This window comes from Lytechinus pictus, chromosome 11, assembly GCF_037042905.1.
Source record: "Lytechinus pictus isolate F3 Inbred chromosome 11, Lp3.0, whole genome shotgun sequence".
Taxonomy (NCBI): Eukaryota; Metazoa; Echinodermata; class Echinoidea; order Temnopleuroida; family Toxopneustidae; genus Lytechinus; species Lytechinus pictus.
In genome coordinates, this window is record NC_087255.1 from 27,993,314 (window position 1) to 28,137,492 (window position 144,179).

At 36.4% G+C, this 144,179-nt stretch overlaps 5 protein-coding genes across 10 annotated transcripts; 2 read left to right on the top strand and 3 right to left on the bottom strand.

Annotated features, from left to right (window-relative positions):
* Positions 1-2,167: 2,167 nt before the first annotated feature.
* Positions 2,168-28,241, top strand: LOC129271112 (tyrosine-protein kinase receptor Tie-1-like). Its single transcript, XM_054908472.2, has 22 exons — positions 2,168-2,292; positions 6,275-6,406; positions 6,623-6,738; positions 7,243-7,417; positions 7,949-8,236; positions 9,321-9,623; positions 9,850-9,923; positions 10,274-10,493; positions 14,987-15,189; positions 16,135-16,243; positions 16,590-16,895; positions 17,831-17,929; positions 18,668-18,855; positions 19,566-19,812; positions 20,088-20,198; positions 20,893-21,101; positions 21,332-21,445; positions 22,242-22,312; positions 22,517-22,557; positions 23,132-23,228; positions 23,671-23,770; positions 24,474-28,241. The coding sequence occupies exons 1-22, from the start codon at positions 2,250-2,252 to the stop codon at positions 24,564-24,566; spliced, it is 3,339 nt and encodes a 1,112-aa protein (XP_054764447.2). The 5' UTR covers positions 2,168-2,249; the 3' UTR covers positions 24,567-28,241.
* Positions 28,242-38,276: 10,035 nt separating this feature from the next.
* Positions 38,277-55,629, bottom strand: LOC129271620 (solute carrier family 23 member 1-like). Its single transcript, XM_064106256.1, has 13 exons — positions 55,323-55,629; positions 53,787-54,006; positions 51,573-51,730; positions 47,420-47,508; positions 47,109-47,161; positions 45,936-46,117; positions 45,194-45,314; positions 44,532-44,688; positions 43,806-44,059; positions 42,633-42,762; positions 41,934-42,077; positions 41,503-41,598; positions 38,277-40,597 (listed from the first exon to the last, which is right to left on the bottom strand). Exons 2-13 carry the CDS (start codon positions 53,976-53,978, stop codon positions 40,287-40,289), a joined length of 1,887 nt encoding a protein of 628 aa, XP_063962326.1. The 5' UTR covers positions 53,979-54,006; positions 55,323-55,629; the 3' UTR covers positions 38,277-40,286.
* A 5,258-nt stretch (positions 55,630-60,887) lies between these two features.
* Positions 60,888-95,274, bottom strand: LOC129272071 (solute carrier family 23 member 1-like). Of its 4 annotated transcripts, none has more exons than XM_064106259.1 (13): positions 95,017-95,274; positions 85,515-85,764; positions 78,100-78,257; positions 72,191-72,279; positions 70,181-70,233; positions 68,542-68,723; positions 67,954-68,074; positions 66,896-67,052; positions 66,304-66,557; positions 65,630-65,759; positions 64,562-64,705; positions 63,726-63,821; positions 60,888-62,772 (listed from the first exon to the last, which is right to left on the bottom strand). In XM_064106259.1, the coding sequence occupies exons 2-13, from the start codon at positions 85,713-85,715 to the stop codon at positions 62,486-62,488; spliced, it is 1,872 nt and encodes a 623-aa protein (XP_063962329.1). In that variant the 5' UTR covers positions 85,716-85,764; positions 95,017-95,274; the 3' UTR covers positions 60,888-62,485. The 4 variants fall into 4 exon arrangements, with proteins under 4 accessions (XP_063962329.1, XP_063962330.1, XP_063962328.1 ...); XM_064106260.1 differs by lacking the exon at positions 95,017-95,274 and adding an exon at positions 92,763-92,830 and having other exon boundaries at positions 85,515-85,813; XM_064106258.1 differs by lacking the exon at positions 95,017-95,274 and adding an exon at positions 89,392-89,619.
* A 4,710-nt stretch (positions 95,275-99,984) lies between these two features.
* LOC129271621 (uncharacterized) lies at positions 99,985-111,299 on the top strand. The gene is made up of 8 exons (XM_054908923.2): positions 99,985-100,121; positions 100,702-100,861; positions 102,705-102,841; positions 103,338-103,483; positions 106,766-106,823; positions 107,813-107,972; positions 109,286-109,422; positions 111,062-111,299. The coding sequence occupies exons 1-8, from the start codon at positions 100,076-100,078 to the stop codon at positions 111,214-111,216; spliced, it is 999 nt and encodes a 332-aa protein (XP_054764898.2). The 5' UTR covers positions 99,985-100,075; the 3' UTR covers positions 111,217-111,299.
* LOC129271623 (uncharacterized) lies at positions 108,593-119,091 on the bottom strand. 3 transcript variants are annotated; one of them, XM_064106262.1, is made up of 2 exons: positions 118,666-119,091; positions 108,593-113,224 (listed from the first exon to the last, which is right to left on the bottom strand). In XM_064106262.1, the coding sequence occupies exon 2, from the start codon at positions 113,221-113,223 to the stop codon at positions 112,192-112,194; it is 1,032 nt and encodes a 343-aa protein (XP_063962332.1). In that variant the 5' UTR covers position 113,224; positions 118,666-119,091; the 3' UTR covers positions 108,593-112,191. The 3 variants fall into 3 exon arrangements, with proteins under 3 accessions (XP_063962332.1, XP_063962334.1, XP_063962331.1); XM_064106264.1 differs by lacking the exon at positions 118,666-119,091 and adding an exon at positions 116,078-116,148 and having other exon boundaries at positions 110,031-113,224; XM_064106261.1 differs by lacking the exon at positions 118,666-119,091 and adding an exon at positions 115,732-115,793 and having other exon boundaries at positions 110,031-113,224.
* Positions 119,092-144,179: the final 25,088 nt, after the last annotated feature.

A 144,179-nucleotide genomic window follows, 5' to 3' on the forward strand; every position in this document is an offset into this window, starting at 1 on the left:
TCAGATCGCTTGTAGAGTGAGCAAGCTGAGCCGATGTAAACATTCGCCCATCGCGTGCATATGCACATGTTGTACTCTACTCTGACTACACTGCACTGATAGCTGAAAGCTTCAAAACGATCCGGCCGCGATCAGCGATTTGCGAAACTGCTTACAAGCGAGAGTTGAGCGCGACGGACGCACGAACCAAGAGATCGTTCTACGTCGTTGATAGCGTCGTACGACGCTGGGCGAAAACACACTAATATCATCACCACGACCTGTCCTAACAAGCTTCGTTGTATCGGCATCCATATTTTGTTTGCAAAGTTCAGTTTATCTAAGAGGTAAAAGTTTATTGATGCCGCTCGAAAAAAGGACTGAAATAAGTCTATGTTTTTAGTCACCTGTTAGTAGATGGTTTTCCTTCCTGACAAACAGGAAGCGAATCGGGGTCACAGGTCATTTTAGTCGATACGATATTATATCATGATAAAAACAACTATGTTAATGAAACTTGTTACATGTACATTTTGAATGTTTTATTGATATTTTCCATGAAAAGATCGCAAAACATACCACTGTCAGATAGAATATTATTGCTTCCTGTTACACAATAAATAGATTTGAAAAGATCAACTTTGATTTTAAAAAGTGTTCATGATGTCAAGGTGATAAAAATAATAAAGTAATTTGATAACGTTTCCAAAGTTGATCAAGCATTAATTTTAGAAACACCCGGGTCGAAGATTTTTAATAGAACAGACGTAATGTTCGAGGCCAGGTTGGGGGGGGGCATCTCTAGAAAAGACATATTCCAACCTTTATTTAGCCGGCGTATATACCGAGTATGCCTTTAAAAGTTAAATCAATTTGGTATGGGGTTGATTCTGTCGTTGTACACATTAAATACACATATAGATGAGTAATTGGATTTATACAGATGATTGAATAAATAAATAAATAAATTAATTAATTTATTGATAAATAAATAAATAATAACGATGACAAATAAATAAAATAAAGGCAATTTGATGGCGCTACACAGTTAATAAATCGCCAGGATATACTGATCTGTTCGAAATTACAGATTGATGATCAAGGATGCCCATTCTTGAAGAGAAAAAGAGGCCTACATTATAGCATGGAGCTATGAAACATAGATTATGGAGTATTACATCTGTGTTTTATAGTTCCATGATTATAGAGTAAACAAATTTTGCTTACGGGGTCCAACACATGTTCCCGGAAACAAAACTTGTATATCAGAAAATTAACCTAACTAAATGAAAACGCAGCAGTTTCTAGTTGGGGGTATCATTTTGTCACCTTCTCAACAACACTATCTTGTGTAAATAGTGGTTCAATTAGTGGTTCATTGTTATGATCTAAAATCCTTGTGTGTCTTTTACGAATCCTCCATCAAAGGGATGTGGTCACGTTTTTTCATTTTTACTTGAAAAAATAACAAACATGTTTTCACATCACAGTTCATAACAACAAGATTTTAAAATCAACTATTAGAAAATTGTTTCATTCTTATTTGAAGATAGACAGAATGTAGTCTATTAATTTGATGTTTAATGTTTTCAAAACATCAGCAAAAGTACGTACCCCAGGCTGAATATATATGGTTTTAATAAATGGAGTAAAATTAAACTAGCACAATACGAAAAATTTAGTCTGGATTTAGTCGGATTAAAAGTTAAAAAGAAATGCAATTTCAAAGTTTTGGTTTATTTTAGTGAAACATTTGTTTTCATGTCATAGAGTAAGCCGATAATATCACGTTTTCAATTTCCTGGTCTTCTTCCCCCGAAATTTAATCAAACGATTTTTTTTCATGCATTTTATATTATGCCCTTCGTAACGAAATATGATACAGCAATGATTATCTTTCACAATAATTCCGTGTTTAATGGTGCTTTTTCATTCTTATGGTATCTATCTTAATAATTTTATTTTCATATATTTTAATAGGAAGGTGATATCAGCTCGCTCGGTTTATATACAAGATAACAAGCAAAGAACTTCTTTTACCCAAAGACTCTAAAATAGTATAACTTTGTTATTTTTCACTATTTTGAATATATATTAGTTCTTTTCTTGGCCAGTCTCAATCTATTACTTCCAATTTTACTATAATTTATATTCTCTCGCTCTCTGCCTCTCACTCTCTTACAGAATGCCCGGATGGTCATTATGGTGCAGGGTGTCTCCAGACATGTCACTGTGAAAATGAAGGGATCTGCGATTCTTTCTTTGGGTGCATGTGTATTGGAAACTGGACTGGTCCAACTTGTGAGATAAAAAGTAACTATGGGCTTTCCATTTATTCTTTCACTGGATACTTTTTTAATGGTTTCATATTCTAGGTTTACAGTATTTTATGTTATGACAATTGACTAAGAACACAATTATAATAATAGTGATGCTGTCTACTCAAAATCAATTAAAGTGTGAAATTAATACTGCAAAATTACAGTAATGCTAGAGTCAATATTCTTCAATCAAGACCTGAATGCCAACCTTCTGGGGAGAAAAAGACAGTGTCTTATTGGGTGTCCCAAAATGTGTTCACAGTGTGTTTAACATGTGTTCACAATGTGTTCATAGTGTGTTCACAGAGTTTTCACAGTGTGTTCACAGTATCTTCATAGTGTGTTCACAGTATGTTCATAGTGTGTTCACAGTATTTTCATGGTGTATAATACAATGTGTTAATAGTGTATTCACAGAGTTTTCACAGCGTGTTCACAGTATCTTCATAGTGTGTTCACAGTGTGTAAATGGTGTGTTCACAGTGTGTTTATGGTGTGGAATGCAATGAGTTCATAGTGTGTTCACATAGTTTTCACAGTGTGTTCACAGTATCTTCATAGTGTGTTCATGGTGTGTTCTCAGTGTGTTCATGGTGTAAAATAGTGTTCAAAGTGTGTTCACATAGTTTTCACAGTGTGTTCACACAGTATCTTCATAGTGTGTTCACAGTATCTTCATAGTGTGTTCACAGTGTGTTCTCAGTGTGTTCATGGTGTATAATACAATGTGTTCAAAGTGTGTTCGCGGGGTTTTTACAGTGTGAGGAACACAATGTGTTCACAGTGTGTTGACAGGTTGTTCACCGGGTGTTCACAGTGTGTTCAGTGTGTGGAACACAATGTGTTCATAGGGTGGTCACCGGGTGTTCCTAATATGTTCTTGGTGTGGAACACAAGGTGTTTTAATACGTTGTGTTCACATGATGGTCACCGCGTGTTTACGGTGTGGAACACTATGTGAAATCACATTCACACTGTAAAATTTGAGCATTTTAATGGTGTGACACATTTCTTGACCTAGTCAGCTTTGTGAGCACATTGTGTGACGCTGTGTGACATGACCCCGTTTCCCACCTAAAATAACATACATTTGTAATGCATATTACTGACACGTCCCCTGGTGTTTTTTAAATTAACATCATAATATTATGAATATCTTCATTAGGAAAAATGAAATCCATCTGAAAAACGTGCCTGAAATCCCATCATATCCAAGGTAGAGTGGGTCTGTGATACTCATTCATACCCGGGATGTGTATTTAAAAACTTGGATATTTCATTAATGCATTTCCAGTGTGTATACCAATGCAGTGATACTAAAAGCTTTCTCAATGAGTGCTTAGAGGCTATGTCTTCATCTTCATTATTGATTATAATCATATATCTGTAATCATTTTAGATTTTGTTTTCACGTCATTGTATGTGATTATGTAGGCCTAATATGAATTACAATGGTAATGAATAAATAAATGAAAAGGTTAGCAGCTATAATTTTGTCCCGTACTTTAATAGTATACCTAATTTCACACTTCGAAAAACGAGTGAACTCCTAAACACCCTTTTCTAGTTCTTTGAAGTACCTTATAAGTTTAATATGGGCAGAAAAAGTTTTATTTAGCATATATTTATTTTGAGTACACAATGATATTCCAAATCAAATGAAGATAGCCAAGGTAATTCCTTTATTAAAAAAAGGTGATAAGTTGGATGTCGGTAATTACCGACCTATTTCTCTTTTGTCCACATTTTCTAAGATCCTTGAAAGAATAGTATACGTTAAAACCGAAATTTTTTTGTCAATGCATAATATTTTATCTGATGTTCAGTTTGGGTTTCGCGAAAAGCATAACACCACTCATGTCCTGATGAATTTTGTCAACAAAGTAGTCAATGCTCTCGACAAATGTAGTCACCTTGAGGGTATTTTCCTGGACTACTCAAAGGCCTTCGATACCATCAATCATGAAATCCTACTTAAAAAAATATCTCACTATGGTGTGCGAGGGAAGGCCTTGGAGTGGTTCAGGAGCTACTTATTCAACAGACAACAATACGTGTTTGTTAAAGATCACAACTCCAATATGAAATATGTTAACTGTGGTGTCCCTCAGGGCAGCTTATTGGGCCCGCTTCTTTTCACAATTTATATAAATGATTTATGTAGATCTTCCAAAATCTTGTCCCTTATCTTGTTTGCAGATGATTCGACCTTATTTTTTTCTCATCGGAATCCACAAACTTTAGTTGATGTTATCAATTCTGAACTTATTAATGTTACTGAATGAATAAGAGCCAATCGATTATCTTTGAACCTTAACAAAACAAATTACATGTTATTTAGTAATTCCATAGACAAGTTACCGATGAACAATATGTTTGATAATACCCCATTAGAAATGGTAACGTACACCAAATTTCTTGGAATAACAGTTGACAGTAAAATTTCTTGGAAAAATCATATTGAAAATATATCCAAAATAGCTTCACGAAATATAGGTATTATTAATAGGCTAAAATTTTGCATTCCCTCCACATCATTAATCATGCTTTACTCATCCTTAATTTTGCCTTATTTAAACTACGGGATTCTTATTTGGGGTAATACCCATCAATATTTATTAGATAAATTGTTACTTTTGCAAAAGGAAGCACTTCGTATTATTTATAGTACAGCTTTCCGTTCTCATACGGACCCACTTTTTCTAGAAAGTAAGCAGTTAAAAGTCAAAGACCTGTTTTACTACAGTTAGGGCACTTCATGTATAGTTATAATAATAATGCACTTCCCCATATTTTTGATGCCATGTTCCCTAAAAATCAATTTTATCATAACTACCCCACGAGACACTCTGACGAACTTCATACACCACTTCACAGAGCTTTACTGGCTAAAAATACATTCCTATTCAACGGTCCTAAATTTTGGAACTCCCTATCTAATAATGTTAAAGACACTGTCTCTTTAAATTCATTCAAACGTAAACTCAAACTTATCCTGCTTCATTCCTATAATTCTTCGCAACGGAACTAAGACATAATTATCTTAATTATCATCCTTACATTTTTCATTTTTATTGTTTTATCTTTTTTTCATCTTATATTGTCCAGTTATATCATCTTTTGTTACTTCACCAGACCAAGCTGGTTTGTGGTCAGCCCTTCCCCATTCTGACTTATCCTCCTTTTATTTTTATTTTTTTTACTTATTATGTTATCATGTTTTGTACTGTCCTGTCTCTTGTTTTGTCTCGTCTTCTATGTCTTGTCATTCCCTCTCTCTTTCTGCTTTTTCTTCTGTCTATTGCGCAACATATCCTTCACAGCGAAGACCTCTTTGTGTGAATAACTTTGCACTTGTTTTGTAATTTTGCTTACATCAATATGATTTCGACCTTTTTGTTCCTTCTCTTTTTTCTTTCCAGTATATAAACGCATATATGAATAAGTCGATTATATTTTCTTCATTTCCAAGGGGGATCCACACTTTACAAGCTTTGCTTTTTAGTGGACCCGCCTCATTTCCATTTATGCTCAATATTATACTGTTTTCTTGTTTTACGAAGTAAGAATGCTCGTCTGTAAAATTGTATTTGATTTGTATTACTTTATATTACTTTGTATTATGTTTTGAATGGACATGGAATAAAGAATTGAATTGAAAAAAAAAATCGATGGCAGTCAGGGTCGTCGATCCATGTTACAGACTAGAGGGGGCAAATGAGAAAAAAAATCGAAAACTTGACAATTTGTTTTAATGTTTATTAGTATTTTTATGCCAAGTAATAGTGCCTTCCAATGTTTTTCAAAAGATATACATGTATTTGCATTGCAGATAATACATTTTTCAAGCTGTCCAAATTATTAAGGGCACAATTCGATACGTTTGCCCCCCCCCCCCACAGGATCGATGCCTCTCATGGCGATTTTTAGATTACCATGATAACCATGATAATTCTGTGTGTTCTTATTTAAAGCATGTGCTGATGGAACTGTTTACGGATCACTCTGCGCAGACTCTGGAGAGTGCCAAAATGGTGGGTCATGTGACCCTTGCCTTGGTTGTCTGTGTACCGACAACTGGGCTGGACCTACGTGCCAAGAGAAGGGTAAATTTACTATATTTTACGAAAATGATATTATATTTTACCCGTTTTCCCTTTTTTTTGTGGGGGGGGGGGGTCATGACCCCAAAGTCCCCCTCCCCCCTCTATGCACCAGTGCATAGAGTAGTAACCCTGCACTGTATTGGATCTAGCTGATTGTGATAGATGATTACATTTCCATGTCTCTGAACCTTTTCTTCTTGCCTTCTCATTTTGTAGCATTCTATTTCACCACGTCCCACGATATTGCCTGGATCGACGCGACTGAGGTACGATTGACATGCGGTTGCACTTCTGCAGTTTCCCTCCACGAATGTCCCGCTTTTGAAATTGAGGTAATGTTAACACGCAAATAGTGGCTCTGTTGATCAACTCCCATTTCGCACCGCCAAGGGTAACTAGCAGGGCAATAGACACAGTGTGCTCACAGGTGTTCAGAGTGTGTTCACATTGCCACCGTTGTGAAAAAAAATGCTCATATGTAACTGTGTGATGTTTAACAATGCGGACACCTACAGTTTGAGTGATTAGAGTGTGTTCAGATAGCGGAGTTTGTGAAGGTGTGATTTACCCTTATAAATGGTACCGCACAACTATTTCAATTATGTGATACTATTTAGTCTGGGATCCATTCGACACCAAGATCAAGTATATTTTCCATTTCCTTTATCTATATTATAGAGCTGAGTATATACTACACATATTATAAGCTCATCATTTAATTGAAAAAACCAAATCATTCCTGCTTCTGAAAGTTACGTACATGTACACCCTTCAATGCTTAGGACGGGTTCTTGAATCTTATATCGAAATCCCTTTTTTCTTCCTTTCTGGAATAGCGGTTTGAACCCTCCGAAATGTTTGGGATGGGGATGGATTTATCCTTTCCTAACGACACAAGCTTAGGAATGACCTTCGTTCCTGGCGGTTCAATCGGTAATTGGAACTTCCGGTGCCGTGCCATTAACTTCCGAGGTCAAGATAGATCCCTAACCTTGAAGGTCAACGTCACAGGTAAGATTGGCCGTTGTCCGTCTTGGTATTTCTAGCTTAAATTTCGAAGAAAAATAGTCCAAGGGCATGAATGAGAGCTGTGACGACTACGGATCCTATACCACGATATTTGCTTTATGACAGTATGATTCGGTGACAACTGTGGCGACGGGTTATCCTGAACCATTATATTTGCTCTACGATTATGACAACCTATGGTGGAAACAAGATATGACTCGTTTGAGTGATGTCGGATCAAACTCCAAGGTCACATATTCTGTCGTTAGAAGCTCTTTATTGCTATGACATGTTACAGTTTTTGAAAAAAAAATTATGTTTTATGTTTCGAGAATCAAGAAGGTCGAACCGTTGAAGTCTAGTGGTTTCGATGCTCACCTCTATCTATCAGAAGGTCGTTTTTGTGAGACACATTGAAAACATAAATAGATATCACTGAATTATAATAATTCTCATGAAAGATACGTAAATCATATAAAATCGTAAAATGACCTTAGAAATCCGAATCAGCGACCTATTCTTTCTATCCCACAGGTGAGCCGCCAAGCATTATTCAATTCTGGTTAGCGGATACAGTCAACCTCCATCAAGTGGCTAAATTCCAGTGTAAAGTGCATGGACTATCCTATCAAGACGTGAATGTCACACTGTTAACCCCCTCAAACCATGTAATAAGGAACCCCATCTCAGTTGGACCTAGGAACTCTCCGACCTTTCTTTTTAACATTGACGGGGTAACCAAGGAAGATGAAGGCACGTATCGTTGTATAGCCAATGGAATCACAGGAACCGATCAGAACGACATACAGCTCCAAGTTTTTGGTAAGGAAGCCAATACTGTTTATGAGGTGTAAATTAGCCTGGACACCTACATTATAGAAAGATATGGACAATAGGGAAATGATCTGGTACCAGTAGTAATATGGCTGCGAACTCTATAAACGCTAAACTTTTTATTTGTCTAACATGTCTAACATTCATAAAGCATTGTGTGGCCTCAATGTTACAGTTTCCGCGATGCACAACAAATTTAAGAACAGAGTAAATGTATTGAAAGTGCAAGTCGAATGAGAATGAACTTCTCCGAGAACTTTGTCGAAAATTGGTGAACTGGAACAATTTAGTTCCGAGTTTCGAGGCTGACGAAAAATTGCAAATATTTTGTTTGTCCAGGACCAAACTGCTGTTTCAGTCACCAATTTTCGTTTTTGGTTGTTCAATGTCATGAATGAGGTTTGACAATACTTTTTTATGTTCTTGTATTCGTTGTGCGAGAACGGAAAACTCCGCATTGGCGGCTAACATGCGAGCAGATTATTGTGTCAACAGCGCGCACCTGCAGGCCTATGTCATGTATGTGGTCTGGTGTCATAAGCCGTCAATAGTCTTTGTAAATGTTAGGCCTATTTACGGATCGGGACATCAGTTTTGACCATCCGTGGCAACGTATTTGCTGATGAAGATTGCTCCCCGTCATTTCAAATCTTTTAACTTGCTCTTCATATTCCAGGCAGCGTGTCATGGACATTTACGTCCGCTAAGTTGTCTGATCTGACAACCTTTTTATTTTGCTTGGCTAAGGAGTACTATTATTATGGTAACTGTCGGATAAAACAGATTTTGTCAGAAAACGTCCGACAAGAGCTTTTTGAAACGCTCCCCATGATTTAACAAAAAAATTGGTTTTGATTGTTAAGGGAATATGTTTTCATGTCAGATATTATAAAGAACTTCAAAAAGCCTCCACCGACGAGGAATGTTCCTTACCTTCAAGCTGCGCTCCCTTCCTTATCCGTGTGCAGAAATGCTAATTATCGTGGATAAGATATGTAACTCTCCCTATTGTTAATTTCTCGCCCCTCAAGCATTCCTTGATCATAACTGTTGAAATATGTTTCGAACCCAGTGCAACCAGTACCTGTGAATGGCCCAATCATATTGGACACCGACTCTCGGGCTGTGGAGATCGACCTCAACTACGAACCCTACAATGGTGACGGTCCCATCCAGCGCGTCGAGCTTCAGTACACACGGGCCGGTCGTAACGCATGGACACCCATGTCGGTTCCCCTCAATCAGGCTTCATCCGTCTTTGTTCGCGATCTTGTTAGCAACCAGGACTACAATGTCCGAGTGGTACTGATACGGCAAGGGCCCGGTGGTCGAGGTATCAGCGGTCCACCCACGTTACTGACGACCACTTGTTCGAGTAAGTAGAGATTGACTGGTTTTTATAATGACTTACCTTTAGCTACCTAGGGACAGGGTTTCTGGCTGCACGCATAAATTTTCTCGGGGGTGGGGCAATAGTACGTAAAATGTTTAAAAATATGTGCAAGTGATGGGATGAAGCAACCGAGCTTACCATGAATTTTTGTTTAATTTAATTTTTATCAAATCAAATACATATCTCTCTCTCTCTCTCTCTATCGTAGGGCCGACGGCTGAGTTTTCATTGCAACTGACTACGTCTGACGAAGACTGGTCATCCATTGAAGCGTCCTGGCGGGTATGTAATTATACTGAGTTTACTTATAAACATTTTTGGTGCATTAATATTGCCATCTTATTGGTGGATCTGAAAAATGCGATAAGTTTTACATTTGTCCAAGCACGGGCACAATATCTATGTTGTTTTCTACTGACCGGGATTTTTATATTTTGCCTTGTAATAAATTGGTAAAGTGAGTTTGAATTTATAAACTTGCCAATGTTTCTTTGTATTCCCTTGGGAATTCTTAAGGGCAACAATAGGCCTAAAGAAGCGGTCAGAAGTTGTTCTCTGTATATTAGCCTGCTTAAAAGTGAATTGTTTGAAGTGACCTAAGACAATATTTGTGTTTGATTATTATCGTATAGCCGATTAGAGAAATAGTGGATGAGTTGAGCGGATTTCGGATCGAATATAGGGCGTCTGGAGGTAGTGTCAATACAGAAGAAATCCATGAACCGGGTACTCGGACTTTCCGACTAACTGGTTTATCCGCCTATACTTATTACACGGTCATATTGACTCCTTTCAACTGTGGTGGCGACTCGATTCGATCAGCACAAGACGGTCTCACTACGAGAGAAGGACGTGAGTTTTAACAGAATAATATTATTTAGATTTTCGTATTTTGTATTTTTACACTAATTATAAAATGTGTGATTGGTTATGACGGATATTCAAAAGGTGATAGCGATTATGATAAAACAAGATGATGATACGGAAACAAATATGAATAATGATAACAATAATGATAAGAAGACAAACGAAGAAGAAGGAGGAGGAAGAGAAGAAGGGGGAAAGATGAAGAAAAACACAGGAGGAGGATGAGAAGAAGGAGAAATTGAACAAGAAAAAGGGACTAGAACTGCAATCGTATCAGAACGATGTACATGCATTGACGCCTGTGATTTGAAAGAAACAGAAGGAATTATAAAGAAAATTCTAGATGATATACATTTTCAAAAAAGTAGAGGGCGCTATTTATTAAAGGAATGGTCACTGATGCGTAAAAAAATACGTTTAAATTATGTGGGATGATACCATAAACAAACCCTGTAAATATCAGACCAAAAGAATGTTGAATTGTGAGGGATGACATCATAAGTAAACCATGAAAATATGAGATGGAAATGAATAAAAACAAGGAAGTTATGGCCATTTTACAATTTTAATACTTTACATTTTTAATAAATATGAAGTTTTTTAACGTAGACTATATTCGATTTGAATTTGGGGCAAGAAGACGGCATTTTGAAGGGCAAGTCGTAGTTTTTATATGAAAGAGCAACTCTTAAACAATCTACAGCAATTTGTTAGAAGTCTGCAGCTTGCAGAATAGCCACCTTTCGCAATCCTCATGGACGCAAATATTAGGGTCCCCTAACACAAAAGTTAACGCTTAATCATACACTTGATTTTTAAGATTGATTGTACATTATAGTCAATATAATCAAACGTGGAAAACTGCTCTACAATCAATGCTAAGCTTTGTGTTACAGGGGGGTTGCAGGCCATACAGATCTGCTTTTCGTGTGTAAAATAATTATTCTTTCCCGCGACACCCGCACCATACATGCATGTTCATTACGACTGATGGCTGGAGATATTCGAAATGCAGGACCTACAATAGATTATGACATGGATAATAAAGTAGTTTTTCAAACAAATCGAGTACATATTGAGTGAGGAAAAAGTTACTGAATTAAGGCTTAGATATATTATAGATCAGTACAGTCCATCGAATCGATATTGCATTTAATGTGGATTATTGGTGGATCTCTGGCAATTGATTCCATGGGTCAAATCACCTCTCCAGCCGAAACCATTTCGCATGCGTTGATATGCGGGGGTTTTTCTTTTGTTTACTCCTACACAAACGATATGCCTCTAGCACACAATGTAATGGACATTACGTTTTACTTTCCCCAGAAATGGGGATGAGATTCGAATTCCCGAGGGGACCACTTCCATTGATGAGTGGATACCAGGCACGACCATGCGGTTTCGAAAAGGAACAAAGGAAGCAAGGCTTTTCCAGATTATGAAAATGCATCTCTCAACCCAAGTATTTAGCTTGTGAAACCCTACAAGTATTGAAAACATATCCTCCTTTTCAGTATTTTAAACATCGTTTTTGACACCCTTATAACGTTACATAGGCCTATACGTAACGTACTTGCCCACTCTTTCCCTTTTTACGCGTGGTCGCGCCTGGTATCCACTCTTCAATGGAAGTGGGCCCCCCGGGCGGCCTCTCGAGCTCTGGGAGGAACCAAATGTGGCTCTGGAAAGTCGACCTAAATCGGATATATCGCTGTTACCATAGTAGCAACCAGAATTTTGCACGCGAAACGCAGTTTCCGTTCCAGATGCGAAACGAAAAAAAATCTAATGTCACACAATTTGCATTGCAGGACAGAGTTTTACGACCATGACGACGGGCCCAAAAGTCTTTCCAAAATCAACTACCGTCGCAAATAAGCGTTCGCGTTCTCCAACGAAAGGTCAGGAATAAGGGTGTTAGGACGGGATGAGTAATGGTATGCAAATAATGGACTTGAAATCTACAAAATGGCGCCTGGATGGTCATGCATGAGTGATTTTGGAAAATTAAATAAAAGGTGCACAACTAGGGATTCTGGATAACATGCCTACCAAGTTTGGAGGGATTTGGATGAGGGACGTGGCCTGGGCAAGGTGAACAAACCCTATGTGTTAAATGAATGGGATTTTTGGCGGAAGAAGAAAAAGACAAGTAGGGCGACATTTAAACAGCCTCAGCAATCATATTTGTAGTATGTGTATGCACATATTATTTACAATTACATCAAAGAAACAACTGATAAATTTAAATTTAGTCCTGGAGTTATCCCATCTCCTAATTAAACCCCCTCAAATCGGATCCTAAACACGTAATGCTGGTGCATTTTTGTTTCTTAATACCCTCCCAAATTGGACCATAAACACGTATCGATCTTTCCTAGTGAAATGGCCTATTACATTTTATTATTTTAGACACCTGTACGTTACGTAACTATGTGACGTGCCTTATCTTAAAAAAGGATACAATTTGTACGTGTTTTTTTTTTTTTTTTTTTTTGGGGGGGGGCGCATGGTATCCACTCGTCATTGGAATTGGCCCCCGGAAGCACGTATCAGAACCGCATACATTCGTAATTCCGACGCTTCGTAATTCCGAAGGTTCGGTTATTCCGAAAGTCCGTATTTCCGAAGGTTCGTAATTCCGAAGGTTCCTAATTCCGAAGGATCGTTAATACGAAAACGAAATAAGGTTCGTAATTCCGAAGGATCGTTAATCCGAAAACAAAATAAGGTTCGTTACGAAATTACGAACGTTCGGAACATCGAACCTTATTTTGTTTTCGGATTAAAGCACCTTCGGAACAACGAACCTTATTTCTTTTTCGGATTAACGAACCTTCGGAACAACGAATCTTATTTTGTTTTCGGATTATCGAACCTTCGGAATAACGAACCGTCGGAATAACGCCACTAATGTTCGGATTAACGAACCCTTTTTCGTTTTCGGATTAACGAACATCGAGGTATAGGCAATTTACGTGGTTCGGAATTACGAACCTTCGGAATTAAGAACCTTCGGAATTACGAACCTTCGGAAATACGAAGTGTAACCATCAGAACAATGTACGTGTATAATACATTATGTTAGTTTTTGCGTGAAACCGATTCTGCCATAGACATTGTGTACGAATTTGTTGATGATAATGTGTGCATTGAGTAGTATACCACGTGGTGTCACTGGAAAGAACATTTCAATGCGGTGACATTGCTACCCCTTTTTTGTACACAAGCAATAGACCGGAAGTAAATGAGGTTTTTCTCAATAATTTGAAGCTGATGTCAGCTCTTTGTCACTTTCTGTTACAAAAGATTAACGAACGGTTGTAATATATATCAATACTGATATCTGCCAAGTTGGAAACAATTAGCTTCAATAATAAAGAAATAACAGCAAGTTGATGTTGTGCTGGCATTAGAGTGCATTTTTGCGTATTTTGGTAATTTTCGGGAGCATTTTTCAGATATTTCGTCAGTGGTAAGGTATATATTTTCTAAATGGCATGAAAGGGCATATCTTGAAGACCTTAAATCCAAAAAGGGGTACGGGTTTGGCCACGTATGGAGCAATGAGGAGCATTCAAAGGTAACCATTTTTTGAAAATTTAGAGGCGCTATTTCAATAACGGAAGATCAGTGATGCGTATAAACTGACTGACATGTATGATATGTGCCCTTATCAAGTCCTGAAAATATGAGATCGAAATGAATAAAACAAAAAGTTATGGCCATTTTACGATTTCTTGACTTTGCATTTCAATAAAAATGAAGTTTTTGAAGGAAGACTATTTCGAATTCGAATTTAGGGCATGAACATGGCATTTTGAGAGGCAGGTTATGTGTCGCAGATGATAGAGCGACTCTTTGACTTTCTATATCAATTTGTTAGAAGTCTGTAGCCCGCAGGACAACAAAGATATGAAAGAATGAATAATGGTATGCAAATGCACTTGAAATGGACAAAATGGCACCTGCACTGTCATGCATGAGTGATTTTTGAAAATGAAATAAAAGGTGCACAACTAGGGGTACTGGGGACCATGCCTGCAAAATTTGGAAGAATTTGGATGAGGGACGTGGCCTGGGCAGGGTTAACAAACTCTATGTGTTAAATGAATGGGATTTTTGGCGGAAAAGAAAAAGAAGATTGCGGAATAGGAATTTGGAACAAGAACAAGGCTTTGTCGCCATTTGGCGTCAGTGCAATGAATGAATAGAAAGAAAAAAAGATAGAACGAAAGAATGAGAATAGCCAGGAGTAAAGGAAGAGGGAATGAAAGACAGAAAGAATGACAAATTTATTGATAATGAAAATGATTGTAAGTTTGGAAATGTTGGAGTGAATTTACTATGAGTTACATATGAGTATAGCAATAACTTCTGTTCTTTTTCGTAAATGCACAAAATAAAACTTATTTGAAACACGAAATACATGCTTTTCACCTTCCTCACGACCAAACTTTTCCTTGACACCCATGCAGCCCCTGGGCCGGTAAGGAACTTTCAGCTTGGGAGGGAATCATCGGATCAGATAAGAGCGAGTTGGAGCGCTCCTGAGGAAACCAGAGGCAACATACAGTTCTACCATGTCAGGGTATTTGAGAAGGTGGATGGAGTTGTGAGTGACACTCCCCTGTTTGGCGACCAAGAACTAGGTGAAAGGACAACCCACAATGTCTTTCAGGTGCACAACCCAAACCAATTCTTTCTTGAGCATGTTGAGAGCAACTTTAAAAACTTTACATTCGCAGTTCTGTTTAAAGTTGTACCATATCATATCGAGTCAATGAAACATGACTGCAAAGAGCATGAATAAATAAATAATTGTTTAACAATGGTACAGTGCAAAATGACAAAACGAGAGGGAAACATAATATAAAAGACTTAATAAATTACAAAAAAATCCGATGACACAACGAAGAAATAAGTAAACTTATTATTTTCTGAATAAAATATCAAAGTATATCACAAAATTTGATTTTTAAAATAAAAATATCGATTTTTTTTCGCTCACTCGCTCGCTCACAATTTTCATTTATTGAAACCGATACGCCATATCTAGCCCCTTCAATTTTTTAAACTCACTATGGTACTTTTGTTACGTAATATTTAAAAGCATATTCTATATAGGGCCTAACATTACATTATGCGGTGCCATTACCTGCCTATTCATGTGATTTAACTAGCTATCGACCTTTTCTTTAGAACACTTTTAAAATTGTAAGACCGTTGGTGTATACACATATTAGTAATTGTTTAAATTTTATTCCAATAGAAGGCCTCCCAAACCTTAGGTACGAGAGTAAAAAATAGGTTAAATCGCTGATGTTTGAAATTTCGACGCCATTGTCGTAAAATACCGTAAGTTGGTGCACGGTCTTACCAATTCCTCTTTGGTCGTAAATTCATCTCATCTCCATAATCAGTTCGAATCTCCGATCCTTCTCATAGTTTGTTGCCGTGATTGGATCCACTTCCAAGTAGCAAAAATTGATGACCCAAATTAGGACCATCATCCGTACTGTCATTATGGTATTCTATATGATTTTATCTACTTAAGCAGGTGCTACAATGTTATAGTATGATTATTGTTTGTTAACTTTTTTTTTTTTTCTTTCTTTGTCCCTAGATCTTTGACCTTAAACCATTTACATCGTATGTAGTCGAGGTATCTGCAAACACCATATGCCCGTTGGAAGGAGAAATAAGCAGAAAAGAGGTTACAACAAGAGAAGCAGGTATGACAGGGTGTGTAAGTGTATGGTGGATTACTGAGTGGACATGTGAGAGGGAGAGTGTGAGCTTAGTTAAGGGTGTGTATGTGAGTATGTTTATGGATATTCTGTAATGTTGGAAATGAAAATTAGCCGAAATGAGCTGAACAAAAATAAAATGTTCCAAGAAGTACCCATTTCGAAGTCCCCAAAAGCGGTTGAGAAAAATGTACTAATTCAAAAACTGATTGAATCTTTATGTCGTAATAATTATCCAGGCCTTCCCTTGTCACATCATCAAAACACATATTAGTTTTAACTTACCACTCGTTCATGCACCCCCCTCTCTTTCTATCTCTCTCTCTCTTAGCACCCAGTGGAGCACCTTCCACCCCATGGGTGAGTGGTCGGACCTTGGACACGAGGATGTCTTTCGCCTGGCAGCCGCCTCCGGTCGATCAGCGAAACGGTTTGCTCATCGTCTACGAGTGCAGCGTCACGTATGTGACGGAAAGCGGTGTCTACCAGAGCGACGTTGAAAATGTTACGGATACGGAAGTGACGTTGCGTCACCTGATTCCGAATATGAAGTACTCTTTCAAGGTTCGGGCCTATACCTCGGTAGGAGCGGGTCCATTCACAGCAGAGATCAGCCACAATACTCTCACAGAAGAAGGTACGATACCGACAGGAAAGGCACCCTAAGATATAACCGTATTTAAGTTTCTCAACGGTTTCACGGGGACCCGAATGAATGAATGAATAATGAATGCATGCATACATGAACAACAAACAAATTCAAACAAATGAATTAAATCAAATTCAATGTGTTGAATATCATCGAATCTACAGAATTTTATTCAGAAATATTATCAAGTCTTAACTATCAAGTAAAAGTACCAAATTAACACCACAATATCTTTATGTCAAATGCATATCTTCTTTCGGCAAGTAATATTGTATTGACTAAAGCTTGCATTTTGTCATTCACGTAACTGATGTTGATGATGTCGGCATTAAGGGTGTTTTAAGAGTGTGTGGGACGGAAGGCGTATGTCAGTATATGTTATAAGCCCAATTGTCTTTCAGTTCATGTCTTAGTTTGTCGGTGCATCTTCTTGTGATGACATATTCGCCTGAGGTTGTGCTTATGTCTGTGATTGTGAGAGATCGGTAGATGTATAACACGTGTTGTTTTTTTTTTCTTATAATGTGAGTGAGTGGGCGTGTAAGTATAGCTGGCGAGTGTGGATGAGGAGTGTACGTGAGTCTATATAGCCCCTCGTTATACTTGGTGTTCACAGGTGCGTAAGTTGAAAGGTGTGTGTGTGAGGATGTGTCTGTGGGGACATTGTGTGCGTGACGGATGTCTGAGTGTTACCTGCTGGTGACACGACATTTGTTTTCTTTTTCCATTTCCGTTTTCGCGTTCAATGTGTGAGGGTGAGGGTGTCAGTCTGTGTGGGTGTGCATGCACGCGCATGTGTGTGATTCTGGCGGGGCGCATGAGGAGGGGTATGGTGTATGTTAAATGACTGACTGTGTGGATTTTTAGGATATGGACTGGCGTGTGCATCCATTCGTTTATCATCCATATTCTTCTTGTTACAGAAGCTGCGAAATTCCTCACCACACCACCTAATGTAATCACTGCGAAGGGGGAAGCGGAACCTCCAAATGACACAGGTGGAAGAACACGACCCTCAATTGGTAAGTAAATTATTATTATTGTCAAGTTTACCTTTGTGAGTCACGTTCCAGATATGTCCTGCAATACAGTTCAATAAAAGCCCTATTTTATATAATTGATAATTAAGTATATTGTGTTGAGCGTGTGCTAAACTATGATCATTATAAATTGCATAATAAAATTATTTTTTGGCATCATCTACAGTAAATCACGTATGGGCAATTGTTTACATGGTGCGTCATAAAACTGACTTATTCTTTAACAGACTTTTGCTAAAAACCTTCATGATCCTTGATTTTCTCTTATTTTCTGCCTAAAAAAATGCCTTTGCGATTTTCATGTTAAAGTTCTGGTACATAATAAACCGATTATATTGGAGACTGGATACACATGCTCGTACATAACAGATTCAGAACCGCTACATTATTTTCTTTCGAATACATTTGGAATGTAGACATTACACGGCATCTTTGTTAAAGTTAGGGGTCTTTCTCTCGCTTTCTATGAGCAATTATCATTGTTAGAGTTAGGGAAATCGTGTTTGCGATCGGTCAATTATCACAGTTCGCAAATTTTGTGATATTGATACTTGTAACAAAATGAATCAGGCCAAAATTTACAGAACATGTAATATGGAATTATCGCATAATTATGGTATTGTAACTAAGTAGGCCAACATATCAAAATTTTGGATAAATCGACAGGTCAAAAATAATCAAATACAAAATCAAATTTTTGTTAACGTGGTTATTTTACAGGTGAGAGCAAAGGTGGAATATCAAGCACCACAGTGCTCGCCCTCGGTCTCGTATGCGTCTCAATCATCATCGTCGTCGCTATCGTCTTCGCTGGATGGATGTATAAGAAGAGGAAGTCGGCGGGGAGTGTGGAGTTCGTTGCCAGTGTTGCCGGGTCGGATTTAGGCGCTTACCGCTTCAATGAAATGGTGAGATTCGAAGGAAGAAAATGTTTACTAGAAAAAGGGTCACTTGTAGCAGAGACTGTGGGTAGGGTGATGGGTTAAACAACTTGATCAAATGATTTTATTAATATACAAAGACACCAAGAAAGAAGATCTCTGAATTTATCAAACGTTGAACAACCTCAAAAGGATCCCTAGCATAGCCATCATGATAGTGTATCTGTACCGTTGTTTTGTATCTTACATTGACAGATTCAGGATTTCGGATGCCCATAAGGAAAATCGGTCCATTTTTTCTGGCCGAGGTTCATTGTCCTCGTTGACAAGAAATGACAATATTAACGCCGAAAGAAATTTGACATTAAGAAAAATAAATAGTTTATCACCCCCAGGTGCAGAAGGGATGGGGGATCCAGGGAGGCAGAGTGCCCCAAAAACATCCAGGGATCATCCTGGAGTGAGACTCCGTGGATCCTCCACTGGGTAAAAATTGCAAATCAACATAATCCAAAGGTTTTAAAACCCAGGTGCTCCATAACAAAAAAAGCAAGGAATCCTCAAGAATTCATTACGAGCATTATTTTATCGAAACAATTTGCCATTCGAACTAAAATTGATTTAGAGTTGCCTTAAAATATTCTATCAGAAACTAAGGTATTAAACAGTCTGCAATCAAAAGAACGAGATCCAACCATAAGTCAACATTTCTCCTACTGTTGATCTCATTATTTCAGTTGGCTCGACAACAAAGTGTGACGCAGAGTATCACAAATGACTACGATGAGAACGGTCGTGGTATGATGTTCGGCGCCATGGCCTCGCCTCCTGGCTCACCTCTGCCTATGGATTACTGGAGGATACCCCTCGATTGTCTCACCTTGGAAAACTTCGTCATTGCTGAAGGTAACTTCGGGCAAGTGATGAAAGCGACGGTGAAGAGGGACGGAGGCGTCATCGAAGCTGCCGTCAAGACGTTGAAAGGTAGGCATCCCGACCTGGTTATAGTTTATAAATTTAAAGATCCGCAAAGGCGGTTTCATTCAAAACCGTGGAATGAGGCCATAGTTCCACGAAGGTTGTTTCAAATGAAACCACGATTTTAAAGACCATAAATGATGAACCAGTCTTAAAGAGACAACGGATTCGCTGAAAGCACCGGTAAAAAAACGGATCTATTACATTCCCCGCTATGCAATTATGACCCCTTTATCGGGCAGACTCATATTAGAAGTTTCGTCTTTCATTTTTTTTATCAGATGGTGCTTCCGATGCTGACCGAAAGGATTTCATGGGAGAGCTTGAGATCATGTGCAAAGTAGGAACTCATTCGAATATTGTCAACCTGATAGGAGCATGTGAACACCAAGGTAAGAGAGAACTATTAGATCGACATATAAACCAGTTGGGTGGGTGTGTGGTGGGTGTACGTTTTAAGAGCGCTCTTCACATCTTCCCGTTAGTGTAAATGATGTTGAATTTTGTTCTGTTCATTTTATTATGAGTACAAAAGAGTGTTAATCAAGTTATGCAGGCCTATATTAATTTGATGGGTCCAATTTTTTTATAAGCTATCCTTTCTCCATGGTCATCGAACCATCAACAGGTTCAATCAATTTTTTTTATTTCATGCCATATTTATACTTGCCTCAAGACTGAAAAAAAAACCTCAGTATTTTGTTAGGAAGGCAGCTTTTTATGCGTTCTGGCCTTCTGGGTCACTGTTGTCATCTTGCTCAGATAGAAATAATGAACATACTTTGCGTGATTCGCCAGTCTCATGTAGTCCAGTTTGGCTCTTTCAAATGTAACCAGCCAACTGGCCAATACTAGGTACTTTTGTATTGGCGCTTGAGAAAAGCGGGGATCATAATATGTCTTTGTGAGTCTCAATCTTAGGGCCAAAAAGTGTGCTATTCTCATCGACCAGTATGATTTGCAATTATTAAGTCTTAAATTGATTATGAAATAGACATTCCCTCGCGTGCCCTAGCACATATTTCAATTTCTCTCTGCATGTATATGAAAGTATGTTTAACTAGGTATCGCTATTGCTTGCCTCAGGTATCCTCTACGTTGCAACGGAGTACGCTCGTTATGGAAACCTACTTAATTTCCTACGATCAAGCCGAACGATTGAAGCCGATTCGCCGTTCCCTTCCAGTCCGACTAGTCGCTTCAAGGTCAATGTGTCTACAAGTTTGACGTCGGAGCAGCTTCTTGGATTCGCTGCTGACGTAGCCCTTGGCATGCAGCACCTGGCTCAAAAAGGGGTAAGATAATGTTTGGGTAGCAGCAAAGTGTTTTATCAGGCTTATAGAAATACAATTCAGGATTATTTCCTTCGTTGATAATTACTTTAAGGTGAATGGAAAATGCATGTATTAATAATTTATAATGTACAATTTCAGATATTGAACCCTGTTAGTTTGATAATATATCTTAGGAAACGATACAACAATAAAACGAATGTTACTTTTGCTTCTTAACATGTTACCCCTAGTGTGTACATCGTGATTTAGCTGCCCGAAACATCCTAGTCTGTGACAACTATGTATGCAAAGTAACCGACTTTGGTCTTTCAAGAAGTGACGAAGTTTATGTGAAGACTACTGCTGTAAGTACACACATAAACTAAATATTATTTCTCCATGAAAGGTATTCCACACCTGACGTGGAACTCGTTAAGTTTAGATACAAAGAAAAGAAGGAAAAAATTGATATTACATATTTTGTAGATATAGTACATATCTTCTGATGTACTTATAAAGATATTAGATTAAAAACCACACTCCTTTAAATTTGATCTACTATGTTCATGCTTGAAGTAAGTGATGTTTGTAACCTGTTTTTATTCGAACTGACATTTTTTTCTGGCATCTCTATTATCTTAATTATTCTTTGGCATTGTAAAAACTTATAATGATCACGAAAGTTGTTATGGCGGGGGTTTTTCAGTTGTCAATTTAGAGATATCAACTTTTAACTCATACACATATCCGCCAAAGACGGGGAGTCCTTAGAACGAAATCTTTCTGCCCACTTTATTGGTATATCTACAGTAGTAGTGCATAGGCGTAATGTTTTTTTATGATTGAGATGATTCCTGGGGGTGCCTCCCATTAATGAAAATAGTGGTTGATTTCTTTGAATTATCATATTTTACCTTGAATACCCTTCGACTTCTTGCGATAAGACCCTTTCAACAGCAAATTTATTATTAAAAAAATGTAGCCCTCTTACAAATTTGGCACAACAGTGCAGTATCCAAAATTCAACCTCTCACATTTTCTGTGTATTTAAATCGACGGATGACCCGATTCATTTTAGTAACACCCTACAAAGTGACAGAATTCTTGAATCATTCTGTTGTTTAATTTCCTGATTATAATCACTTTTGTCTTTAATCTCAGGGTCGCTTACCAGTGCGCTGGATGGCAATTGAATCCCTGAACTACAGTGTCTACACAACCAAGAGTGACGTGTGAGTATATAGATAATTTATACACATCTCTGAAGACATTACTGGGGATCCAGTGCCATACAAACATGAGCACGCCCTAATTGCATTCATTTGACGAATTTCTACTGTATTTATGACAACTTTGAGATAATTCATGCACATCAAACACTGGGTTTGATTCTAGATCATAATTATTCACCTCTATTTCTAATATTTCTTATATAGATGGTCTTTTGGAGTTCTTCTTTGGGAGATTTGTACTTTAGGTGAGTTACATTAACTTTCTTATTTTTGAACTTTCAAATCAGGGAGTTGGGAGTCATCCCTGGTCAAATTAATGTTAAATCGTTATGCAGAAACTGTAAACAGGCCTAAATAGTTGCCTCGTACAGTCGTAGAAATCACTAAGAAGTTGAAATGGGCTCATGTGAATAGAAAAGAAACAAGATTAATATTTTGATGGGGTTGTTAGTAGTCATACTATTTTAGATCAGGTAGACTGGTAGAGCCGCTTTCAAGATTAATAACAAAGGGGGTTGATATTAATGAACATCTTTTAGGAAACGCTATCACTCAAAAAGAAATAATGACACGCACTTCAGCTTGAGCTGAGTTAATCCTGCCTGGTATCAATTTACGGGTTCTTCTCTGCACTATTATGGATGAATTTGTTGAATGAAATAATCTCAACCCAGGCCTAATTAATTCTCAAAAGCGAGAGTCAGAATCCCTATGCCAAAAACGCTACTATCCCAATCCCAATGATGGTAATCATATTTTCAATGAAACATTTATTACGTCTGAAGATATTTTTTTTTCGTTTTTTTTAATTATTCGCAGGTGGGACACCATACCCTGGTATGACATGTGCAGAGCTATATGAGAGGTTACCGCTTGGTTATCGCATGGAAAAGCCCCTTAACTGCGAGGATGAGGTGTAAGTAAAATAATTTACCAAGTAAAGTTTACCGAGAAATTAAGTTTTGATATAAGGGGACACGAGAGGATCTCAAAGGGGACACACTTTTTATAAGCAAACATTTGTGTGTGTATTTGTATGAAAACAACGAGTTGCAATGAGACACAAGTTGCCACTTTGCGACATAGAAGTTTCGTCCCATATCGACAGTAAATACATGATAGAAACTCAATGATTATGGAATTGTCAAAGAAATACAAGTTGAATAGCAACAAGTAATGATAATATGAACAAGGACGGTAAATGATACCAAGAACAACAAGAATTATCACCAATATTTAATATATAAATGATAATCATGGAAATATTCATAAATATCATCACTGTTATCAAATCATGACAATAATTCCACACTATATATACTGATATGAATGATGTATTTCATCTCTCTGTTTTATAGGTATAATATCATGCGGCATTGTTGGCGTGATCGTCCCCATGACCGACCAACATTCGATCAGCTATACACAGTACTATCTGGATTAGTTAAGGCAAAGCAGGTAAAAATTCATTTTGCACTTTATACCTACAAAAACGGTGTTTAAAAATCAAAGCACGTTGTTTAAGCCACTCTAACAACAAGTTGTTAAAACTATTAAACAATTGTTAAAACCTTTTTAATGCTAATTTTTGTGTAAACAACTTGTTTAATTTTTTTAGCAGCTTGATTAAAAGTGACAATAGTTGTTAGAGTAACGGACTTAAACAAGGTGCTGAGAGTTTTAGACAGCGATACGCCATGGGATTATAGTTTCCCTTTTCGTCACTGCTCACTTTGTGTTCTCCATTTTCATGTTTCATTACTGCCATTGGTAAGAAAGCTCACATCATTCTTATTGATCTAATGATAATTGGTGCAATAGTGATGATAATATGGAATAATGACGATGATGACGACAATAACAATATGATAATGATAGTGGTGATCTTAAGACATTTCCTAATAAGGATGATATTGATAAATAATAATCATTCTAATAATAATGAATTCTGAGAGTAGAAATAGTTACAATGATGATACAGAAGAATGGCGATAATTATAGTCACAATTATGATCATAAACGTCAAAATATAACCTTTCGAAATTTGGAGTTTGTACCCACGGGTTGTAGATTCTTTTAAAAATCGTCTTCATTTCTGAAGTTCCACGATAAATATGCTGCACGATGAAGTATATCTCTGCCATTTCACTTTTCTTTTCAGCCCTATGTGAATGTGGAAAAACTTGAGAGCGACCTTCAATTCTCAGAGCTAAACTCCGACGAAGATTTCAAACACGATAGCTGGGCTATGTGAAAGACTTCTTCGGCCAAATTAATCAATAAATATACAGCCTCCTTTGTCCCATCACGGCGAACGTACAGGTTAATTTTGCGGGTACATTAAAATTACCATGGCGCGTGGGGAGAAATTTGCGTTCAATTGTAAATCACATAATCATGCGTAATTGATTTTCTATCATTATTGAGCGCAAATCAACTAGCAATTAAGCTAAATTTAAGGAATTGCATTTGAATTTGGGACTTATAACAACTGATTTGGAATTGAAGTCAAGTTTCTTTCAACGCCCCATATGCATAATATGTCTTCATTGATTCATCCTTGACCAGGAGAGACAATTATCGGGTTTGATTGATCATTATCAAGATTATGTAACCATGGTAACCAATTTAGATAGACACCCTTTCCCTGTTTTGACCGAGTGTCCGCTTCTCCGTCCATCCACCGTATGTGTGGTTATATATTAGCTTCATAAATAATTAGCTCTATTTTGTATCTTTGGGAACTATTTTGATATATAAATCTTAATAATTTCCTAGAAGTATAAGAATGGCTATATATCAGCCAAGTGGCATATTGGAGACAAGCAAATGTCGTATTCATTTCCGCTTTGCTTGTTTTATCCGAGGTGTCAATTTGATTAAATTATCGTTAGAATTTCTTAGGTCCTATGAAATCAAACCCAAGATTGTTTGTATTTTGTCCAGAATACTGTTTAGGCGATAATGGTATGCAAATTTCTGATTTTTTTTATATGATTCCGTAATGCCCCTGAAACGTTTCTATATGTATCGAAAATCAAAAGGAGAACCACGTAGTTGGACCGTTGCAAATATGTTAGTGATTTCATTACGTTATGGAGAAATGTATAATGTCTATGGAAAACTTAGGCAAGTCATGTTAAAAAGAATGTAATATTTGCCTTCAATAATGTGATCTCATAACGACTTTAACTGCCTATTTCTGCTTAGTTCCGCATCGACGAAAAGTAATTTACAATCAGAATTGTTTGAATGTATAGATTGTTTTTACAAAAATGCCAATAGTTATTAAGAACATAATTTTGAAAATGATTGTAATAATAATAGCAGTAGTAGTAGTAATAATATTTTCAAACATAAGATATCAATGAAAAATCGTAATTATGATACTACTAATAAGTAACAATAATAAATAAAATAAATTCATGAATTGAAAATCATCGTTTAACTGCATTAGATTTAATACCAAATCACTTTTCAATTCAGGGCAGAATTCATTTTGTGAATAAAGACCATCCGAAATTGAACTGAAGTTAATATTACTATACACACTCTGGAGGGATAGTAATAAATGTTGATACTGATTACGTATTAGGGAATATTACTACATACCCTGGAGGGATAGTAATAAATATTGATAATGATTACATATAGGTATTTTAAAGTTAAATAATTCGATCGATATCAGTACTTTTACAAATATTTGCTGCTTATTATTTCACTTTTTACACGAACTATCATTATATGGAAAGTCTGTGTGATCTTATGAAATGAAAAAAAAGATAATAAGTACTATGGATAAGAGTGTAAGTACTATAGATAAGAGTGTACTATTGTTACATTCTAGAATGTAACAGCTAGACTCCAGAAGGCAATCTGGGCTCTGTAACACAAAGATTAGCGATCAATCGCTAAATGGACTGGCCAATAAAGATCAGTGTTACACGCGCATTTACTTTAAAATACTTACTAGGAACCAATCAGTGTAGTTCTTTCATATTTGCAATTCATATCAAACCTTTGTGTTACGAAGCCCAGTATCAAACAACCTATGAGGTTGGTGTGGAGTTTTGTTCCGTGTTATGTGACTTGCATGCGATATCAGGTACTAATGCCTTTTCAAATTGCAGATCGTTATGCTTAATGGACTGCGATGTTCATTTTCTTGTTTCAAAAGTGTAAGTTGGCATTTATTGGAATGAATTGGACTCCGCTATTTATTCCCGTATGGAGCGATGCACCATCGACATTACAAATTGTCACTTTTTACATTTTTTTAAGTCGGTCCTCTTAAATTCCTTTTTATTCAAAGTTAAGATAAATATATAATTGGTTGATTTTTTTTTTCAATCAGAAATAGAACCTACAAACTTATCTGATGCCAAATCTTAATTTAAGTGATATCAGATTTTCTTTTACATTTTTTGCTGTACTTATTTCGACAGTGTGGTCAGCTCGTTAAGTAATTTACCCGAAAATACATAGTTTGTTAATTGCATTTTAGCACTCTTTTCCCAATTGTTGTTTCTGAATAAAATGATTTACATGCATAACCCTGATTTAGAGCCCCAAATATTTCAAAACTGAAATTATCAGTCAAAAATGTTTTTAATAATAGCAGCATTGCGGAGGCACCGATAAGTATTGTTTCCTTTATTGAATATGTGGAGAGTAATGTTAATTTTGGTTACAACTTTGTAAACTTTGTAATTATTACAGTCTACTAAACATGCTAAAAGTGAAGGTTTTAGGGAATGTACTTTCGAGTGCATTTATCGAAATTTTGGGAAACAAAAATGCGTATACTTAGACATGTTTATTTTGTTTAATAATCATCTCATTTCACTATGATTTCAATGGAATTGTAAATATATTGTCATTGTATTATAGAAGATGTTTATAACTAAGTGCGCTAAGACATTACCATATTCTTGTCGGTATTTTCTCCTGTCAGCAGCTACAAAGTTTCACTTTATACACTGTAAATATCAAACATTCTGTTATTGTGTGCATAAGAGCGGCTGAAATTGCAATATTTTGTACGCATTTGTTCATCGTGTTCATCAAGTTAATAGTGAGCTATTGATGTTCGTCCAACATTTTACTAATGCATGATGAATTTATGTCCATTTTGTTATAAGAAATGTTAATTAATGACTTCGCAATTGTAAGCAGAACTGCCAAATAATGGTGTGATTACGTCACAGCTGTTTAACGTTTTCTTGCCTATCCAATCAGTATTAAGATCTGTGGCCTACCGTTGAGAAACATTTTAGGGAGTTTTCGTTTAATACGAGGCTGTTGCATCTGCATGATTTAACCAGTATGTAAGGACGACAGACCGGGACGACAGATCGTTCATCATTTCATCCTATTTCTTGATACATCAATAATTACAATTAATTTACATAAAATGATTTTGTTATAATCGACAAAATCAATTCTTGTTATAAATTTTTCGATTCCCTATATCAAGAATTAGGATGAAAGTAATAAGACGGCTTGCCATCACATGTAAGATCGTTTACTCTGGCTAAACCCTTCTAGAGTGATAGCCCGTTTACAGGATGGTAATATGGGGGATCGGTCATCATGGAGAATACATGCGAGCCATTCTTCTGCGTATATGTGTGCATATTACCGCACTCCATCTTGTTCTTTTCATGACATGATGTAACTGTTTAAACCAAAATAACGCGCATTCTGAGATCAAGATGGAACGGTTCCCCAGAGAAGATCGAAGCCGGGATATTGGCAAGTGTTTTAGTTGACATAATTCGGGCAAGTACACATTATTTTCCCGCCAGGTCTAAACAGTCACCTAAGCTTCCATCCTGAAACGAATTCTCCCTAATCTTTGTATGTACAGTCTGCACTATATGTTGTATTTCTGTCAGCATTAAATCTCTTTTGTAAATAAAATAATTTGAAAACAAAAAGAATGTCTTCAACTTTCCTTTCTTGTTAGATAATTTGGAATTTCCATATGGTTTTATCACAGGTCAAATCAAATACGATATTTTAAAACAAATGTTATGGCTACTCCTATAAAGTATAGGTCTACCGGTACTAGGAAAGAAGGCATTTCAGTTTTGTATATCGCCATAGGACTTCAATTTACAACTGTTTAAGTAAATTGCAAGGGTGTACTTAACCTGCTGGAGAGTTATACAAAGTTGCGAATTTAGACTCATACTATCAAAGCTACGATATCACAAATTGATCAAGCATATTTTTTTTTCGCTGATCCAAATTCTACACTACATTATAATCCTTAAACACATATTAAAAATGATTTCAAGAAGTTCACCTTTTGTATTACAAATGCCAAGTGAAATTCACTCGCATTAGATTTTTAAAAAATCTAATAAGATTGTACGAGAAATACCTTGTTCAAATGGCACAGTTTCATGTCTCGCTAGTTATTGTTACTGTGTGAAAAATCTGCGTAGGCGAGGTGCGCCATATAGAACTAAACATCCAAATATTCCCAATAGATCGCAGGAAGAGCTATTCACATGACTATATTGATAACATTCGTGCGTATATATCTTTCGGATCTACCAGGCTTGCCGTATCATGAATAATCCATCGATTCTCGCCTCTGACGTCGAGCAAATTATTTGAAAAAGAAATAAATACAAAGGATACCTGAAAGAATCATATACGAAATGTAACTGAGCTCGATCGTCCGTTAATTTTCACCTAGTATATTTACATAATGATCAATGATTTTTTTTTTTTTTAATATGGGTCTTATTATATCTTTATTTAATGGAAAGTTTCCACCAACTACCTAATATGTTGACATAAGAATGCAGGAGATAATGCCTTATCTCATCATATTCAAGGAACAATACAATATGTCAACAATTGGTTCTTCGGTTCCATCAAAGCTGGCTGAAATATTACCTTTCCCATGTTTAATTAGTTTAATCGCGTGCGGTTTCAAGCCAACTTCTTTAAAGGACAAGTCCACCCCAACAAATAGCTGATTTGAATAGAAAGAGAAAAATCGAACAAGCATAACGCTGAAAATTTCATCAAATCGGATCTAAAATAAGACAGTTATGACATTTTAAAGTTTCGCTTAATTTCACAAAACAGTTATATTCACATCCTGGTCAGTATGCAAATGAGGAGACTGATGACATCACTCACTCACGATTTCTTTTGCATTTTATAGTATGAAATATGAAATATTTCAATTTTCTCCCATTGCCATGTAGAACAAATTTTCATTCCTCCCTGAACATGTGGAATTCCATTGTTTTAACATTTTGTGGTTCAAACAAGAGGGTCCTATTTCTCAAATCCGTAAAAATTGAAATATTCAAACAATACAAAACAAAAGAAATAGTGAGGGAGTGACATCATCGACTCTCTCATTGCATATCACTGAATTGTGCATATAACTGTTTTGTGAAAAATAAGCTAAACTTCGAAATGTCATGACTTTCTTATTTGACAACCGATTTTGATGAAGTTTTCAGCATTATTCTTATTTGATTTTCCTCTATTTGTTCAAATCAACTGTTTTCTTGGGGTGGACGTGGCCTTCACCTTTAAGGAAGATAATGATCCAACGAAAAGAAGCATGGACAATCAGTTACTTGATTAAAGGAGAATTAAAACCCTTGAAACCAGCTGAATCCATATCAAAGAGAAAAATCAAAGAAACATATTGTTGAAAGTTTGAGGAAGATTGAATGAATAATAAGAAAGTTATGAGCATTCGAATATTGAGATCACTAGTGCCATGTAGATCCTCCCAACGGCAATGCGACCAAGATCTGTGATATCACACACGTACAACTCCCTCATTACTTTAGTACTTATTTCACTTATATTCTCACTTTTATACAGTCTATCACAAGGTGAGGTGTTCTCTTTATGAGATGACAAGTACAGAGGTTTTACAACATTATATCATTGATGAATCGTTTGTCATATGATTAGAATGAGCAAAAAGAGATGTTTTGGGGTATATTTTCAGTGTCCAAATGGGAGAGTTGTACGTGTGTGACATCACAGATCTTGGTCGCATTGCCAATGCATTAGTGATCTCGACATTCAAATGCTCATAACTCTTTTATTGCTAGTCCTATTTTAATCAAAGTTTTGTTGATTTTATTCTTTGATTTTTCTGCTTTCACAAAAGCTAACTTGCTCCAAGAGTTTCATTCTCCTTTAAATAAATCCACGTGTAAAGTGCAATAAGGATGTTTATGACAAATATTAGGGAAGACAGCGGATACAAGCCCTCACGACAGGTAATAGAGAACATTCACGATTTCCAGGGTTGATATTAGATTTGATTCCAAAGTGTCATTGCAAGATAAAATCATGGTCTTATTAGGCAAATGGCACTTTAAAACTTCCGTGTGATACGATGAATATGAGTGTTGGAGGACAGCCTATATGAGCACTCAAGGTATGTTATTAGATATTCACGTTTCTCATGATTTATATTTGATTTGATATTAAAGGAGAATGAAACCCTTGAAACCAGCTGAATCCATATCAAAGAGAAAAATCAAAGAAACATATTGTTGAAAGTTTGAGGAAGATTGAATGAATAATAAGAAAGTTATGAGCATTTGAATATTGAGATCACTAGTGCCATGTAGATCCTCCCATCGGCAATGCGACCAAGATCTGTGATATCACACACGTACAACTCCCTCATTACTTTAGTACTTATTTTACGTATATTCTCACTTTTATAGAGTCTATCACAAGGTGAGGTGTTCTCTTTATGAGATGACAAGTACATAGGTTTCACAACATTATATCATTGATGAATCGTTTGTCATATGATTAGAATGAGCAAAAAGATATGTTTTGGGGTATATTTTCAGTGTCCAAATGGGAGAGTTGTACGTGTGTGACATCACAGATCTTGCAAGTTAGCTTTTGTGAAAGCAGAAAAATCAAAGAATAAGATCAACAAAAGTTTGAGTAAAATAGGACTAGCAATAGAAGAGTTATGAGCATTTGAATGTCGAGATCACTAATGCTATGGAGATCCTCCCATTGGCAATGCGACCAAGATCTATGATGTCACAGATGAACAACTCTCCCCTTTTGGACACTGAAAATATACCCCAAAACATCTCTTTTTGCTCATTCTAATCATATGACAAACGATTCATCAATGATATAATGTTGTGAAACCTCTGTACTTGTCCTCTCATAAAAGAGAACACCTCACCTTAATTGTGATAGACTATATAAAAGTGAGAATATTAGTGAAATAAGTACTAAAGTAATGAGGGAGTTGTACGTGTGTGACATCACAGATCTTGGTCGCATTGCCAATGGGGGGATCTACATGGCATTAGTGATCTCAATATTCAAATGCTCATAACTTTCTTATTATTCATTCAATCTTCCTCAAACTTTCAACAATATGTTTCTTTGATTTTTCTCTTTGATATAGATTCAGCTGGTTTCAAGGGTTTCATTTTCCTTTAAGAAATCGATTCAGTGATCTTGACGATATCAGAGCAATATCCTACCACATTATGCAAACATTATAACATCAATACAGGAATTATACTTTCATTGTCATGGTTGTCACAACCAAAACGGAAAATGGAAATAAATATAAAACTGTTTTTAGATACGGAAAAAGAAAATATTACATTGCATTTTATAGAATGAGTTTGATCCTTCGTAAGATTTAATCATACTAATACCACTTTCACACCAAAGACATATAACGGAATAAAAACATTTTTTAAACCCGTTTTGGTATGACCACTCGGCAAAGCGTCATATTTTAAAACGGAATCAAATATTCCGCAATCTACGTGTGAGGTCTATCACTACGTTTTGAAAACGGAATATTCAAAATACGACGCTTTATGTTTTGGTGTATACAGAGAAAAGGAAATAAAGCGGAATGAAATGTCAAAGGTCAACCACATTCCCACCAAAAACCTGGAAACTGCGGAAAATGATCGAGTGAAAGCGCGGGTATCTTTCATCTTTAGCATTCGTACACAAGTTTAAAACGATTTTTATTTATTTTTATTATTTATTTCAAATCCTTATCCAGAGTAGCCCGTTCAGCTTTATACAAACAAATATGTAAAAATTACACAATATATACAATTAAAACAATTCACGATCGAGTGAAAGCGCGGGTATCTTTCATATTTAGCATTCGTACATGAATTTAAAAATTAAACTATACATACAAAAAAAAATTACTCAGTAAATTCAACAAATCGCAATAAGTTAAGTAATAGTCATTTATTTTATCCTGAATAACTGATTAGTTTTGTTACGTATAAGTTTGTGCTACCATACCGCGCGCTTATACAGCTAGGGATTGCAAAATGCATGGTGGGTAATAACGTATTTCCGCACTCTCTTACACCGTATTATTACGCTTTCGCTCATTCGCTCAATTCATTGGGTTTAGTGTGAACAGAAACCAGAAGCGTTGATTTTGGAAGCGTTTTGAAAGTGAAGCGTCGTGAAATATAATATAACGGCATAGATATTAAGTTTCGGCAGTGTGCAAAACAGTATGAAGAATCTAAACTGCGCTAGTAAAAAAATATTGGTGACACTTTTATATCACTCTTTTTCAGCAAATGCTACATGCTTGCACAAGAAACCGCAATTTGCTCTTTCATCTTGACAATGGGACTTTCATCATTTGAACATTCAAAAGACGGTGGAATGTGGAGACGGTGAATGTGACACTTACAGCACAATTATGAAATGATATCAAAGTGCAATGCTCTCGATTCTCCGTTTGTATAACAATAGCCAATTTGGATTTCGACAGTAGTCTGCAAACCAATAAACCAACGAAGCCACGCGATCCCTCAGAGCATTTTCTTTGCTTCTATTAAAGGTATTCCGGTCGAATACCTTTTAAAAAAATCCAGAGCCTTGATTTTGCCAAGTTGCTAACTTACAAGTCCGAGAGAGATGTCACAAGTTAACTTTAACAACTCGGTAAAGCAAGAACTTACAGATATTTCCACCATGTCCACAGGAGCGATTTTTCAGAGCCTATCGCTTGCCTTTGTCGGCCTCCTCGTGTTTCTCACAAACATAAGTTCTCTCATAATCATCTGGAAGCAAAATGATGTATTTGGAGAGGCAACACGTCTCTTCTATATAGCTGTTGGAGTAGTTGACCTGATAGGTGGTCTAACGGGCTGTGTGTTCTTCTCTGTGTACTTCATCGGTTCAAAGTGGCCTTTTAATGTCCAATCTTGTCAAGTTGTGCACTGGTTTTATATCTGCTGCCTTGGAGGTTCCGCCACAATTTTGTCATGTATCAGCTCCGACCGATATCTCGCAATCACCAGACCATTCAAATACCACCGATGGATCACTCCAAGGCGGGCTAAAGTATGGTTGACCGTTACTATGCTGATCCCGCTTACAATATTCTCTTCTGGGTTAGTTCCTAGCTCACCGATTTCGAAACTTTCAAGTTACATGTGCTACACTCCTAAGGAAAGAACAGTATACCACCTCTCGCCACATGATCGTAACACAATCGTCATTGCATTCTCCTTTGCCGTACTACCGGTCGGGATAGGAATTGCGGTGAACGTTGCCTCTATGATGATTTCCGTACGTCAAGAGCGAGCCCTGGCTGCGCAACTGGTCTTACGATCGTCGCAAGAAAATCCTACGGAGAACCGTCGCATGCAATATAAAGGTGTCAAGACAATTTTCCTGATAAGTTTGGTCAATGTCATCACATGGTTGCCGGCAATGGTTCGACTAAGCTATCCTCTTTTTCGTGAAGAGGGTAGCACTGATGATATCCCGACGTGGTTAGATCATACCCTGCTCCTCCTCACCTTGACCAACTTCTGGAGTAACGCGCCAATATTTGCTCGAACTAACGTGGCTTATCGTAATTCTGCTAAAACTCTGTTTCGATCACTGTTCTGTCAACATATTCCACGTAATCCTAGAATTGTTCCTAACCAACGCGTCATCGTCCCAGACACAGCGAGAACACAAGAGTCGCATCATCATCATGATCATCAGTAAACTGAATTACGTCTGCAAAGTGCAGCATTCATTCAGTACGTTTGGTTTCCATTTCCACATACTTCTGCTTTAAGTTCATTTTTCAAAGGTGACCCGTTACAAAAGAAATCAGATCTAAAATGTTTTCCATGGAACCTTGTTCACATGGCATATTGGTAGATGATCACATTCGATGTCACAAATCCAACTTTGTTATTCTTTTGATGAATTTGGTCCAACCGTCGGTACTGAGTTTCTGCAATATGTCTTTTATCAACCAACCTAATTTCAGCGAGAACCCATGACCCAATTCCATGAAATGATACTTTACTTCATTAAACCTGACACTTTCAACTTTATCACTTTTTTCATTTATGGATAAATTTCTCATCATTCTATCATCGGTGCCATGGCAGTAGTTGGACCTGAGGACAACCATGGACCTACTAGTATGGGACAACATGTCGAACCATAAGACTACAGTCATATCAGAGACCACAGACCGACAAATCTATAAATTACGTTAATAGCAATGACATATGTGACTCGTCCTGTCAAAAGCAGACAGAAATCGATTTTTTCAATTATAATTTTTTTTGAAATTATGATTCTCCATTTCTCAAGCTTTAATTTGGTATATAGCACATGCTAAGGGACATAGTATTTGCTGAGAAAATAGTCTTTAAATGTCCCAGGTACGAGAGTTCATAAAAAGTATTTTTACGAGAAAATCGCTTCTGAAGTTTCGCCCGCTTTCAGACTTCTCGGAGCCTTTTTCACATGTTTCACGCGGAAACTCATCCCTTCATTGACTGAAAGTGCTTAGCAACCGTCAATGATTTACAATAAAATTGGGTTTTCCTGAATCCTTGAGATCTCTCCTCAAAGAAAATAAGTTTTTGTAATCGTTTCAACCATTAATTATACGTTTTTTTAAGAGAGAAATACAAGCTATTTTATTGGACAGTGATGCATTTTGCGTGGCTTTTGCCGTGTCTGGTATTGTTCTCTGTCTATTGTCACATTGTGCTTTCAGTTGCGATTGTGCGTGGCGTCCATGTTGAATGCGGACTGAACCTTTTTTAGTCTATACCAGCGCCTGTATCGGCCCTATACTACCATGAGTCTAATCCGGGAGTTTAATCTGCTATCTCCTCATTTTTTCTTCTCCTTCTTCTCTTCCTTCTTTTTTGAAGTTATTATCAATTTCGTGGCATCTTAAGAACTTGCATCACCTTTATGAGAAGAGTTTAAAACGTAAAATGCCGGGGTAAAATGAGTAAAGCGAACTGTGTTTATACCACCGTAAAAACCAACACACAGAGGCACACGCCGTCTTTGTTTTTATTCCGCTTTATTTTTCTTCCATGAAGGATATTTTCACAGATGTGTTTCTTAATATCATGCAAGAAGTCTAACATCCCCTCACTCATAGACCCCACTTTTTGTTAAGAACGTGTTACGTTTAACTCTTAGTGTTCGTTCTCTTTAAAATTGATTAACAAAACTCACTTCCACTGCCGATCAATCTTTTAAGGATTTGAAAATCTTTCTTTTGAAAATGTTAAAAACGCTAATGAAAATATCGTAATCATGATTAAAAGAAACTTTCTTAATTCTGCATATCCTTGATAATTTCAATGAAATTAATTAATCCTCACATACGACCGGTTTTTTTTAATACGTCTTGTCCTTGGTTATTTCGCGTTCATTGTTCATTATCAAATCTGTCTTTTTTTCTACGTAAAGGCCTATGCTTGCACCATCAAAAGTAGTAATAGGAATCTGGACAGATTGGTTTCTTATTTATTTTTGTTATGATTGTGTTGTTTGTATTTCGTCATGAAGGCCTACTTAAGCCAGTCACAGATGCTAACTCGAACATAATTGTTTGTTTTTTAATTATGATTTTCTATCATAACTTTTTAATTAAACCACAAGCAAGATTCAGTATTGATGCCATGTTTTTTTATCAACCATCAAAGAACGCTATTATGCCTATGACAAATTAATATAAAGCTTATTAGTCATTATTCTTGAATTGGTTAGAAGATATTTCATTTTAATAGCCAGTAATATTGAGATACGGATAAAATATCAAGCTCCTAATATATTTTTTATATTGTATATTGTATAAATCAGTCAGTTTGGAGTTGATGTGATTGTATCATGTACCTTCTCTACCACCTTCATGTTATCCGTACAATCATACAAACCTTGAAGTAATATTTCTGCAGCTGAGGATTGATATTCTCGGGAGACATAATAATCATATAGTAAATTTTGTTTCCATGAAGTGTCGAAATGTCTGATCCCGCTTCGTTTCCTGTATCGCAGAAATTTTCTTTGAACCCAATCTAAATACTTTTTCCTTTACATAAACTATTATTGAATTTTCAATACGAAATGTCACAGATGAATGTATGGTAGTAGTATTGAAGACCGCATCAAACGACGGTAAATTGTATCTAAAAGGTAAACCGAAATATATTTTTTTTTAATGATATTTTATTTCTTCCTCAGATATTACGTATGAAAATAATATATTAGATTCAATAATATACATTGCATAATTCGATTTGTAAATACTGTAACTTGATTATGAAACAATACTGTAAAATCCGAAATAGGGTAAATTCTAATTAAGTCTATATTTTCTTTAACGATTTCGAATAAAATGGGAATACCATTATCAAAGGAAAGCTCTACACTTATGAATCGTAATAAATTGTATTAAAAGACACACACGCACACCCATGCACCCTCACGCACACACACACACGCACACACACATATATATATATATATATATATATATTGTAAAGAGATGGATGAAGAGAACAATGGTAGGCGTAGCTTAAATATATATATATATAGCACCGGCGTTCAAAGCTGGGGGCCCAGGTTCGATTCCCGGCAGAGACATTTTCCAAAGGGTAAATAGCTCTGGGGAACCTTGATTTAAGCTACGCCTACTATTGTTCTCTTCATCCATTTCTTTCACACTATATATATATATATATGTATATATATATGTATATATAAATTCAGAATCACACATACAAAAATAATTTCAATGGTAGCAAAGAACATTTCATCACTGTTAGAAGGCTGGTATACGAATTGTGTTGTTCAGATAAATAATGAATGATAAGTTTTACTCTATATTGTCCCGTTTATAGGCAACTTATATATCACGGTCGCTTAATTATTTCATTTTGTAAAAATGTTAAATTCGTTGTATTATCCCGTGTGATTTCGAAATCAGGCCTGTGTATCGTGTGTATGAAGTGCACAAAACATTATTTTGTAAATTTGATAAGGGGAAGGATAACTTATTAGGCCTATCTGCCTTAAATTTGGGATTTTTTTAAAGGGGTGCATTTTGTCCCAAAATATTTTACATGCACAAAAAGGTCATCACTATAAAATTGAAGAGAGAGAAAAAAAAGAGAAAGAAACAAATTGAAAGATGTTTGGTCTTAATAAAAGTGACGAAAATTTCGGGTCCCCCTCCCCTCCTGGATCCTTGCCTGCCCAAGGCGCAGTCTGTGTCCGCCAATGCGTCCAGAAAAAAGTAAATATTCCTACGGATTTGCGAGGTTCACTTCCCATCACTAATGTTTCCCTTATATATCTACGGAAAAGATGCGGACGATACGTATAGATGCGGATTCTGGCGTCCACTTGCGGATAATCTTACAAATTGATGCGTTATTTGTTCTTTCGACTTGCGTAATCTTCCGGATACTTTTGAACACTTGCGGATATTTACGGACAGGTGCGGAAGGTTACGGATTGTTACGAATAATTATAAACAAGGCTCGGAACTTCCCCTGGCCAAATAGTGTATATGAGAAAGTAGCTTTATACCTCCAAAGTAACGACCCGTCAAACGAAAGATTTTAATAAGATTCTGAAATAACTAAAGACAAGGCAGACATTATTTCCAATACAAATTTTTTTAAATGGCAAAAATACAATCACAAAAAGATAGATATGTAAAACATTATAGTTAAAAAGGAGGAAACTAAAGTGTAAAAATAAGCATTTTTACATAATCGAAAGAAAGTTTTACCCAAAATATATGTACATTTTTTTACTGAAAAATGGTGTATGAGAAAAGCCAATGTATGGCTTGTCAAAAAGGTATTTTAATACCAAAACGTGCATAAGAATATTAACTAAAGTACATTTCTTATTTCTTGTCAACAAATTATTGAAAAAATTTTAAAACAAAAACAGATTATATCAATTTAGAAAACAATAATAATGATAATAGAATATAGGTTTCCTATCAATAACAAACTAATAAACAAGGAAACTTCTTTAAAATTCCTTGGTGAAAAGATGACATAAACCTTTCGTGGAAAGTCAGTATAAATGACATTTATAAAATATCACGTACTGTTGGTTTTACATGTTTCATGAGTATTAGTAGACTTGACATTCATCTCGCCATTTATTCGCACTAATCTATATAAGACAATGATCTTGCCTTGTCTAACATATTGTAATATAATATGAGGTAGCACATCATCCCATTTGTAACAAAACTAATTTTTATTGCCAAAACGTACAAAAAGAATAATCACTAAATAATTCAACATAATATATTTCCCATACAGACCCATCGTTTCGGAAGCTTACAATTTTCGAGTATTTATGATTTTACATCACTATATTCTTACTTTTTTGTGTGTTAATCCAAAGGGACCCTATATACTGTATAGATACTTTCAACATTTAACCTCTTAATGGTAATATAAATACTCAACACGAAACATTAATGACTTTTATCTCCGAGTTCGATTTGGACAACAGAAATTGAAATGTGTCCATCTCTATCGTGACGATAGAGTAGGCCTACCAGTTTGTTATCATTATATTATTCCAATCTTGAACTGTTAATGCGCAGAACTTGACATCGATAGGTCTCTGGCCTATGCCAGTCACCTACATTCACTGCATATTTGGTTTTACCCTTTTCTGAAGTAATTGTACTGATTTTTCTTGTAATGATTGTTTTTCTTTATTGTTCATGTTTTCAATGGATATGAATAAAATGAATTTGATCTTGAATTTAAAAATTTCCCCAAGAAGCGAGGTGGTAGGGCAAGGGGAAGGCAGAACGGGTGGTTAGGGGCTCCCTTCTGTAAATGGACGTGATTGTCCGCGGCATCTGTACCTGTCCGTAAACAATTCAATTTCAATTCAATTTCAAACGGACGAAAGTGTTTGGATACGAGTAAATTTTTATGGATTATCTGCGTCCAAGCTCTGGATATTTACGAATGTTTACGTTCATTTACTCTGACTTGCGGAAGTCAGCATCCGTGGCGACTCTCTGCGAAATTTTAAACATTTCACAATTTCGAAGGGTGGCGCCGTAAATCTGCGTCTCACTTCTGATCAATTACGAAGAGTTACGTTTATTTACGACCCTGCGGATGACTGCGTCCATGTCATTCATATGTATCTGGGTGTTTTTTTTACTTTGTAACTTTTTAATTGTGTTTTTTGCCAAATAAATTGAAATTGAATTGAAATGAAATTAGCAATACATGAAGCCATACCAACACTTGAGAAACGACACGCACATGAAGAGGACAAAGTAAGGAACTTTGTGCCCGCTTGACCTTTAGGAGTACTTTTAGGCGTTTCGGTTGGCCTCAAAAGAACGCGTTGTTGGTATGTCCATTTTTTTTTTTACATCGACGAATAATCATTTGCTCGTGACGAGATGGTGATCCACTCCACCGACCTGGTATGCCATCAAAACATAGCAAACTATTATCAAAGAGCTTTTGCTCGTGCACGTCAAAATCGAAATGTTCCAAGTGATGATTATATAAACAAATCTTTGCGCTAGGAATGTTTCTTATTATAACAATCTGATGAACCTGGGCAATTTGAAATTATTTTAAACCAGTTATTATTGAAATGGATGACTGTGATGTCACACTGTCGTCTCCAGTCTTTCCAGGGCTTCGACTTCCAGGGATTTGATTTCGTCATATTTCTTCGATTTCCTCTTCCAAAAACGAAACTTTGGTATGCAGCTGCATTCTGTTGGTGTATACGTCGGACAAAAGGGAATCTTCGATGTATATTTACAGGCTCTGATGAGGGACATTCCATAAGGGAAATCATAACCTTCTCTGACGAGCCGAGACACTTCTTTCTTGAGCTCGTCGTCATCAATATCATCATCGTCGTCATCGCCGCCCGCTTGTATCATCGCCCCCATACCGCGTTCAGCAGGGGTACCTGTGAAGAAGAAGAGTAGTTATAGTTTTATGGGATTCATCAAGAGACAAAGTATTATTTGATTTATATGGGAATGCATGTACTCTAAATGTATTTTATAGGTTATTTTGCTTCTCAGATTTACTAGTAGACAAATTTCAACCCATTATATCTCCATACTCGACCGTTTATTTTGACGAAGAGAAAAATGTTGACAAATTGAACCTCTCAAAATTTTAAGGATCTATAAACATGATAGAGATATAATGTCTTTTGCCAATTCACGTCCAGAAAAAAGGTTGATGGCGTTGAAAGTCGTAGCTTAAACGTCTTTTGATACATGCACATGACCAAGTTTCATCAAAGTTTAATCAACGATTTGACAGCTTGTGAATGCAAGATACATGAATTTAGTTTATATAATCCGACTACTAGTATCAGATTTCAAATAAGGTCTTAAACTCTTTTAACAAATCAGTCAAATTGACTAGACCAGTAGTCAGCTGGATGCAACTGACAAGTGTAACTAGACATATTATGTCTAGTTACACTTCTGAATTACATTCTAGTCCGGAATAAGTCTGTTCTAGTAAATACGACTAGAAACTTGACAGTCAAATATGACTAGATAACAGATGCACCCTGCTGACCCCATTTACTAGTCATTTTTGACTGATTTGTTTTTAGAGTGTACAGAACAATTATATTATAAGAAAGTAAATAATTTTCAACGAGTGTTACGTTTCCAAGGTCTAAGATCAGGCCCTCTGTGTTATGAACACAACTTCAATAGACCATACGCCTAAATCGATGACGGCTACTGTAAAGGATTATTGTGACGATATACGATTTGTAGCAGTAAAGAAAGGGGGTGAAACGAAAGTTTAGCTGATACATTTCTGTTATTGTTCTCTAATATAACCAACCTCGAATTGTGTTATCAAAGAAGAAACAAGTCACACTCGTAACGAACACGCTAGTCCCGAGAAGAACGGAAATAATTTGATCAGCTGTCGCCGAACCTAGGAAGAAAATAGATTATTGAAGACCGGGGTAAACAGTCTACTCCATCGTATGTATTTTTGCACAATTTGACAATGGGATGTGTCAATGTGTCAAAACCACTTTTTAGACACTATTTATTTCTCTTTCTCTTGTTGTAGGCACTATATATGATTTCTTTAGGCGGGATATGTTTTCGTTGTCACTTCATGTAGAGACCATTAAAATTTGAATTTTGACATGAAGGTGTCCATCCCTCACGTCCAAATCCCCCTCCCTCCCACACACACCGAGTTTACGTCTGGGGAAACCTATTTGCATGTACGAGATAAAGTATATAAGTAAATTCAGAGACCTGTTTGAATAGCATCCGGATATTTCGCCAAATAGTCACTGAGGCATATTCCAAGTGTAATGGAAAATCCAACAATAAAGAGATTTCGTGGAGAGTTCATGTCAACGAATTGGAGATTAGACATGCCCGCTGATAGAACCAGTCCTGAAAATATGATGGAAGATATGAACATAATTGCTTTTAGAATTTTCTTCCAACTGCTAATACACTTTATTTAAAAAAAAAACAATTTCCGAATTATACTTTATATGTCTTCCGCGTTAATGGACTCTTACGTCAGTACATCATTATAGTTTACTCTTGTGTTCACGGCATACAAAGTAGATGGAGTTAATCAACGTGAGCACTGAGCATGCCCAAACTCGAATAACGTTGCCCGACATATCACCTACTAGTGACGACATAATTCTTCACCAAGTAACATCTTTCTCCAGACTCCAGCGTATCGATAAGACGTAATTACGGAGGAGTCCAAAAGTTAACGTATGGCGATGCATTGCAGAAGATACCTTAATTATTTTGCAAAACTTTTCTAATTTATTACATTTAAGGGAAAACATAGTCGATTGTGACCGAGCGAAGTAAAAATTAAATGAAGAAAATGGGCTTTGTAAGTTATCCGTCAATACTACAAAATTTTTGATTCGCCATTCAAATGAAACTAGGAATCCCATTCCCAGGTATTAAATAAAGAATCACCTAAAAGTATTGCAACGATTCCACCTATGACAGGCTCGGGAATGGTTGAAATTGCTGCTCCTATCTTGAGAAAGATTCCAAATCCTACCAGGAAAATGCACATCACCTGAATAACCAAAAGGCTGCTCACCTGTCAACAACAAACACAGTTTCAAAATAGAACTGATTAGTATACAGACAAGTTAGTATTCAACAGTATTACCTCACAAAATAAGTACTTTCAGGACCCCGTTGCATAAAAGTTACTATTATAGTGACGTTGCCATCCAATGGTAACTACCATGGTAACAATGCTAAGCAGCCAATCAGAATCAAGGATTTCAGGGAAGTTACCATTGGATGGCAAAGTTACCATAATAGTATTTTTTATGCAACGGGGCCCGGAGTGATTTACATAACGTGTAGCAAATACGTAAGGGCTCCGAATCCAGAGAAAATATTTGCCACGATTGATTTCGAAGTCATCACCCTCAAACTATCACTTAACAAAGTGGCCTTTGAATAGGCCTAAGGTTTTTATTTCAGGCCATTGGAGATCAAGGCCCATGACATTCCATACACGCATTATAACTGTATTCAAAAGATTCCTGGAAGCTCCGGATTGCTATATGGGCTATCGCAAGTAGAAGCGATCGAGGGCTGGTGTCACACCCGCGTTGAATGTATTTGCCAAACCATTGACCCTACTAATGGCCAAACCTTTTTTTTTAAAGAAGTGTTATCGAGCACAACGGACGGTGTTTCCAAATGCACTTGTGTCGCTGAAACCCCTGTACGTCGATCAGTAAAACACGCTATTGAGGTGGTACTTGACCACGTCCGGGTCCCTTAAACTCTGCCTACGTTTCTAAGTTGTAAGTAAGAGACAACAGGTTAGACCGCCGCTTTAAACGAAGTGGATAAGTAGAACGAGTTCCGTAATGGACTGTGTCAATAGCTCCTACCGAAAATCCATACAATTAGCCAAACATCTACCCAAATGTCTAATCCTACTCTACCGTTAGTCCTAATCCTCGCTCAATTCTGAACAAAACGCCAACAATCAAAATCTCAACACTAACCCACACCTTACTTATCAAGGGAAAATGCAGGAGCAGCAATTGTCGCAGGAGCTAATGTCAGGTTACCGATGGAACAAAACCAGTCACAAAATATGGGGAAAAGAAGATTTACCTTTGTTAATCCAATCACGCTTATGTTACTTGGATAGGACGTTGTAGGAACACCAGCGCCCCAGATACCGGCGAGGAAACCACCGAGGCCTTCAATACCAATTCCTCTATTCAAAGCATGATCCGGTGGGCTAGGAGCACCTGATAGTCTGGCACATATGTAGTAGTCCCCTATGGACTGGACAACAGAGGTAATACCGGCAGCGCACATCCCGAACACACCCCCTGCGGAAACAGTGGGCATTCCCCATTGTCCTATAGGATGTAGGAGAAAGCCACTTGAAACACGAACATCATCAACATCATAAACATATTAAGCCTAAGTGGTGATAATAAAAAAAATGATGATTGCAATAACAATGTAAAGAAAAAAATACGCGTTGATACTTTTCTTGATTTGTAGTCCCGTTAAGGTGTTAACCCAAAACCCAATCATATAAATTCAGGCGGGACTCGTACTAATCAATCGCTTGGTGTCACACTCCGTCGTGGGTGAAGAAATGCTCAGGAAAAGGGTCCAATGTGTCACATGAAGGACAAAATCTGACCCAGAGATGGTCGCATCGGATCACATTATTACCCCCTTGAACGAATTAACTAAGATAATCTTTCGTTCCCTAGTGTCCATTTTGTTTTATCTGACAGTGCCTTGCGAGTGTTATAGTCTTGAGGCATAACAAAATAGAAAAGTTTTGATTTTCTAAGCGAAAATAGTTATTAGTAGTACCTGGATAAGGGAAATAAAACCATTGGGTCCTCGCCACTCCGTCACCATACGCATCGGTACGAGCCAGGAAGCTTGGTGAGTTGGGATCATTAGGAATAGCATCGGTGACGGTTAGGATATAACAGAGTATCCAACCAAGAGTAGTAGCAAAAAAGACCTATTATCACGAAGAGGAATCAGTACAGATACAGGCAAGAGGTACGTAGAACATGTAAAAAAGGGTATAATATCTCTTTTAAATGATATATATATTTCTTTGGAATATATCTTTGAATTTTACCTTTACCATGATTTTATTTTTTATTTCATGCTCAGTGCTATACTTGATTTCCTTTTTGTGTTTTCCTTGTTCAGATCTATTTTGATGTTGGGGAAGAATTTGCATAAAAAGCTTTTTGTAGATCATACGAGGTGGAAGTTCCAGAAGGAATATTGTCTAACACATGTACTGTTACTGTGGGTGTCATCCAGGGTTCCATTCTTGGTCCGATACTTTTCATTATATAAAAAAAACAATGATCGTAAAATAATTACAGAGCATCCACCACTTAACCCGAAAAATAACTCTCACATTTCTGTCTTGCAGAAGACAGAATGTCATCAATATTGATTCACAATGAAAATAGATAATATTTACTCTGATTGCCTATTGTTGTACTCACTGGGAACAGGCGGAATGCTGGATATCTAAAGAGGTGACATCCTTTGGCTTTGCTATATCCAGGACAGGGAACATTGTAGCGGTCGATGTACTGGGAACAGAGCACGATTACCACTATCGTGCTGTTTAACCAATATGGCCGAATACGAGTGGGGGGGGGGTGAGAGAAACAATAAGGTGAAAGACTTTCATATTGAAGACAACCTATCTGTTAGGGTAATATTCTATTGTCAATGAAGGAAGGAAATGTAACCACTAAAGCACACAATTTCGCTTTCATTGATAAATTGAGGATACATTATGGAGTAGCCCATCAAATGAAACGATATACTGGAAAATTATCTTTATTAACTTTGTATATTTTTTGAGAAATCAGAAATCAATTACAAATTTTGTATCCGCCAACCTCGTTTAAATACCTGAATATATTAGCTTCATTATTCGGCAGTAGACTGGAATATAACTTTCGAATGGAATTGTGGCTACCAAAAAAAAATCAACTTAACCTAGTAACCTAGTATAGATGCATTTAAATTCTATGGAATTATACATAAACAATTTTATTTTCCTGTTTTCTATACTCGGCATACTGGTATATACTAAAATTTTGTGCAATACATATATTTAACATTTTGGGGGGTAAAGTAATCTAATTATTGTGTTCTTAATACATTCAAAGGCAACAGGAACTCATATACTCAAAATGAATTTATTTGCATTCAGCACATTGTAGGCCTACTTACAAAGCCGCGACACCCCAGTGGACTCCGCACTTATCTGTTATGATGTAAGCGAGACTGAGGATGAGTGTCGTAATCGTAGTCGCGATGGTTAACGGTCCGATGAATTTCATTAGGAAACTGATGACTCCAAAAACACCGAGTGCCATCTCACAGAGAGAAGACACCATCATTGCCCCTTGAACCTGCAGGGTTATGTAACACGTTACATGAAATGCGTGATATGGAGTAAAATATCCCGCAATCAAAGCAGTGTAAATGATCCGAAGATTGAGATTGACGTATTTTAGCATCCACTTCTCAGACACTTTCTGGAACGTTGAGAATCTATTGAAAATGCCCGTCGAATCACAATGGACAGATTAGAGGTCATTGTCGAAAGTTGGTGGACCGGGACAGTAAATCGTATTTAGATTCAGACCGGACAATAAAAAATACAAATATGTCGTTTGTCCAGACTCCATCACGATACTGCTGTTTTGATTCACCGATTTTCGACAAAGTCTGCTCTGTTTTGAAGGGCTGTTGACAAATTCATTAAATAACCACTCACGATGGCGGTCTCCTGCGTTCATTACATTTTGTTAATGTTCCTTCTTTTATTATTAAAATGTGAAGTATATGCCCACACCATTTTTTTCCTTCAAATTATGTATTATGTTTATATTGTATGCATTATGAATTATTTTGTATATTACAAACAATGTAAATATTTTTGATAATGTATTGTGAACGCAGAAATAAAAATAAAACAAGCAAACAAACAAAACAAAAGATTATCAGCGTATAGAAAGCGCCTACGAAGTAATTGCTAAAATGCCCTGATTTCTTAAGTGAATCATTGTGTTGCCGAGGCTGATGACCAAGGAGAGATATAAGCCACCAGAAAAATATTATCCATTAAAAAAGGCACATTTATCTTGTTTATTATTATCAATATCATCATAATTGGAATGTTAAGGCTTGTTGAGGAAGTTTGATATTGAAGATTCAAATTTATGGCTTGCGCCCATGCAGTAAATAGGATAAAATTTAGATCAAGTATGCGATCTTATTTATTGGGCGCAAGTCAGAAATTCGAATCATCATCATCATTATTTGCATCTATAACCAAATTTTTCTTACCATTTGAATTCTCGGAAACATTAATACGCCAAAACGTTTGATATAACTTACCTCTTGCATACGGCTATAGAATTCGGGGTTGTCCTCGGTATTTGTTGAGTTGGCTAATTAAATCAAGAAAGAAAAGTCTTAATTTTATCTGCCATCATTTCCATTTTCTTAACGGAGATCCGGAGGTTAGGTCTAGATCGAATACTGGTATCGCGTATGGTATTTGAAGAAATGCTGCAATGATTAATCTATTGTTATAATTTAAAATGATCAATATCATTAATATTGTCATTATTGTCCCTTTTAAGACCGTTCTTTTGAGAATTACCAGTGATATTATTAATAAAATCTAAAAAATAGTATTGACTTACCGCTTTGAGCTGGACAAGGTCCTCGCACTCTCATCATAGAAATAATGGGGAGGATGAATACATAATGAGGCCCTTGCACTATGGGGAGTCTACTTGGTCATGGTGGTGGAGAGAATGTAGAAACGAGAAATTGACATTATTTAACACATGAAAACATTTGTTGTTGGCTCTCTGGCTTTTTTTTCTTCGGGGGGCAGTTTATGTTCATTCAGTTTAACGGGTTTTTTGGTCATTTAATGTTATTTGAATTAAACCTTCATTTTTTCATATTTTACTTGCTCGCTTCACTGCTTCGCAAACTATTATATAAATACATCACTGTATCCACAACTCAAAACCACACTTTGTCGCCCGATAATGCCACTGCATTTAACTGACACCATGCATGTTTTACCACCCTTAACGTACTATCATGGTTATAGAATGTTTTGCGTCACATCGATTGCAAAACCTAGTAATGCGTTTTAGATTATCTTCATATTTACTACGTAGCTTGATCTTTTTTTATTAGTTTTCTGAACTTATAAACATGTTCACATCAATAATGGATTTATAAACTAATAAAGTAGGCAACAAAGGTCATGTACTACAGCAAAGAGCAGAATTAATTCATTTATTTTCTATACGCCCTAAAACATGACTTGCCAAAAAAGACGAATATATAAAAGGCTATATAGAATACAAAAGTTCCACCTCTTACCCCTACGCATAACCCTTGTGGCCTACTGATATGATATGTTTTTTTTACTACCGCTTTTTATAAGTCCCTTGATAAATTTATATGAACAAACATGTGCTAGTATCGCACGTGATAGACCTAACACAAAAATGTTAGTGCACCCTGGAAAGTCTGATTAGACGAGGGGAAAATGTAAACTCCAATACCTTCAAATGGAATGTAATAAAATCGGACAGAGACTCCTAATAATTATAAGAAAACCCTGCCAAAATCCTGAGTATACTTTTAGAATTAATTCGGTTTGCATTCTAATTCGTTGAATGAAATGCTATTGGGGACATTCGGGTTAATATTCTCTATTCTTTGATCAAGTTGAGTATATAAGAATTTATATATAACTTTCCTCAAAATCTATGAACAATATGCTTCTCGTTACATCTTATTTATAACTGATGTAATAACATTTTGTGACATCGCGATTATTTATTTGTGGCTTTATGATACATTGACAGATTTAATATAAAGCATCCTACTTCCTTAGCAAAGCTTAAATTGGTCAATATGTTCTTATGGATTAGCTGACTCGGATTCAAGAAGGGGGGATAGTCCTACACGATAACATAACACACACCCTCTCTTATGAGGATCAAAGGTGTACGCAATTAGTACTCTGCATTGCAAGGTTGTGGGTTGAAATCTCAGTATGGACATGAACTTATCATGCACATTTTATTTGCAGGATTATAATTCAGGCGAGAGTGTAAAGAAGAAAAGTCCAAAAGTGATTCATAGTCTTCAAAACGATTTTCTGGACTCGGTGTGATGCGAAAAGGGGTAGCTTTTCCTGGTTGTCAACGGTTACGATAACCAGGTAACAGGTTTTGTCTATCTCTAAATACAATAAGCGCCAGGCCCGGGAAAAGTCTTAGTGCAGCAGACTGTCAAAGTACATAGAGAGTCACATCTGTCATGGCAAATGTTTTGTGCCTTCTACGGAGAAAACATCAGAAAAACATTAAGTTTTGACGTTATACAGTGCGTCCCAAAAAAACTATACACTTTTTGAAATGGCTGCCAAATAAAGAATGTAGCACTTTGGGGAAAAAGACTTACATATATGGAAAGCCAATAAAGTCAACTTTCAAATGACACTAAAAAGCTGGAAAACTATTCAGGCTTGAGCGAGCACTGCCCACTGAAACAAAGGGTATGAAAATTAGGGTGGGCTTGAATTAGCCTTCCAATTTATGTAAGTTTTTGAGAGGCAGAAAATCCTTTCGAACTTGCAAAGTTAAGGGCGTTGTGATAAATGAATGATCAACCGTGACCAGTTTAAGTTGCATAAGCATATTTTATAAATTATCAAATTGAATTTTTGATGCATGAGTGAACACAAATTACACTTTTTGGGCAGCATTTCAACTTTATTATTTGGATCTCTTTTTGGGCAGCATTTCAACTTTATCATGTGGATTTCAGGAATGTGTTCATTGGAGTCGGGAGAATAGGGGGTGAGATAGGACTTAACTGGGAGAAGTAGGTTGATGGAATAAGGCTCAACCGAACATTCATCCCCTGCCCCCTCCCTCTTTCCCGCCCTCTCCTCCTGTTGAGAGACTAATGGCTATTGTCATGTACGCGTGAAGTCCAGAGCAGAATGTTGATTTAATGATTAATTCTGAATTGGGGCATCAACTTTTTCCTATCAATCATTTAATCAACAATTTATCAGTAAATCAACTCATTCAATGTGCTATGTGATCAATCAAACATTCATTTTTTTCAATAAATTATTTCATTATTCATCATAATCATTAAATATCTTGGTAATCATTCAATATCAAAACTGACCATCAGCCACCGGTCACTTGGCAGTTATAAGTTTTGAATACGCTACAATCCAGGAAGTGAGACAGAGAGAGAGGGGGTGGGCTGGGAAATGGTGTTGGAGAAGGGAGGGTACATATGACTTTTAATTTGTAATTTTTAAAGGACAAAAAGAAGAGGAATGCCCTTTTAACCAAGTCTTAGCATATCTCACCCTCTTGCTTGTAACAGGTACTATCACATTACTCTAACTCTCACGAACACACTTCTGAGGTCAACAAGATGAATATGCTACACTAAAATTACAATTGCTTTTCACTCATGATTAAATTTCAATTGAGTAACTCATGCAATTTAATTAGTAACTCATGAAATTTGCCTAAGAAACCAAAACTTATCTCACTCATTAATTTAGCTTAGCAAGTTCCAAAGGACTAACCACAAAAAACAAAAACTGTAAGGCTAATTCCTGCCCAGCCTAGCCGAGCTTAGTCTCTCAGGAGAGAAGCGGGGGGGGGGGGGTTGAGATGGAGAGAGGGGTTGCTAAATGTTCTGTTGACCTTTATCCCATCAACGTACTTCACCTACCTAAGTCATATTACCCCCTCTTCTCCTGACTGTCATGAACACATTGTTGAGATCCACATGATAAAGACAAAATGCTGCACTAACAATTGCAATTCATGATCACTCATGCATTAAATTTCAATTTAATAACGCATTAAATTTTCACAAACAATAAACTGATCACAACTGATCTTTAATTCACCAAATAACCCTCAACTTTGCATGTACCAAACAAAAAACCTGAAAGAAATTGGAAGGCTAATTCCGGCCCACCCTAATTTTCATACCCTTTGTTTCAGTGGGCAGTGCTCGCTCAAGCATGAATAGTTTTCCAATTTTTTTGTGTCATTTGAAAGTTGACTTTATTGGCTTTCCATATCTATAAGTCTATTCCCCCAAAGTGCTATATTTTTTATGTGGCAGCCATTTCAAAAGTGTATAGTTTTTTTTGGGACGCACTGTAGTCTCGCCAGCTGCTAATATCACGTGGACTTTTTACAGAGGGATTTTTAATTCTCAAGTCATTTGAGTTCGTTTGAACATTGTCACTGATTTACAGAACCAACGTTCTACGACTAAGCTTTTCTCATTTCGGATTCGACACTGACTGATAAATCACAACATATGGTTGAACTGCTATTTCATACTTGAACTTTGGAAGTGCAGCATCAAGTACTTTGACTATTTCAATTCCCACATAATTCTCTTAGGACTTGGACGAGCGATACCAGCAAAACATTTCACAAACATGTCTACCTACAATGTACTAAATAAGAACGTCACGTGATCAACGGTTAAGATGATTTATTCATATGATTTATTCATATACTTGTCACTTTTATTGGTTAAGATTGTTCAACAAGTTCATATTGAAACTGAAATTGGCATAAATATAGTTATGTATGGAATTTTCGGTAAGAATATTTTAATGGGCTGTTAAATCTTCTCTCTTAGCCTGTATACATGCAAATACTTTGCTCCTCATGCCATAATAAAACAAGTATAAACAATTCTGCACCCCCTTCCCCAATAATTGAATCCTGGATCCGGCCAACCAAAATGTACATGGGTTTAACTTACCGTACACCAATGGTCGTCATGATGAATGTCTGAAGTCCAGACAAGAAGCAAATGGTGGCGAAGAATTTGGAGAGAAGGGTGATGTTCCCTTCGATGCAGAGAATGGGCCCCAGAATGAATGGCAAAGCGACACATCCACCAAACATTAAAATAAAATGCTATATCAAAAGGAAACATCGAAACCAGTAAAATAGTAAGGCACCAAATATTGAGGCACAGCTTGTTTAATTCTGGTTATGTCATTCTTTATCGCCTCCATCAACTCGTGATTGCTTCAATTTTCAAAGGGAGCCTTCTTGTAATATATGCGCGATTTTGAAGGGGGAAAGTTTTCACGTGCTCGAGAGTGGAAAGGGAGTACCCGCAATTGTAAACATGGTTTTCATTCATTCATTTTGTTATGGATTTTTTTTTTTCAAAATAGTATTGAACCCCGAAAAAAGATATTGATAGATAGACCCTAAAACAAGAAGAACTTTGAAGGAAATGCATTGGGTATTATAGGGGGAGGGGAGAGAGAACAGATTTGACATGCTCTAATTGCCAAAATAGATCTGCGTATGCTTGACCATATCATGGACCCTACTACATGTACTAGGTCCAAGGTTTGACCATGGACCTACTAGTAGGTCCATGGTTTGACAGAAGCGTCACTCAAGTCATCGCATCTCATGTACAATGATGATTTTAACTGAATAAATACATTTATCTTGTTAATAGTATCATGTCTTGATTTATTTTCCTACTCAAAGCAACTCATCAGCTAAAGGGTGTCCAAATTCCAAATTTTAAAGCAAACATTTGCTTAACATTGAGAATAAGCCTTTAAATTACGTTCAACCAAGGGTTCATAAATACCCCCATTTCCAGACTGATGTTTCAAAACCCAGGCCGTTGAACTGCTGCTGAACCATTGGCTTAATAGCTAAGATTTACCAACTCATGGCGATGTAAAGATATTTGTTTAATACCTGTAACATAATGCTAAAGTTTGTGTTTACCTTAAATGTTTACTTTTATTCTATAACTAATTATATTTGTCATCTGTTTTCAACCATGTAGATTCACTAATTGCACTACTTACTTCGCAATGAAAAAAAAACACTTCGAATGATATGTACTTACGTAGACACAGTTATATATTCATATATTGATTCAAATTAATAAAAATTGCTTGGGCTCGAAAGCAGAATTGCATGGACTTTGTCTTTATACATTAAATGTACACTGTAAAAAAAATCGTTAAAAGTTCTTAAAAAGTATTTTCATGACAAAGTGGAAATCGATTCCTGCCCTGTCTCTTCTTATTTTGTCACGTTTACCATCTCCCATTTAAGTTTCTCCTTCCTCCTTCTTTTCTTCTTCTTCCTTTTGTCCATCTATATGTCCATCTCCATATGCTCTATTTTATATATCGAACTGTTAAGTAACTTGTTTAAATTACTTTGAATATGCTTGAATGGAAATGGAATAAAATAATCTAATTTAATTTATTTCTTCTCCGTTTATTTCCATCATATCAACGATTCTAAATGCTAATGCCAAATAATAATGATGATAACGATAATAATTATGATATATAATGATAAAAATAATGATAACAATAATTATAATAATAATAATGATGATGATGATGATGCTGATGATAATAATAATGATAAATATAGTAATAATAATAATGATGATGATGATGCTGATGATAATAATAATAATAATAATAATCGTCATCATCATCTTCATTATCTGGTTAATTTGTTTTTACATAGAATACAGTTTGTATTAGAGTCGTGAAACTACTTAAAAACTGATTACCCCCAAAGATCAGTGAGACCTAAGATCAACCATCAATTCACCTGCAAATAGTAAAAGGTGTGTGGAAGTTATTCCTTCGGGGTCCATCGACTAGGGATTCTTCATCCTGTATTCTGATTGACTTCAATGTAAACTGATAATTCACCAAAAATTAATTCGAAGAAACCTTAAGAAAGCACTAAGGATGATCCAAATGAACTAAAATCTATACCTGACATCATTAGTTATATAATAAATTCTGAACCCCGCGTAAAAAGTACTGATATCTGAGTATTACAAAGTGTCTTGACAACATTACGATACTTCTGCGTCACACACACACACACATCCTCTCCCAAACAATACACACATACACATGCATGTATATGTGACATTGAAAGTATGTAATTATGATATTCTTACTTGGAATGCGAGTACTAATGTTGAAGACCAAGGTGGTCTGTCACTGAGTTTGTACATCATCCGACTCGTCAGCTTACTTAAGATGCGGTCAGCTCTTCTTCTAGCTTCTCCCTGAATCCCCAGGTCTCCATTCTGCCCCTCCATCACGATGACACCATCCCCATCCTTTGCCTTAAGAATGGCAGTTTCCATGGCAACGAAATATACAGATCGGTTAACTCTGTTCAAGGGATGGGGAAAAGGTGGAAACAAACAAAGCTACTGCGTACTCTTTCAGGAACCTGGATAAAACATTGGCGATGTAATGTCAATGTTCTGATCAATCGTTCATTGACTCATAACTGCTGTTATGTGTGCCAAAAGATGGACATGGGCATGAGGGGTATCTCTATAGCGTGCCTTGGGCACTTCTTGTAAGCAATTAGAATGCATGAAATAAGAGCAAAATGTGGAACAATACTAGAAACAGGCTTCTAAATTGTGGAATATTTCGAGCCACCGGAATACATCTGACAGACTGAAGATTGGCGGAATGAAACTGTGGGTGTTAACCAAACCCTAAGGAGAGAATTAATCTTATAGGAAAATTTGAAATTAGAGGAGCAATTTGAAACAGGTTCCATCGGTCAAAAAATAAGAGAGTAATGGAAGTTTGAAAAGTCTTGTTTTATTTCTATGGGGATCCTCAAATTTGCAAACATGCTTCAAGACGGCTGAATTTGTGGAAACTTGCCTCTCCTTAGCACAACAATAATCATAGAAATTATATTTCCCATAATGTCAAGGCCAGAGAGGGATTTTCACAGTTATGTAAGATTAATGGAAAAATCTGAAAATTTGTGTACAAAACAAATGGAGAGTTGTCCACAGAATCAGACATTCTGAAGCATAGCCTATTTGAAGATCTCTATAGAAAGTGATGCAAGATTTTTCAAACTTTTCTTATTCTTTGACCGAGTTTGATGAATCTTGTTTTAACTTGTGCCTTTTAGTTTGTCTTGTTTTCTTTAATGATTCGCGCCTCCAAACAATTATCCTAGTACAACGTTTCGGCGTCATCCAACGGGTCTGCAAAATTATAAATGGCACATGATCATATGACGATTTTTTTTTACAATATCATTAGTATTTTTTTAAACGGACTAGAACTGAATATCCTAAAACCTTAATGAATTTTAGCAATTTATAAATAGAATTTAAACCTAAAAAGATGTTCTTACCTCATGAGAATATAGAATTGAGCACAAGATCATGTACTGGGCGTTTGCCAATTATGTTATTTTACGAACTTCTTATGCAACACTAACATGACATTTCCTATTGCAAAACAGTACATACATGTACTTTCTTTATTCTTCTTCAAATATTGTTACTGGTTAAGCGAGGCTTCAAAGATGTATAGTTGGTAGAAACCATCTTAGAGGAGCAAAATTCTTACCTCAAATGAACAGTAGGCTAATCTCTTATCCATAGTCATTCAGTTACATTCATATAAACAAAGAAAAAAAGTGGTCAAAACTTTTATCATCAACTTACCAATCAGTAACTTTTTCAACTAAAAAAACAACAGCCTGTTTTTCTCCGACAACAGCGTTGAACCCTTCCGCTGCTATAGTTCGTGCGTAAATTGGTGTCTTTCAGCTAAAAACGTTCCCTGTTTGGTAATGTGTATCTGTATGTTCATGACAATGCTCACTCACAAACGGGCTCTCTGATTGGCCAGTCAAAAAGTTGAAAAAGACTTTGCACTCCATTCACCTCTACTGTTGTCAGCTTGCAAACTTTGTACACACGGACTGCTGAATGGTCTGCAAACTGGTGGCCCTGATCGTTGGAGAAAAGCAATTAGTTATATGATGTTGCAGATCACGTGACCCCTTAACCGTGCTCACATTATGCATGACTTCAATTGTCAATATGAGTATTACCCTCTTTGGGCCCTTGAAGTTAAGCTCGGGGTCACCCTGTAAATGTAAATAACCCACTGATATAGAGACCAAAACAAACATGGATAAACGATCAAGGTTGATTCTGAGCATAACCTTGATAATAAGGTTGAAAACGAACAAAAAAAGAGAAAACATTATGTTCTCTATATAAATTATAAAATAATAAAATTTGGACAAGCCAGAAAATAATCCATTGATCCTCGGGTCATCTGGTTAAGGGTCGAACCGTCGGCGAAGGTAAAATGTTCATGAATGAATATACTTCTTGAAAAAATCATGCCCGACAAGCCCTTGGTACCTCTAAGCTAACATGATTTTGTTACTTTCTTTCTGAGAGGTACAAAGATTTTTAGGGCATTATTCTTTCTTTCTCTCTCTCATCTGCCTATCTCTCTTATTACCCGTTCTCTCGCTTTTCTTCTCATTATACCATCCAATATCTCTACCATACCCGCATAACAAACATTGTAGCTCCCCCCTCTCTCTCTCCTTAATGAAAACCAATGGTTATTTTGACTCATTTTCCTGAAGACGACGAGAACGCACTTGTCGAAACGTCGAGTTTGGGTGGTCCTTTTCAGGACCTATAATTGCCCACGAAAGATACGGTGCCATTGCCAGGTAAAAATGGTAGAGGTAAAGATGGCAGAGGCAAAAATGACAGAGGTAAAGATGACATGCTACATCATATCATAGGCGGCGGAAGCGGGGGGGGGCGGTGGTCCTGCCCCCCCCCCCCTAAATTTGAGTTGGTCCCCCTAAACTTTTTTGTTGATAACCATTTTTTTGCTTGTCAAAAAATTTTGGTGGTCCTCCCCTAAAACTTTGGTTTATAACTTTTTTGGTTGCTTGTCAAATTTTTTACCTGCATGTGTCCATCCAAAAATTTCAGGTGGACCCCCCCCCCACTCAATTTTTTGGCTTCCGCTTCCAATGCATCACATATCAGTCATAATAAGTTACCTTGAACGGACTCTTGTCGACGAAATGGGCTATATGAACTGATTAGATATCATGTTTTTCATCATTTAGATCTATACTTTATCGTTGATACGATTAAACTCAAACATTTTCTTGCCTAAATGATTTCAATTAGTGAATGATGAAAGGATTTATCTTGGAAAGTTCGTAAGTAAAACAGCGCTTCACATGCATACCAACGATTTTACCTCTTCCATTTGATTATTACCTCTGTCACTTTTATCTGTGCCGTTTTTACCTCTGCTATTACACCGAACCGTGTACAGTGAAACCCACTTCACTCATGGAAACGATTGCGTATGCAAGGGTGCATGGGTAATATGAAGGGTGTGTGGGCGAGAATTGGTGGTAATGAGGGTATGTGCGTGAGTGTTCAAGGTCGTAATGTTGGGCGTGTAAGGGTTGATGATAGTGAGGGGGAGTGTGTGCGTGTGGGTTCGGTTTGATTAGGGTGTGTTTATGTGAGGAGTGGTGATGGTGATCTGCAAGGGTGTGGGAAAGTGTTCGGAACGGATGAGGTGTGAGTTGGTGATGGTGAGATAGAATGTGTGCGTAAAGGATTCTGGACAGTGTGTGTAGCTTGTATAACCATGATAAAGGGTTGGTGATGGTTAGTGTGTGTGTGGAAGGGCGCATGCGTTCGAGGGTCGGTGATGACGAGGAAGGTGTGTGCGTGTTGTTTGGTGGTATAAAGGTATGGGGGTTAGTGATGGTGGGGGAGCTAGATGTCACGTGCTTGAATATAAAAAGCGGTGTTTGCGTCAGGGAATTGGTGACTACAAATATCTGTGTTCTCCTACGCGTGTCACTAGCGTACCTACGGGGGGGGCAGGGGGGGCACTCTGCCCCCCCTGACGAGTCACAACCAATGCAAAAGACGTATCTTTGCCCCACCTGACGGGCTTGAAAAACCTTTTTTGCCCCCCTCCCTGACGAGCTTGAAGACCTGTATTGCCCCTGACGAGCTTGAAGACCTTTTTTTTTTTTTTTTTTTTTTTTTTTTTGCTTGTCAATTTTTTTTCTGGTACGGAATCCTTTATTTGTGATCGAAGACCTTTTTTTTTTTTTTTTTTTTTTTTTTTTTGCTTGTCAAATTTGTTGGCGGACGGTTTCCCCCCCCCCCTGTGGAAAATCCTAGGTACGCCACTGACGCGTGTGCATCTGAGTATTGATTAACACACATATTCAGACACATACAAACACACCCACACACCATCATTCCCACACCCTCACTCTCACGACAACCGAAATTGAATATTTGAAAAATATATATATATACTTTAGTTACGAGTCCAATAACACTTAAAAACTTTTATCAGAAATCGTGCATGGAGAATGATGGACATCGATTAACATTACCGGACAACACTGCGAACGTCCGATGTTGCGATAAAGGGTTCGATAGTCGACAAAGTAGCAATGAAAACGTCGCGAAGAAAAAAAGTACAATGTATTTCTACGCGTCTCTAATGTTTTCCTCCAAGGTAAAAATTGCCTTTAGTCCGTTCGACCTCATCGAAAAAGATTCGACATTTTAGCTGGGCAAGATAATCGGAGTAAATCTACCTTACCTGGGGTGTTCGGCAATGTTCTGGCTTCCTATTGGATATCTAAACTTTTCTCGATAACTTTGGGGAACCAGAGCAATTTTGATCGAGGTAGACTAATGGCGAAAATTGAAGACTTTCCCCGGGATCTGCGGATGGCTTGCATAGCTTCAGCGACAAAGGAGAACAAATTCAGTATTGATCAAGATGACCAGTAAGCCAGGAAAAATACACCCTAATTCAAAGAGTTTTAGGCTCATGTGGCTTTCCATATCTAGATTAATTTTTAGCCATCTGCATTAATCGATCTCCATCATTATCCAATTATAGAAGCGGTGCATTCGTTCGGATCGTACCACGAATTACAAACAGAATGAAACTTATGAAGGTTAGTCAAGAAAAGCCTTTATTAATATAAATGAATACATTGTATTCAACGTGAAATGGGACATTGTAATATTAAATTATCGATTTCCACTTGATTATAGTAAGGATGATAATGGATTGTATCAAGGACATTTAAATATTATAAAAAAGTTATAGAAAGTTTTTTTTAAGTTATATACAAGAATAGTCATATTAAAAGTACAAAAATATAAAATGATTATAACAAGTTCTGGGGTACAATAGAACAGCTCTTCAATGTTTTGAGGTAAGTGTATTAAATATATATATATATATATGTATATATATATTGCTTGCTCGATATACTCTAGAAGGAATGATGTTTGAATGAGATATATGTAGCCATTTTTCATAAGTTAGGTTTGGTGGTCATTGATACAACTGTTGAAAGAATAGCATGAGGGTAATTCCAAACCCTTTGCACAGGCCCGGTTTTAAACAAAAAGTTTTTTGGGGGCTTCTGGGGGCTTGAGAAATTTTCGACGTTGGTTTATGCAATACAATTAGAATGGCCAAAAGTTTTTTTTTGGGGGGGGCTTCTGGGGGCTTGAGAAATTTTCGACGTTGGTTTATGCAATACAATTAAAATGGCCTATTGTGGATAGCCTTATATTGATCAAGCAGATAGTCCCCGCCACCCTCCCTCCTATATGAAAAAAAAACTATTTCTTATATCAGGCTAGGGAGTAAAGCGACCGAGCAGAAAAAATATAACATTGTCAAAATGCTTGAGTATTTTTCGTATATAGTGCATCAGGGCCTGATGGGTGAAATAGACGTAGATTAGGGCGTTAACGATAAGGGGGGGGGGGGGGTAGGACTAGTTATCGGGACATGGGTTGTTTGTGCTGTAACTCTCTCCGGACGTTTTTTTTTTAGATTTTGAACGTAAAAGGTGTAATAGAACATGACCGGAGATGGTGTTTTTATGTCGATGAACCCCTTAAAAATATTACGAGGGAATGTGGTGATAAAGGAGATTTTTTTAAAGGGAAATCTAGTATTTGGAGCACTTTATGAAATTCCAAATGAATGTACATCTACAACATCGTTAAATTACTGAATGGTATACTCAACATGCACAAAGGCTGCAAAAAATACGACCTATTGATCACTGTCCTGTATAACACGGAGTATTGTGGAGAATAGAGTCAAATCATTCTACATGTCGCTTCTATCCTGGGGCGGGGGCAGGGGGCTATCGATGAAAATATTGGAGAAACGGCAAACATATTAATCTGCCCTGCCCAATAAATTTTAAAAAATGAAACATCCATTGCTAAAATGTGTTTTAAAAAAAAACATCTGAAAGCGCTATAAAACTATCAAACTTGACATAAACATACAAACAAAATTGTATTTTTTTTCGGTGTACTTCACGTGCAAATTTCTGCATTGTAATTTGGCGAGCGAGCCGAAAATTTGGGACATTGTCTTTACCTCCTCTCGCCATCCGAAATGTGGATCGGGATTCCTAACTCTAACCTGTATGTTTAAAATAAGTTTAGTCTCAATCAGGCGAAGTATATAGTGACAGAGCAATTTTCTAAAAAAGAATATCCTAAAGAATGACAAAATATGACAAAACACGGAGATGTTTAGACTTAAAACTTCAATTTTATGATATTAGTATTGTTATATTTGTGATGGGTGAAGTATAATGGGAGGTTAATTTTTAAGAAAAGAGCTGCAAGGCAGTCTACTATATTGCATGAGATCATTGACTTCCTAAACTCGCATTAATGTATTCTGCATTTAGATGATATTTTGCGAGGGAGTGTTTAGCGACCGAGCCAGAAAATTTTCGAATTGGAATGGTAAAAACTTTAATTTTAGAGCACTTGACGACATGAACGAAATACTGCATTACATATAAACGCATATAGGGCCTGTTACAACCGATAATGTCGCAGCAATTGCGACATTATGCGTTGACTGTGACATTATGCGTTGGATGATTTTGGCATAATGTCACAGTCAACGCATAATGTCGTAGCTTAAATTACTAACGCATAACGTCGCAAGTCTTAACGTATAATGTCGCAGCGGTATTTTATTCAGGAATCGAGTTGCAGATAAGATATAAGATATGTTTTCACTCAGCAATTCATTCAAGCTCTGTCATGTGAAAGTTTTTGAAAGTGTGTTTGGTGGTACAGGCGCGAATGCAGGGGGGGGGCAGTATTGAATTCATTATGATGACGAGTGGTCACTTTAAAAAAAAATCATATTTTATCGTTGTTCATGACATTTTAAGAAAGAAATTATATTTCGTATTGTAACTCGGAATGTACCGTATGAACAATAATTTTAAAGCGATAGGTCCTATACGAATCTCCCGTGGGGGAGAGGGGAGCACGTGATAAATTAATAACAACTTGGTACGTAGCGGGAGGGGCAGAATTAGAGCCCCCGGAAAAAAAGTGAAGTCCTTCCTTTCTTACTGAAGAGTTTCACAAATTTCTCTAATATGTGCAAGAAATCTTTAGATTCGTTTAGACTTTAGATTCGTTTTTCACATTATCACATCCCCTCCTCATATAAAAATATCTGTGTATATTTCTTTTAAAACAATAAAATAAAATAACCGGGCATTACAATGTTTTACAAGCATTGACAACCTGTTTTCGTTTCTCTTCTAAATAACGAGAGCCCCCGAGCAGTGGCGGCACCAGGATTTCAAAACTGGTGGGTGGCAAAGGAAAAGGGATAGAGGGGACTAAAATTTATGTTAGTGTGAAGCGCGACTAGGGCGCTGGATCCAACTTTTTGGGTCCCTGCTGGAGTCCAGGGTCAGAGCACGCATGTTTCTAATACATTATATAAAGCGGGATTTCGCCAAAAGGGGGTGGGGCGCAGAATGTTTTCATTCCTGTTTCCCCGATGGGCCGCTAAAAGCCAATTTTTGCTGTTGGTTTATAGAGGGAGCAGGCCAACTAAAGACTGAAGTAACAAGTGCATTTAATTAGCTTTATTCTTACAAACAAGATAGGCTATCTCACATTGCCTACATAGATAATGAGAGCGAGCTCAACTTTTTGGATATTTGATGCATTTAGACCAAAGCAATTAACATTCTGAGCAGTTTTCGGCAGTTATAAGATATCTGAGCGCGAATCGCGCGCTAGATTTTTATATATTGATGGCACATTCCGAGTAACAATACGAAATATGATTTCTTTATTAAAATGTCATGAACATCAATGAAATGTAACTAAATTTGTATTCAATTTTCAGCTAGATGACTTTACTCTCCTGCAAAATAAGTTGAATTGCATGTATAGCGATATGCACAGATGAATCGTGATATGCGTATACTTGCGTTTCACTAGTCCACACATTACAATTTTTCAAAGCTCATCCCCTTCTCCTGACAATGAATTCGATACTGACTAACTGACCCCCTCCCCTGCCCCACCAAACACGCTCTTAAAAACTTTCAGATGACAGAGCTTGCACATCAGTGGAAACATATTTTATGTCTTATATTTAACTCGAGTCCTGAAGCGAACGCTGCTGCGACATTATGCGTTAAGACTTGTGACGTTATGCGTTAGTAGAAAAGCTACGACATTATGCGTTGACTGCGACACTATGCGTTGGACGCTCTTGGCATAATGTCGCAATCTGCGACATTATGCGTTGGTGCGACATTATCGGTTGTAAGAGGGCCTACATATATATCTACAATTTTTCTTTGTGGTCGAATAGTTTAAGGGGGGTGGGCTTGAGCGATATTTTTTTTTTTTGGGGGGGGGGGAACTGCGCCTGCGTTAAAGCATAGAATAAAATCCTTTAGCAATGTCACAAGCTCTTATTACTGTAGAATATCGGATCCCTTGGATCTTCCCTTCCAGAGTCTATACTTGGATGTGCACGTGCAGCCAAAACCAGAAAATGTCGGGCAAAAGGGAATCTTCGACGTCCATTCCAAGCGTCTGATGTACGACATTCCAAATGGTAAATCATAACTCTGATTGACAAGACGAGATACTTCAGCATTGAGCTCGTCATCGTCTTCAATGACTTCATCGTCGTCCTTATCGTCGCTGGAAGAACTATAAGTAGTTAGCATCCGTCCTATGCCACGCTCTTCAGGGGAACCTGTTGAGAGAGTAAATTATTGAATTGAATTATGGCATAGTAAAAATGGGTCTCAATAGATAAATCGGCTGTCACACTCACATCTGTAAATTTTAGCCAGTGTACTCACTAAGAATGTTTGGCGTCGTAAATGAAACACTGGTAGCGCCTTTTGGGATGTACCTTGCACCCTAAGTGCGAAAAGTGCAAAATTTCACCTTTTTATTAGCATTTGAACCAATAAATGCTTGTTGCACCTTAAAAGGAACAACCTTTAACCTTTTGAGCTTCATACTATGTGAAGTTAAGAATGTTTCAAATTTTGCACCTTAAATGCACGGTATATCTTAAAGCATCCTAATTGTAAATATCGCTAACTGCACACAGGTGTGCAAATGAGCATCAGCATTTGGGGATCAAATTTGAATCCCTGTCTATTAGTGTGTACCCCGACTTAATTTGGCAAGCTTTTTCTACTTTAACATTTACTTGTATTTATTGCAACCAGTATCAAGTATTCGATATCTAGACATCAAGAATTGATTTCCTGATGTCAAGAAAATAGCTTTGTGTTGTTTACGAATTACATTTTCTCGTATCAAGAATTGATTTTTTTAATTAATATTATAAAACATAATATAATAAAATGGTTTTCCAAACGTACAGAGCCCTACTTTACAAAGAGCAGTGATTGATTTAGTTAATCCTAACTATGGAAAGCCACGAATGCCAGCATCTGCAAAGTAAAATGCATGCTTGTTAAAAATGTTTCCTCAGTTAGGTGGATAGTTATACATTCATCGTTTTCTTGACAATTCAGTGCGTTCCTTTTTATTTAGAGGAGAACATCGTGCAATATGACAATGATGGATTTCATATGATTGAGGTTGATCAAATTCATTGCCACTCTTTGTACGATGGGGGCTTGATGTGACATCCCCTGTAAGTGGCCTACCCTTTCTATTTTGTATTACCTGGTATCGTGTTGTCAAGGATGAAACCAGTTAAGCCACCAATGAACATGCTAGTACCAAGAAGGACTAACAGTATCTGATCAACTGTACTTGAGCCTATGATACAATACACCATTGAAAAAAAGAAAAAATCAAAAAGTAGGTTAGCTACAGCGCACCGAAAAATCTTATAATACATTTGCTTTAACCATCGACACTAATACCCCAGGCACACCAACGAAACCGACTGCAAACCGACCGATGCTTTGTCACTATAACAGATAGTTCCTGTCGGTCTGGAGTCGTTTTTTAAATATTTTTTTCATTTGATTTCATTTATTTGACCATTTAAAATAAATATAGTGCATGAACATCATAAAATAAGTATCATACAAATCATCAATTGACAAACAAAATAACAATTTGAAAATGGCCAGGACCCAAAAGAAGCAAAACTGCTTATAAACTGGGCCCTACATAAATATACATGTAAAATTTTCATTAAGTTTTTAATTAAGTTATCCGAAAGAAACCTTAATGTTTGGCGCTCTGCTTCGCTCTCTCCCGTGCTTTGCCATGTTCGCTCGGAAAGCAGCCGACAGGGCCTCGACAAGAGGCTAGTGATTAAGAGGCACAGTGATTAATAGTTACAGCTTGAGAAAAGTCTGGTAGACTTCTGTCATTAACTACTGAACTTCTATTGAATTTACATTTAAGTTTAAAAGATGAATATCGATGATTATGTTGATAGGAACTGTCTGATATGGACATGAGAGAAGCCATGTCGGATTGGTATTGACTTGCCACTACATTTAACGTTAAACTTCTGAATTTCTAAGAGAAAGTTTTTAATTCACCTGTCTGGATAGCACCTGGATTTTTCGACATGTAGTCAGGAAGACTTGTTCCCAGCAGAAGAGAAAAGCCAACGATGAAAAGATTTCTTGGTGAGTTAATGTCCACATACTGAAGATTTGAAATACCCACTGATGTTACCATTCCTGTCAAAGGTAAAGGCAAAATATATAGGTTGATCTTTCCTCTTTAACCATGTTAACTGTTTTTTTTTTTATATCAAATGAATTTATATGGAATTATATGGAACGTCGTGAGATCTAATCCATATATGACAATGTATAACAGTATAAGTTGGCATTATTTAGATTAAATGCATTAAATGTGGATATGTATTCCTTTGATCATGTTTTGAAGATCTTTCAGAATAGTGCAATTAGGTTTCATCATGAAAAATATGATAGATCTTGCAATAGTTGCTTTAAATAGATGTACTTGTCGCCTATAATGATGTTTACCGTTTCAATAATACACCCTTCCCGTGAAATGCGTGAGGGAAGATCAGCGTTTGGACGCCACTCTCCATACACATGATCGACAAATCGCAGTGTCCAAAAATGAAAGGCAAGCATTTAGTACCTCCAGTTTTATACCTTGATAGTAAATATAGTCTAGTAAATAATGTTAAGTTAATACAAGGAATGTTGGAAAAGATGTGTTACGTTCAGTTTTGTTCTCTCTCTCTTTTTTATGGGCGTATGGGTTTTAAACAAGTTTAGGAAATTTTTACCAAAGAGACCCAGTAATTACATTTTCAATAAATCGAAGTATTTAAAGATTGTTGCACTATATCAGTATGAACAATCAGTTGCACAAATCAACCATACTATTTTTAAATATTTTTAAATTTTGTTTCACGGAGTTCAGGGCTCCGTAACACGAAGGTTTGCGATGGATTGCAAATATGAAAGAACCGAACTGATTGGTCCCTGGTCAGTATTTTAAACCAAATGCGCGTGTAACATTGATATTGATTGGTCAGTTCACTTAGCAATTGATCGCTAATTTTTGTGTTACTGAGCCCTGATTCGGCCTTGATCGATGTCAGTGAGATAGAAAGGAGTACTTACCGACTGTAACTGCAAGTATTCCACCGATGATTGGTGCAGGTATCGTAGCAAAGACAGCACCAAACTTAAGAAGCATCCCCATCAAAACAAGGTACACGGACATCACTTGGATGACCAAGAGACTGCTTACCTTAAAACGATTGAACAATGAAATTAATATCAGTATAGAAATAAGGGTTCGTCGTCATATTCATGGAACCAATTCATGTCAACGGAGTCTTGTTTGTGCCATCTCAGATCAGCATGATCTGATCAGGGAAAGGGGTTTAGTTTGAAGAGGTGCACAACATAGCAACAGGACATGGTTAGACCATAGACCTAGAAGGACCTAGAGTAACCCTTAGGAAAAATACACCGTTACACAAAGTTTATTCAGTCTGTGAAAATGTAATACACATTTATAAAAAGAGGTTTTGATTTAAGTGCGACAATACGATTCCACATCGTGTTCCACACTGTGAATGCGCTTTTGGACACTGACACCATTTCCAGCAGGGAATCTTGAAGACTCCACAATTCTGAATGGATGTATTATTATTTGTATTTGGATCATCTTTGATCGTCATCGCTTTCATCACATTCTGGTGTTATATCAAAAGTGCTGATGGATATTTCAATGGAGTTTCCGTTACAAAACAAAACAGCAATTAATCATCAAGAAAAAAAGAACTTACTTTTGTTAATCCGATCATGCCAACATTGCTTGAATAGGACGTGCTGCTTACACCCGACCCCCAGAGTCCCGCAAGAATACCTCCAAAACCCTCAATACCGATCCCTCTATTCAGTGCATGATCCGGTGGATTTGAAGCCCCTGAAAGCTTTGCGCATGCGTAATAATCCCCGATAGACTCGACGATGGACGCAATGGCGGCAGCGCACATCCCAAGAACACTTCCCGCTGTAACGGAGGGTGCTCCCCACTGGCCTGTTCGAGAGTAAAAAAAGTGTGAGATAAAATTATGATGGCAATGGTGATTGGTAGTGTATACATAACACATTGTTTTGTAGATGAACTTAATGCCATTATGGATTCCAAATTCAATAATCGACGAAAACATGAAGAAATGCAATTGACGTGTTTGTCGAGACTGATATCTGATACTTCTATCCGGTGCTTCAAGCTCTAGCAAATGAAGAAAACCAATTAACTAAGGAGGACGGTAATGTCAATAACATGAACACAATATGACTTAAATCTCCCGCCATTCCAAATCAAATGACCCAAAGGAAAGGTGGGGCTTTCAATTAAATCCATCTTCTCACCTGGGTAGGGGAAATAGAACCAAGGTGTATTTGCCACCCCTTCACTGTTTGCATCGGTACGAACTTGATAGTTTGGTGAACTAGGATCGTCTGGGAAAACATTAGTAATCGTCAGTATAAAACACAGAATCCATGAAAGAACTGCAGCGATGAAGATCTAAACACAAAATTTAACAATGTACGAAATTATTAAGTATCCGTTGTAATTCATTATCCGAAGCAACGATTGGCAAGGAAATGAATAGCTACTATGAAAACATATTGATCGACAACCCCATCTTCAGGAATGTCGGTATTATACGTAAATCAGAGACAGACATAAGTCACTAAGGATTGCCTAACGTATTTCAAATGAACAGTCAACGTCGGTTGTCAGACTTATTATTTATAATGTTATTGAACAACAATTACAATACTTTGTACAGCGATTCGGGAGCAAGTGAGTCATTGGCTGAGGAGAGAAAATTTTATTGAAGTTAGAAAAATCATGTAGTCGATGACTTCGCTCTTGAAACTGGACCATAAAAAGGATGCCATATCATAATGGTAACCGAAGACTACTTAGCTTACGTCAAATCAAATAAGGAGCTTTCGCTCAGCAACGCACAATGGATTCAAGACTACAGTAAATGTATTTAAAATGCCCGTCAAATTTCGTCGAAAATTGGTGAACCGGATCACCAGTTTTGTTTTAAGTTTCGAATGTGACGAAAAATTGAAAACATGTCATTTGTCCCAGACTGCTGCTTTGATTCATCAATTTTCGACAGACTTCTTGGTCTTGCTTTGTCATGAACGATATTCGACCATACATTCTCGACGTTGAAATCAGTAGTGCGCCGTGGTGCGAAAAGTACTTGATGATACAGTTACCACGAAAAACCCGACTCCACAAAACCTGATATGCTATGTCATTGGTGATGACGCAAAGCTTTTGTCGGTCTGGAGTCGGTTTTGCCACCAGGGAGGAGTTACTTATTCGTGACCCGTCCCATTGTTTGACCCTTTGATAACGTTGAAATATTTTTTCATTAAAATAAAAAGATTTTTGTACTCACTGGAAATAGCCGAAAGAGTGGATACCTAAAGACATGGCATCTCTTGCTCTTGCTGAATCCAACACAGGGTACATTAAATCGGTCAATGTATTGTGAACAGATAATGATGATCAACATCGTGCTGTGCAACAGAGAGGAAAGAATAATCTTTATGGGAATGATATCAATTAAAATTCAATAAAGGACGACAGGCTTAAGTAATGGATACAAAATGGGAAGCACTGTCTTTGCCACATTACCATTCATTAACATTCGAGTTGCCTAAGACGCTTAATTAGAGATCTGAGGATCGGGGGTTCGGTTCCCGGTACGGCACTCAGACATGCTCTTGAGCAGGCATTTTATCCACATTGCTGTTTGATCGAACATTAATCACGTAGGTCCATCCATGATCAAATAAATGAAAATGCCATATGGGTTATGAATACCAACGTGTGGACTTTTTATCTTTATAAAAAAATAATAACGTCCAAGCTATAACAGAACAGGACATCCTAACAGTCGTGTGTTAAGGTCTTAAAGTGTTAACTACTGCTATAGCGTAACTCGCTTTTAAGACCTTAACAGTCGTGTCTTAAGATTACTTACAATGAGGCGATTCCCCAGTGGACACTGCAGTTCTTCGTTGCTACTGGCGTAAGGGAGAGGCCAATGAGAGTAACAGTTGGTGTTATTGTTAGAGGTCCAATGAACTTCATCAGGAAACTGATGACGCCACTGAAACCCAATAATAGCTCAAAAAGTGAGGACACCAAGAGAGCCCCTTGAACCTATAAAAGGTTGAGGAAGAAATATCAAAAACAAGTTCCATTAGTGTTACCATGTTTTCGGCGTCACGAGCCAGTAGTTTTTTGTAGACATGGTGGTGATGGTGGAGCTATTCTTAAAGGTCAAGTCCACCTCAGATAGATGTAGATGTGAATAAATATAATAAAATCAAACTAGCATAACGCTGAAAATTTCATCAAAATCCGATGTAAAATAAGAAAGTTAAGACATTTGAAAGTTTCGCTTATTTTTTACATAACAGTGATATGCACAAATGCAGTGACATGCAAATGAGACGATCGATGATGTCCCTCACTCACTAAAAAAAACCTCACTTTTTCTTTTGTTTTCTATTGTTTGAATTATACAATATTTCATTTTTTTCAGATTTGACAGTAAGGACCAACTTGACTGAATCATATAGTATTAAACACTGCTCATTCCACATGTTCATGGAGGAATTAATTGTTCTTTCACTTGACAATGAGGAAAAAAATAGAATATTTCATATAATAAAATACAAAAGAAATAGTGAGTGGATGACGTCTTCCGTCTCCTTATTTGCATACCGACCATGATGTGCATATAACTGTTTTGTGAAATTAAGCGAAACTTTAAAGTGTCATAACTTTCTTATTTTACATCCGATTTTGATGAAATTTTTTTTTCAAATTTTATTCAAATCAACTTTTTCGTTGGGGTGGACTTGTCCTTAAGTTCGCTTAATATCATAAAACAATTAGTATGCACACGCTGGTTAGTGTGCTGGGGAAAACCGATGAAATAATCCACTCACTGTTTCTTCTTTTGCTTTTTTATTCATGGAAATTATGGAACACTGATGTTCTTGTTCCCCCTCATCATAATGTGAAACACGGTCTGATTTGATATTTCTCTTGTTACAAGCTTTCGCTTGAGTGATTCAATAAAGAGCTTCCCTTTTTCATATTTTTCAGATCTGCAAATATTAAAATATTACTCAAATACTAGATAAATAGTGTGTGGGATTATTGACTCTCTCATTTGCATATCACCAATGTTTTGCATATAGATATTTCATATAACTTTCTTATATTGATTTTGATATGATTTTCACCATTATGCTTGCTTGGTATATTTATGTTTTTAGTTCAATTCAACCTTTTTCGTGGGATAGGATTTGGATTTAGGATATCTGCTGGAATGAAAATGATGTAGGAATAGATTATTCTCGATTTAAAGAGGAATATTTCCATATTCTTAAAAATAAATTAAGAAGGCTGTACATGGCCTTGTTGACGATCAGTCATGTACTAAGTCTTTTGTCAGTTCTGTGTTATGCTATGACATACAACCTTTGGAAACGTGTTAGTTTAATTAAGTTGTAAAAATTGAAGCATTATCCTAAACCAAGTGAGTTTTTTTTATATTTCCTACTCATTTCCTTCATTCATTTGAGAAACAATTATATTTCCGTTACCTCTTGCATGCGACCGTAAAACTCCTCTTCTCGCTCAGTACTTGTTGAATTACCTGCATGAAGGAATCATAAGGGTACTTTTATTAGATCCTGACACGCCCGGCATGCCAGGTATAATTCATAATGCCGTACTTTCTGCTAGAACAAGGTCTCGTCCTTAAACTCAATTTACCCTTGTTACTTAAAAACAATTGAGCCGAATTCTCTTAACCAAAGATAACCTGTAACCAAATGCATGTTAACGAGAAAAAATATTAATCTACAAAGATTTTAATGTAAACTTCATTTGATGGGAATTAAAGGGATGGTCCAGGCTGAAAGTATTTAGAGCTTGATAAATAGAGTAGCATTCACTGAGCAAAAATGCCGAAAATTTCATCAAAATCGGATAACAAATAACAAAGTTATTGAATTTTAAAGTTAAGCAATATTTTGTGAAAAAAAATCGTCATGATTATTAATTAGCTGGGCTGATGATGTCACATTCCCACTTGTTCTTTTGTATTTTATTATATGAAATTAGGTTTATTCAATTTTTTTTCTCCAAGAACTAGAAAAATTGGATTGGCAACTGATTAAGTGCATTATATATTTTTGCTGCAACTTATTTCATCATAAGGGAGACATATTATTCACACAAATATGAAATAATGAAAAAATTGTGATTTTATGTAATAACATAAGAAAACTGAAAGTGGAGATGTGACATCATCAGCCCACCTAATGAATATTCATGACGACTGTTTTCACAAAATATTGCTAAACTTTAAACTTCAATAACTTTACTACTTGTTATCCGATTTTAATGAAATTTTCGGCATTTTGCCCAATGAATTCTACTCTATGTATTAAGATATAAATATTTTCAGCCTGGACCATCCTTTTAATATGATTGATAATCTTGTTAGCACTCCAAACGTGCAAATGGTAGCACAAATGCTTTTTGAAACAACCCCTTGTTTAAAATGTTTATTGACGACATATGCTTTCGTAAAAGTGCAATGGCGCAGTTTGGTTTAGCAAACATTTTGAATTAATATACGAAAATGATAAAAAAAAGCTATATGAATTTAGATAACATAGGCCTACCTACATATATGGAGGGAAAATGTATTTTTAAAATGTATATAAACCAACTTTTTTTATTACCATTAACCATTATTTCCATAGTTTTATGATTCAAATGATTACAGGAGTTTGTGTTTGTAGCTGGATTTTAAACTACACAAAAGTTATCGTGACATGGTTGTGTATTTATACATAACGACTACTATATGAATCAAGGTACTGTGTATTTTCACAAGAACATTATGTGCCCTGTAATTTGGGAAACGATTATTTAATTTTTCGATTGTTTGAAACAACATGATCAGAGAACTAAGCGAGTCAAGGGCATTTTAGGATGTTCTCATGCATTACCCTGTTCCGGAACTGAATGTATGGAGCATCATGCATCGCATTACAAGGTCAACGCCCCACCCGCCTCTGCCCACTCTTAACTCAATCTCTCTATTTTCTTTTACGATTCTCAATATGATTAGCAAAATGAATCTTTATTGATTGTATTTCCACTACCATCGGCATTATCATAATATGAAATCATAGTATGAAATGTTTTGTAAGTAATTTTCACTGATTAATTTGTTCACAACCAGTGACGTATAGAGGGTGGGGGCCATGGGGATGTCCACCCCCCCCCCCCAAGAAAAACATTACGACCAAGATTTCAACATTTAAAAAAGAAGAGAAAACTTTATGTCAAAATTCATTACAACATTGGATTTTTGTAATAAAAATGTCTAAATTTTGCTCCTTTGCTTCGCTCGCTCGCAACTTTTCAGAAATTTGGCCCGACATGCCTAATCCACCCCCTCAAACTTTTAGGTTCATTACGCGACTGATCACAACCATGAATCAGATGCAAGGATTTACAACATCTGTCATGAAAAAAAAACATCACTGACAAAACTTTTTCATCAAACGATTCCCAAAGACTCGGCCTTTTCTTACCGTCTTGAGCTGGACAAGCCTCTCGCACATTCATCATTGAGATTATAGGTATGACAAAAGCAAACGATGGTCCCTGTACTATTGGGAGCCTGCGTGTTGGAGAAAATATCAAGAAATATTTTTTAAAAAGACGTGGAGAGAAAAAGATGATTTCATCACAAACATATCTTTATCAATAGCATGGGACCAACGATATCATGGTGCACTTTGGGAGTTGAAAAGAGCATGATATTATAATAACACACAGAGATCGCGGCCCTATATAAATACAGCCTTTTCCCTCTTGAATTTGGAATACAATCGATATCTATATTTAGACGATGCTTAAATTGGATTCCATGACATTTGCTCCGGCAACAGCTGCTCCGCTACAAATTCCAAACACAAAAGCAATGACCAACTTCAACCCTGGATTTAACATTATACCCTATCCTAAACCTAACGCTTAACCTAGCATAAAACCCTATTGCAACCCTGACCCTATATCTTACACAAAATAAAGCCCGGAACAATGTCATCTTAAATTGTTTTCTTAATGCATGGGATACCAAAAATAATCCATTCGTAAGGGCAAAATGACCCTCATCTACGATTCGTGCACTATTTCATAAACCTGTGGAATATTTTTTTGTATCCCATTCTGAGCCATACAATTATTATCAATCATATAATTAATCAATCGTAACAAACAATAAGACATTAAACATGCTAAAGTCACCGTGTAAATTATGTGCAGGTATCGTACTTGATACAACAAATTCACTCGTCGATAAGAAAAATTTTTGTTTCGGGAAAAAAAACGCATACGGAAAAGAACAAATATTTTACAAAACCAGTTTTCTCTTCCCGATTGCATATTAGCAACATAGGGAATATTTGAAAGTATGTACACCTGTCACGAGTATCAGAAAGATTCACATTGGATTTAACAGACAAATATGAACGTGAGTCAAGAATCAAACAGCTAATTTAAATGGGGGATTTCAAAGAAATGCAAGCATGAACATCATAAGTCGCCTGACATGTCAAACCACGGTAAGCGATTTTTAGTTGCATGTTTACTGAATGTTAAGACTACCTGACGGTGTCAGGTCAAGTCCATCCCTAAATTTGTTTATTTATTAAATAGAGAAAAATCAAACAAGCATAACGCTGTAAATTTCATCAAAATGGGATAAGAAAGTTATAACATCTTAAAGTCTCGCTTATTTTTCACATAACAGTTAAATGCTCAATTCAGTGATATGCAAATGAGAGATTCGTTGATGTCCCTAACTCACTATTTCTTTTTTTTTCTTATTGTGTGAATTACACAATAGTTCAATTTTTTTTACAGATATGACAATAATGACCAATTTAATTGAGCCACAAAATGATAAAACAACGCCAATTCTATATGTTCAGGGAGGAATAAGACTTTGTTTCAGATGACAATGAAGAGAAAATTTAAATACTTCATGTTTCATTTAATCAAATACAAAAGAAATAGTGAGCGGTTAATGTCATCAGTCTCCTCATTTGCATACTGACCAGGATTTCCATTAACTGTTTGTTTCCATTAATTCCATTTCCATTAATTGTGAAATGAAGCAAAAGTTTCAAATGTCATATAAACTTTCATTTCATTTCTTAAATTTTTCATTAATTTTTTTGAATAAAGTTTCAGTGTTATGCTTGTTGGATTCTTTTCCTTTTATTCATATAAACTTTTTGTTGGGGTGGACTAAATCTGCAGTACTGTAGGCATTTTCGGGGTTTTGCTTTGGAAAGAAACCTTTTAAGGCTAAAAGATATTGTCTATTAATAAATATCGTCGAACTTATTGTTTTTTTGTCCAGAAAGTGCCGTGATATTACTTGTTCGAAGTAATACTAAACAGCTAAAGTAATCTTTCTTTCGAAACACGTGGCGTTCTTCGACAATCATTTAGGTTGAAAATACATGTATGTACACAAACTTTTAGTTCATTTATCACCGTTTCAAATGATACAAGAATAAAGTTATATAGTTTTCCTCTTAACTTTGACATTTCCATCACTATTTATAGGCTTTCTCGTGGAGATGTTACAGGTAAACACAAAATGCAGTTTTAATATTAATTGATATTGTCAACTTAAGAGTTAAACATCATACGTGCTTAATTGTTTTGGGTAAAAAGGTTTACGTTGACATTGTAGTTGATTGGACAGTCCCATAGGCTCAATACACCAACAAAGAAATGTTCTTTCCGATTAAGTCTATTTTCTTGATTCGTGTTCCTATGGGGTCCTAGAACAAATTCAGCTTGGTTGCCCGAACGGCAACTTTGGGCAATTTTGCTAATTTGCATAAATCCAAAATGGCCGTCAGATGCCATCTTGAAAACCTAACTTATGGACCCCTTGCCCCAGAATGATGAGGAATAACTCTTCTTAGGGGTGTGGGGGTGTGTAGAATCCATTTCTGCTATCTATTTTGCAATATAAGATCATCTTCAGGTCAAATAAAAATGTCCGCCAGATGATGCCATCTTGAAATATCAACTTTTGGACCCTTTACCCCAGAATCATGAATAATACATCTGTTCGTGAGTTATTTGATATGTTGATTCCATTTGTGATATTAATTTTGCAATATAGGATCATCTTCAGATCAAATCAAAGATGGCCGCTACACTCCATATTGAAAAAAAACTACTTCCCGAGACTTATGACACTGTAGGAGCTCATGGAAGGAGATTTAAAGAATAATTCATTTTTTTTAATCTTTCCATTTTTAGTTCGAGATCAAGTCAGGTCTAAAATAGTCAGATGGTTGATAGATGTCGCCATTAACCGCTCACCTTAGAATGATACCTTTCAAGCTTTGGGCTATGATCCATTTCGGGTGTTGTAATCAATATTATTTTGTATGTCCATCCATATTTTTGTAGTGAAAAGGCTTCAAAGTATTATTTGAATTGAAAAGTGATTTTCCGTATTTTTCAGAAAACTAATTAATTAATTACTTTATATCATTGGACTTTGACTTGGTCAACAGGAGTGGACTATTTAGCCTCCTGCCGAAGATAAGCTCTCCCCCAAGACTTTACATGGTCATATCATTCCATGAGGATATCCACAGCACAGTTTTCTACAAAGCTGGAACATATGGTGCCTTCCCTCAGTTCCTGTGAGCAATGGCGTGAAGCAAGGCTGCGCCTGTCCCTGACACTATTCATGCTCTTTGGGATCTTCTTCTCCATGCTTCTCCAGTATGCATTTGCCAATGCACATAATTCATTTATATCCGTACTAGATACTTGATACTTGATGCTTGATACGATAATTCCTCTTGCAGCTCCAAAAAGCTAAACTGGAATGAACTTTGCAATGTGTCGTGAAAGATTGGTGTCATGGTGAAGATCTCTATTTTACGATAAAAGGAGAGTGCGATGTGCAAGTAAAAACCTGGATACATCTTAAAGAACAAGAGATCCAGTTGGAGGCTGCAGATTTCTAATGATGGGAAGCGCAGCCTCTTTGAATGCTGGTAGGTATGTTTTTTATACAACTTCGCCAGGCAGGTGGTTCCATATTCGGATTGTCCTTGGGAAGAAGGAGTATTTGTAGAATCAATTGACGATTTTGGCACAGCAAATTTCAGTGTATGGTCCTTCCTTGAAAGATATGTTGCCGGAGTGACTATAGCTGGCATTGGCATGTTGACCAGTCTGTAGTGAATCTTGAAAAGAAGAGAGCATTGGTCCAGGAGTCGCCGATGATGTAGTGTGTCCCATGCGTGAGCAGACAACAGGTGTGACGATGACGTAGACCACCTGTAGTCATGGGCAACAAACCGAGCTGCTGTTCTTTGCACTTGCTCAAGGTTTCTGATGGCAGTCAAGGTGTAGGGATTCCATGCCTCTGAGGCGTATTCAAGCTGGGTCGAACCAGAGCTGATGGGAAACTCTTTAACGTCGTACGACTACGTGCCAAAAACAATGGCCAGGATGGTTCTCATTCGTGAGATGTTGCACGGCAACGACGTCGTCCTTGCCTCTCATGAAGTATCGGGGGTACAAGACCTAGTCAGCCGCCTGTCCTGTGCATGTAATAAGTTTGATCCCAAATCAGCCTGTAGAAGACAGAAATCCTGACTCTGTCTGTCCTCCAGACATGCCAGACATCTCTATCAACAAACTTACCCGTCTGAATGTCGTGGACTCATCACAGTAAAAACGCTGTTTAAGATTTTATACAACGCTGTTTACTATATGAACCTTACAGTATTTGTTTTAACCGTTTAAACAATCATGTTTTATTTATTGAAGATTAGATATTGAAAATCAAACTTTGTTGCTTAAGTTTTAAACACTTGTTTAAACTGTTTAAACAATTACTGTAAGGTTCATATAGTAAACAGCGTTGTATAATTTTTTTACTGTTTACCTTAGATCGACTATCAATCTCTATCTCCCTTTCACTGGACAAGGAGATAAGCATCAGGATAGTAAAAATATGCCATAGTCATGGCCAAGCTCCTGTACGGAAGTAAGTCCTGGACAACGTACGCATGTAAAGAAAAGTGGCTAAACACTGAGCTTCCATATGCATGTCGGCTGCTTTGGACGTATCCTGCACTGAACCTGTCCCAGCGCCACCCTCCTTCATCTGTACAAATTGCTCTAGAGACTAGCTGCCTGCCACTATAGAAAATGTAAGACCTAACGCTACACCATTGTCTTTCGAGACCAACGGATGCCTATACCTATTATTGGACACTTTGATTTAGGAAAAATATGGAGGAAACACTTTTTAATTCAAATAATACTCCAAAGCCTCTTCAGTGCAAAAGTATGGATGGACATTTAAAAGAAAATGATAAAAAACATGCAATTGGATCATAGCCTAAACCCTAAAATGATCCATTCTAAGATGAGCGGTTAATGACGAAATCTGGCAACCTCCTTACCATCGATCTGACTTCACCTCAACCTTAAAAATTGAGAATTAATGAAATAAATGAGTATGCTTACTGAAATCCCCTTACATTAGCTCCTACACATAAGCCTCGGAAAGTAATTTTTTCAAGATGGCGTTTGGCGGCCATTTTGGATTTGATCTGAAGATGATCCTATATTGCAAAATTACAACAGAAATTTAATCAACATACCAAATAACTCACGAAGAGAGGTATTATTCATCATTTTGGTTTCAAAAGTTAATATTTTAAGATGGCGTCATCTGGCAGCTATCTTGGATTTGACCTGAAGATCACCTTATATTACAAATTTGATATAGCAGAAATGGATTTTACACACCCCAAACCCCTTAAAAGAGTTATTCCTCATCATTCTGCGACAAGGGGTACAAAAATTAGGTTTTCAAGATGACATCTGGCGACCATTTTGGATTTATGCAAATTAGTAAAATTGTGCAAAAGTTGCCGTTCGGCAACTAAGCTATTTGTTCTAGGACCCCATTGAAACATGAATTAAGAAAAAAAAATCATCGGAAAGGATATTTCTAGGTCCGGATGTCAAATCGACAATTACGCGAACGCGTCAAAGAATCAAACTTATCACGTTTTGGACGAATTCGTCATTCATGTCATTTGGAATTCCCTGAATATGCTGAAGGCAGTAATATTGTAAACGTTTTCTACAGAAAGGAAATAGGGAAGAAGACCTGGTTTTTTCTGCATGCCAAAATTAATGATATTGATATACCTCAAACTGGTATCCTTGCTAAAGTGATATTTTGGGAGTATGAACGCATTGCTTAACAATGGCGTAAGGGGGCGTATGGGCACTGGACACCCAAAAACTATTTTCAGAATATTATCTCAAAGTATGTCACAAAGTTAGATTTTAATGTAAAAAATGTCAAAAATTCCCAATACGCCATGTTTGCCCCCTCAAAATGTTTGGCCCATTACTTGTTGCTTACCGTATACCAAAGGTAGTCATGATGAATGTTTGTATCCCAGATAGAAAGCATACTGTTGCTAGGAGCTTGGAGAGGAGCATGATGTTCCCGTCCATGCACAGAGCCGGTCCAACTACAAATGGTACGGTGAGACATCCACCGAACATTGATATAAAATGCTAAGGATATCACAAAAAAAATAATGGGTTGTTTTGTTAAGTTCATAAATTTGCATTTTTTACCAACAAAAAATAAAGGAACAAAGGCTTATACGAGTGATACATTCATAAGATAAATGGAAAAAGATAGAAAAGAGACATACCAGGAGCTCTCCAATATTTTTTCTTTATGTGATCCAAGAATTTTGAATAAAATTTATCCATATTTCTATAAGGAATATATTCTCAGTCATCAATCAGAATAATCGGAGAACTATGTGGAACTTTTATAGACAGCATTAAAATGAAAAACTTAAGTAGTGGTCACACCGCAAGAACGTTGCTGGAGCGGTCCTGGAGCGGTGAAAACAAAAATCATCACCGCTCGTTACCGTTCACCACCGTTTAACAGAAGTTGGCCACCGTTAAGGCAACGCCGTATACGTTCGGCCACCGCTGATGGTCCCTCCTACCGCTCCGAAATATTTGAGCTGCGCAAAAAATTGCGAGCGGTGAGGAGCGGGCAATTTTCCGCTCCGGCAAAGTTCACCACCGCTCCAACAACGCTCAGTCAAAGTTTGGCACCGCCAGACGCAAGTTCCCGGACGCTTGGGTCCGCTAGGCCAACGCAGAATTCTTGAATGCTGTACCACCGCTGCGGTGATAAAACCTTGCACAAACTTTGTTGGAGCAGTTGTAAGAGTTTCATGAGCGGACACGGGATTGTTGGAACGGTGTTGGGCGTTGAAGCATCGATCCATTGCAATAATGAACTTTGGTTTGGCGTTGGTATGGAGGTGTCACCGCTAAACCAACGCTCGCTACCGTTAAACCAACGCCGGCTTCAACGGTGCACTGCTAAGGCAACGCATGTGTTTTCGATTTTTTTTTCAAATTTTGCGTGCGGTGACGAGCGTTGTCGAAATTCGACCCCTCTCCTTACCGTTCAAGGAACGCTCCAACAAAGTTCGGGCGGTGTGACCATGGCTTTAACCCTTATTGTATCAGTAAGACAATTACCCTTGGCCAGGTATATTACATGGGTACTTAATATGCATGAGTGAACATACCACTATTCGTGCAATTGGAACGGCACATAGATCACTATGACGAGCTTTGGCAGCTTAGGGGTTATCTATATTTGGAGTGGAGTGTCGGTTTCGGGATATTCATTAGAAAACAAAAAGAACCATCATATTTTAGCAAGCATAAGCCAAATATAACTCATTGACATTATCCCCATATGTTTTAGTGCTTTTTTGGGGACTGGGGTTTCCTTTTCTAGTAAATTGTGCACTTTGAGTTCGAACTTTAAGACAGTTAATAGTGTACAACGCCTTCTTAGCTTGTTGTACGCTAGCAAATAATAATAATATTAAATATATGTGATTTTAATGCGCCAAATCCACTCGGCAGAGTGCCCAAGGCTCAGTGAAAGAAAGAAAAAGTACAAATATGATAGTAATTGATTCAGGAACAATTAAGAGTAGGAAGCATTGAATAGACGAGTCTTATTAACGTTTAGATGTGTCAATCGAAGTGCATTCACGAATTGCCAGGGGAAGATCATTCCATAGAACAGGGCCAGCGTGAGCAAAAGCCCGAACCCCCATGTCTTAATGAATTTGGGAATAACTAGGGAAAACATGGAAAATGAGAGGCTGAATGTCAAACATTCGTGCCGTTGCACACGTACCGTCCATAGTGTACCGTTGAACGGGTCAGGAAAGGGTGACGTTTTTACTTGATTTGATTTATTTATTTACCAACAATGTTCACATGTTTAAAGGTTATGAAACAAATTACATAACAGTTACACATGTATTAATAAATTTAAAAAAAAACATGGTTAATGGGACAAGAAAATAGCACAAGTGCTAGTCGAGCCTGGCCCCACAAATATTACAAAATACACATTTAAGAGGAAAACAAAACATGAAACTGCAATATAATCATTGTAAAGGGTTATCATTAACATTATTAAAAAAGTATGTTAGTTGTAATAATTATATACTGTAGAATTACACGTTGGCGGTGTGAATTTACGATAGCAAATAACTTTTTAGAGGATTCCTAAAACCTTTTCTTGATTTCTTCAATTTTATTTTAAGTGTTACTTTATTCCAGGGGCCCGTTGCATAAAACTTTTGCCATAAAAAAAACTCTGGCAAACAAAATTATGCCATTGAAACTTATACATTAAAACAGTTTTTTTTATGGCAAAAGTTTTATGCAACTGGTCCCTGAAATCGCTACCTACATGTAGAAAGGAAAGCGACAATTTTTAGTCGTGAAATATTTACTTGTTGGCCTTTCTTCTGTCTAGTAGGATAATTGTGCTCAATTATTTTGGTTGCAATAATGTGCTAATGAGTGAGATAGGTTATTATTACGCAGGTCATCTAAATGTACTGTACTAATAGATTATGCAAATCAAAATCATGAAGAATCTATAAATCATTAAATAAAGGGCGAGCATGAGCTTGCCAGTGACTAAGGGTAGTGAAGAAGTGATTGGATTGCGTCAGTGGCGTAACTTCGGGGGGCACGTGCCCCCCCCCCCCCCCCCCCCCCGCCCATCGACTGGCCCCAAAAAACGGGAGAAAAGAGAGAGAGAGAAAAAGAAGCGTAGTGGAGAAGAAGAAATGATTGTATATTATGTATTATATTCTATATATTATATTACATAAGATTTTTTTTTTCATAACTTTATGAAATATAATTTCCTAAGGGCCTATGTGTTTATCATTCCTGGTGCTTGCATTATCTGTTAAATGAGATATAATTCCGTGCTTAAACATCCCGTTTTTAAGTCAATATACACAAAATATATTTCCTCGCACTTCGATATATAATTGTTTTATGTAGTGACATTTGCTTCTTTTTCATGACTACTTAAGTGATTTGCCCCTTTTAAGGTCTGAATATAAAACATTCCCGTCCGTGCTTTCGTACGCACTAGTGAATAGGTGAGATATGTCTGCTCTTTAGGAATTCCTTATAACAGTCCTTAAAATGTAATTTTTTCTGGTCTAAATGTAAAAAAAAATAGCTCGGTCTTCGCGCTCGCAATATTTGATAAGTAAATACGTATCATGTTCATATGACTACAAAAAGGGCTGCATGTGTGTAAGTGTAATTAACAAAATCAGCAAGCGCTCGGCGCTCGCATTACATGACTATGGTGAGATATGTATGCTCTTATGAATTCCTATAAAAATAATCCTTAAAATGTCCTTAGTTGGGGTCAATACATTTTTAGCTCGCGCTTCGTTTGTTTAGTGAGACAGGTGCGTATCATGATTTAAGAAAATTGCTTATAATGTCCCTTTTTTAGGTCTGAATATCATTTTTTTCAGCTTGCGCTTCGCGCTAGCATTAGTTAATCAGTGATATATACTTATCCATTTAATGGCACAATCTTTAAAATATCTTTATTGGGTCAGTATATACCTGGCAATTGTGCGCGCTTCGCGCGCCCACTAAGTGACTCAAATTTCTTGCTGCTCCCCCCATGTCTTGACCCACAGTACGCCTCTGGACTGCGTAGTTTATTCAACGCAATAACGAAACTTGGATTGAGAAGTTTTCTGAAAGAAGGCTCAATGAATCGTATCGCATGACATTCAAACCAGTTGTATGAAAAAATGTTAATTTACGATTATGATAATCATATACAATAGGATTTAGTAATGTTCACATTATACTTGACATTTTTTGTGGGACACACTGTACTGTACAATGCTTGATGTGGTCGTCCTCTTTAAACACCGGCGCAGTAGTTTTAACAGTACTGTTGTCGAAAAGAGCTCAGAAACAAATGATTATTGTTGTGGCCATATGCTCATTATTGACAACACTCCAAATCTGAAGAACAGAAAATGGTTGTAAACAAAAGTCCTAGACCTTTGTGAAAACCAATTCAGTTAAATCTACTCTTTATAAATATTAGCAGTACAATGTACCACAAATTCAAAAGTTCATAGCGAAATATATTATATCATCATCATTGGTGTCTGAGTTTACAATCAAAGCAAAGAGTCGTTTTAATTGTTCAGTTTTCTCTAGACTGAGATTTGCGATTAAGTAATTGCAGTAAACCTGGTATAAGCAACATGAGCAAGGCATATATGATATTCCAACAAGTAAAGTTCAAGAAGCAATTAAGCTAATCTCTTGTCACAGGCACACTGGTCTCATTTTAGAGCAATATCGAGTAATGTGTACTGACAAAATTTTAGGCCTATCCATGGTATTTTTTGTTTTAAAATAATCCCATAAAATTTAGAAATGACCGGGCCGTCAGAAAAGCAAATTTTGAATGGTCATCTGAAATGAAAACGTGTACATTCATTCACTAGACACTTTAGGTAATATATTTTTGGTTAATGGTTAAAAGTTGTTTTACAATGATACACCAGAAACCTATTTCCGACTCAACTATTTCGGAACCGTCTGTAAAAAAAGATGTGAAGATGATTATATTTCACTTTGTCTGTTTATACTTATATGAACCTCTCTCTTGCAGTGGTTGAATATTTTACTTACACGATAATATATTTGGTGTAGCAGCTATAGGTTCCGTCGGCTATTGGAACAATATCCCTTTTCAGGTCTAATTGATAAAACCCATAGATCTGTGTGCACGCATTTTATGTATACTTCAATATTCATTCTATAAAAAACTACTTAAAATACCCTTTTCATATTAGTATATAAAAAATCGACTCGCGCTTCGCGCGCGCCTTGATAGTTAAGAATATTCATTAAGACGCACATCCTGTTCACGGTTACAAAAGGTGTTTAAAATGCTCCGTTTTCAGGCATGAATATTTATTAAAAGATCGCACTCTCGTTAGGCCAATTAACTAATGAGATACATATCTTTTCATGAATTCCTACGAATAATCGTAGATCGGAAAATTAAATAATTTCAGATAGCATGCACTTCGAGCTCGCATCATCGAAAAGATGCGATCTATTTCTTGTGAAATTTCCCCCTTTTCAGATCGGAATATCAAAATTTCTCAGCTCGTGCTCGCATAATCTATCTAGGAAAACACGGAGGGAAATGTAGATAAAGTTATTTTTCACCCCTCCCTATTGGCGATTGTATGAAAACATCAAATAATTTTAATTTCATTAACAGAAAAGGGAAGGTGGGAGCACGACCTCATGAGCCCATCTATATATTATGACGGCGTACGTATAACTCTTTTCACAATGTTAAATAAAAAAATCAATAAGTTTGTTATTATCAGATTATGCCATTTCTTATGACTCTGCGTTCTGCGCCGTGAATTTTTTTTTACTTCATTAGTTTATATACATTTAACTATTTTCAGCCCGGAGTACCCCTTTAATAAATATATATGATCGGTGCCAAGTGGTTACAGCATTGGTAATGGTTTAACAGCATTTAAAAAACGTATAACCTCCGAGGGCGACGTGGCCCTGGGAAGCGGGGGTGTTACATGTATTATTTTCCTCAGACAGCACGGGCAGCACTTCTGGAATTCTGGTAGGTGTGGAAAATTGATAAATGTAACAAAAATGGGGGCTTGTCAAATTCGTCAAGAGCAAAATGACCTTCATTTTTCAATGCACATTTTTTATACTTTTTTTTTTTTGCTTGTCAAATTTACAGCAGCACCCCCGTAACAAATTGTTCCTAGGGGCCCTGGCCCAGTAGTACATGTTTTCAAAACATTGAAGACACATCTTTGTAGGGAAGCCTTTAAGTAGATCAACATTTTTATTAAGTAGTATAAGCAATGGAATAACCAAAGCGCAGTAGAGTATATAAGTGGCTGCGCTATATACAAATTTATCATATATTACTATTTTTTTTGAAAGAGACACTCTATTCATCTCGGCTAACGCCTCGTTGAATAACTTATGTCTATTCGTTAATCGTATAAAAATGACTATAAAAAATATTATTTGATTCCAAGATTCAGTGTAAATAACCTTTAGTGTTTAAAGATGAATAATAAAAAATACCTAGTTTTAAAAATAGGTTTTATGAGACAAACCGATCAGAGGCAATGTCAAGAGTCATTTCCCCTATTGGGCATAAATCACCGGGCACGTACTGCGTTCGTTAGGCTAGAATATTGTCAGGCTCCCTTAATCAACTTTCATCTGTTCAGATGACATAAGGCAGCCATAAACATGATGAAATCAACATGTCAATAAACACGTGTAAAACGACTTGTGTCATAATCTGTCAACGTAAAGAACAGCGTCTCGTCTAACGGCGAATTGCGATGAGTACAAATTAAACTCATTGTGCAGTTGATCCTAAATTCCTATCTCTTATTTCAGTTTATTGCAGTTTGAATCCATTGTAACTCTTCGTAAAGGCCTTTACACATCTTAAGACTGGTCCACGATTCTATTTGGGTAGATCAAACGCATTTTGCTTACTTTCTGAAGATGAAAATGAAAATTATTGTTTTCATTTGTGATGAAATAAGGAGGAGAGAGCAAAAGAAAAAAAACCCAGCAAATTCGTACGGTTTTCAGACGGATAGGCCTATTGCATATGCTGTGTACATATCAACGCAAGCGAAATGGTTTCGTCTGGAGAGGTGATCTGACCCATGGAATCAATTGCCAGTGATCCACATTCCACAAATAATTGATGCAATATCGATTCGATGGGCTGTAATGATCTATATCTAAGCCTTAATTCATTACGTAAGTTTTTCCTCACTAAAAATGTACTAGATTTGTTTGAAAAAACACTTTCTTATCCATCTCCCATGTAGGCCGCTAGCGTTTCGCATATCTCCAGCCAGCTGCCATAGTAGCGGCCCGCCGCTGTCTCAGGCGGGCATACGCTGATGATCAGTCGTAAATGCATGAAAGCGGAAATGCATGCACGGTGTCGCATGAAAGAATTTTGCACACGAAAAGCATATCTATAGGGCCTGTAAAACAAAGCTTAGCAATAATTGTAGAACAGTTTTCTATGTTTGATTCTATTGACTATAATGTGCAATCAATCTTAGAAATCGAGTGTATGATTAATCATTAACTTTTGTGTTACCGGACCCTAATGACGTGTTCCTGAGGTTTGCGAAAACTCGCTATTATCGGTTGTAACACACCCCATATATAGATGTATTACATTGGATATCTCAATGGAACGCCCTTCTTGCTGGACCAACAGGGGTGGGAATTTTACACGAATAATCGTAACGTCCTTCTGCCAGCCTACGTCGTAGTCTTTCGACATGACTTGTTTGATAATAAAAAAATTAAAATTCTCACCTGGAATGCGAGGACTATTGTTGAATACCAGGGTGGTCGATCGCCAAGCTTGTACGCCATCTTACTCCCCATCTTGCTTAGAATTAGATCGGCTCTTCTCCTTGCATCTTTCTGAGTTTCCATGACGTGGTCACCTCCATTCTGCTCCTCCATAACGATGATGCCATCCTCTTCCTTCCCAATGTAGGTGACAGCTTCCATGGCAACGAACCGTTGTCTGGTCGTATTGAGTTAACCTATAAGATGTGTACTTTAAAAAAAAAACAAGAAAAGATCGGTCTTTATGTTCCGAAAAAGTACTCATCAGGTTGACCTTAGTCAGCGTGCTACATCGTTATTTGCGATGTTCTTGGATAGTTTGAGCTTTAAAAAATTCATTATTTTGACTAGTAGTTTTATAACACAGTCGCACTGGACAACCCAACTCCAGCCCGACCAGATTGTAAAGCATCAGGGGTGTTCATTCCACGCCGTACGGAGAAATGTAAATGTCAAATGCCCTTTATGACAAAGGACAACCAAGAAGTCTTTGTCGAAAATTGGAGAATCAACATGGACTCTCGTCATGGACTCTTGGCACTAAAGCGACACATTTGCAATTTATCGTCAGCTCCAAAACTTAGGATTAAACTGATTCCGGTTCACCAATTTTCGACAGAGACTTTTCAGTTGTTACTTTGTCAGTAGTTTAACGGACATTTTCGATACATTTTGCTGTGCTCTTGGATCTGTCCCCATTGCAGTTGCGAAAAACTCCCTATCAATATTATTTTAACAAGATCAATCTTGGCCCTGGCACAAATTTAGAGAGGCGCTTAACAAACAATTTAGATTGAATCTGGACCGTTTTTGATAGGTTCATTTATCGGACACCACGTACAAACAGCAACTTTCAAACAAAGTGGGCAATCTCCTTATATCGTTGTTCACGATACAGGGTCATGTTGATATTACCTTTTTAGTTGCTATTTAACAAACTCATTTCCACGACCAAATTATATATTTCCCACGCTCCGTAACATGGGAAGACTAAATCGGAACATATCCTGTATACTAGTTCAATTCATTGAAAAAAATCATGATAAAACATGATGATTATAACAATGATGATAGAGATAATAATAGTAATAATAATGATGGTGTAAATATTACTAATAATGCATATGATAAAAGTAATAATAATGATGATAATAATAATTATTACTAATGATAAAAATAAAAATAACAATAATAATTAAGGAAATGATGATGATAATAATGATAATTGTAATGAAAATAATTATGGTAATGATTAAATGATGATAACGATACTACTAATTATAAAGATAATGATAATGATAATAATGATGATGATAAGAAACAATAATGATAATAATAACGGACACTGTGATTCAGTGGTAGCTTTCCCGCCTTGTGAATTCGATCGTGAGTTCGATCACGAAAGCGTAATTAAAACATCGATTTCTTAATAAACACAAAAATATATAAACCTACCTGACAGTAACTCCTGATCGAACGGTAGGTCCGTAAACTGCATTAAGTAATGGTATGTAAATTTATGGATCTTTTGTGATAATTACCACGCAGTTCGATCCCACGGTTCGTTCTCAGAAAATGATTATCATTATCTCTATACATGCTGTATGTTATCATCACGCTTTATACATTAACTTTATCTTTCCAGCTTGTGTATAAAAGGTCCATATGCAATAAAACGTCGATTCTACACTATAGTTTTCTAACCTTCAAAATGTTTAGGCCCAAAGTTCGACTATATACAAGTACAAGCAGGGGCGGCGATCCTGGGGGTCGGAGGGCACAGTACCCCCACACTTTTTGAAGCACTAAAAAAGTGCCATTTTTTACGCAAGAAAAATGCCTCCTCACAAACGTGCACGTGCCCCTTTCACCTGAGGAGGACCCGTTTTAGGTGTTACCAAGTACCGTTTCTTGTATAAGTACCAATTTTTACCAAAAGATGCCCCCACCCGAACGTGCCCCTTTCACCTGAGGACCCGTTGTATGTGTTAGCAAGTGCACTTTCTCGTATCAGACCGGTGCCAAAAAATGCCCACTCACGAAAGTGTTCTGTGCCCCTTTCAACTGAGAAGGACCCGTTTCATGTGTGAGCAAGTGCCCCTTTGCCTCCTTATAGGTGCCCTGTCTTGTACCAGTGCCCCCTTTACCCAAGAAAAGTTTCCTTCACGATCGTGTTCTGTGCCCCTTAAATTTCACCTGAGAAGGACCAGTTTTATGTGTTAACGAGTGCCCCATAATTGAAACAAGAAAACAATATCCTCGTTTTGATATGTTACTATTAGGAAGGGAAAAAATAATCCTTCGTGCCTTTAGTTTCATGAGCCATATGAGTGGGGTATATAAGCAGTGGCGTACAGATTGGGGGGCTTCGGGGGCTCTTGTCCACCCAACCTCCACCCCCCCCCCTCCCCTCCCAAAAAAAAAATCTCGACCAAGAAAAAAAAAAAGGAAGGAAAGAGAAAAGGGTGAAATATGATATTATTTTCTGAACATTATGTCAAAGTCTATCACAAAATGGCACAATTTTTGCTCGTTCGCTTTGCTCATCTCGAAACTTACAAATTTTACGTGATACGACTCAATTTTTTTTCTCATTACACCACTGTAGATAAGTTGTTTTTTTTCTTCGTTTTAAGATATTGCCCTTTTCGAAAGAAAATGTGCCCCCTTTTTCTTTGTGCCCCCCCCCCCCCCCCTCTCACTTTGAACTTCGCTCCACCGCCCTTGAGTACCAGGAATATCTTCCAAGGATGGCTCGGGTCAATGACCAATAAATTCGTCTCTATACAAGGCCCCATGAAGATTTCACGAATGATAACAACAACATGCTGTTGGTCAATGGTCATATAAGAACTCAATACAGGTTGTAAACAAATCAGGATCGAAATGTAGTCTTGAATGTCAATACAGACGAGGAAACAATACTAGAAACCAGTTGGTACTACAAACGAAGCAGATCTCGAGAATATGATTATTTGTTTCAGAGACACGAGACGATCGGAATGTAAATTCGTCGAAACTTTTTATGACAAAAATAGACGTGGAATTATGGGCAGTTATTTAATGGGAAGGAGTTCAGTCATGGGGTGGCGTCGTTATCTGACTGTATTGTCATATATGCAACTGGGAGTCATTAAATTCCACAGGGATTCCTTTTTTTCGGTCAATTGGAAAGGACTGCGAAAATGAGGAGGGGGTCTTCGCTGGCAACCAGGTCTACGCCCAAACAAACACACACAAATAAATTAATAAACAAACATATTTCAATAAGGGTTTATTAAAACATTCTCGCAGCCAAAGGCTTAATAAAAACATGTGTACAATTTACAATAACAGAATAATACTTAAGTGCAAACATGAAATGATATAAATTGAATACAATTACTAGTACTTCTTACTATAATACAAGGAAATGAATTGTTGAAAGTAAACAAAATCATACATTGTATTGAACATTATAAATATTAAGTACACAAATTATAACCACTACAATGAGGCACATTGTACATGCATGAATGAAAAGTATTAGGAAAGAGAAGATGGGGAAGGATAAAGACAGCATAGGGAGACAGATAGAGAAAAGGTGAGTAAAGGGTAATTAAAAGGAGATATAGATAGAAAGTACAGAGAGAGGATTAGAATATTAGGATATAGAAACTAAAAACAAATATGTTTTAACAAAATATAAATACAGTTTCGGTAGTTTGATATACCTTGATTTAAAGAGACATATATTGCTCAGGAACTGTAGAAAGTGAATTTAGAAATAACACGAAGAAAGAAATCACCATATATTTATATATTCCCATATAATATGGAGATATGACAATACTTTTACCTTCTTAAATCGACCTAGTAACAGTCCAAAATTATTCTTCCTCTATCCCTACATCCCAGGTTCACTCCCGGTGTTTGTCAGGCAAGGCATGCGTTGCTGTCTTGTCTCTTCATCATGATAGATATCGAACTGGTCTGTATTGTACCCGTTTGCTTGTAGTACATACATGTAAGCCTTTTACCAAAAATGAGTTCACCTATCCGTCCCCGTTTGTGCATTATGGAGCACACAATGTATTCCCTAAGAAACTTTTTATATTGTGTATTCTAACCCATTCTATGACTGTTCCACATGGGTGATATGATTTAAAAGAAGCTTAAACAGAATCACTATGGAGTGAAAGGAAATCCCATCAACCGAGGTATATAGAATACAAGCACATCCCAAAAATCCTCAGTATTTGTTATCGTGCGTGAATATTTTCAACAAGCGTCAATCCCTAGTCCCTCCGCAGTAGCACATAGTAGTAATATAGTAGTAAAAGTAGTTATAGTAGTAGTAGTAGTAGTAGTAATAGTAGTAGTAGTAGTAGTAGTAGTAGTAGTAGTAGTAGTAGTAGTAGTAGTAGTAGTAGTAGTAGTAGTAGTAAAAGAAGAAGTAGTAAAGGTAGAAGTAGTACCATTATATTATTGTTATCATTATCATTTCAGTTTTCATGTTTCGCCATATGCACATGGGCGGAAATCCCAGGGGGGACAGGGGGGACGTGTCCCCCCTACTCTAAATAGTAGGGGGGACACAATATCAAATGTCCCCCCTACTATTTTTTGTCTTTTATGATGATAAGAAATGCATCATTCTAAATCGAAATAAAACATGTATTTTGGGACGAGTTGGGACGAGATGACCGTACTTTTGGGATGATAACCTTTTTTTTGCTTGTCAAATTTTCCCGCCCTTGTCCCCATAGGCGGATCTAGGGGGGCCGAGCCCCCCCCCCCCTATTTGCGGAGCAAAAAAGAAAAAAGGGAAAGAAATAAGGAAGGAAAAAGGAGGGAAAAGAGAGGAGGAAAAGAAGAGAAGGACGACGAGTGCATAAAATAAGATGAGGGGAAGACTTGGAAAATAAAAAGAATCTTTCGTGCCACTATATAACATTTTCGCTCGCACTTCGCGCTCGCATTGCCTGTTAGGTGATTTACATATCTTGTTCAATATGGAGCTCAAATATCAAGTTTGTAAGTCAATATACAAAACATATTTCACCTCGGAAATCGAACTTTCATTATTTTGTGTGATTTACAAATTGATTTTTAAAAAGTGTTCTGTAAAAATGTCAGTTTAATGGTTTAAATAATTTTATCAACATTTGCTGCTTGCGCTGCGCACTCGCAAATTTTGATTTATCAGGTACCTATTATTTTCGTGTATTCCATAAAGTTTTCAAAATATCCCTTTTCATGTCTGATTGTCAAGACGTATCAGCTAGCGCTGCACGCTGGCATTTTGATTGGCGAGTTATGTATGTTTCAATATTGATTATGCAACAAACTACTTAAAATCCCCTTTACATGACAGTTTATCAAAAATTTTAGCTCGCGATTTGCGCTCGCATTAATGGTTAAAAATATATTAACTGATGCATCCTATTCATAATTACGAAAGTGAAATGTCCAGTTCTTATGCCATAATATCATCAGATTTCGCGCCCTCATGAGGCATTAATAAATATGATATTGATTTAATAGTTAAATTGTCCCTTTTGTTTCATCTCGCGCTTAGCAAGAGGAATAGGAAGATAGTCATCATTTTCATTACATGTCATAGGGATGTCCCTGTCCTATGTCAAAACTCAAAGTAATAATAATGAAAATTTTAGCTCTTTTTTTTTAAGTGCGATCCATATCCATCTTATAATTTTCCTACAAAATGCTTGAAATATAAAGCTGTAATTGACTCTTTTTTCAGATCGGAATATCAGAGTTTCATGATTTTCATGATTAAAGATGTATTTAGAATGCCTAGATTCTAGGTCTAAATATAAAACACGCGCGCGCATGTTTATTCAAATACTCAACTTGTTCTCTATTTAAATCATTATCCAGTTTCAGATTACAATATCAAAAATTTTCTGCTAGCGCTTTGTGGTCGCATTATTAATGTAGGAAGACCCCCTATAACTCATCCTTTTCATGATTTACAAAACATTGATTTTGATTGATTTATTTTTTTTAAACACGGTAAAAAGCCCTCGATCAGCCTATGGCTGTTTACAAAACATGAACAGAGTGGCCCATTTTTAGGTCTAAATCTCGATTTTTTTTTCTGCTCGCGCTTCGCGCTCGCATCAATTGTTAAATTATATAGCTACCCTGTTCACGATTACAAAAATTGATTAAAATTTTCCATTCTTTCTATAGAAATTTTCAGCTCGCGCTTCGCGCTCGCATTTTTTGATTGTTGAAATATGTAACGCCTTCATGGCTAAGTGCAAGCAGTCCTTAACAGGTACCTTTTCAACAGGTACCATTTCAAATCGTATATAAAAATTTTCTGCTCGCGCTTTGCGCTCGCATTATTAATACTCATCCTTTTCATGATTTACAAAACATGAATAGAGTGTCTCGTTCAGTATATATTATAGGACTAAATCTCGAAATTTTCCGCTCGCGCTTTGCGCTCGCATCAATTGTCTACTTATATACCTATTCTGCTTGAGTTACAAAAACCGCTTAGAATTTATATTCTTTAGGTGAAAATGTATTAAAAAAATCAGCTCGCGCTTTGCGCTCGCATTATTTTATTGTTAGATGCCAAATGCACGCAGTCTTTAACAGGTATCTTTTCCATCAGTTCATTTCTGCTCGCGCTTTGCGTTCGTAGTAATTTTTTCAGGATAACAAACATTGCCCACAATGTTCAAATTGTAGGAAAAAATACATAAAATTTCCAAAAAATTAGCTCGCGCTCGCATCATATAAATAAGGATTATGATATTATATATGAATTTATAAGAATAAAGCTAAGAAGTGACTGATAAGGACTACCCCTTTTAAGAAACAAACAAATCATCTTCGAGCTGCCGATCGGGGAAAATATGGCTGAAACAAATTTCCGCCCCCCCCCCTCCTATTGGCGAAGGCTGGATCCACCCCTGTGTCCCCCTACCTTTTGGAAGAGATTTCCGCCTCTGCATATGCATGTAATGTCGGAGCATTGATGTGATTTATAAATATAGAAGAATCAAAGAATGTGTTCTAAAAAAATCAAGTGTCACTTTAAAAAATATTCAAGAAAAAGTCTTCGTGATGAGCTTCATTGTTTTCGTTCCCTTGCATAAACATGTTCTCGCCCCTCAATGTCCCCTCCTCGAAAAAAAAAATCCTTCGTTCGGCCATAATCACGAAATCTTAAATAACATTTGCTCCAACTTTAAGAGATGGTCCAGGCTGGAGATATTTATATTTCAATAAATATAGTAAAATTCACAGAGCAAAATGCAGAAAATTTTATCAAAATCGGATATCAAATAACAAAGTTATTGAATTCCAAAGATTTGCATTATTCTGGTGAAGCAGTTCTAGGCATGTCGTCATGAATATTCATTGTGTGGGCTGATGATGTCATATTCCCACTTGTTCTTTTGTATTTTATTATATTAAATTAGGTTTATTAAAAAAAATGTCTACCAAAAACTAAAACAATGGGAGTGATAACTGATTAAGTGCATTAGTTATTTATTGCCGCAACTTATTTCTTCATAATGGAGACACATCGCTTACACTTGTATGAGAAAATGAAGCATTTATATGATTTCATGTAATAACATAAGAAAAAGGAAAATGGGGATGTGATATCATCAGCCCACCTAATGAATATTCATGAAGATGTGCATATATTCTGTTTTTACAAAATATTGATAAAATTTAAAATTCAATAACTTTGTTATTTGTTATCCGATTTTGATGATACTTTCACCATTTTGCTCTGTGAATTTTACTCTATTTATTTAGATATTTAGATATAAATTTTTTCAGCCAGGACCATCCCTTTAAATAAAGAACGTACTGAATCCTAATTAGAAACTTATTACTCATTTTCCCAACAAGATTTTTTACACCCTTTATGATATTGAGGTAAACTCTTGCTCATTTTCCAGGAGGTTTACTATTTATAATAATCGGTTAAATACGAGGAGACAGGTGACATTCAGCCACTTCTCTGGCCACTTCTAGATCATCAATGATTAATATCCGCGATCGATCCCGTTAAAATGAAAGTTTATTTGTCACGTCTCATTCGTATTGAAGACTTCCTGTGAATAATGTACCCGAACCCCTCTAGTGCATTTCGCAATATAAGCGGTGATTATTAAAGAGAAAGTTCACCCTAACAAGAAGTACATAGTAAAAATAACAGAAAAAATAATAAAAAATATCGCCGAAGGTTTGAGAAAAATCCGTCAAAGAATTCAAAAAGTTATTAGAAGTTTTATTATTTGGTTTGTGACGTCATATGCGAGCAGCTTTCCATCATATCGAATGGTAAAAAAATCAAGTACATGTCATTTTTTAAGAAAATCAAAAATGGATTTTACTTTACATTCAGTATATTAATAGACAAATCATTTCTCACCTGTTCCTAAAAAGAAAAAAAATAAGTCATCACGAACCATTATAAAATTTAAATTTATGCATTTTAAATTTACATAACATATGGGGCAGTTGCTCGTTTATGACGTCACATACCCCAAACTTAGAATTCTAATAACTTCCTTAATATTTAAAGGATTTCCCTCAAACCTTCGCCATTGTTTTTATTATTTTTAACAAACTTTTCTTCAGGGTGAACTTCCCCTTTAACGTTTGTTTCACTTCCTCACACTTATGTTCAATCGATCATTGCTCTTTCCAGTACCAAGCCCCGTGCGAATTATTTTTTAATACAGGGTGCTGCTGGTTTGAATTTGACAAGCAAAATAAAAAATAGGGATTCGCTACAAAAAAATTACATTTCGGCTATTTATCATACCTACCTGGTTTCTAGTGGGGTGCTGCATATTGTTAATAACACTCACAACTACACCATATTCTATGAGTGCCTCCGATTCAAGGGAGTCTGTTCAAATAAATTAAATTAAATTAAAAATATTCTCCGCTTCGTCGATGTGAGTTCGTAATTGATGTTGCACTCTGTCAAATGAAAATGTGATTCATAAACACTTTAAACAGAGATATCAGATGAAAAACTGACTGGAAATTAGGCAAAATGATTAATGGGATCAATGATAATAGACCATTGTAGACCAAATGATTGATAAACGAAGTGGTACAGCCAAGCTATAGTGACTACAGGAGGGTCCTTATTTGAGTATGTACAGTATGTTGTTTGTGTTATGATTATTCGGTTCCAACATAATACATATATCATTATTAGGAGATCAAGTCGTGATTAAGTTCACCATCCAAATAAGATATCTCGATGTCACCTACTGTTTTAATCATTCTATTTACCCATTATATTATTATTAGTAACCTAATAAAAAAACAGGATGTCCGTCGAGACGCAGTACCCTGTTGTAAATACGTAGTGACGTAATGTAACACAAATGTTCTTTGTGCGAAAAATACTTGTACGATTTTATGAATAAATTTCTTGACAAGGATGACTGCTTAATGCACTTACCTTCAATAGCTGTCTGGAACTCAAGGAAAATATCATTACTTGAACAGCTAAGGAAATCTCCGAAACATAGGTCCCGAAATGCCAGACAACCCTTGCTACCTTGGACCTTGAGGTACAGCGGACACACTGGGATATAGCTCCCACATCAAAATTAACGGAATATAATACACTGATTCCAGGAGGTTCATAGCTACTCTGTCATTACTTTGCTAGTAACACATCATTTCGATAGTCTTGATATATACACCCCCACACAACAACGACAACAACTACGATTTCATCATAGTGCCATTCAAAATTGCCCTTATTGGCATATATACAGTATAATGATAAGTGTTCGAAACGAAAGACATTATCTTAGAGAAACGAAGATTACCGATAGGACGCCTCTGAGAGACAGAAAAGTTCTAATTCTCACAAAAAGAATAGATCACTGAAAAGTGATAAAACATTCATTATTAAATGACAAAGTTGATCCATTATCTTTTGCCCCCCCCCCCCCCCCCTCCCCAATGTGGTGTTCCCAACCCATCCCCTCCCCGTTGATCACTGGTTTTATCTTCATGTGCAAGTCCACCCTGAATTCAAGTTGAGTTTGGTCAAAATGGAAGAATAACGAGAGGTACACATTGATGAAGGCTTTACGAATATCTGTAAAGGAATAAGTCATGGACTTTTTGAAATGTTCTTGTGGCGCCATAAACGATGTGAAACTGAAAGCAATATAAATTCAATAAATTACCCATTTTAACTGTTCTGAGATGACTGAAGATATTTATTTCATACACTGTAAAAAAAATTAGTTGAAATTACTCAATAAAATTGTGTCAACAAATTGCCTTAATTTTTTCAAATATTTATGAGTTTGGCAGTTTTAAGTAAAATCTACTTATTTTCTTTGCATCCATTTTACTCAAGAAAATTAAGTTAGAATAACTTCATTCAATTTAGTAAAACAATCACTCAAATATTTGAAAAAATCAAATAGGGGAGTGGACTTTCGTGATTTGAAAGTACGCTACCCCATCGTCCCACTTTTAGTGGCATCATTTTCATCTTAAACATCTTTTTTTCAAATATTAAAGTATGTGCATTTTCACTTACCTGTACATGTATATGTACTGACATTGATATATATACGCGATCGTTTCATTCTTACAAATAAAACAGTGAGAATAATATAAGCATTTTCCAAAATCCTAAAAAGAAATCTGAAATTTTCTGCTAAATTACTATTTAATATTGCTCTTTCTTTGATTCAACAAAAGAATAAAATAGTTGGCACACCTTTATCCCCCCAAAAAAATTCAAACACAAATAGATATGACAGTTATTAAAAAAAAACATTTACTTGCTCTAATGAATATTCATGTATTATTTAAATAAGGAGTTAATTGAAAAATAAAAGTACATATTCCAAGATTTTATAAGTAATAATCATCTTTGCCTAACTGAGTTAGATTTACTCAATCAAAGTAATACGTGAATTTTTTAAAATGTATATTGAATCCAAATAAATCAAGTAAATCAAGTAAATTAAAAGACAAGTTAAAACTACTTTAAAAAAACGAATTATAAATTCTACTTATATACATTAAGTATTAACTACTGATTCAGATTTGTTTTTTGCAGTGTATCGTAAAAAATAAAATTGCTAGTTTTATCACATACCACTCTAAAAAAATATTGGGTAAAAGTGTTCCATGGGGGTAATTATGTGTCCGACCAACATTGGGCATTTCTTTTGATGAAAATTTTGCCCATTCTAAAGTAATTGCTGCTTATTTTTCAATCTTACTGGACAATATAATTCCGCATTGGGTAAAATACTGCCCAAATTGGTTGGACACATAATTACCCTCGTGGTGGTAAAATTCTTACCCAATATATAAGTGCAAGTGAAATCATATAGAATTTTTGTGATAAAATTGCATTTTAAGGATAAAGGAAGTTGTAGTAGATCCACGATAAGGGTATAAACCTAATAGAAGTACGGTCCATTGTCATATGATGGCGCTCTTGTCGGTTTTGTTCCCAGAGCCATCAATCTTTATTAATGACTGTTTTCATCACAGAGCTTCTATCATACCATGACCTAGGTCCATGATCATACACATAATGCTCTCACACAGTTATATGTAGATTAAAGTGTGGTCATGGAGGCTACGTTGAACTTATCGGAATTTAGAAATATTTTTTGTATAATTTGAAGAAAAAAATAGCATAATTCAACAAGTTTCTAGTATGATCGTACAAGAACACAAAACTCATTTTAATTTATAACAATAAAAATGCTAAACACTCCAAATGTATTTCAATCTTATTAAAAAAAACACGACACTGATTAAGTGGATTGCCATATAACATTAGAAAGAACTAATACAATTCAGGAATAAATGGCTTTACAAGAGGTCAGCTGCACTTGTTTCGTAACCGAAAAGAAAATAATAACAGTCGAATTCTGGAAATCTGATTAATACGTAAGCGAATAACACCACTACAAATTGAATTTATAGTACTTTTGAGAAGTTCATACTTCATTCTCATGAGGAGAGGACAAAGGCGTCGTTTCAGGGACAGGTGATCACAATGATATATCATGTGATGTAAAATTGAAGAGGAAGATAACGAAGAAATGAGAAACGAAGAATACAATAAATAGAAATCTAAGTCGCGTAACTCGAATAATCATTCCCTTTTACCTGTCCACTCAATTAAGAAAAGGTCTCCCCTATCAAAATATTTTTAAGCCGCCCCTGGAAGAGAGTGAGAGAAAATAAAAAGTGGGAGTCAGAGATGATAAGTAATAATGAATGATGATGATTATTATTATTGACATTATGCGGACGGTTCTATTCAAGACGTAATAAGATTACCGTTTTTAAAGGGTCGAGATTCTATTATGATTGTGAATGCGATTACGAAGTGCAATATTGCCGTTCATGCATTATCGCTTGTACTGGCAAAGATTTCGTTAAAAGAAATACAATTTAGATCACATCAAGATACAAATGTATAAACAGGACCCTGGAAATGATTTTTTTTTACTGGGGTGCTGATGTACATTTGAAAAGCTAAAAAAAGGGTTTTCACTACAAAATGGAGATCAAGTTAGTCCCGAGAAATTTGAAAAGCCAAAAAAAAAGGGGGGTTCACTACAAAATTATGGTAATTTTGGCGTATATTTTCCCATCTTTACACATCTTCCAGAATACATGGGGGTGCTGCTTATGGAGAATATCAGTCACGCAGCACCCCCAAGGAATTTGGGGGGGGGGGGCGTTGTGTATATATTAACAAACTAAATGTGCCAATGTGTAATCTTGCCTTTGACACATCATTTGATGTAACACAGAATACTTCTCAGGTACAATTATTGCAAGAAAAGCATTTCTGACGTAGTACATTTTGGGGTCTAATAGAATAAATTTAGGAAAGTGAATCATATACTTTTTTGTTTACTTCTTTCCCATGACCTTTTTTCTATTGTCTATACGGTAACCTTAAACCTTTCATTTTGTATATTCTGTGATAAAATAATGTTTGATAAATTCAAATTATTTTGTCAAACACTCCATTCTCTGCCCCCCCCCCCTCTCTCTCTCTCTCTCTCTCTCTTTCTATCTCTCTTTCCTTATATCAACATTGTTTCAAGTATATACTTATTTATGTTTGTAATTACCTGGTTTATAATGACGTAGCTGGCGTGATAATCTAATGATCAAACAATGCAAGAGAGTCCACATCAGACATTACATCTGACACTCTGAATCTTTCATAAAATGATTCATCTCTATTCTTAAGAAAAAGTGTAATTATGATTTCAAATTAATGTGGATTTAGTCGATTTTAAGCATAAAAAAGGGAAAATGGATTGGACGTATACCAATATGTTAATAATTTCAACGTACCAAGTGCTCTAAAATGCAGAGTTTTATAAGACTATGTTCATGTACTTTAGAAGTATATTGTAGTGGTGAGTGCGAAAATTCAAGTATGATATCATGATATGCGTAATTTTGATAAATATCCAGTCATCTAACTATGGAACAAACTTCCCGATAATGTCTAATAATATTCTTATTTTTATCTATTTAAACTCGTGTTAAGTCTTAACTTTTCCAAAGAGCATCTGTAATAATATTGAAGATATTTTTGTTGGTTTTGTTTTTATTCGAAATATTGGAAAAATACCTTCGAGATTTTTGTTTTATTCAAGAATGGCGTGTGCGCATGTTGTTATTAGTGTGTCGAGGAGTGTTAGTGGGTGTGTGTATGGGTATATGTATCCTATATCCTAAAAAAATAAAACAGAAAAGTAAAGAGAAGAATCAATGAAGAAGGGTTGATATAAAAGAATAAGGTAATTTCTTGAAACAAAAGAACTTAAACAACGGTAGTTTGGGGGTTACCACAAGAAGGATGTAAAACAGATGTCATCGGTCTCACTATTTGTCCTCGTATGTTAGGATAATCGTCTTAATTCAATTATCCCGATAGTGAATTTGTCACCTTTTTATTTTAAGCTAGGTCCAGTAGGTTTCCAGGGAGGGGGGCACTAGGGCGCGTGACTCACTTTGGGGCCCTTATCCTCTTATTTTACCTCTTTGGTCTTTCTTGGAATGAAGACATGTTTTATTAATATATTGTTTTTTTTTTCAGAATTTATTGAGGGACATTTTATACATAAAAGACCGTTTATTATTAATATAAATAATAGTTATCACCATATATTATCATCATTGCTGTTTTTTTTAATATTAATACTTGCTTATATGCCTGATGGAAAAGGAGAGCCGTTTAATGTGTAATAATACTTCTGTGTTATTGGTATTTATCATATTCTGGGGGATCTTTCACAACAAAATATGTTTATTTTTCTGTACCCCCCCCCCCCCATTTTGAAATCCCCGATCTTCCCTTGACTAGGCCTATATATCAATAGGATTTGAATTCTGGACAGGTGTTTATTATTCACATATTCGGTCACTCTGTATTTGCCTCAGTGAAGTCCTGGATACTGAAGAACAAAGTGAAATAAGGACATAACACCGGGAAAATGAAGCTCGTTGCCTATTGCTCTTACTTTGCAATACTCTTTGCAGGTAGTTTTATATTTAGTTTGACTTATTTGTCGTCATTCAATAATTGTTGTTTTTAGAGAAAACATAAACTTTCATACACAAGGCTATTGACCTGATAAAAATCACATTGAAATTTAAGGGATTCCGATGTTTTATGTTGGCTTTCATTCATTTCATTTGTATTTGTATTTATTTTCATAAATGTTCGGTGAAACTTACATACAAAGTATTTTTTAAAGATAATAGATGCGACCGTGACAGCAAGTATTGCATTTAAGAGCTTGATATCAGACGTACTTGTGAAACTAAACATAGCAGTTCTTTTTTTGCAGGTGTACTTAATTGTATATCATGTGTACATCATCAGAGATTACAATGGCATTGAAATCTGTCAGATTGTCTTTTCGTTTTCATTTTTCAACACCTTACCAATTTCATTTCTTATACTACATGTGTCTGCACTTTTATCCCTGCTTATTTGTTATCCATATGAACAACGTCAATTCGTCAAATATAACACACAACGAAGTTCAGGATTTGTTCAGATAAGACCTTTGTAAAGTTAACCTGTATTTCTTTACAACATCTCGATTATTTTCAGGTGTTGCTGCGATGCCCCAGTCGAGAAACGTTGGTCAGTTTGGAGTAATGATGGGATGTCTTCTTGATATGGGGACAGTAGAAGCTGGTCTTGATTACAATGGATATGGATGCTACTGTGGGCTTGGTGGCCAAGGTATCCCTCTTGATGATACTGATAGGTAAGAACAGCCAACCAGAGAAAACATAATTTCGTAGAAATTATTGAAATATCTTTTATCGACCCTTTTTTTCCTTTACACTTTGTAGTCTTGCAGGTAACATCAAATAGCCTATCATTCGGGGGTTTTGCACTCTTTTTGTAACGTTAAACATTCTATTGGTGAATATAAAATGGTCAGATATCAACTAAACTGTTGGTAATTTTTTAACCAACATCTTGGTTATTTGGGCCAATCCCTTAAGAGAGTGGGTGTCGTTCCTTTAAGCGATTGGGATGTCGAAAAAGACCAAATCCTTAAAATCAAAATTTTTACTTTCTCCAAAAAACGAGGGTCAGAAAATGTTCCTATTTCCGGTCGGCAGAACCAAAATAACGTTTCTTACATCCCCAAAACGCTTGACCATTCTTCGGAACTTGGCCATGTTCATGATGGTAGCAGAAAGAAAATCAAACTTCCGACGCATAGAATACGTCTCATGATTTATTTTGACACTTTTGATAATATTCCTTCGTAAAATGTTCCCCATTCCACGCTTACACACCTTAAACCAGCTTCATCAGATCTTCAGAGGAATTGTACTTGAATTAAAACTAATCAGAGATTTTATTGAATGTGATGTCTCACAAGGTTCCACACGTTGGTGTTCATTGTGGCTATATAAGTGTAGAAAGATAGTCTTCTTGTCTGGTAAACTGCATAATAAATTTAATTGGACAATTTATCTCATCCTCCTTTCATTTTCCTCATCCTCCTTTCATTTTCCTCATCCTCCTTTCATTTTCCTCATCCTCCTTTCATTTTCCTCACGTTCCCTAGTTTTAGGGTTAGTTAAGATCTCCAAATTCTTGAAGTAACTTGTTTAACATACAGGCCCACCATCGTGACCTTGGTCAGGTAAAGATTCCCTGTCCACTATTTCATTTTTAGCATATATTTATTAACAAATAACTTAGTCTTCATTCATTGTATTGTAATATAAATTTAAAGAAGGTGTTGTAATTCATTTGTAAGCATTTCATCAACATTTTTGTCCGACAAATTGTCAGATCTGATAATTTCCTTGATTTTGATCGGCTGAAAAGCACTGTATCTATGGCAACTGTTGGATAAAATGGGACTTGTCGAATAAAATGTCCGACAAGTCCTTTCATAAACGCTCCCCTGGACACAGAGTGGAATACATATAAAGTGTGAAATATTCTTTGATAATATGAAGGAGTATAACGGTATGAATCACATTTATAGTGCACTAGGTAAACGTGTCTACAGTGTGTAAACAATTTTTGATTAATATAAGGGTTAAGTGTAACTTACATCTATACATATATAGACCACTAGGTGAACACACTTTGAGCACAATGTCTGACCATGGTGACATTCCGCCCTTTCACACGGTTTAAAAATCGTAATTTTAATGATGATTCCAGCGAAAAATAAGGCTAATAACGAATTCTTAGCACGTGTGAAACCAAACTAAAACATGATTAGAATCACGAACGCTAATCGCGAATATATACAAATTCTACTCCGGAGGTGAATTCCAGCTCCATTCCATTCAAATCACAGTCTTCGAGTGAGCGTGTGAAAGGTCCGATGATTCTAAAGACGAATCGCAATCATCATTACAATGATTCAAGATTCACGTGTGAAAAAGTCCATTGAGTTAGTTTCCAGTACGCATAATCCGAAATGAATTTTCACTTCAGAAGATCCATAATAAGAACGTGACATTATTAAATATCCCCCTCAAAAACTTTTTAAATGCAATGGGCGCCCAAAATGAGATTATTGCTATACTGAACAAAGATCATTGATATGATAATTCTTGGTGCTATGTCAGGTGTTGTCAGACCCATGATGATTGCTACACAGCTGTACAAACAAGTGACATGTGCCGTGGATACAACCAAGCTTACGTCATTCCCTACAACTACCAATCCTTACAGTGTGGAACCTACAGAGCACAGATCGTGTGTTGTAAGTATTGTATTTTATTTTAAGTTGTATAAGAATAATTAAGATGAAAACTAGTTTTCATTTTTTATGAATTGGTAGCCAAAAGCAACATTAATTCTTTATTCAGATTAATTCAATATTTAATCCTTATCTAATCTTTTCAATTATTGGAAACATTTCATTGATAATTTTTTTTTGTTAACTATGAGTATTAAATAACTCAGACATGAGTGTATCATGGATCAATATGCCTAATAGTTTCAATTTTCCCCTTTAAGGGGAATTCACAAGTCAGAAATGGGATATAATAAGAAAGGCCTGACTTGGTTTGTTGCAAAATTAGAGAATTTTGACATTAAAAGTGAATAGCACGACCATTCGTAGGGTATCGTACCATGAATTCTTTTTTTTTTTAGTTTGCATTTGGTATGATACGCTGGGAGTATAAGGTATAAGGTCTTATACCAGTACTATATTGTAAATGCAATTATTCGAACTTTGTCTGTCTCTATTTCAGATGACGAAAGCAGTTATGACGTAGACTACAAGTACACTGGTTGTGCCATAGCAATGTGTGCTTGTGACAAGGCTGGTGCGGAATGCTTCCGTCGTAATAGACCGACTTATAACAAGGATTATAAGCGATATGACAAGGATAGCTGCTGATGATTTAGAATTTAAGATATTTGTAAAGGGTTTGTTTAATAGGACCGTCGTGTTCTTTAAACATGACATACATTCAAATTTCCAATGGAAATCAAACATTAGAGAAGAGTTAAAGATAGTTATTCCGAAGAATCGTTATTTAGGAGATCGTTAAACCGAAACTGAAAAAAAAAGTTCAAAATCCTGGAACTTCGTTTAATTCATAATTCATTTCAGAATTATCGAATCTTATTTCATTATTAAATTAAGTAACATTCGGAATAATGCCATTCATTTTCGGATTAAAGAAGTTTTTTCGGACTAACGAACGTTCCGCTATGTGCAATATGCCTGTTGACGCTATAACAAGTCTTCGGATTAACAAGCATTTACCCAAAAGATAAACATGTATAATAAACATTCAATAAAATACATGATTAATGGTAATAAACTTTAGTTATATCAGAAGATAAACATTAAACCTTTGGTGTTTGGTCTCCGTACGTTGCATTACTATTATAAGCTTCAAGTTCATCAAAAGGGGACTCCTATAATGTTATGCATGACAGTGGATGTGCAGTTTGTAGGTGACAGATGTATTTGCGTGTGACGATGGGGGTATGAGCGTGTGTGACATGTGATGTGTGCGAAATGTGCGCGTGGGTTGTGGACAGGTTGTGTGTATCTTTTTAAAACCGAGAGTGCGAACGGTGGGTTAGGCCGTGGGCGTGTGAGGGCGGTGAGGGCGTGTGGGTGCGTGTGCGTTTTTTGAAAGTGGGTGTGGCTTGTCAGGGCCATTATGTAATGTCAAATAGTTGTCCTGTTTGATATAAAAAACGAGAGTAGAAAACAACCGGTTAGAGTGATGGGGAAAATAATGGTTTCCTCTTCATGTTTTTTTTTCCTCCCCGAAATTTTCCTTCCCACTTGAATGAAACCAATATTCCCATTTGCTCTCTATCTTACCATTATGAGATGGATGGGATCTGGTTCTATCGTGTTATGGTAATTTGCTAACGTTGCAGTCACACTTGCCAAATAAAACCGACTCCAGACCGATCAACATTAATACGGTCTTTTCAATGACATACTATCGATCGGTTTGGGGACTGCTTCGTTGTTGAGACCGAGACGGAAGAGACCTATTGAAAATAAATCGAAGAGGTTCTCGCAAATCGATCATAATGTAATAAGGAAACGTCAAGCAAACCATAACCAGGCCATGAATTACCAAGATACAGCCATTCCTGTCGAAAAACATCATAATTAATGTAAGTATTTTTCTTTGCACTGTTTGCTAGGTAACATGATTATTTAAAGGGGAATTCAACCGAAACAAAAAGCTATTTGTATCGGAAGAAGAAAAATCAGACAACTACATGGGTGAAGGTTTTTACAAAATCGTACAAACTATGAGAAAGTTATAAAAAGATGTAAAAAATTGGTAATCGCTCAACCAATGGAGACTTTAGATTGACTGTATTTGTGATGACAAAGTGTTGTAAGGCAATTACTGTCCCATTTACTATAAAAGAAAATGTTAAATGTTTTTCTTTTTTTAACGATATTTTTTTCATGAAGATATAAAGCATTATGCTTTATACATTGGTTATATGGATTGCTGCCCCAGGGGAATAGGTACTTAAAGGGGAATCCAACCCAAATAAAAACTTGATTTTATAAGGAAAAGAAAAATCAGACAAGTTGATCGGTGAAAGTGTGAACAATATTGGACAAACAACAAGAAAGTTATGAATTTTCAAAAGTTGTAAATATTGGTAATCACTTTACCCATGGAGACTTCAAATTGGCCGCATATGGGATGTCATAGTGATGTAAGGCAAGGACTACTCTTCCATGTACTCCAATACATATTATGGCTAAAATGTCATTTTTCCCAAAAGTTTTATTTCAAATTATATATTTTTTCATGAGGACATAAAACAATATACTACCTAAGTTATATTTAGATTACTGCCCCAGGGGAATGGGTACTTAGGAGAAAACCACAAATCCCTGATAATAAAGTACATGGCCTATGGGAAAGTTGTCCTTGCCCCTTGTCATAATTTACTTACCCAGTTGCCAATTTGAAACTTACATAGAATTAGTGATCTCAATTTTAAAGCAGCTATAACTTTCTTATTGCTTGTCCGATTTCTTTCAAACTTTCACCATTCTGTTTAATTTATTTTTCTCCTTCCCAACACAACATTTAAAGGTCAAGTCCACCTCAGAAAAATGTTGATTTAAATGAATAGAGAAAAATCAGACAAGCATAATGCTGAAAATTTCATCAAAATCGGATGTAAAATAAGAAAGTTATGACATTTCAAAGTTTCGCTTATTTTTAACAAAATAGTTATATGAACGAGCCAGTTACATCCAGATGAGAGAGTCGATGATGTCACTCACTCACTATTTCTTTTGTTTTTTATTGTTTGAATTATACAATATTTCAATTTTTACGAATTTGATGATTAGGACCTCCTTGCCTGAAGAACAAAATTTTAAAATAATGGAATTCCACGTGTTCAGGGAGGAATGAAACTTCATTTCACATGGCAATGACGAGAAAATCAAAATATTTCATATTTCATATAATAAAATACAAAAGAAATAGTGAGTGAGTGACATCATCGACTCTCTCATCTGGATGTAACTGGCTCGTTCATATAACTATTTTGTTAAAAATAAGCGAAACTTTAAAATGTCATAACTTTCTTATTTTACATCCGATTTTGATGAAATTTTCAGTGTTATGCTTGTTGATTTTCTATCTTTTTATTCAAATCAAGTTTTTGTTGGGTTGGACTTGTCCTTTAATGGCCAAGGCTGGATTCCCCTTTAAGTAAATGGCCAATGGGAAAGTTGTCCTTCCCACTTGTCCTAATTTATTTACCCAGTTGCCAATTTGAAATATGCATTGTTTTAGGGATTTCAATTTTAAAGCAGCCATAACTTTCTATTGCTTGTACGATTTTTTCAAACTTTCACCGTACTGTTTAACTTCTTTTTCCCCTTTCCCACACAACATTTTATGACCAAGGTTGAATTCCCCCTCTAAAACCCTCTTTATTTGTAGCCTAAACAATTCAGTGACTCATAATTTTGTTTAACAAGCATCAGGTGTTTCAACACCCACCGATTAGTTATCTCTTCGTCTGTGCCATATCTAAAATACAAAATAATTCATTTGAGATAACATTTTCCCGCTGATGAATTTAATAATGCATGTCCCGGAACAGCATTTAATATTCATTTCGATGTCACTGAATTAAAGCGTGGAAATCATAATAGTGTGATTCCATCACCATGAAGATCCTTGCATACTTCGTTTGCTTTTCTCTTTTTGCAGGTGAGCTCAGTAATCATGGTAATCTCTCATTACTTTTTTATATGGGAATTGTGAGTTATCATAGAACTAATGCACATCGATCATACATAAGCGAGAATATTACCGTACATGCAAGATTATAAAACAACGTCTCAGGGTATATATAGCAGAGGTGTTTTTGATTGATTTGAAACACGATGTGTGGAAAGTGAAAGTGTTGCCCGAACGAAATGATGTGCATTATTTGTTTCATATTCAAATACAAATTATATGGATTCTTATTATTTGATAATTATCCCCATGACAACCATGACAGGGAAAACAATGTTTCTATCATTTATAGTTATAACTTAAAATGTTGGCCACATGTAGTGAAATTACGTGTTAGGTCAACTAAATTGTGTGTCCTCCATTAGCAAATGGCATGTATCTACTTTCTCAATCTTATAAAATAGATAGATGAATTATACTTATGAATGGAAATTAGATTTTAGTAGGGGTGGCTCAGTGGTAGAGCGCCCGCCTCATAAACGGGAGGTCGTTGATTCGATCACAGGCCGAGTCGTACCGAAGACTTAAAAAATGGGACCTAATGCCTTGTCAGGCGCTCGGACTTATTAGAGTGGAAAATTGTATTAAAAATAACGTATTCTATTATGCATGACCAGCTGGGAGAACATTTGGCTAGAGCTGAAGTGGCTACCCTGGGTTCTATAAATAATTGTTATTATTGTTATATAATATTGATATGAGTAAAAAAAAAATGTAGCAAGAATTTACTCTAAATTTCAGAAAAAAATAGTAGGTCGTGTAGCTCTATAATTATCATGATAGCCCCATGTTATTCAAAAGAGAGAGAAAAAAAAGGTCATATTTCGGCCGTCTTGTCCCACGACCTCTCCCTAAAATACCCTGACGCCGCCCCTGCCTCTACACCTTAAGCTGAAGCGAAGATTCCGATGCATCCCTATCCTTCATCCATTGTGTTCATACATCGTGCTCTTTTACAGGTTGTATGGGTATTCCTCATACTACACATTTGGGCCAGTTTGGAATGATGATAAAGTGTCTCCTCGGAAAGAGTGTAATAGAAGTCGGTCTTGACTACATCGGCTACGGATGTTACTGCGGCTTTGGTGGTGATGGTGAACCGCTAGATGACACAGATAGGTAGATAACATTCTTAGCTATTTTCATCTGATACATCCAGGATGTCCCCGAGAACACTTTCAATCTACTGCCAGAGTTACACCGGCGTAGCGACAGACCGACCAAAACAATACATTATATTTTCAATGGCATAGCATCGGTCAGTTTACAGTTCGATTCGGCTGTGTGACTGTATACAAAACTTTATCCTGGATGTAAGATCAATCCAGGGGAGCATTTCATGAGACCCAAAGGCAGCGATTTCACTGGCTGTTGTTATAAGTTACCGAAATCCTGGTATCTGATTGGCTCAAAACCATTTTGTCAGTCAAAATCACTGATTATAAAGTAGTAGGTCCATGGTTTCATGAAACACTCCTCTGAAGTGACCAGTCGAACTATGAATTTACTTAAAATCTTAAAGGTATATTAATTTAATTCATTTTAGAAAGTAAGACTTTACGGTTTACTTAGGATTAATATAGACATGTGAATGCTCTCTATTCACTTACAGTTTGTAACTCAGAGTACACTCTCACATCAATGAACCTATAATGATAATGTGTTGTTGTTTTATCTTTCTCTTTTTCACGCGATGATGATCAATTAATAGACCAAAGCAACAATCCTAGACATCTTAATACAAAGACAGGTGTCAGCAAACATTTTTTATTGAATTGATTCACCAACAATTTGATATTAATCTTCACAGGTTATTGTTTGCAAACTTACCGAAAAAAGTGTTAAAATATTAAAACCATGTTTTTTGTCAAGCTTAATTTGGTTTACTAGGTGTTTGACTTTATAAGATCGGCGATGGGACGGTCAGATTAATAATAATAATAGGCATTTATATAGCGCCATCTATCTAGAAATATTCTATTCCGAGGCGCGTTGTTATTATCATTATTACCCCGGCTTTAGCTCGAGCTGCCTTTCAGCGCTCATACATTCGAGGAATTAATCATGCCGGGTACCCATTCACATCACCTGGGTCAAGTGCAGCACAATGTGGATAAATTTCTTGCTGAAGGAAATCACGTCATGGCCGGGGTTCGAACACACGACCCTCTGTTTCAAAGTCAGAAGACTTATCCTCTGGGCCACAATGCTCTACAATTAACAATTGGATTTAACAGTTGTTCCGTTATAGCCTTCAGGGATTATTCCCCTATGATATACATGTATATTCCATGTTTTATTGTGAGATCACCCCACCCCCAGCATGCCCAGCACTCACCGATTTTATAAAGTCAAGCACGAAGTAAACAAATGAGTCCAAAATCAAGCTAGACAAAAGAGTGTATAAACTTATATATTATGTTTTTAATCAGATGTTGCCAGGTCCATGATGACTGCTATACTGCCGTACAGTTCAGTGGAATGTGTCGAGGCTACAATCACGCCTACATCATCCCATATAACTACCAAGCCTTGCAGTGTGGGACCTATAGATCCGAGATCATGTGCTGTAAGCATATATTATCTTATGTAATCCAATATCATATTTTTCTCTCTTTTCCTGTCCAATAATAGGGACCGTTGGCATGGTTAGATTTGCGAGACATTATGCAACATGTATGACTACATTTCCTTTTAATAAATTGTAAGTCAGAAAATGTATCTCTCCGTAAGTCTGAAGATTACATGCACTTTAAAAGATGAACAAATTGATCAAAAGGTGTTGAAATGCTTTCTACATGTATTAAAAAAAGTTTTCCAGTGGTTTATTGAAGCTAATTGATGTTAGAATTACGGTCTTAATACCCATAACCTTTACTGACCTTCATTGAATATTGCAGAAAGTATTATGACAAAGATTATGTTGAAGTGTAAGCAGTGGCGTACCTATGATTTTCCAAAGGGGGGGGGGCAAATTCGTCCGCCCCCCCTCCAAAAAAAAGGTCTTCACATAGCTCGTCAGGGATCAGGGGGGCAGAGATATGTCCCTTGCATGTGTTGTGACTCGTCAGGGGGCAGTCTGCCCCCTGCCCCCCCCCCCCCCCCCCCCCCTAGGTACGCTAATGAGTATAAGTTACAAATTGCATTTCGTATTAGTAATGTCATCTTTAAATTCGATATATCACATGTATTCACGAAACATCCGGCTAAGCATGATAGTCAACACAATAACCTCTCAGAAAGCAATTGTATGGCACGATTATTAGATAAACACTTAACTAAAAACCGTTTCGTTATCTTGATGATGATGTGTATTATCTCTAGCAAAATTACGGGTGATACACCTTTAATCATACGTATGTACTATTATCTGTGAGAAAACTTATACCACCTTTCCAACAAAGTAGAATGCCCCAGTCAGGCCAAACTGTCTTCAGACCGACAATAGCTATTGCATTATTTCCAATGACATACAATCGGTCGGTTTGAAGTCGATTTCGTTGGTGTGACTGTAACCATTCGAACCCAACTCGTCCTGTGCGCAGATCCAAATTATCATTCATTCGGTGTTTGCGCTATACTTGCTTGATGTACATGATGTAGTAAATATTTAACAAGATCAGAAGATACCTTTTCAACGAGATCAAAAGAGCGTCGTCCAAATTATTGATACACCCGCAAATTCCAGGTGCCGTTTAACGTTTGGCAAACTGATTTAAATCACAAATGCAGCTGGCAGATTGATTAAGGTTTAATTCTCAGTTGTGAATTTCATTATTTCATACATGTATAAACGCAAAACCAAACGTGACCCGTTTCACTAATCTTTCTATTAAGCCTATATCAGTAATGAGACATGGTAACTGTTACAAGCTAATGAAATCGTCGTATTCTATTGGTTAAGAGAAAAATTGCCAGAGAAATTTATTTAAAGTTCCTGAGAGCAAATTGGACCTTGGTGACCCTATCCCCTGTCACCGGGGCGCCACTCCCCATGATTTTTCAGGTACATGGAAAAGGGTGAAAACGGATTAGAGCATGAAGAATAGTATGAAATTGAGGTAGGTCGTTCAGTATTAGCCCGGTAATTCAATTGATAGGTCGCCCCCCCCCCCTCCTTACCCAAATACCCTGGTGCCACCTCCCCCGACATGTCATCAAACATGTCAAAGGGTTAATAAGTATCATTCTTTTATTTTGATCTACAGTGGGAGAAAGCAGCTACGATCCGGATTACCCCTACACCGACTGTGCCATGGCAATGTGTGCCTGTGACAAGGCCGGTGCGGAATGCTTCCATCAAACAAGACCAACCTTTAATCCAGAATACATCAGATATTTCCAGAAAAGATGTTTGAACTAATCGGGACCTAGTTACACAATGATGAGTTATTGATTGGTAGCATGATAAAATTGATTTGTAAGACTGCTTGCACATGATGAACCAAGGGTGGTGAAAGTCGGCAATACTTAAAATCAATCGAGAAGCTTTGTCGTGTTTGTGTAATGGGTAGCAGATCCTTCTCCAGAAGTTCCCTATATATATTCGAAATTTCTAGAATTAAAATATAAATCAAATGTTCGGCTGGTTACCCATGAACAGCCGATATGGATTTATTACAAACCCTTGAAATTAGTAATTTCATCGCATTCAAGATTTATTCGTGAAAAATACCATGCAGATCCATACAAGATGTAAAAAAAAGCTGCTGGAATACAAGCAATTGATTTTAAAAGAATCTTTAAAAAAAGTACCACAGTTATACAGTTGAGTGAAGTTAAATAAGAATTAAACAGCTATGAGATAGCAAATAATTTAAACTGGCAAGTTACGCAAAACTGATTGAAGTGGAATGAATAGTTGAGAGTTATTAGACTATTAATTTAAGACGGTATTTGTCACCCCCTTTACCTACTACCAGAAATCTGAGCTATTATTCTTATAATATTTTAATGTCATATTCACTGATATCTGGATATCAGAATGATCTATCTCATTCTATACTCCAAAATTCAACAAAATGTAAAATAAACACTGATAATCTCTAAGAAAGAGCTCGTTGTGAAGATTTTGTGAAATGTAAATAAATAAACACAATTATGTACAAATGTATCTTTTCAATTTACTTAAATTGACAGATAATTCATATGTAAGAAGCTAGCTTTAGAATGAGAATAGAGTGGTATCGAGTAAATATGTACATTTATAAATCTGAAGCGAAATTAACAACACACTATACAAGAAATGAAAGCAAGACGATTCCTAAATGATTGCCGAGCAAAGTTCATTCAAAGTATGACTATAAGATAAAAATAATAAATAAATCTTAAATGAAACCTATGCTGTCGCAGTAGGGATGGTGTTGCCAGACTTTCCAGTATCGTCAACCTTACTGTTCTCTCTGCTCTTTGACACTGTCAAGAGGATCATGATGGAGATACCGATTTCCAAGAATCTTTGACATGTACTGAACGCTAACCAGGACCATGGTTTAAGTGCTTCAGGTCGATAAGACTTATCAAGGGTTGAGGACACCCAGTAGAGGTTGGTAACCGTGAGACAGATACCAATCGCTGCACTCACGAAGATGATGGTGTTCAACTTGCGCATTTTAGAATTGTCACTGCTGTCTCGGTTGGACGATGTTTGAGTCTGACCTCGAGAACTAGCCATGAGGTTGCTGTGGATCTTCCACCAGACGAAGATGAACCCGAAGAAGAGCAATATACCCCAAAGGATGAAGAGCAGTTGACACACTGTCACCGCGTACTTGGTGGAGTTGTCGTAAGCCACTAGGAAGTCGGAAAAGAGGACATAACCCAGGCTGACAGCTATGATGCTCGCAAGGACAGAGGGGCGTTGGATTCGAGGAGGAGCCAGAGACAGTCGGGTCGTTTCCAGGAGGAGCAGAAGCAGGATACTGAAGGACGCCACCAGGGAGGGCCATCCCAAAGACCAAAGAACCACGCCACTTGGGCATTTAAGAATCCTCCTCGTTCCGTATGGGTCGATCCCCAGGGACATTGTTCTGGCGGAGCAGGCAACGAACACCAGAGAATGAAGGGCTATTCGGAGGTTAATCAACCGTTTTGTAAGAACCCCATCGTGGGCTCCACGTTCGGCGCTACAACGCTTCCAAACAAGGTAGCATAGGACGGAACCACTGTATATGGCAAGAATGGCATAGGCGATGACAAAGATGATGATATGAGCTAACCAGGAGTTTCCCCATACTGCGAAGGCTACGGTCCAATCTGGATGTGGAGCAGGCCACCTACACCGCGGAAGGTTTGGTACGTCGACGGGGACATATGTGCTTTCTTCGTAGACGGACGTTCCGTTGACATCGTCCAATACTGTTGTTGCCATCCTGTATAGCGGAAAATAATTAAAATAAAAAGTTTATACAATAACATTTCCGTTTTTCATATAGTGTTGAACACATCGATCGCAATTTGACCAATAATGTGTCAATATAGACATGATAGAAGGCAAGCTGATTATTATTTGTCACGTAATTCAATACATGGTTGCTGAAGAAAAGGGGATTTATGCTTCCCCTCCCTCCGCCCTCCCCCACCCCCTCCTCCGTTCCGCGGTTCCTGGTGGTAAACTAAAATTGGCCGATCAGATATTACACCAAAAATAATGATCGACAGAACATACTCATAACAAGTGGAATGCCTCTGGCGGTCTCACCTGCATCAAGCGATTCAATATAGCAGCAGCGCTGACTTTGGAAAACAAACTTTTAATAATTATTCACAAAAAACAACATTCATATGATACAATACTACGTTCATTGACATTTGACCTTGACAATGTGACCTAAAACTTGTCAGTGATACTTGATTACCCCTATATCCACATTTTATACACTATACCTATAAACTTTGAAAGTTATGACGGCAATCTAATAATTACCTCTAAAATGGCCAAAGTTCAATGACCTTAAATGACCTTTGACTTTGGTCATGTGACCTGAAACTCGCATGAGATGTTCAGTGATACTTGACGACTCTTATGTCCAAGTTTTATGAACTAGACCAATATACTTACAGAGTTATGATGGTAATTCAACAAATACCCCCAAAATTGCCAATATCCATTGACCTTTGACCTTGGTCATGTGACCTGAAACTCGCACAAGATGTTCAGTGATACTTGGTTACTCTTATGTCCACGTTTTATGATCTTAACCAATACACTTACAGAGATATGATGGTAATTCAACAACAAAAAACCAACAAGGCCAAATTTCATTGACCTTACATGACCTTTGACCTTGATCATGTGACCTGAAACTCACACAGGATGTTCAGTGATACTTGATTACTCTTATGTCCAATTTTCATGTGTCAGATCCATAAACTTTCAAAGTTATGATGGTAATTCAACAGATTCCCCCATTGTGGCCAAAGTTCATTGACCTTTGACCTTGGTCATGTGACCTGAAATGCGCATAGGATGTTCAGTGATACTTAATTACACTTATGTCCAAGTTTTATGAACTAGACCAATATACTTTCAAAGTTATGATGGTAATTCAACAAATACCCCCAATTTGGACAAAGTTCATTGACCCTAAATGACCTTTGAACTAAATCATGTGACCTGAAACTTGCACAGGATGTTAAATGATACTTGAAATTGAATTACTATTATGTCCAAGTTTTATGAATCAGATCCATAAACTTTCAAAGTTATGATGGTAATTCAACAGATACCCCCAATTTGGCCAAAGTTCATTGACCCTAAATTACCTTTGAGCATGGTAATGTGACGTAAAACTCATGCAGGATGTTCAGTAATACTTGATTAACCTTATGTCCAGGTTTCATGAACTAGGTTCATATATTTTCTAAGTTATGATGACATTTCAAAAACTTAACCTTAGGTAAAGATTTTGATGTTGATTCCCCCAACATGGTCTAAGTCCATTGACCCTAAATGACCTTTGACCTTGGTCATGTGACATGAACCTCATGTAGGATGTTCAGTAATACTTGATTAACCTTATGGCCAAGTTTCATGAACTAGGTCTATATACTTTCTTAGTTATGCTGTAATTTCAAAAACTTAACCTTCGGTTAAGATTTGGTGTTGACGCCGCCGCCGTCGGAAAAGCGGCGTCTATAGTCTCACTCTGCTATGCAGGTGAGACAAAAATGAATAATAATCTCATATAGACCCATCTGATGTGCAACTTACGTGCCATTTCTCCAGACAAGGTGATAATCAATCATCAGGCTTTTATTTTTAGTGATAAGCTTGTTTGATTTTTATCTTATCTCCAAAAATCACATGTGTGTTGGGTGGACTTGACCCACAAAATATGATAATTAATCTAAACATAAGAAACTCAGCGCTCGTCGCAAGGGCTGTCGAATAATAAATTAATTGCCCTAATTGTGAAAAAAGATCTCGACTTGTAACAGATACTTAATGTTTATGATATTACTCGAGTTTTATTGCTCGATGATTACGAGTGTCAAAAGGACCTCAGTAATTAAAATGATTCATTGTTTATTTAATCACTCAGAGCTTTTTCTTTGTCGCACGTCTCATCTGTATTTGGCAGTGAGCTAATCACTAGAGAGGGCCGTCCCGGGGGGGGGGGGGCGTTTGAGGGGTCCAAAACATTACAAGTAATATGCACTGAAGCTGGGTTTTTTTTTCTTAAATGTGTTCCCCCTTCATTATATTCAACTTACCTATTAAAATGCGAGTGTGCGGAAAGGGGTGTTATGAGCATCATTGGTTGATTTAAAATTCACAATATGCCTAGTTTACGCTTATTTCGTTCGATTTCATTTTTCAGTGATCTGACAATGTTCGTTGGTTTTGAAAATATTCACGAATTACATGGATACTCACATACATGTAGCCTTTTGCACGATGTTGTTGGAAAACACCTAGTATTAATACCTTCAAGAAAGACACACCTTTTCCTCACCCAGCCTCTCTCACAAGTAAACCTCCCATTGCGAATTATTGGTGAAGACGTGCCCCATTTTTCATTGAGGAAAAAAAATAATGACCATGGGGTAACATATATATTCCTGAAGCATTATTTGTAAACATGCAAACAAACATACAAACAAATACTCATAAGTATACCACGGGAGTTGATAAATTCTGCTTGCAACTGTAAATCTGACCAGACATGATAAAACCCCAAAAGAAATGGCAACAAAAAGAATTTTCAAATAAAGATACCTACTGAAAGAGGAGATTCCAAGCTTCGATGTTACCTTTGGATGGTCCTAACTCTCATTACAAAGAGAAGTAAATTCTCTACCATAGAATATCAATTTTTGAGAAAACAGGGACTAAAGTTAAAAGTCTATTGAAGGGCACTTAATCATCCTCATACTATTGTGCAAAGGAGACAAAACGGGGATTAAATACCATTCATTTTTCCTTTCGGGTTTTATCAAAATGGCCCCGAGGTAGTCCATCAATTAGGCACATCCTGTTCATGATTATAGAGAAGAATTAATGCAAGGGTTCATCCAGCTTTTATTAGGCGAATACTTTGGTTCACAAGAAGAAGATCACATTGCAACACTATCCCTCCAAAAGACAAAAGGGGCTGATTGAAACTGTCAGAAAAAAAACCTACAGTAGGTTGATGTGTTACAGCCATTTTTCCAAGTGCATAGAAAAAGTATGCTCTTTCAAATGTTCAAGAAATACTAAGAACTGAAATTTGACCATAGGCTGACCAAAACCACTCTCAAAGCCACAACTGAAAATTTCACTGTCAAGTACATTTACATGAAACAGTACATCACATATGACCAAGTGTAGCCAAAAAATAGCAAATGCTAATCGACGCTAGCCCCAAATAGTATCATTTATATGTGGAACAGTAATTCGTATTCAGTGTTGATTATACTTATTACTGATTCAGATAATCTTTAACAAACGTATTTGCACTACTTACAAAAATGATATCTCCATCATTCACAAAACATTTGGAAAGAGATTATCAGTTTTAGGAAACATATACAAATATCTAATCATTTATATTCTTCTAGCTGCATTCTTTTAAACCATTTGCTGAATATTTCTCTATTGTGATTTTTTTCTGAAATCACATTGCAAATTATTCCATAAAGTTGTGTTATATACAAGATTCACATGTCGCTTTTATCTGTTCAATAAACAGTAATCATATAACACTCCTCTACCTTGTCTAAAAAAAATGACATGACATGCATATGTGTTATGATAATAACATGTAGGTAGAATATGTGTTAAATTACTTTTTATTACATGCCAAATTTTATTATTCACTATTCAAATCATTACCAGTTCATACTTGTTACGATCCATTATTCCCAATAAGTCGGTATGTTAGCCCAATGACCGTTGATAAAACATTGCAAGAGAGTTTTATGATAGTTTCAATTACCACTTACATCCATGGCTTGGTATTCCATTTTGTGAAGCTCTAATAGATCACATTTTAAAATCGTAAACGAAAAACAAATTAGTGCATACATCTGACTGATTATATGCACATTAATCTATACATGTGCTAAAAGCACGTACTGCACACTCTTTATACTGTCTTTGCAAATGGCTATTTTGATTTGTTCATGCCTCCCAATATTCGGTATATTAGCTCGATGGCCGTCGAGAATTATAGTCGTTTACATTATGTCCGTCATCATACTAAAATGATGTTAAGAATATCGATCAAAGTCATTTATTTTTACCATAATCTGATCAGCTTGAATATCAATTGATTAATTGTGTCAATTTTAACTTGTAATGAATAGATCTTGTGACCAAATTGCTTTGCTTCGCATACTATTTCAACATCGACATCAATTATATGTGTTTCATAGATTCCTTAATCATGAGGAAAATTACATAGTTGCCAGATATTCCCCAACTCCAACGTTGAAATATGATAAGATTTCATTCTTGCAGTAATAGTCATTCAAAGCACTTAATGAACAAGCATACCCCACAGGTCGATGTAAAAAATTGATATTTTCACTATTTATCAAGTTCAGTGATCATGTTGAATCGCGCAATTGGTCTGCATTCGTCCGTTCCGCTTGATTTGAATAGCATAGCATGGTTTTACTCGTCACGGGGAAATTCCCTTAAACGAGGCCCGACTTCAAAATCAGTATACAAAGAAATACTGAATGATAAAAGCTTCAAATATACATTCTCGTTTGGTGAGCAGGGCTATTAAATTCAATTTTATAAGCCATTCTTCGAAAATGAAATTTACCTTTTGAGTCCATGAGGGGTAAAGACGTTAAGAATTTTAAAGAATAAATGAGACATGTTTCGCTTACCTCTAAAGTACAAGATTTGCTTTTGAACAATCAATTACTATGATTTTTTTATCAATCGATAATTTAATGTTAATCATCAATCTTTAACATGAACCACACTTACAAAAACCGTACTTGTAAATCGCAGTTACATACCAGCTAAAGCATGATTAAACATAAAAATAAGCATTAAAATCATGCCATGTATGAAAAGATCAACATTTCATGATTCGGGATTAAATTCCACTGACACATAAAAACCCATTTAAAACGAATTAACATTTCTAACTTTAAAAAAAAAGTAAATAATAATATTTTACAGGCGCTAATTGTTGATATTGTTGATAAACTAGTAATTAGCGATAAGAAGGAGTGTGAAAATATCAAAGGTCAATGATTATTTATTGATCATATTATGGAGACCATATATCACATACAGGTCATCAGTAGTGAATCTAGAGTGCTCGACCTGAATATCGAATTCTCGGTATCAATATAATTGACTTACCTGTATTTTTAGAGACATGAGTGTCGGCGCTGGTAACACGTAAACTGTAAGGAGATATTCATATTTCTTGGTGAAAATTGTCATTCGAGACAATAATTATATGACATTATCATGCTACCACGTATACACGCAAACACGAGCAGGAAATATTATCTTCTCGTTCGCTTTCTTTAATTTCGCTGTTACGACTTTCCGCGGGTCTGTCTATACATGGCGTTCTTGATTAACCTGATCTGGACTTGGCCTGTATAATCTCGGTTCACTCTTACTCATCAAACTTTGAGAATATTCGAAGGCAACCTTAGCTGATATATGGACCCCATTCCTCGGCTCAAGTCAACAAACTTTTCAATAAACACACTCGGGCCCGAATACACTGTTGAAGTTGTGCATAACTCGGGTGATTTGAAGAAGACCGACAATAATAATTATTTCTCTCGCCCGGTCGATTTTATTGCGCGCTTTCATGCCGAGGCGGTCTTGATGTGCATAAAGGCGACAAAAATTACAGACGATGTGAGATGCTCCCTAATGATTTTCTCTAATTCACTTCATGTACCTTAATCATATAAATCATAAGGCTAGAGTGTTGGCATGGGAATTGGCATCTTAATTTCAACCTGAAAGGTTGTCATTCATGACATTTCCAGGTATAGATGCGAATGTGAAGAAGCTGCTTCTCATTGCGGTATAATTATGAAGATCTGTAAACCAAAAATAACACTCAAAACTCGGCTATTTCATGTTTCATGCTTGTGATAGTTCGGAATGCAACCATTTTTTTTTTCAAGTAAGGCTGGGTAGATTTTTACCATCATTGTGTGATTGACTTTTGATCAGATTTTTTTTAAGTGAGCGGAATGTAATAATACTAATCTAAAATGGAATCATTTAATTGTTTGTATTTCCTTATCTAATGCAGTTTCAAATAAGGCCGCATTACTGCATTAGCCCTGCATAGCAAACCTGGAAACAATTAAGTACAAAAAGGCAGAGAGCTAATGAGCTCTTCCGCCCCCCCCCCCCAAAAAAAAAAAGAGTTCCACTTAACCGAGGGGGAAACAAAAAGGAGAAGAAAATAAAAAATATGAGAGGGAAAAGGTATAAATAAAAATCAATTCCTAGATATTAAGTCCCCATCTGTCATAAAATTATGTTTTCATATAAAAACGGTGGAAACTGTTCAGTCAAAATTGTGTTGTTTTTTTTCATTCCGGCTAATTATGTCAGAAAAAAACTTTTGTTTTGTTAAGTGTGGAAACTCTTGAAGCCTATATATTCAAATTGATTTTTTTTTAAAGCAAAAACTGTTATCTTGTTATATTGCCCTTCCATTTTATGTTGTCAGAAAAGATTTAAAAAGTAAGAAACTTTTCTTCGGGTCTTTTGGTCGGAAATCGAATTCACACCCGAAGCAGCTGAAAAGCTCTACTTGCTATACAAAGCGCTTGTTTGAAAAAATAATTCTTTATCCGTATAAAATAGATCATGTGGGGAAAATTAATCACATCGACTTTTGCTCATTTGACACCAAATAAATGAATTGTTGTTGTCACAACATGGAATCTTATTGTTTATGTCAATACTTGTTTCGTCCTCGTGTAGAAGTTCTTGACACTTCTAATTCTTATATAATCTATACCTGATTGTAAATATTGTGCGTTTTCTTTTCTCTCATTTTTTAAATAAATTTGTACAATAGTAGGAGGAAAGTTTTCCAATAAAATTATCATGCAATCGATAATTCACCCTAATATCACACCAACTTGACTTTATTTTTTCCTTGATATTTTAATACAATAAACATGATAAACCAAAATTAATTTTGCAAATCAAGAGAAGATTCGTTAACAGGTGTATTTATTGTTCAAGTAAAGTCGTTAAGAAACTGCCTTTATAGCGATGATGTGACGGGTGAATTGATTTACAATCTCTCTCTCTCTCTCTCTCTCTCTCTCTCTCTCTCTTATAGCCCCATCTTATGTAATTCATTCACATATAGGCTATAAAGACCAATTAAGCACACTCTTAAAATGTTGGCCAACATACTGTCCACTGTGTTGGGTGATGTATGTTCGTAAAAATGTATTTATATTCTGGGCAATTATTACCCGATTGAGCATTCATTACCCAATTATTAGTACTTAACCCAAGTCGGACAGATTTTAACCAATAGTTGTGTGGACAGTATGTTGCCCAGTGAATGTTAAAAATTTTGATTTTTTTTTGCCCAACCTTTTCAAGAGTGCATAGTACATACACCGTTGTCATTTTATCCTATTAAATATGTATGACTGTTACTCGACCCACACCAAACAATCCTTTGTAGTTTGAGGTTTTTTTCGCAAGGCCTTTACACATTGCTAATTGAATTAAGTGTATGACAATTATTTTGTTTTTATTGACATAAACCATATAAAGCGATTACCAAATTTTGCCGCAGTCACGTTTGTTTTACCAAAATATGGAAGCTCGGTGCGAAGCAAACTGCTTGGTGCATGTAAGACATTGATTCACATTGTGCCAGGCATCGAACCCATGACCGTCATGTCGATTAACGGGCGTATTGGAGGCGTCACGCCAACTCCATTATTATTATTATTTTTTATTTATTTATTTTATTTTTTTTAAACAAACAAGTGCACACCTAGTTACAAATAATGCATATAGCATTTCCATTTATTTGAAAGCAGGATAAAAGAGCATTGTAGATTAAATGCCTTGCTCACGGGCATAGGTGCCGCGACCGGGGATCGAACCCCGGACTTTCCATGTATAGCCAGGCGCCTTAGACCACTCGGCCACGGCACCTCCATTATGAACCAATGATGATTGGCAACTGTGCCCTCTACGGCAAATTGGATCGTTGAAGAAACACTGAGGGACAACAATGGCTCCAAACGTAACCTAACATGGTGATGATGATGATAATGATGGTGATAATGATGTTGATGATGACGATGATGATGATAATGATGATGATGATGATGATGATGAGTGTATCATTTGGGCTCACTGGTTTGAGAAAAGGAGATTCTGGATTCTTATTATTAAGAGTATCTAAATAAGAATATGAAGTGTATAGGATTTCGTGCTACATCGTGAGATAAATTGACACCTATATTCACAAAATATGTATTCAAATTTGCGATGATTTCTTTTGGGTCACTAATAAATGAATTAAACAGACAATGTGAGCACCAGGGACAATTAAGATAGGCCCTGAGCAAATTATGTTTCATAAAGTTAAGAAAAAATGTTTCTTATGTAATATAATTATAATACAATATAACATTATAATGAACAATAAATTCTTTCCCACTACGTTTCTCTTCCTTTTCCTTCTTTTTCTCCTTTTCCCCGTTTTTTTTTTGCCAGCCGATGGGAGGGGGGTACGTACCCCCATGCCCCCCGTAGTTACGCCACTAGTCACCATCATCATAATCTTGCTATATTTATTACCTTTGTATACGTTATGTTGTATTTTAAACAACGACATCAACATCATTTGTTGTATATTGATTACCTCTGTCATGTTTGTATATCAAATTTATGATGTATGTTCACCTCTGAATCAATGTGAATGCAAAATCAACTCAATTAAAATCAAATCATCGTCATCATCATCATCACATCATTAATATCCTATGTCATTTATCGTCGCCATCGTCATCATCATAACTACTCTCATATGAGAAATTCACACCATTTTTTTTTCTTGACAATTTTTCCTTCGAAACCAGCACCCTCTATTTAAAATCGTCCCATGGCACTGGTTAGCGAGATATATTGACTTCATGTCTTCATTCTTATTCTCATCATCATCATGATCATCACCATCATCATCACCGGTACCACCATAATCATTATCATTATTCATCATCATCATCATCATCACCACCACCACCATCATCATCCTCATCATCAACATCATCACCATTATCACTTCCACCAGTAAAACCAGCGAAACCAGTAATCAGACAAGACGAATGCAATGCGTATTTCTATGTACAAGTTGTTTAATATCACATGAATCAACAACTCTCCTCGATTAATATTTTTACAGCAAGAAGGTAGTTAAAATAACTGAATGTCCTCCTGACTAAAATAAATATAATGCTTTCAAGATCTACCAGTCTACATTATATACACATATTCGCCAAATGAAGTGTAATTATTTAAAAATAAATAAAATTCGGAAATGGCCTCTTTATCATTACCATGTATGTTCAATTTTATACTGTTTTTACGAGGTAAGAATGCTTATCTGTATAATTGTATCCGATTTACACTACTTTGTATGATGTTAGAATGGAAATGACATAAATAATTAAATTGAATTAATGTATACTTGATATTATTTATCGAAATAAAATTTCCCGTCTTATTATTGTTGTCTGCGTTTCATAAAGTCTGGAGTTTACTTCATATGGTGTCGCAGCCTCGTAGACATGTCCCCCGATTTCGCAGAATTCGAAAATCTAGGTCGGATGTGCGATTCGATCCCCGCTCTGAACATGATGTTGACGACGAAGTTGCCGACGATGACAAAGAATGTGATGGTGGTGATGCTGAAGACGGGGAGGGGGAGGCGGCTGACAAAGAACACAGTGTTATAAAGCATTGCTATCTTCCTAAACTGTGCTTTCATTGATGGCAATTGATTAGTTATGTCACAATCTCGATAGTAAGCCAGACACCAATTTATCTGTAATACACATCATAAATTATTTCCCCAACGCATACCCCCGTAGTGACGACTGGGATGTTGCTCGAAAATATCTGAAATCGATTGCAATTTTCCGCCGAAAATTGATATATCAATGGTACCGAGAGTAAAAATATTTTCTTTATTTCTTAATGCAAGAAGTTTCCCAGCAATCAAGTGCGAATTTGAGATTGATTTTAAGACACAGTGTTGGATCAAGGAGGGGGCACAGCCGGCCCGTGCCCCCCCCCCCCCCCCCCCCTTTGAGAGCAATAATCAAAAGTTGCAATGTAAAAATGCCGATTTTACCCAAGTGAGAACCTTTCCGCGGACGAAATGACCTTAAATTTGAGGTGAACTTTTTTTTTTTGCTTGTCAAATTTTCATCGGGAAAATGTACCCCTCCCCCCTTGAAAAATCCTGGATCCGCCCCTGTCAAGACATATTATTGGTTTCGGTGATCCTTAATCAACTTGCAACTGATCGCAAGTTTCTTGAAACGTCCCAATAGAACAACATACTATATCTGCTATATTGTGTACTTCAAGCCAGTTCAATTTTTATTCTTTCAACAAATCCTTCTCTTAATCTAAATTACCAATGAAATGTGACAAAACGAGGTCTCAACTCTAGAAAATATCATTAATATGAAATATCTGCGAGTCTTTCATAAATATGCTTTTAATGGTTTTACGATGTGAAAAGCCAAAAAAGAACATCTAAACTATTCTTTCTTACATTTTCTAACTTATAGTATAAATTAGATGTCAAATGTTTTATTTTTATTCAAAGACAAAAATATACCTTGCTTTAAAAAGTGTGAGAGTGCAGAAATTTGTATATCATCGGCTCCATATTTCATCTTTACCTACACGAAAGATGAACACTGTGTTAAAAACAACATCAGTCTGTGTTCTGGAAGGACTAAACCATATTGTGTTAAAAATATACACCTATGAGTTTGGACACAACACCAAATAGCGTTAAACTATCAAACAGAATATGATATAATAACACCAATTGGTGTTAAACTAACACAATGGATTTAGCACCCGTGTAAAATGCTGGATTAGGTTCTGTGCAATCAACGTATCACCACAGGGGAGCTTTGGTGTTCTGGCTTTGCTGTTGTTTTATCATTAATATTATTACATATCAATATTAATATCAATGTATATCAATGTTATTTGCTATAATGCGATTAAAAACAGTGATGAGTAAGAAGATTTTAGATTAATAAAAAGCTTCATTAAATATGCTAATATGCATGAATAAATAAATATCAATATGAGATACAGAATCACAAATGTCACAATATACATGAATGCAGTGAGGTTCTCTGGTGTGAGTTGTAATATTAACAAGTGGAATGCCTCTGGCCGTCTCACCTGCATCACGCGATTCAATATAGCAGCAGTGCTGATTTTGAAAACTACTATAACTCGCACAAGATGTTCAGTGATACTTGGTTACTCTTATTTCCACGTTTTATGAACTAGACCAATACACTTATAGAGATATGATGGCAATTCAACAAATACCCCCAACGTGGCCAAAGTTCTTTGACCTTACATGACCTTTGACCTTGATCATGTGACCTGAAACTCGCACAGGATGTTCAGTGATACTTGATTACTATTATGTCCAAGTTTTATGTACTAGACCAACACACTTTCAAATTTATGGCTGTAATTCAACAAATACCCCAATTTGGCCAAAGTTCATTGACCCTAAATGACCTTTGACCTTGATCATGTGACCTGAAACTTGCACAGGATGTTCAGTAATACTTGATTACTATTATGTCCAAGTTTCATGAATCAGATCCATAAACTTTCAAAGTTATGATGGTAATTCAACAGATACCCCCAATTCGGCCAAAGTTCATTGACCCTAAATGACCTTTGACCTTGGTCATGTGATGTGAAACTCAAGCAGGATGTTCAGTGATACTTGATTAACCTTATGTATAAGTTTCATGAACTAGGTCCATATATTTTCTAAGTTATGATGACATTTCAAAAACTTAACCTTAGGTTAAGATTTTGATGTTGATTCCCCCAACATGGTCTAAGTTCATTGACCCTAAATGACCTTTGACCTTGGTCATGTGACATGAAACTCAGGCAGGATGTTCAGTAATACTTGATTAACCTTATGGCCAAGTTTCATGAACTAGGTCCATATACTTTCTAAGTTATGCTGTCATTTCAAAAACTTAATCTCAGGTTAAGATTTGGTGTTGACGCCGCCGCCGCCGCCGCCGCCGCCGTCGCCGTCGCCGTCGGAAAAGCGGCGCCTATAGTCTCACTCTGCTATGCAGGTGAGACAAAAATGATAATATTAAATTTACACAGGATTATGAACGATTTTCAGAACACATGTGAATAATGTATGAATATGTTAAACTAACGCTTTGAATAAAAAGAATATATTCAATAAATAGAATTGTCTGTTCCCGGAGGAATAAATAAACAGCTTCTAAACCACACTTATTTATAAACAAACGACAAAAATCGGAAGTTTCGATAAAAATCTTCAATGACATCGTCTTGTGGTTTTGATATAGCGCCCTCAGATATTCCAGGCGAATTGCAGAAGCATTGAGTCGAGTTGATTAGGGTGAGAAAATAGAAACGCTGGGAAAAGGAGATGGAGTAAAAGTGAAATAAAGTTAAAGGACAAGTCCACCCCAACAAAATTTTGATTTGAATAAAAAGTGAAAAATCCAACAAGCATAACACTGAAAATTTCATCAAAATCGGATGTAAAATATGAAAGTTATGATATTTTAAAGTTTCGCTTAATTTCACAAAACAGTTATATGCACATCCCGGTCGGTATGCAAATGAGGGAACTGATGACGTCATCCACTCACTATTTCTTTTGTATTTTATTATATGAAAATGAAATATTCTAATTTCTCATCATTGTCCTTGTGAAGCAAAATTTTATTTCTCCCTGAACATGTTGAATTACCATTGCTTAACATTTATGGTTAAGTCAAGTTGGTCGTTATTGTCAAATCTGCAAAAATTGAAATAATGTATAATTCGAACAATGAAAAACAAAAAGAAATAGTGAGTGAGGGGCATCATCGATTCTCTCGTTTGCATGTGACTAAATTGAAAAATAAGCGAAACTTGAAAATGTCATAACTTTCTTATTTTGCATCCGATTTTGATGAAATTTTCAGCATAATGCTTGTCTGATTTTTTTTCTATTGATTCAAATCAACATTTTTACGAGGTGGACTTGACCTTTAAAGAGGGACAGTGATGAAAAGAAAGAGAAAGAGAGTGAGGGGGAGGATGTTCTGTGAAAAGGATAGACAAGGAAAACAAAAGTAACCCGCGGAAATGTAGATGTCGAAAAAACTTTTCGAATATTTAGAAAATAACATGAATATTCTACTTAATTATTGTTCTGGCATGTCTGGAGAACATACTTATCAAGGAAAAGTTTGTTTAATCATTGTACAATGCCCAACATTCTGAATGTCGTAGTGCTGGCAGTGCTGTTTGCTCACATTCTATAAATATGGAAATTAATGCTTCTGAATCATTACAGAGCTTAATATAGTTTGAAACGTTGACAAAAACGATCATAAATGTCAACCTTTACAATCTTCGTAAAGAAAAATTGCACCCGCCTTTGTTTGAGGAAAGAACAAGTGTGTGAGTGTATCCAGGAGCATAATTCCACGGCACAATAAGATGATCTAGACGCCATGGTGATGAAGATTGGTTAATGTCGTCTTTACTGATGATATATTACCGTCCAACTGGAGAAAGAGACAGAAAATATAAGAACATTAATAACAAAAATTAACTTTATATGATATTTCATTTCATTTCATTTCGTTTATTTCAATTTTCAACAATTACAGTTTATTTTGTACATTTTAACATATAAATATCAAAACATATTTCAAGTATTCCTGTACAAAAATTATATTCAAGATTATTACATATCAGGTTGGAAATGGAGGAGGCTGCTAAAAAGCGGAGCTTGTAGAGTGCAGCCTCCTAATAAATATTCTTGTAGTTGCATAACATATAAAAATCAAAATAACATTTAAATTAAAAGGAAATAGGGGAAATTAAAATAGAAAAGGAAATATAAAGAAAAAGAGAGATTAAAGGTCTCCAGAATCCAGCCCCAGCACTCACAGACGGACCTCGTTGATCGACAGGAAAACGAAAGAGATGTAAAAGCGTACGTGACATGATAATCATGTTTGATTTAAAAAAAAAATACAAGAGTTTGAGTGATGAAGAGTTAAATTCAATGGTTATCTTGGAGAAATTTTTTGAACTTATATTTGAAAGAATTAAGGCTTGGTGATTCTTTGATGTTTTTATTAATAGTTCCCCAGAGTCTAGGGCCTTCAAAAGTAAAAATAGATTTTGCAAGGATGGTCCGGGGTAGTGGTAAATGGAATTCATCTGATTGACGTGTGGGATATTTGTGAAGAGTTTTGTTTTTGTTAAATGAAGAATTAAATATGAATGGTAACATATTATTGTTTAACTGATACATGAATTGACCTAAGTTATATTGGTACAGTGTTTTTATTTTTAGAATGTTGTTGTTAAAAAACAACTCATCTGTGTGAGATCTCCAGGACAAGTTGAAAATAACACGCAATGCCTTCTTTTGTAAAAGTAATATTCTATCAAGGTAGGTTGAGTGTGTATTTCCCCAAACAATTGCTCCATAATTTAAATATGGTAAAATTAATGTTGAATAAAGCATTTTTAGGGAGGAAGTTGGAAGAAAAAATTTGACTTTGTTCATAACACCAATATTGCGTGAAATTGTACGACATATAAAGTCAATGTGTGTTTTCCAAGATAATTTGTTGTCTATTATGAGACCTAAAAATTTTGTTGTAGTAACAACTTCAATGTCTTTATTGTCCAATTTGATATTAGATGGCAATTGTTCTAAAGAATTGCTAAAAAGCATGCATTTCGTTTTTTGTACATTAATTGACAATTTGTTAGCCCTAATCCATTGTACCAATTTGTCCAGTTCAGTGTTCAGTACATTTATTAAAATATCGGGGTTAGGATGAGAGTATAGTACCTTTGAATCATCTGCAAAAAGGACATAAGATAATATTTCAGAGGAGTTCTGGATGTCATTTATATAGATTATAAATAAAAGAGGGCCCAGGAGGCTGCCTTGGGGAACACCCCAGTTAACATTTTGTAGAGAAGAATTTTGTTCATTTATGCTTACGAATTGTTTACGATTTACGAGGTAGTTTCTGAACCACTCCAAGGCCTTCCCACGAACTCCGTAATTTTCAAGTTTGTAGAGCAGTATTTCATGATTTATAGTGTCAAAGGCCTTGGAGAGGTCCAGAAAAACACCTATTGTATGTTCAAAGTTGTCAATAGCTTTTGTGATTTTTTCAATAAATGAGAGAGTGGCATGAGATGTACTATGTTTTTGGCGAAATCCAAATTGAAAATCAGAGATTATATTATATTTATTCAAAAAATTTAATACTCTTGTGTAGATCACCCTTTCCATAACTTTAGACAAAGTAGGTAATAAAGCTATCGGTCTATAGTTACATACATTAATCTTTTCTCCTTTTTTGTGCACTGGTATTATCTTTGATATTTTCATATTGTCAGGCACGACGCCATTACTTAAAGAAAGGTTGAATATGTATACTAATGGATCAACAATATATTCTATAACATTCTTTAATAAAATATTGTCAATACCATCGTGACCACAGCTTTTTTTGTTTTTTAAGTTGTTCACTATATCTATTATTTCATTTCTATGTACTGGTACTAAAAATAAAGAATTAGGGTTTGGTTGGTGAATGAAATCTGTAAAAAAAAATTGTGTTATTGGTATATTGTCTGCAAGACTTTTTCCAATTTGTGTAAAGTATTGATTAAATATATCAGCTATACGAAAAGAATCATGAATTTCAACATTATTGTGCTTTATTGTTTTTATGCGTGCTTTTGTGCTTTGTTTATTTATGGCAGTGTTTATTGTTTTCCATGTTTTATTGATGTCGTGTTTGAAACGAATTAATTGATTTGTGAAATATTTTCGTTTTTCACTCCGCAATAATTTAGTGAGGGTATTTTTATATGTAGTATATTTACGATGTGACTTTACTGAGCGATTAATTTTATAGGCATAGTATACGTTATTTTTGCGATTTATTGATCGTAATATTGATTTCGATATCCAAGGAAGTCTTGGACTCTTTTTATAATTATTACATTTACTGACCAATGGTACATGTCTATCTAAATTTGAAGTAAACATTTTCATAAATATATTATATGCTGTATTTGTATCTTGAGAACTGAATGCCTCAGACCAATCCGCGTCTTCAAGACCATCTTTTAAGCTCTGTAAATTATTTGGTGTTAGTCGTCGGAATTTATGTTGCGGGGTATCTTTTTTTGCTAACCTAAACGGAGTTCTTGAAAATATCGGGAAATGGTCAGAAATATCAGATAAAATTATTCCAGACTCGGGTAGAGGAGAAACATTACAAAAAATATTATCAATAAGGGTTGCAGATTGGTTAGTAACCCTAGTGGGTTTTGTTATCAATGGTAAAAAGGATGATGAAAGCATGATATCCAAAAATTCATGTGACCTATTGTGATTAGATTTAGATATGTCTATATTAAAGTCACCTACCACATAACAATCTTTATTATAAAAAAACGGATTTTGTAGAAAGTCTTGCAAGTATTCAAAAAAATTATTTGTGTTGGAGTTAGGAGGTCTATAAAATACTGCGATCATTATGTTTTTAGAGTTTGGTACCCGAAGTTCAATGATAAGAGATTCAGCAATTTCATTCATACAATTAAGATCATTGTGAGTAAAATATTCTAGTTGTTCATTAATATAGATACCTACCCCTCCTCCCCGTCTATTACCCCTATGGTTTTCTACAAATGTGTAACCAGGAAGTGAGTATAAACCATCAGATTCCTGTGATAACCATGTCTCAGTTAGCGCGATTATGGACATTTTGGTTTGTGAAGATGAATCGGATAAAAGGCGTAAATTGTCGAAATTAGAGCTCAAGCTCCTTATATTCATGTGCATTATTGAAAGTGCATTTGTAGATTTATCAAGAGAATTAAATTGATTTATTGTAAAGTAATTCGTACTTGGATAATTATAGTCGTTATTTTCATTTAAATCTGCAGCTAAATTCATTTCCATTGATACGAGATTTTCAAAAGAAGAATTGTTGTTAGTATTTTGGGTTTCGTTGTTCGGCCTAAACAAATTGTAAAACTCATCATCATTCAACACTGAAAAGGGGAAGTTTTCAATCACTGGGAATAGAAAGAGAAATACACGAAATGCAAAAGAGTCGCTTCCTGAAGAGACCGACGAGACCGCGTGCTCTGAGTGTCAGCGAAGCAAGGACCTGGAGAGAATAATAATTGGACAAAGAAAAACTGGTTACCGGTATACACATTCCTATGAAGAAAAGGAGCACAAACACATGAAAAGTCATCAGGTAAACATTGGCAATTATATACGATGTCAATTGCATCGTAACATTTTTGTACTAAATAAGCATAAAAGAGTTGGGTGAGCTCCCGTGAATAAAACAATCTTTTATAAAAATATCTTTTATCCTAATATTTCGAAAACTTTAACACCGTGAGAGGAAAACATGGAGCAATATAACAAAAAAATATTTTGTTAGAAGAACAGGCATTTTTTTCTTGATGTAGGATGAATCATCAGCAAAAAGGGAAACGGGAGTTTCTTCATGATTTCGTGAAAAAGTCGTGATTATGCACAACATAATGAGATCGAGATGATAAAACTTACTCTCTTTTATTTGATTTTCTTTAAATTTTCAATTGTATTCGATAAATCAAATAAATTTACAAATGACATCAATAATTTAACAATTTCGTGTTTGATGATCAGGAATTTCCTTCAATTACAAGTTTTGCTCAACCTATATTACCACGAAGCACACAGCTACTGTACTCTAGGCAGAAATATAATACTGATAAAAGCAATATCTGTTTGTACCCAATTCCGTTTTTAATATATAAGTGTGGCACATGAATTTTGGCTTTGCCCCCCCCCCCCCTCCTCAACTAAAAATACTTTTCGCCTCCTCTGATCCCACATGCAATAAGTTTTATAAAATTTGAACGCATATGGTTATGCTTTCTCTCATTTATAATGTGGTAGATATGTTTGTTTTTTGTCTTTGTTTTTATTAAGTACTCTTTCAAATGAAGAAGTGCCCTCCTTCCCTTGCCCCCCCCCCCCCACTTTCAATTTCGCGCCGCCGCCCTGACACTGATATTTATTCGCTTTTGATGACGTTCTAATGCTTTGCTGGTTTTACATTCTATAAGTAAATCAACGTGACATTCGGGTGCACTTGGTAGAGAACCCGGGCCTTTAAGATCTTGGAATAATTGCCGCTCGGTCATGTTTATCTTTAAGATCATCGAATAATTTGCTGATCAACGGGGCTGAAGAAGAAAAGCGGTAGGGTAATGGATGATGAAGGGAACTCATCCCATTATTGTTTTCAATCTCAGGCACTTAGCCCCGAATTAATTAAAGGGAAAGATTCAACTCAACCTAGCGGAGTTATACATCCATTTTAACAAGCAAGTTCGTTCAACTATTAAAGTTCACTTCCCTTCTCCCAACCCACTCACGAAAATTATTCCTCTCCTACTTTCTCTTTCTTTCTCTTCTCTCTCCCACACAAAACACACACCCACACGCTCTCTCTCTCTCTCCCTCCCTCGCACATACAAACACACACGCACTCTCTCTAATGCCCTCTCTCTCTCCCTCTCTCTCTCACCCTCTCTCCCCCAACCAAAATACACACACACACACACTCCTCCCCCTTTCTCTATCTACCTTTCTATCTATCTTGTACCTATCTATGTATCGATCGTTCTTCCTCTCTCTCTCTTCTTCAAAATAACAAATGTAAATTAATTCAATCTTTTGTCTATCAATACTATTGCCCTTTTCATTAGTATACCTGTAACATAGTGAAAACAGTTTATATAGCATGTTTTAAGTCAGTCTGATATTGATGTAAATAATTACGTTCAATAAACCCTTATCGTGCTTATAGATGCCTATAAAGTCGACATGTAATTATCATCGTTTTATTATCATTATCATCATTATTATCATCAATAATGATATTCTATTTTCCTTCTTTCCTACTTTCCTATTCTTCATTCATTCACCTTTTTGACCCCCCCCCCCCCCCCCCATCGATAAATGAATCGCGACCCGATTAGTTCCCCTAAAAAAACTTTGACAAAACATGAACTAACTGACTAAAACATCTGCTAAATTATTTGACCTCTGATTTATGTAAAGAAATACCATCTGATTTACCTGAACTTTACTTTCAATTGATAAACACTTAGTGAACAAAACAAACCGAATTTCGTGGAGGCGTAGAGTATTGAAATTATTCAAGAAACTTGAACTGAAATCCATTTACAAATTATCGTTGGAAATGCCAATGATTCAATGGGTCAGCATCTATCCCATGAAGTATTCAACTACTCTGAGTCTTTTCCTATTTCGTTTTACGCTGACGAAAATTACAAATGCCTGAATTTCCTCATTGGTAAATGGCAATTGCTGTTATGCAAATGGTGTACATCTCGTGATACAATATAGGATAAGTTAAGTTGTGCCTTTTTTTTCAAACTCCGACAATGACTATACTCACCATGCTCACATACGACCCGTGTTGAAATCTTACAACTGATTTGAATAACTAGAGTAGTAACGAAATGCATAAATTTCTTAATAAAATAATGTACAAACAAACGTAATTATGACTTATTCAAACCTACTTACATCCAAGGGGCTGTTTCAGAAAACTGCTCGTAATTATGATATATGAACTACCCCAAACTCTCCTGATATCATGCATATGTACAAGAAAAATAGGATTACATATGTATGCTTTAACAGGGGCTGTGGAACCGGGGTACGGGAATTAATTGGGGAGGGGTCCTGGGGACACTTGCCCCTATAGGTTTTCACTACTTATGCAAAAAAAAAAAAGGAGTAAAAGAAAGAAAAGCAAAGAAAATGGCTACAGTAATGTCTAATGATACTATTTGTGAAAATCTATCATAGAATTAGAACTTCAATTTAATAAAGTCAAAATTTTTGCTCGATCGTGATTTTTTTGGCCCAATTCGTCATGAAAGTATTCCTCGACACCTAGACTATATAATTGACAAATCAACTTACATGCTTTGTGTTTCCTGCAGTACATGTTACGGCACAATCGGTATCTGCCATTCCTGAAGTCTGTACAGTCCCTGTCTGAACGGCATGGGGTCAGCTGATACCACCTTTCACATTCACCTCCCATACAGAACTTGCGGCTTGGTGATCGCAGTCGGCATTCATAGTCACTTCGACAAAACTCGATGAAGTTCGGCTGTTGGAAGAAGAAGTATACATTTAAAGGGGTACTCCGGGTTGAAAATATTTATATCTAAATAAATAGAGTGAAATCTACAAAGCAAACTGCTGAAATGTTCATCGAAATCGGATAACAAATAACGAAGTTATTAAATTTCAAACCAGTGGCAATATTTTGTAAAAATGGTTATAATGCTCATCATCGTAAACATTCATTAGGTGGGTTGATGATGTCACATTCTCACTTTCCCTCTTCTTATGTTATTACATGAAATCATGATTGTTTCAATTGTTCATACATGTGTGAATAATGTGTCCCCTTTATAATGAAGTAAGTTGCAGCAATGAATATCTAATGCACTAAATCAGTTGTCAATCTAATTTTTTCAGTTTTTGGTAGAAGAAATTTGAATAAACCTAATTTCATATAATAAATACAAAAGAACAAGTGGGGATATGACATCATCAAGTCGCTCACTGAATATTCATGAAGACATGCCTAGAACTGTTCCACCGGAATAATGTAAATCTAAAAAATGCTATAACTTAGTTATTCCTAGTCCGGCGATATGAAAAAAGACTGACTACCATGACTACAGTAGCGTCAGTTCCCCCCCCCCCCTCCCCCCCCCCCTCTCTCTCTCTCCCTCTCGCCCCCTCTCTCTCCTCTCTCTCTCTCTCTTTCTATTGAATGACACGACCCAGACCTTTCTGTGTTTTTTTTCCTTCTTTCCTTTCTTCCTCCTCTTCCTATTTTCCTTTATTTGCTTGAAATATTATAGGGGGCTGTTGCCTCCTTTCTACTATTGTATCGCCCCTATACAACCTTTAAGACATAGAGGAGGATATAACTATATTTGACAACAAATTAGACCTCTCAAAGCGCCAACAATGAGGAGGATTGGGTTGATAAATTACTATGTATTACATTGAATTCGACTGTTTTCGTCCATCCTAAGATGTCGAGAGCTATTTCAGATGGATCACGGAGCTCATTAATTCAGATCCGTGCTTTATCAAGGCAAAATCTGAAATAAATCACGTTATCGATATCATCTTATCCTGGTAGTTCTGTGTCTGATTGATTAACACGTCTTATCGTGATAAGCCTTGTTTTATAGACATATGAGCAGCTCCAGAGGGATGAAGGGAGGTGACCTCCCCTCCCCCCCCCCCCCCCCCCCGTTGATATATGACGATATAAATGAGAAGGAAGACGAAAAGAGGAGGCGAAAAGAAGGAAGAATTTAAGAAGGATGAAAATAACAGGTCTTGGTCGTAGAATTTCAAACCTATATTATTATTGTCATTGAGAGACTAAAATGACACTACATTTAGGTTGCCCCCCCCCCCCCTTCCCATCCCCTATCGATTGAAATACCCTGGCGGGCAATATCTCCCCACCACCGTCTTCACATTGAGGATTCCTTGGTGCCCCCTGCACCTATCCGGATAGCATCGAGCATGTTGGATAAAGTGGTTGGGTCACTCACGAGTAGCAAGGGGGGGTGCACTCCCTGGGTTCCGCGGATCCCCGCCGCGCCGCTCGCCAACATTCATTCATTTTACATGTAGCTAGGTGGATAGAAAGTTCCAGGGTTTCCAATCACCTCCCCTTCCCACGGAGACCCCCCCCCCCCCCCTTCCCGTGCACAATGAGTCGAGTCCAACGGAAATGTGTGTCGGAAAAAGGTTAACTTTTTTTCTTATTTGAACCCCCTCCCCCAACAGGGGTTCCTGGCTACGGCCCTGTAGTATGTATGATCGAATCCCATCGCGTCATTTCACTCATTTGGTAAGAGATTAATTTATAATCAATATATTGGATAATGGGTTACAATCAATGTTATTGTAAAGCTATTGTCGGGGTATGATTGCATGTATATTGTCCATCAGAAAGATGCATTAGAGACGTGGTACATGCTTTTTTTTAAATCGAATATAATATCATGCATTATGGAGCATTGTGGCCCAGTGGATTAGTCTTCGGACTTTGAAACAGAGGGTCGTGGGTTCGAATCCCAGCCATGGCGTAATTTCCTTCAGCAAGAAATTTATCCACACTGTGCTGCACTCAACCCAGGTGAGATGAATGGGTACCCGGTAGGAAGAAATTCCTTGAATGCTTTGAGCGCCTAGGCAGCCCAGCTAAAGCCGGGGTAATAATAATAGCAGGGCCCGCTGGGAGAACAGTTTTCGGAACTGAAGCGGCTTCCCTGGGTAAATATACCTGTATTATTATTATTATTCCATAGTGGTATTAGCAGTTTGCATCGTCGTCGCATTTATTCCCCGATTATAGAAACCGAATATTATTTCAAAACAGAAATCAAACACACTTGTGTGTTTTTCCAAACTATTTTTAGCTGTTCTCTGTTGTTTTAAGTTCTTGGTTCTACGTTTAAAGATGTCAAACATGACAAGTCACGTGACCATGACAGGGTCGTACGTGGTAATGACCTCCCCGGCCAACTCTCTGGGTGTTCCCGCTGAAAGGCATAAGTTCATGACAGTTTGGGGGAATCGAAAATACAATAAAATACTAATTTCAAGGACTTTTCAGTCATTAAAACTACTGAAAAAATAGAAAATTTGACAACCTGTTGTGAAATTACATCACAAGGTCTAGAAATATTAAAGAAAAGGATAATTATGGAACGGTCATTCATTGAATGGCATTGCTACCGTAGTGGGGGAGGGGTGATTACCCCCCCCCCCCCCTCCCCCACCTGATTTTTCAATGAATGAGAAACTATAGAGGGGGAAATCGTTGATTCTTAAAAAAATGTCATGGATATGTTTCAAGTTTTGTTGAAACAGAACCCCGATTCAGAAAACTTATCAATAACAAAGCCCAAGTTCCCATTTCATGAAAAACGTATGTTTATGGTGGAAACCTTGATTTCGCTTGGATGCCGACCGTGTAACAGGGGCCGCTGGAGCCCCCCCCCCCCCCCCCCCCCCCCCCCGCTTCCGCGGCCCCTGTGAAACTATGATAGCAAGGGGCGGGGAAAGGGAAGGGAGTTTTGATATGAGGCAATACGACTTAAAAGAGACGTCATTTCTGTCTTAATTGATAAATAAGCGTATAATACAGAGGCACATGACCATGGCAACCCGGACCTCACTTTTTGATACTGTTCTTTCTTACCCTTTCTTCCCTTTTTCTTAAGTTTATCTCATTTTCCCCTTTTTTACAACTTGAATATCATACGGTGCACCCTTCTACCCCGTAGCGCTGCCTTTGATGATGGTCTTACGGTATTTCGAACAGTTACTGAAAACAGAACTATGAAGGAAAAAAATGAATGCGTGTCGGTCATATTTAACGAAACAAAAAAAAACGAAATCCAAAAATCAACCAAAGTAACATTTTATCCAGCGATGATTCGTCATAATGTCTCAATGCAAAGCAATATTTCATCACTCTTCCTAATAGGAAATGATTCTCCTCTTGGTTTGTTTTCACTTAGGACCGCTTTGTCATCCATGTCAAAACTCATTAAGAATGTTAACTGGTTAAGGTTGAACATCTTGTTTCCTTTCTCCTTTGCTTTAACCATGTTTACGATTCCTGTTTTTTTTTCAAAGTGACGGGCCGAGCAAACGCCACAAGAGAAATGACACACTTTTCATTAAACATGTTAAACAAAGAGACGGTACGTGATGACTTCAAATAAAACGACATTTTGTTAGCAAATTTATTTTCAATTTTTCAATATTTTTATTAAATAGAGTTATCAAGTTTCAAACTCTAATGATAGCTTGTTGGTCCGATGAAAATTCAACTCATTCTAAACTCGTCATGGTTTCATTAAAACACTTTCGAGTAGAATTGCGTGTCATTCTTTTGTAATCATCACCATTCGAGCACTTCATCTTATGAAGTGATGTTTGACACATCTAAAAGAAAATGCACTTTAGGATGATATGTGCAAAAGAATTCAACATCGTAACTGGGACGTAAAAAGTGTGAAAGTAACTACTAAATGCTCAAAACGGTCACTATTCGAGTTTTTATATGAGAGTAGTTAAGGCAGTGGTACAGTTTGATATGGACGTAATATGGACGTAACATCAACCTAATATTACGCATCGGGATATCGTAACGTGATCGTAACAAATATGCGTGAAACAAACATCTAAAGCGGTTATGAAATAAAATACACACTGCACTGTGTACACTCCATAAGAAAACAACGACATAGGGGATGTGTCGTAGCGGTAACGTTTTATATCAGTAAGATAAATACAGCCACATCGTCATATGAAAGTAACACAACACCTTAATGATGGTTCATCTTATTATGAAAATTGCCTTTTACACGCAGTTACAAAACAATTTTTACATGAATTTGTTCCCCAAAGTTTAAGCAGATGAGCGAGGAGGACGATCGCATAGATATATTTCGTCATTTGTGGAAATGAGACATTCTGTTACGCATCATGTATAAAGAGTTTAAAGACATTAAATGGGGTCGGTCTGTCCACCAGTCCTTGCCAGAAGAGAGTTTCCGTTGGGATCTTTGAGAATTGTCTTGATAGATGTCCAATGATTTTTATATCATTCCTTGTCTCATTGAGACATCGCAGGGCCTCAGTACTCTTCTCGCACATCATCTGTTTACCCCTCTCATTCAGCACTCTGCTTTGGTTTTCTTGATAGGCTGTCCCCCCCTCTCTTATGCCCTTTCTTTGTCTCTTCTCCCCCTCTTTGCGCCTGTCTACCCCCCCCCCCCTCAACCTATCCTTTCAATATCCCTACCATTCCACTCCTCAACCGCATCCCCCTCCCCTTTCCCCTCCCCCTACCTCACTCTGTCTTCCCCTCCCCTCTGTCCCTCGTTTTCTTCGTTTTTTTATTTGACGGAATGACATCTGGTTGTCCCATCGTCCCGTATTTGTTATATCATTGATTGATCATACTAACTCAATTTCTAAAAGTAATTCCTACCTCATGGAAGCATTTACGGGCTTAATTTAATGAAGATGTTTTTTTATCATGAATTACCACGTGTCAATATTATTATATTGTTTTATTCTAAAATAAACTGCCATGTATCAATCATTGAAGGATGACACGCTGGATCATATCTGCATGGCTTTGGTATGCAGTAAACAACATCACAAACTGGAACCACATGAAAAAGTATTCAGTAAATTCAGTATAAATAATGACGTCTGTATAGGTGCTGTGGTACCGACCATTGGATTTGTGCCTCAAAGGGTGCGGGGCTCAAATCTCGCAACAGCACCTTTCCTTTAGCAATTCCTTGATCGATCGATTGATAAGGTGATGGGTTGATTTTTTTTTAAACAAGTGCACACCTAGTTACCAATAATGCATACAGCATTTCTATTTATTTGAAAGCAGGTTAAAAGAGCATTGTAGATTAAATGCCTTGGTCATGGGCATAGCTGCCGCGGCCGGGGATCGAACCCCGAACTTGTTTATGTATAGCCAGGCGCCTTAGACCACTCGGCCACGGCACCTCCGATTGTTACATTGATTGTTACATTGATCGATTTATTGGTGGCTTGACTGATTGATTGATTGATTGATTTATGGGTTGATTGAATTATTGATTGGTGATTGATTGATTGATTGATTGGTTGGTTGGTTGATTCATTGAATGATTGATTGATTGATTGATTGATTTATTTATTGATTGATTGATTGATTGATTGATTGATTGATTGATTGATTGATTGATTGATTGATTGATTGATTGATTGATTGATTGATTGATTGATTGATTGATCTATTGATTGATGATTGATTGCTTGAATGACTGTATGATTGATGGTGTTGCTTCTGGCTTATATTACATGGATCGATTTATTGGTGGCTTGACTGATTGATTGATTGATTTATGGGTTGATTGATTTACTGATTGATTGATTGATTGATTGATTGGTTTTGCTATACTGGCTGATTGATTGATTGGTGTTGCTATACTGGTTGATTGATTGGTGTTGCTATACTGGCTGATTGATTGGTCATTTTGTTTGTTTTTATTAGATCCGTGGATGATTAATTGATTCATCTTTAAATTATCAACATCTTTGTTTCATTTATCTCTACGTCTTATCACTTTTGATATAACATTCCATAACATTCTGCCAATGCTGGCATAAATACAATGGGAATTTTCATGAAAATGGACTGGCATCTATTCTCGGCATCCCAGGGTATTACAATGTAATGGTAAAGGCGTAGTTAATCGGTAGCTATCGGGTTTATATACCAGTCACTTCCCACTCGCTAGGTCATCCATCAAGACGTGTAGAGACGGTTACACGTTAAGTGATCGTCCAACAAGATGTGTGAGCTTCTTAAAAGCCTTCGGTAGGTGAGTAATTAAAGGAGGAGGAAAAGGTTTGGAAGGAAAATAGAGGGCACATTTAGTTTAAGACAAGGTAAAGGGGTAGGACGACAAAGACGGGAGAAGGGAGAGGGGGAGAGTGAAGGAATGTGGTTTAAAGAAGGGTAGAAAGGGCAGCGAAGACGGGACATAAACATGATAAGGCGATAAGCACAATAAACATCCCTGCCTCAGACCATGGACCTACTAACGTAGGTCCATGCTCAGACACATGTGCAGTAGAATATAAAAGTCTCTAAAAGAACCAATAGAAAACAGACATGTTTATTTGATTTAAAATGTGATGATAGTTCGACCTTTATTGAAAATAAAGAAATGCTTGGAAGTATCCTGAAAAGGTAAAGGCCTGTAAACATGTTGTTTCCCGGCAAATAATGTGGAATTAATGTTGTAAGAGAGTAACGAGAAAGTATTTATCATTCTCATGATTCTAGAGGATATACATGAAAAAGACTACATGATTATTAAAGTGTTGCATTCTGGGAAAGCTTCGGTCAAATTACTACTGTCCAAGGGAGTGTTCTATTTGTTTTAATTTGGAGGAAAGAAAATTTTATACAGAGAATTTGTGAAATTGGTGAAAATGTTAAAATTCGTTAATGCATGTAACCATTTATCATTCTTTCAGGTTATGCATATTCACACACCCTTGAAATGAAGACAGAAAACTTTCAGAATGGAATCAAGAGGGTAAATTAATTCACTCCGTGATAACCCAGTTTAGAGAGATTGAAATGATAGTGGTAAGTTCAGCTGTGGTCATCCGGATTGTCTGAAGGGGAGATTTTTACTTCACTTTATTGCACGATACCACTCTTTAGATTAGGGTCCACTTTGTGCAGGACCAGGTTGTTGTTTTTTCCAAAACAAATTCATTTGCTCCCATTTGGGAATAGGTCTAATACTCCGATTATTTCCTTAATTAACCTTATTTAATGATTAAGATGCGAATTTTCAAGCTCAATAAAAATCTTTTTTTTTATGGGGGACCTATTGTTAGTTTTGTAAAAATGGTCACTAATGTCTACTTGGGCTGAAAACTGCTTAATCTTATGTTCGAACATTCTAGTTGCCACTCCGATTATACCATCATGAGCTTCATTTTGACCCTAACAGAAATCCTACATAGATTATACATTACACAAGTGTTACAATCAAACACAACTCTATAAAATCGAAGGTGATTCAAATTCAACCAATCAGATGCGCACATTTCGGGCTTACGTTTGATTTTTTATTTACAAAAAATAGAAAAATCAGATTAATCCTGGCCATGCAGGTTTAGACTTATTCAGACAAATATCAGACCAAAATGTAGGGCCCGTTTCATTTACCTTGTTATAATAACAAATTTGCAATAACAGCTTAAAGCTACTGAAATCCATTAATTTGTTTGGCTGATAGTAAACTTGTTATAAAAATTGTGAAACTGTTATTCTAACAACTCCTTATAAAAACTGAACCCCGATCAAGTTGATTATTGTAATGCGGAAGCCACTGGCGGATCCAGGGGGCACAGGCGCCCGTGCCCCCCCCCCCCCCCCTTGAGAAGCAAAATTAAAATTGGTAATATAAAAGTGCTATTAATACAGAAGTGTGCCCCCCCCCCCTTTGAAAGTGAAGCCTTTTTTTTTTGGCTTGACAAATTTTTCCTCGGAAAAATGTGCCCCCCCCCCCCATTTGCAAAATCCTGGATCCGCCCCTGGCGGAAGCCTATAACAAGACATAATTAATTTAGACCAAATAACTTAACGGCGAGCTATTTTAGACAAAATTATATGACCAGAATTATTTAGCTATAGACAATGTCCAATTAGGCATGGTTGAGCAACAAACACGAGTTTTCAACAAACAGTCTGGTGACCGGTTTGGAACTTCTTTGATAATAATACACAAGACTGATGAGTAACTCTTTAACCTCTTTCCGAAATTAATTAAACTGATGTGAACAGGCCGGAAGAAAGTGGGCGAGGGCAGAAAAATTGAGGAGAAAGAGCCGGCGAAAAGGTGCACTGTAATAATTGGCCATTACTTCAAACTACACAGGTGTGTAAATATGTCAAAAGTATGTTTTTCTTTAAACAATGTGAATTGCGTCAATTCTGAAACTGGGGCGGCGCCGGTATTGTCGGGGGGGGGGGGTAAATGACTTATTATTGATGCATGATTTGATTTATGTTATAATTTTAGTTTCATGATTTATTTTCCTATTTTCATGTATTTACTGTAAAAACATATTGGGTAAAATTCTAACCAGCACGAGGGTAATTATGCGTCCAACCAATTTTGGGCAGTATTTTACCCAATGCGGGATGCATATTGTCCAGTAAGGTTAAAAAATAAGCAGCAATGACTTTAGAATGGGCAAAATTTTCATCACACTGGATAAAAAAATGCCCAAAAGAAATGTACAATGTCGGTTGGACACATAATTGTCCTCATGGAGCATTTTTACCAAATATTATTTAGAGTGTTCTGGTATCGGTAGTGTTTGGGCGAGATGCCGTTGCCGAGTGGTTTAAGGCACTCGACTACACCACGAAAGTCCGGGGTTCGATTCCCTGAGAAATGCCTTGACCAAGGAATTTTTATCTACGTAGCCCTTTTATCTTGTATCATAGAATGAAAATGTTTTATGCATTATTGATACCAATGTGTGTACGTATTAAAACATGTACCTATGTCAAGTACATGTATGTCTAAAAACACAGTCTTCTGTCTTTGGATTTAATTACTTACAATCAGGTACTTATGTTAAGGATCCCGTTGGAATTGGCCATCTCAGTTTTGTATGTTAATACAGTAAACATGATGACGGTTCTTGTTACGTATTAAACGAATATTATTTTTCTTCTGTTTTACCTGATGAATCACCAATCAATCAACTATTCATTGATAATCATTTAAGGTATCAAGGTATCTCTGCTACCTCATCGTGATTATGTCAATGAACCCCCCCCCCCCCCCATTCTCCTACCTTTTTTCTCAACCGTTTTCATTACTTTAGAAATCGGCCCTGCCCCCCCCCCCTTGGCAGACAGTCCCTTTCAAAGTATTACTTTAGAATTATGACATGTCTTTGAAGTTCACCGATGAATATTTATTCATAGTGATCGTGTACACCCTGTGTTGAACAGAAGAAAATGAGATGATCTATTGACTTAATTGATTTGTTGTGTTGTGTAAGGGAATAAAGATATCCTAATAATCGAACTGGTAGGCTTCACTGTGTAACTAATCTATAACCGGGTTGCATCATCGATTGTGTAGCTTTGTTTTTCAAAGATATTAATATTAATTAGTAACCTCTCCCTCTCTCTCTCTCTCTCTCTCTCTCTCTCCCTCTGACACACGCACCATACGCACGTCATGCTTACCCACTCACTCATTTAAAACTCCTGCACGTACTTATCTTCACGCGCAAAATTATAAATTATGTTAATTAAAAACTAATAACAATGAGATATTACACAGGACATTAATTCAATGATACAATCGACATTCATTACCTTGGAACAGCAGTGATCGCTTTACAAGCATTACAGCCCAACACTTTTTAATTGCGCGCCAATTACTGCACTCCCTCGAGTTAAGAGAGGGCTGTAGTATCAGGAGAGGAAGGTACGTGGTTCGATACCTTGGATATTCAACCCCAATTTTCTCCATCATCACTTCACTTCATGAATCATTATATTTTTAGAGCAATACCACCTTTCATATGATCTAGAAAATATAGAGGAAAATTATTCGAGGAAAATGTTCTGGTACGACATTATACATATATTCAACCCCAATTTCTCCATCATCACTTCACTTCATGAACCATTATATTTTGAGAGCAATACCACCTTCCATATGATCTAGAAAATAGAGGAAAATTATTCGAGGAAAATGTTCTGGTACGACATTATACATATATTCAACCCCAATTTCTCCATCATCACTTCACT

Coding starts and splice junctions, on each gene's coding strand:
- LOC129271112 (XM_054908472.2), top strand. CDS start 2,250: ATGTGTATTGGAAACTGGACTGGTCCAACTTGTGAGATAAAAA. Junction 15,190..16,134: donor CAACCCACAATGTCTTTCAG/GTGCACAACCCA, acceptor CTTTGTCCCTAG/ATCTTTGACCTTAAACCATT. Junction 17,930..18,667: donor AAGAACACGACCCTCAATTG/GTAAGTAAATTA, acceptor GTTATTTTACAG/GTGAGAGCAAAGGTGGAATA.
- LOC129271620 (XM_064106256.1), bottom strand. CDS start 53,978: ATGGAAACTGCCATTCTTAAGGCAAAGGATGGGGATGGTGTCATCGTG. Junction 44,060..44,531: donor GTTTTATTTCCCTTATCCAG/GTACTACTAATA, acceptor TACATCCTATAG/GACAATGGGGAATGCCCACT. Junction 41,599..41,933: donor TCCGGATGCTATTCAAACAG/GTCTCTGAATTT, acceptor TTTTCTTCCTAG/GTTCGGCGACAGCTGATCAA.
- LOC129272071 (XM_064106259.1), bottom strand. CDS start 85,715: ATGGAAGCTGTCACCTACATTGGGAAGGAAGAGGATGGCATCATCGTT. Junction 72,280..78,099: donor ATGACTACCTTTGGTATACG/GTAAGCAACAAG, acceptor TCCAACACGCAG/GCTCCCAATAGTACAGGGAC. Junction 66,558..66,895: donor GTTCTATTTCCCCTACCCAG/GTGAGAAGATGG, acceptor ACTCTCGAACAG/GCCAGTGGGGAGCACCCTCC.
- LOC129271621 (XM_054908923.2), top strand. CDS start 100,076: ATGAAGCTCGTTGCCTATTGCTCTTACTTTGCAATACTCTTTGCAG. Junction 100,122..100,701: donor CTTTGCAATACTCTTTGCAG/GTAGTTTTATAT, acceptor GATTATTTTCAG/GTGTTGCTGCGATGCCCCAG. Junction 102,842..103,337: donor CAGAGCACAGATCGTGTGTT/GTAAGTATTGTA, acceptor TCTCTATTTCAG/ATGACGAAAGCAGTTATGAC.